This window comes from Oryzias latipes, chromosome 15, assembly GCF_053564925.1.
Source record: "Oryzias latipes strain Hd-rR chromosome 15, Olatipes_Hd-rR_3.1".
Classification (NCBI taxonomy): domain Eukaryota; kingdom Metazoa; phylum Chordata; class Actinopteri; order Beloniformes; family Adrianichthyidae; genus Oryzias; species Oryzias latipes.
Window position 1 is genome coordinate 9,443,648 of NC_136251.1, and position 140,416 is coordinate 9,584,063.

Here is a 140,416-nt window from a genome sequence, read left to right on the forward strand (position 1 = left end):
CTGACAGAGGGCTTGATAAAAGAAGCAAGTGAGCCGAGCTCATGGATTATCTTGGGGAGACAACTGTCAGGAGCACAAACTAGGACCTCAGTTTTGGCTTCATTGAGTTGGAGAAAGTTGTGATTCATCCAGCTCTTTCTGATTTTTCTGAACTGCTTTCTTCAGTATACATAGATTTTAGAAAAATAATGGTTCTAGGTGATTTTAATTTACACATTGATGACCCTTCAGGAGTTCATGTCCATGATTTTATGAACATTTTAACAGTTATGGATTTTGTTCAACATGTGAGTGTGCCCACCCACAACAGAGGACACACTCTGGACCTCATTATTACTCATGGCCTAAAAGCCTCAGTGACTTCTGTTGTGGATGTGGGCATTTCTGATCATTCTTGTGTGTTTTTTAAAGTACACGACTGCATGATTGAGAAAGCCCCTGAGAGAACCATTAGAAGGCGCCGTCTGCACCCTGAAGTGGTTGCAAACTTTATCTCACACTTGGAAAATCAGCAACCAACTCTTCCATATCCATCATTGGACGTATCAGTACAGCATTTCAGTAATAAACTCACCGGAATTCTGGACAAAATCGCCCCATTCAAACTACAAACTGTTAAAGAGAAAGTTCCACCTCCCTGGAGAACAGAAGATGTTAAGAGACTTAAAAGAATGACAAGAAGGGCAGAACGACATTGGCGAAAATCAAAACTCACAGTACATTACCAAATTTTTAAAAACACTCTAATACATTACAATAACTCTATTAAAAAGCCAAGGCAAGGACTTCCGGTGTTGTCGAATGGAGTAGACGTGTGTGTCCGAGCTCCCCACCTTTATTGACTTCTACTAAGCCACCTAACTAATTAGTTAAAAATTTGCCCTACAACAACTAATTCAACGGATCACCTAAGTAATCATGTCCAAAAAAACTAGAAGAGATGAACAGGAGAAGGAGGAAGCGGCCGGTATTAGCGCATTCACTGCTGTCCTGACTGCTAAGCTAGCGGAAACTAAGTCCGAGCTTCTTGCTGAAATAAAGGACACATACGCAAGGTACGAGGCCAGACTGAGCACTGTTCAGGCCGCAGTTGATGACCATACAGAACGCATTGCCCACTTGGAGCAGTCTGCAGACTCTACCAGCATCGACGTGACGGAGATGAAGACCACGCTTTCAGCCATTGCGGCTGAAAACGCTAAGCTAAAGGCTAAGCTGACTGATCTCGAAGGCCGGAGCCGCCGCAACAACATTCGGATCTTTGGATTACCCGAAAATATTGAAGGGCCTACACCAACAGTTTTTTTTTCGCAGCTGCTTTTTGAAGTGCTTGGTGCTGACGTTCTCTCATCTCCTCCGGAATTAGACCGTGCACACCGCTCACTAGCTGCTAAGCCAGGACCCGCCGGTAAGCCGCGGCACGTCGTGATATGCTTTCACCGCTTTCAGACTCGTGAGCTGGTGTTGCGGACGGCTCGCAGACTTCGGGGCAATCTCTCCTACAAAGGCTCTCCGATCCATATCGTGGAGGATTACTGCCCGGAGGTTTTGGAGCAGCGCGGCCAGTATCGTGATGTTATGAGGAAGCTTTACCAGCTGGGCCACAAGCCTGCTCTGAGGTACCCAGCTAAGCTGTTTGTCGTGATGGAGGATGGCTCCAGGAAACATCTTCCCTCGGTGAAAGATGCTGCCGATTTTGTCTCTCGTCGCTGCCGAGATGATGGTGACCGGTCCCTTCCTGAATCCAACTAGTAACAATACGTGACCTGTCAAGAAGGCTGTTGCTACTGTTTAAATGACTGCCACCTCAGGACCTAAGCTAGTTATTATTTTTATTGTATTTTTTATTTTATTTTATATATAAATATTTTTAATTGTTTATTTACTTTTTTCTTTTGAAGTAGCTATAATTATTTTACTCACACTTTTCTAAGGGTAATTTTGACTTCTGTTATTGGGGCAATTATAATGTGCCTTTAAACTTGGGGATTTGGAGGACTTTGGACGAAAGAGGGAAGTCCCGTGGTTAGGTGTTGACACCGTTGTGCAATGGACACTTGTTTCTTGTTTTCATGTATATATGGGGATGTTCAGGCCAAGCTTATTATTTCATTTTATTATTATTATTATTATTATTATTTTTTTTTTTCTTTTTTTTTCTTCGTTTCACTCAGATTTCCTTACAGAGACCAGCCGTGCTCTTCCAACCTACCATGTCCACGCCCATCACTTTAATTAAAGATCTTGTTTGAGGTATGTCTTCTATAAACATAAATAACAGATTCAGACTTATTTCGTGGAATGTGAAGGGGCTGGGGAATGCTACAAAACTGGGGCGAGTAATGACCCACTTAAATCGCCTTAAAGGAGATATTTATTTTCTCCAGGAAACTCACATGCCCAATAAGGAAGTTGTGCGACTTAAAAAACATTGGGTGGGGGAAGTCTTTCACTCCACATTTAATTGCAGGGCCCGTGGTGCAGCCATAATTTTCCGTAAGGATCTTCCTTTTATTGCAGAAAAGTCAGTGCTAGACCCGAATGGCAGATATGTAATCGTTTCTGGGAAGATTCAACTAACATCCTTTCTATTCATCTGTGTTTACGGCCCTAACTGGGACGACAGTGCTTTTGTTAAAAAACTTTTTTCATCTTTTCCAGATCTCCAAAATCACTATATAATTATGGGTGGTGACTTTAATTTTGTGCAGGATTCGCAGCTTGATAGATCTTCTAACACTTCTGCCCCCCCTACTAGAGCAGCCAAAATGCTATCGACTCTCTCTCAACAGTTCGGTATTACTGACCCATGGAGGCATAAATTTCCGGGGGGAAAATCGTTCTCATTCTTCTCTCATGTTCATCGCACCTTTTCTCGTATTGACTTTTTTCTTTTAGATGTACGACTTCTGTCTAATCTGGTTTCTGTCGACTATCACGGTATAGCCATATCAGACCATTCTCCGGTTTCTCTTGATCTGGCCATACTCTCCCGGCCTCGCCTGTTGAACCAGTGGAGGTTCAATGCCGTCCTCCTAGCTGAGGAATCCTATAAAGAGTTTATACAATCACAACTAACTCTATTTTTTGAATTTAATGACCTGCCAGAAACAAATAGAAGCAATCTCTGGGAGGCCTCAAAGGCGTACATTAGAGGTCAACTGATTTCTTTTATTTCTAATAAGAGGAAAGTGGAGTCTGCTCGTAGAAATTTACTTCTGAACGACATCAAGGACACAGACCAATTATTAGCTGCTAGTTTTGATCCAGACTTGTATAAGAAACGACTCGCACTACAGACAGAGCTTGATCTTATCTCTACCACGGAGGTCAGAACGCTGCTGCTTAAATCCAGACAACGTTTCTATGAATCGGGTGACAAGGCGGGGAAGCTTCTTTCATACCAGGCAAGGGCTGAGGCATCTTCTAGGCTTATTCCAGCAATATTATCTCCAGCGGGTGTGACGATCACAGACCCAGTTAGTGTAAACGAGACATTTGCGAAGTTCTACTCGACTCTTTATACATCTGAGTGTCCACACTCTCCAGATCTTGCGCTTGATAAAATTACTTTTCCACGTGTCACTGATGAGGATGCTGAAATTTTAGGTAAACCCATCACTACGGCAGAAGTCTCTGAGGCCATCAAATCACTCCAAAGTGGTAAGGCACCTGGCCCTGACGGTTTTACCACTGAATACTACAAAACCTTTTCCTCAGTGCTTAGCCCCTTCTTAAAAGATATGTATAATGAAGCCTTTCTCTCCGGCTGCCTTCCAAACACTCTCTCAGAAGCCACAATATCTCTTCTCCTTAAGAAAGACAAAGACCCTCTACTTTGCAGCAGTTACAGACCCATTTCCCTTCTCAATGTTGACTTTAAAATTCTGTCTAAAATTCTGGCTTCCCGTCTACAATGCGTTTTGTCTACCATCATAAATTTGGACCAGACAGGTTTCATGCCGGGCAGATTATCGTCGTGTAATACTAGACGCCTTTTTAACATAATTTCTTCGCCTTGCTCTGTAATGCCTGAGGTCATTCTCTCTCTTGACGCAGAAAAAGCCTTCGATCGGGTCGAGTGGAGCTTTCTATTTAACATTCTATCCCGATTTGGACTGGGGGGAGGGTTTGTCGACTGGGTTAAACTGCTTTACTCTTCCCCCAAAGCTTCAGTTCGCACTAACAATACGTTTTCTCCTTCCTTTTCTTTACATCGTGGCACAAGGCAGGGCTGTCCTCTTTCTCCTTTGTTGTTTCTTCTGGCTATTGAACCATTGGCCATCTGGTTACGCTCAGAAGCAGCCTTTATTGGCATCAAGCGTCTAGGCACAGTTCATAAGGTCTCGCTATATGCGGATGATCTTTTGCTTTACGTTTCAGACCCTATCACCTCCGTTCCCATCATCCTTAATATCCTACAAGAGTATAGCAATATATCTGGCTACAAACTTAATTATCAGAAGAGCGAACTTTTGCCTATCAATGACCTAGCCCGAATGATCCCTTCCTCTACTTTTCCGTTTCGGTGGTCACCTGGTGGGTTCAGATATCTAGGCATCCAGGTCACCCCATTATTGTCTGGGCTCTACCATACAAACTTTACCCCCCTGATTGACAGGACAGAGAGGGATTTTTTACGTTGGTCAGCTCTGCCGATCTCGCTTGCAGGTCGGGTTAGTCTGGTCAAAATGGCCGTCCTTCCCAGGTTTCTTTACCTATTCCAACATCTTCCAATCTTCCTAGGCAAATCATTTTTTGACAAGCTAGACAGGACCGTTTCATCATTTTTATGGTCGGGCAGGCCGGCTCGTATCCGAAAATCAGTCTTACAAGCCCCGAAGGATGAGGGAGGACTGGCCCTGCCAGTCCTAAGATTTTATTATTGGGCAGCAAACATCCAGAAACTTCTTTTCTGGATGAACGACGACAATGAGGCCATTTCAAGCTGGACTCAGCTAGAAGGGAAATCTTCAGAATTTTGTCTGCGCTCAATACTGTGTTCACAGCTTCCCCTTCCCAGTGTCCATACCTGCCCAGTGGTGTCCACTTCTTTGAAAATCTGGAGTCAATTCAGGAAACATTTCAGCCTTATAAATTCTACAGTCCTCACATCAGTCTACAAAAACTGCAGATTCGATCCGTCCAAAACAGATCTGTCATTCAAACTATGGCACAGGAATGGGATTAAATCAATCTCTGACTTATACACTAACAATGTATTTTCCTCATTTGAACAATTGTCAAAGAAATATGCCCTCCCGAATCAGCATCTCTTCCGTTTCTTCCAGATCAGGGACTATGTTAAAAAACTGTTTCCTCATTTTCCAAATCGCCCACCAGAAACTCTTCTGGATGTTCTTCTCTCCAAAGACCCTTTTGTTAATGGATGCATTTCAAGCGTTTACAAGTCAATTTGGACAGCATCCTCAAAGCCGTCCGATACTGTCAAAACTGCGTGGGAAGACGGTCTAAACCTTAACATTACGGAACAACAATGGAGGTCGGCATTGTCTCTTGTCCATTTGTCTTCTATTTGCGCCCGCCATAGATTGATTCAATGTAAGATTGTTTACAGGGTCCATTACACCAATGCCAGACTGGCCAAAATCTATCCTTCTATTAGTGATGCCTGCAGCAGATGCCATCTCTCTCCTGCCAATCATGCCCATATGTTTTGGTCATGTCCAGTGATCGCATCTCTTTGGACAGATGTATTTGATACACTAACGAGGGCTTACAGATACACCGTCACACCAAATCCCATGTCGGCAATATTTGGTCTCCCCCCAACTTCAGACACGCCGAGTGCACTAAAGCGGGCCGTTGCATTTACCACCCTATTAGCACGCAGGCTGGTCCTGCTGAACTGGAAGCTCCCCCGTCCCCCTTCGCATGTCCGCTGGGTCCGCGAGGTGCTTTACAATCTCAAACTTGAGAGGCTTAGGTACTCACTTCATGGCTCACTCAGGGTGTTTCATGAGACCTGGAGCCCTTTCCTGCAATATGTGGACTCCTTGACATTTCCTCACAATCTGGAGGCTGACTGAGCACCAGTGCAACAAAAAGCCACTGCTGTTACCCTGGTTTTCTCACTTATTACTACGTATTTAATTACCTTTTTTTTTTTTTATTTTATTTATTTATTTATTTTTTATTTCTGGACGTATTTCTTATTTAAAATAAAAAAAAAAAAAAGCCCAAGTGGTTTGTGTTTTTTATTTATTTACTTTTTTTTTTTTTTTTTTTTTTTTTTTTTTTTTTTTTTTTGTCTGACTTGGCCTCTGGGGGTTGTTGACGGGGGTGGGTGGGACGGGTTGACATGTGAGTGTTTATTTTTACACATTGCCTTTTTTACATTTCATTTTACACTCTGTATGTCTGTTTAATACAGAAAATGTTCAATAAACAAAGTTATAAAAAAAAAAAAAAAAAGCCAAGGCAAGACTACTTTTCAAAGTTTATAGCAGAAAACCAGTCAAAGCCAAAAATCCTCTTTGCCACAATTGATAAAATAATAAACCCAACCTCTGGCCCACCATCCAACTTTGACAGTAAAACCTGTGAGGAGTTTGCAGTCCACTTCACCACTAAGATAGATGACATTAGATCATCTATCCTACAGGGATGGAATCAACGACCCTGTGTTGACCTTTCTACTGCTTGTCCTCCTATCAGTGAGAAAACGCTCGACAGTTTTGTCTTGATTGACGCTGCAGCACTCAGAGAAGTGATGTCCCAAATGAAAACAAAAAAGTGTTCTCTTGATCCCATCCCCACCTCACTTTTTAAGTCAGTTTTCACATCGTGTGAGGAGGAATTACTAAATATCTTGAACTGCTCTCTTCAGACTGGAGTCTTCCCTGCAACCCTAAAGACAGCTATAGTGAGGCCCAGTCTGAAGAAGAGTGGTTTAGATATATCCGATCTAAACAACTACCAGCCGGTATCCAACCTGTCATTTTTAAGTAAAATTTTAGAAAAGCTTGTTTTTACTCAACTGAATGATATTATTAATGAAAATAACATTTTAGAAAAGTTTCAATCTGGTTTTAGATCTCATCACTCAACAGAGATGGCACTTGTCAGGGTCTTAAATGATCTCAGGTCCAATGCTGACATGAAGAAAGTATCTGTTTTAGTCTTACTGGACCTGAGTGCAGCCTTTGACACAGTTGACCACTCAATCCTTTTAAACAGACTTCATGACATGGTTGGAATTACCGGGACAGCTTTTAGTTGGTTTAAATCCTACCTTACAAACAGAGATTTTATTGTTAATTTAAATGATTTATCATCTGAAAGGCACACACTGACTTGTGGGGTGCCTCAAGGCTCCATCCTGGGTCCCATACTTTTTAATCTTTACATGCTTCCACTCGGGGATGTCATCAGGACACACGGCATTAAATTTCATAGCTATGCCGATGACACACAACTATTTGTAGCCGTTTCTCCTGATGACACTGGACCCCTGGATAGCCTTTTAAACTGTATTTTAGATATTAAAATGTGGATGGGAGAGAACTTTTTGCAGCTCAATCAGGACAAGACTGAAGTCTTGGTTATCGGTTCTGAAGCTGAGAGAGATAGGGTCCAATTTTATCTGTCAACCCACTTTATGAAAATATGTGATACAGTAAGGAACCTCGGTGTGATTTTAGATGCAGATCTTAGCTTTGAAAAACACGTCAATCAAGTAACCAAGACTGCATTTTACCATCTCAGAAATATCGCCCAAGTGAGAACCTTTCTCTCTAGAGCCAGTGCTGAAATCTTAATTCATGCTTTTATTTCATCAAGATTAGATTACTGTAATGCCCTCTTTTCTGGGGTAAAGAAAACCACTCTCAATCGCCTGCAGCTCGTCCAGAACTCTGCTGCACGCCTTCTAAAGAGAACCAGGAAGAGGGAGCACATTACACCGATCTTAAAATCTTTGCACTGGCTCCCTGTCAGCTTCAGGATTGATTTTATGATTCTTTTAATAGTTTTTAAGACTGTCCATGGCCTAGGTCCTTCTTTTATATCAGATTTGCTTTTAGATTATGAACCTCCCAGAGCCCTAAGATCCTCAGGCGCGGGCCTGCTGATGGTCCCTAGAGTCAAGACAAAAAACCACGGCGAGGCCTCGTTTAGACACTACGGACCTCGTCTGTGGAACAGCCTGCCTGAGGATGTGAGGACCTCATCCTCTGTTGAGGTTTTTAAAAAGAAACTAAAGACTCATCTCTTTAACTTAGCTTTTAATTAGATCTTATATGTGGTATTTTTACTCTTATATTTTATATGCTGTTTTATCAAATATTTATTTGTTTAATGTCTTTTAGTCTTTTTATATTCTAACTTATTCTAATTTATATTTTAGACTTTTTTAGGCACTAAATCACCTTATCTTATTTTAATTAATATTTGCATATTTTACCTGTTTTTATATTTTAACTTTCTTATTTTATTACGTTTACATTTTAGACTGTTTTGAGTGTTTTCTCACCTTTGGCCGGGGTGATAGTGTTCGGGCTCGAAGAGATTCTGTCCATGCTTGCCCTCTGGCACCTCTTGTTCCGACTCCCCGGGCTGCCGGGCCTGGTGCGCCCACGTTTGGTGCTCTGGGCCTGGGGGTTGGGGGTCTCTGGGGTGGGGGGTGCTGGGGATGAGTTGTGCTTGTGTTGCTTAAATGCTGACACCCCGGCCAACAGGAGGACAGGGCGGACGGCGCCTTCTGGGTTCTCTTTTCTTAAGCTCTGTTATTTCTCTTTTACTTGTGCTTGTTTTTGTGTGTTTTATTTTGAGGGGCTTATTTATTATTTTACTTCATGTGTGGGGATTGTTTTTATTGTATTCTTGTTTGTTTTTTTATGGAAAGCACCTTGAGCTGTCTGTTTGACATGAAAGGTGCTTTATAAATAAAATTAATTTGAATTTGAATTTGAATTTGGGGAGCACAGTTTTAAGACGTGCTTGGTCGAAATCCCCAGCAATGATCAAGAGTCCATCAGGGTAGGCGAGCTGTTGCTTGTTGATGATAGTTAGCAGTAGGTTGAGAGCCGTGCTAGTGTTAGCATCTGGTGGTATGTAAACAGCTAGCACTAGAACAGCTGTGAATTCCCTCGGGAGATAGAAGGGCCTGCATAAGATGGCTACAGCCTCCAATTTCGGAGAGCAGTGGCTCTCAGTGATCCTGCTGTTGCTACACCACTCATTGTGCACATAAACACAAATCCCCCCTCCTCTGCTCTTACCGGAGCTGTGATCTCTATCCTGACGATGTAGCGTGCGTCCCGCTAGCTCAATCGCGGTGTCGGGGATACGTGGTTGTAGCCATGATTTGGTGATGATAATCAGACTGCAGTTCCTTGTGAAGCTGTTTTTGGCTGTTAATAGTTCCAGTTCGTCCATCTTGTTGATGATGGAGCTCGCATTTGAGAGGAGGCGGCTTGGAATTGCGGGTCTGTGTGGTTGTTTACGTAGTTTAGCCTCTGGGCCAGCCCGGCAGCTTCGCTTCTGCTTCCTCTCTCTCCTCCGCCTTCGTCGCTTGCCGGGTGGGCTTACCATCCACGGAGACCCCGGTAGCCTCGCTTTTTTCTTTGGGATGTTGTGGCGCTGCTGAAAGTTCTTTGTTACCGACTGGGTTTGTCTCAGCCCAAGGTCTATCAGGTACTGGCGGTAGTATTTAAAATCGGCGTAGCAAAAATCCAAAAGTAAATAAAACACAAATAGAACAAAATGCCATGCTGGAGAGCTGAGAGCCGCTGCACTCGCGCGCCGCCATCGCCAAAAAAATGTCATGTTCTCCACTTGACATCTAAAATACGAGTAAGTGGAAGTTCAACTGCTGTAGGATTGCTTAGGTTTTGAGAAACCAAAACCCTTCAAAAATCCACTGATCTGCTTGACAGATCTGATTTGAAGAGGCCGTGTTTCTGTGGTCATGTGACTTAACATGCTTCAAACAGCACTAGGAAAACTTCGGGTTAATTTGCTCAAGAACGTTCAAGCAGCCATGTTATTTTTAGCTTAGTTGCTATGGACTGTTCTAAAAGTTTTTACATTAATTTTATCACTTGAACTAATGGAATGAAAATTTGAGGTCTTAGTTGAGCATTGCAGATGATTTTGCCTCTGCTTGATTCTCCTTACTGGCTTAATGTGAGCCCTTTAACCAGTTTCATAGAAATTGGACTAAAGGTTTAGGATAAAATATTAAGAGTTCAAACTAGAAAACGTGAGTTGATGCTCTGTCTGGCCAAAGCAATGGAAAAATAGAATCCTCCACTTGAAGAAAATCAAATGAACAGATGTTTAGGGCCAATGATGAGATTCAAAGTTGTACATTTGCAACTTTCTTGTAAATGGCCAAGATTAATGTTTAAGTGAGCATACAGTGCAGCAAGTGAATGCCATGCAGATGGAATGACTAAACACATTGTGATCTGGATGTTTCTTACAAGTGTTTCAAAGCCCCTTTTACAGGTTTTTTTATTCATTTTGCTAAACTTCTAGGACAAGTTTCAATTAAATTTGGCTCCAGGTTCTGGGTGGGACTACTGGTGCCGAGTAAGCTGGTCCCCATTTGTTGATTGTCAACTCCATTTTACAATCCCAACATTACCGGTGCAACAAATCTGAGCTACACCCACTCAGTGCTACTTACTGTCTGAAGCAACAAAACTTGTCACTACATTTTAGTCTGGAAAGTGATTCCATGTTTGAGGCAGGTTTATAAAAAAAAAAAAAAAAAAAAAGAAAAAAAAAAAAAAAAAAAAAAAAAAAAAACCCTCCACAGACAGGTAAATCCAAGTTTCCAGAGCTGTTTTTATTACAAACTTAAGCATCCAAGTTCCAAATGAGGCTGAATGTGCTCATGTCCACCATGTTGATGAGCCTCAAGATCTCTGGGGTTGACCATGGAAGACCTTCTGCTGAAGCTGCTGCTGCTGTTGAGGACCTTGGTCTTCAGAAACATGCTCCTTCAAGTAGTGGACGGATTGGTAGTAGTCTTTGCCCTTTTCATGGTTCTGGCTGAAGGTGGTGTAGGTGCCAGGAGGGTACAGACCATACAGGAGCCTGTAGTCAAAACCAGGATAAGGAGAAGCCAGGAAGCCACCAAGTCCTTGGCCTGGAACAAGCACGCTGGTGAAAGCAGCTCCAGGCTGCGCCGCCTCAGCCGGGTAACCAAACTCTTCCGTCTGCTGCTGGTAGTTGCCAAGTTCAGCTTCCTTCACAATATTGGAAGTCTCTCCAGACTGGAGGACAGGGCCAGCTGGAGGGGCAGGGACTGGTGGCAGGAAGTCACTGGAGCCCACAGCCTGGGCATCAGCTGCTGCTTGCTCAGAGAAAGATGGAGGAGCAACAGCCCACTGGGTTTCTGGACAAACAAGACACTTGTCAGAAAGGGGAGGATTCATGGAGAACAACATTCACAGCAGCTTTTTAGAGGAGTCACCTGGCAGAGCAGCTTGAGCAGGTCCTGGCTGTGTGGAACCAGCTCCTTCATGCAGCACAAACACAGGGGAAGCAGAGCCAACCATTGCTGGGCCCGTCTGAACAAACTGGGAGAAACCAGGAGCCTGCACAGGGACCTGAACTGCCTCAGAGACTCCTGCTGCAGGAACACCGGAAAACACAGGAACAGTAGATCCTGTCTGAACAGCCACAGGGTATCCTGCCACAGCAGAGCTCAAGCTGCTGCCTGATGGAACCATGGGAACAAACTGAGGGACACCAGGATTCTGCACAAACACTGGAACTGGCTGAGAGACGCCGCTTGAATGAGAGCTGTAATGCACAGGAGCAGAGCGGCTCATCTGAGCTCCTCTGTGGGAAGCAAAGTTAGTTGCTGCTTTTTGGTCACCACTGCCATGATCTGTGGATTTGGAGCCTGAAAGCAGAAAGAGCACAAGTTCTGAAGAAGATCAACAAAACATCCTTGTTGATGGGTCAGCAAAAGGGAATGAAATGATCACCTTTGGCAGGAAAACCACATGATGGAACAACCAGAAGAACAAAAAGGGAAAACCTGAAAAAAGAAAACAAATTAAAAATAGAAAACATTAGCGAGCTTACAACAAGCCTCAAACTACTTCAAAAGAGACTCATGTCATACCCCAGGAAAACCCTTGCTGTCGCCATCATTAAGGCCATAGAAAGGCTCATAGGTGAAGGTTTATCAATGTTAGCAGGGACCAGTCCAGACCAATCAGAGCTTAACGGGTTAACAACAGACAGCTGCTGGGCACAAACTCTCAGGAAGAGACTAACAGACCTTTGCACTGTCATTGTTTCTACACTGCCATTCAGCCATCCTTTGATGCAGGAACAGTCATACAACTTTTGTCACCATCCACTTACTCCTTGGTACCTTCTCCCTCCGTGTCATCCTAGCCAGCACTTATGTTCTCCTCTTTACTAAACTGTAACTGTAACAGTTAGGGTACTGTTAAGGAAAAAACCTTGCACCGCTGTATCTCTCTGAGCTGTTACATGTATATTGTCCACGTCGAGTCCTAAGATCTGAAGATCAAATGCTTTTAATAGTTCCCAGGACTCGGCTTGTGACTCGGGGAGACAGAACCTTTTCAGTTGCAGGTCCTAAACTAAGGAAATGCTCTCCCCTTCTCTGTGAGGTCTGCCAGAACCGTCAGTGATTTTAAGTCACTTTTAAAAACTCATCTTTTTAGCCAGGCTTTTAACTCCAGTGAGCGGATTTAGTGGGTCAGCTTGTCAATTTTATTCTTTTACTGTTTTATTGCTTTTATTGATTCTTTATTGTATCATATTGTCTCTGATTTTATGTTAAGCACTTTGGTTGCTTCTGCTTAAAAACTGCTATACAAATAATAAATTGATTGATTGATTGAAAACAAAATCAAATTTCACTATGTCTGTGAAGAAACTGGATTCTCTAGAAAGGACTGTATTAAATTTTAGGTTCGTACCCCGTCAGTTTCTTACACACAGAAATAATGAATAATGACTCAGAGACAAAACTTATCTTTTGTGGAGGTTTTACTTCGCACAAACACGAAGGGGACAGACAGATGAACATGGTGCATTCAAAGTCCGAACCAACGGATATTATACCAACGGATATTATACCAACCCCATCAGGGATGGGGTTGGTATAAAAACCCTGGATTTGCATATTCAGAAGATCGTCCGATGGACCCCGTGTGAACATCACGCCCACAGGTTACTGCTGGAGAGAAGCTCCAAGGCTAAAGTGAAGATAAGTCTGAGGCCTGCTCAGCAGATCACACAGTCACAGAAAAGAGGGAGTATGAGAAGAAACTGTTAGAACAATAGTTTGGCTGTGCTTTCTTCAAATGTAATATAATTTTGAGATGACAATACATGCTCAGTGAATTAAGTTTAAACCATTAGTGTGATAAAAGTTAAAGGCAGTGTGACTCTTCTCATGACAACACAGGTCGGTTTACAACGGGCGTTTATTTGTACTTCTGCAGGTCATCACACTTCTTGTGGGACATTGCGTGCCTTCGCTTTCATTGCGCCTTCATTACGCCTTCATTACGCCGTGAAAACTATAACAAAACATTATACACGTTTCAGGAGAAATGAACAATACAAAATAACACAAAAACAAGCATAACAAATACCTCGTTTCCGCTTGTCAAGAAAAAGAGTCTCTTTGAGTCCAAAGTAATCTTTTTTGCAGCTCTTTCTCCCAGCTTGAACTCTTAATTGCTGCAACCTCGTGAGCAAAAGACGTGCTCACCTGCGGCCAACATAAAAGGCTCAAATTCTCGCGAGAATAATACAATTCTTCTGAACAAAATCAAACAAAATTCACTGTACACTCCAAAGGAATAAAAATTAAATCACCAATTATTAAACGTAATATATAATAATTTATATAATATATAAATTTCAGCTGCATTTACACTCCCACCAAAATCACTCCTATGAAGAATAAATGGGATTTTCATGTCAAACCACTACTGCTTTGGTTACTCACTCTGCTTCTACAAGCGTTACAACCTTATGAACAGGTCTATCTAAATGCAGTAGTCTAGTGTGTGAATTTCCTTTATTCTGTGTAGTCTCACTGACAAGTAGAGTTAACTTTCGTACGATGCCATCTTGACTAGGATAGGTTTGTAAGACTCTAGCAAGCTTCCACTCATTTCTTGGTGTGCTTTCATCTTGTAGAATCACAATATCATTCACTTTCAGGTTTCGTGTTGAGTTTTGCCATTTCTGACGTTGTTGAAGGTTTAGCAAATACTCTCGCTTCCATCTTTGCCAAAATTCATTGGCCAGGAATTGCACTCTTCTCCATCTTTTATGCAGATATAAATCTTCTCTGCAAAACTGTCCAGGAGGAGGCAGTATGACTGAAGATTTCATAGTCAGTATATGGTTTGGTGTAAGAGGCTCTGGTCCGGTGGGATCATTCAGGTGCTCCACAGTTAATGGTCTGCTGTTGATTATAGCCATTGTTTCATAGAGAAAAGTTCTCAGAGATGTAGTGTCAAGTCTGGTTCCTGTCTTGTCAAGCATGACTGCAAGAATACTTCGGATCGTTCTTATTTGGCGCTCCCAAACTCCACCCATGTGACTTGAAGATGGGAAATTTGCCACAAACTCACAACCAAGAGCCCTTTGACGTTCTGGGTCCACTTTCTTGAGCAACTCAGAAAACTCCTTTCTGGCTCCCATGAAATTGGTGCCTTGATCACACCTTAGTTGGCGAACTGGTCCTCTGATTGCCACAAAGGTTCGAAATGCATTTATGAAAGCATCAGTCGTCATATCATCCAGTGTCTCAATATGAACAGCTCTCGAGCACAAGCAAGTAAACAAGAGGCCATATCTTTTTAATTCTTTCCTTCCATCCTTTACTATAAAGGGACCAAAACAGTCAAGGCCACAATATGTAAAAGGAGGGGTTGTTTCCGTCCGCTCTCTTGGCAGATCAGCCATCTTCTGAACTTCTGTATTTCTCCTGTATCTCCTACATTTCACACATTTGTAAATATGTGAGGAGACCATGTTTCCACATCCAATTATCCATATCCCATTTGCTCGCAGTTCATTCATGGTCATTCCTCTGCCCTGGTGACAAACACGCTCATGATAGTGCTTCACAAGCAAGGATGATACATGAGACTTTTTGGGAAGTATAGCTGGATGTTTTACACTATAGTCCAGGGTTGATCTGGAAAGCCTTCCTCCAACTCTGAGGACTCCGTCGTCATCAAGAAAAACATTTAAACGGTGTAATTGATTGTGTTTGTTAAGAGAGTTGACTTTTCCTTGTTTTAATTTCCTTATGTCTTCTGCGAAGGCTTCTCTTTGTTCCAACTTAATTATAAGCAGTTCGGCTTGTCGCCTTTCCTCAAGACTGCTTGTCTCATTTGATCTTGGTTGTACTCCCTTACGTTCTTGGACAAATCTTCTCAGCCTGGCAACAGCTTTCACAACTCTAGACCAGTCTGAAAACTTGGTGAAGCGGCTCAGAACTGAACCCGTTTCTGTTTTCACAGTGTTGACACAAGACTTGCGAAGCTCTGGGTCGGATATTTCCAAAACTCCCACCATCTCCTCTTCACCAACTTGCATTTCAAGTGTCTGTTGCCAGAGATAATCTGGACCCGTTAGCCAGTTAGATTCTCTTAACTGTGATGCAGTTAACCCCCTTGAGGCATGGTCAGCTGGATTGTTTTCTCAACTGACATAATGCCATTGCTTTGGTTCTGAGCTCGACCTAATGCGCTGAATGCGGTTGGCTACAAAGGTGTGGAACCTCTTTGCATCATTGTTCACATATGCAAGAACAACCTTTGAGTCTGTCCAGAAGTACACATCCAAATTTTCAATCTCAAGTTCCTCTTTGACAGTATCACTGTTCCGAACTGAGGTTACTGCCGCTGACAGCTCCAGTCTTGGTATGGTGATCTGCTTGGTGGGGGCCACCCTTGCCTTTCCCATTACAAGTGAACAACACACCTTTCCTGATTCACTTACTGCTCGGAGATATGAACAGGATCCGTATCCATTACAACTTGAATCTGAAAAGTTGTGGAGTTCATACTGTATGAACTTGCCAAAGCTTGAAGATATGTAGCACCTTGGTATCCTGATTGTTGGCAGTTGGGATAAGTCTCTCAGCCATGACTCCCATCGAGACTTGATTTGCTCTGGGAGGTCTTCGTCCCAGCTCACTTTCTCTTTACAGAGCTTTTGAAGAATTTGCTTCCCAAGCAATATGTAAGGAGCTACAAATCCCAAGGGATCAAAGACTGAAGCAACTGTTGAAAGAACTCCTCTTCTTGTCATGGGCTTGTCCTTGACAATAACTCTGAACTGGAATTCATCAACTTCAACACACCACTGGACACCTAAAGCACGCTCGATGTAAAGTTCACCAAGAGCCATGTTTATATCTTCACTCTGTGCACGTTCTGCAGGTGGTATTGCAGCACAGACTTCTGGATGGTTAGAGACAAACTTGTGGAGACGAAGATTCCCAGTTTTACATAGAGCTCTTGCCCCATTCACCAGATGTATAGCTTCAGCTGGAGTTTCACAGCTTATTAGGCCATCATCAACATAGAAGCTTCGTTGAATGAAAGTGATAGCCTCTTCGCTAAAGGTTCCGTGGCCCTGTGATGCCAAATATTTGAGTCCAAAATTAGAACAGCCTGGAGATGAGGCAGCTCCAAACAGGTGTACTCTCATTCTATACACTGCAGGTTCGGAGCTTAGATTTCCATTTTCCCACCACAAGAACCTGAGGTAGTCTTGATGGTCACTTAAAACATGAAATTGATGGAACATCCGTTCAACATCACACATGATAGCTATTGGACCTTTTCTGAACCGGCAAAGCACACCAACTAAGGTGTTTGTGAGATCTGGCCCAGTAAGAAGATGGTCATTTAGAGAGGCATCTTTGTATCTAGCTGAGCAGTCAAACACCACACGGATCTTACTTGGCTTGTGTGGATGGTAAACCCCATGGTGTGGAATGTACCATACAGGCTGGTTATCCAACTCAGAATGTGGAACCTTTTCAGCATCTCCTCTTGATATTATGTCATTCATAAAATGAACATAATCTTTGAAGTACTGTTCATTCTTTCGCAGCCGTCGCTCTAATGAGGCTAACCTGTGCAGTGCATAACTTTTGTTATCTGGAAGCTCAGGCTTGTCCTCCCTGAATGGCAGTGGGAGTTCATAGTGGCCATCTTCTTTCTGCCTGATGCCTGCCTTTACCTTTGACAAGAAGAGAAGGTCATCTTGAGAGACTTGATTAACATCTGATGCTTGATCTGAGAAATCTGACTCTAATGCTCTGATAATTTCTGTTGAAGTGATTTCTCTTATTTGAGTTTGACATACAAAGCTTACTTCTCTCCTGAGTTCAACTGATGACTGTGCAGACGGTGTTACTTGGCAGACTATTATTCTGTGGCTGACTCCTATAGAGTCAACGCAATCACTTGAGGATTGTGAGCAGCCAACAATGCTCCAGCCCAGATCAGTTCGTTGACCATATGGCTGAGTTTCTTTACCAGGCAGAATCTCCTTTGGTTGAAGGGCTTGGTGGCAGTTATACCCAATAAGAAGGCCGACTTCACAAGACAGCAAAGGTGGGATCTTGTCAGCCAACTTTTCCAGATGAGTCCACTTTAGAGCAGTAGCTGATGTTGGGATGTGTGATCTATTTGCTGGAATATATTCTCGTGTGAAGACTGGTGGCAGTGAGATTCTTCTTTCCAAGTTGTATCCTCTTACTTGTAGGTTTGTTAGCCTTTGACATGAAATACTTGCTAACTTGGATGACATTGTGGACAAACGCAGACTTACATTTTCCTTGTGGGTGTTGAGATCTTGTGCTACTTCATCTAAAATGAAAGTAGTATCACTTTGGGTGTCTAATAATGCGTAAACAAGAATCTCTCGATCTGGTTCCTTTGAGGATGATACCCAAACTGGTACTATGGAGGAGGTTTGTGAAATTTGACTTTCTTGTATCACTCTGTTTGATGTTGCTGCTTCAGTGGTTTTCTTCGTGTTTTCATTTTCTGTTATTTTATCCTTTGGATTTTGAAGTGTTGACCTTTGCTGCTCTTTAAAGTCATCATTGTGCAAACAGGTGGGATGCTTCTTCTGACATTTTCCACATGTACTTCTTTTGTAGCACCTTTTTGACTGGTGGCCAGCCTTCAAACAGCCAAAACAGAGCTTTTCTGCTTGCACAAACTTAACACGGTCTTGCAAATTCTTTTCACAGAACTTTTTACATTCTGCGATGAAATGTCCTGAATGCTTACAAAATGCACATGGTGGGTTACTTCTTTCTGTTGTGTTTGTGAACAGAGTCTTAGCTTGAACTGGTATATATTTTGGTTGTTTGGGTTTTTCTCCTTCCACACTCTTTAATGCTTGTACTGAAAATACAGGATCACAAGCAAGATCTGCTTCTCTTGAGAGGAAGTCCACTAGTTCTTTAAACCTTGGATACGTGTGAAAGGTTTCTCTGGTTTCCATAACCTTGCGGTTCCAACTGGAAACTAACCAATCTGGAAGTTTGAGCAAGATCTTTTGGCACTCATTGCAGTCATTGAGAACTTCCAAGGTCTTTACATGTGACATAGCCTTTTCACAGCTCTGGAGGAAGTCTGCAAATTCTCTAAGTTCATGTGCATCCTTTGAACTTATTTTTGGCCAACTGTAGAGTTTATCCCTGAAAGACTTCCCTATGATGAATGGATCACCAAATCGTTTTTCCAAAATCTGCCACGCTGAGTCATATGCAGCCTCTGTTCCGAGCATGAAAAATCCTTCTACAGCCTTTTTTGCAGAACCGCCTACGTACCTTTGAAGGTAGAACAGCTTTTCATTCTTTGGTATATTTTTTTTGTCTATTAGTGTCTGAAAAGACACTTGCCAATCTTTGAATTTCAAAGGATTTCCAGTAAAAACTGCGGGCTCAGGTGTTGGAAGACGATTAGCACTTATGGCTTCTGCTAAAATACTAACAAAGTTTGCACTGTCTTGCATATGAGTCGTGGTTGTTAGGGGTGTCGTCATTTGGTATGTGATTGCTTGTGGAATAAATGGAGGACTTGAGGCATCAAGTGTTTGAACAGGGGCTGGAAAAGACTTAGGAATCACAGGAGGTCTTGGTCTTTGAAGCATAGATGATGACTTTGTCAAAGGAAATTTTTGAGAAGTACTTACTCTTTCAGTGTTACCTTGTATGAGGGAAACTTCTGCTTGGTCGTAGACTTCTACTCTAGCTTTAGCAGCATTTAGCTTTTTGACTTCTTCGAGTCGTTCAAGTTTTCTACGTTTGTCTTGTATAGCCTGAAGTCTAGCTTGTTTCTCTGATTCAAACTGAACAAGACGCTCCTTATCTTCAGCCTCCAGCCTTTGAAGTTCAACTGCTTCCTTTTCTTGTTCCTCCAACACTGCCAAAACCTCTTGACATGCAGCAGCTTCTGCAGCAGCTTCTCTTCTTTTAGCTGATTGGACACTTGAGTGAAAAGAATCACACTTTGACCTATCAGACATTGACTGAGATGACGAAACTGTTGAATTTAAGATTGATCCAACATCTGGCCAAGGTTCCTCATCTTCATCTGCTGGTGACCCTTGAAGCTGTCTTTTAGCCCTTTGGATAATAAATCTTGACAGTGACATACAGGTATCAACCTTGCGCCGCAGGTCTGACTCAGGCGTACATACTTGGCGCAGCTCATCGTACATTCCCTGTACAGCAGAAGAGGTAACTTGAAGGTCCTCAATTATTTCATTTAGCTCCTCCTTGGAAACTTTATCTGATAACATTTCTTTACTGATTCTTGCATGATATCTCCACTTTTCATATGTCATTTTGTACTTGCGTTCCATTGTTTTCAGTTTTTCTTTTTGGAGTTCTTCTCCTTTTTCAGTCAAGCTTCGAATTCTTTCACTTCTTCGTAGTGTTTTTGCTTCTTCTTCAGGAGTAAGGTGAACATTTTCAACTTGGGCAGATGGTTCAGCTTGCTCCTCTTGCTTGTGTGTTTGTGCATGTGACATCTTATCAAGTGAGTAAGTGTGCAAATATTTAGGAATATATATTTTAGACAATATTTTTAACTTGTTTAAATTTTCAAATGTAATAAGCTTATCTAAACATGAAAGTCAAATGATCTGTCACTAAATTAAATAAATGAAATTTAAAAACACTTCAAGCCTAAATTGCAATGGAAAAACATTTAAAATAACAATAATAATACTGATGAACTGTAGTATTAACTTTGCTTTCAAATATTTTAACCCCTTAAATGAACTTTTTCTTTTTTTTCTTTTTAAATAAGTCACAAAAACATTTTCTTGATATGTAACAATATAGTAGAAACGCCTTAGAATTCCAAAGATAACAAATAACTTATTTCCTTAGCTGCAACCTTTAAATCCCCTTTTTACACTATTTCTTTACTTTTTGGAAAATAACTTTCTGGGCTTCATTGGACGAGCTGCGCTTCCGACAGTCTTTTCATCTGCTTGCCTGCACGCGGTAAGGAAATGGGCGTCGGCTTCCTCGTGCCTCTCGGCTCTGCTTAGCGGGCTTCACGCTGCAGTCTCCTGTCTCCTCCCCGTGTGGAGCAGTCGAGTTTTCACTGTGACTCTTCTCATGACAACACAGGTCGGTTTACAACGGGCGTTTATTTGTACTTCTGCAGGTCATCACACTTCTTGTGGGACATTGCGTGCCTTCGCTTTCATTGCGCCTTCATTACGCCGTGAAAACTATAACAAAACATTATACACGTTTCAGGAGAAATGAACAATACAAAATAACACAAAAACAACCATAACAAATACCTCGTTTCCGCTTGTCAAGAAAAAGAGTCTCTTTGAGTCCAAAGTAATCTTTTTTTGCAGCTCTTTCTCCCAGCTTGAACTCTTAATTGCTGCAACCTCGTGAGCAAAAGACGTGCTCACCTGCGGCCAACATAAAAGGCTCAAATTCTCGCGAGAATAATACAATTCTTCTGAACAAAATCAAACAAAATTCACTGTACACTCCAAAGGAATAAAAATTAAATCACCAATTATTAAACGTTTCACAACCCATGAACTTCAATAAAATATATAAATTTCAGCTGCATTTACAGGCAGTTTCTAACTATTCTTCACAATGTCTCACACAAAATCTAATATATGAAGACAGTTTGACCCGGCTGGTTCCTAAACCAGGGTCTGGATCTTCTAACACACTAGGTTTCAGAACTTCTTTTTTTGTAATTCAAGGTAAACATTATTTAAACTGGTTGCATTTGTATCCAATGTTCCCTCTAATTTTTCACGAGTCTGAGCAAGCATACAAACTCCGTGAGCTGTCCCATGGACCAATGTGAGCAACATCAGACCTTCACACTAATGTCATGCTGACATAGCATTCGTCCAAGTTAAAGTTTGTTAAAAGAATCAAAATGATCGCATTTACATTTCTTTGTCTTTTATAACTTTATTTATTTAACATTTTTTTGTATTAAACAGACATACAGAGTGTATAATGAAATGTCAGAAAAAAGCAATGTGTAAAAAATAAACACTCGAATGTCAACCCGTCCCACCCACCCCCTTCAACAACCCCCAAGAGGCCAAGTCAAATACAGAAAATAAAAATAAATAAATAAATAAAAACACAAACCACTTAGGCATTTAAAAATTAGAAATATGTTAAAGGAAGAGAAAAAGGGTATGCATTTACATTTCTGTAATAAAACCTTTATTTAAGTGCACAGATTGTCCCAGTTGGAAACCCCTGTCCCTTTTCAAAATGGGTATGAAGGTCCTCCTTCTGGAGTCAGGGCGGGGCTCCTGCTCTGGAAGAATAGAGACATATATCTTTTAGAGATAAAAATTTTGTTCACATTTAAACTTTCACATCTTGCGGAATGACATGTTCCATTGACTCTAATTTATAATTACTAGTAGTGATAATCCAAAGTGACACCCACAAATAATTTACAGAATTTATGCAGGTTTAATTAGCATATACTACTCATGGTTAAAGCATTTCACTATCAAAATTCATAATAAATTCATATTAAATGAGACTAGAATAAGCTAAAAAGAATAGAAAAAAAAATTCACCTTAATTTTCCCGTCTGTCCTTCTCACGTCTCCAATGGTTGTACACCTTGTCCAGGTCGATGGCCTCGTCTGCTTGCAGCTTTGACTTTATGCGCATCAGCTGGTCCAAATGATCCACTTCAAGACGATTTCTGGATGCTGTTTTGATCCGATTCATTAAACTAAATCCTCTTTCACAATCTGCGCTGGATGCTTGAAATGTAGCACAAATATCCACAAGCTGTGAGATGTGTTTTAGCTCCTCACATTTTAGTGTTGCAGCCACCATGTCTGAAAATGTGCTGATTGACCCTTGTTTCAGTTTTTGCCTCATTATGAACTTGAATTCAGCATATTCACTGTTAATGACCTCCACAGAATGTGGCTGGTGGAGAATGGCCTCATACTTCTTTGCCAGTGTGGCAATGTCTGCTGCTCCGTACTCAAAACTGATGTCTGAGCTCAATGCCTCAATGTCCAATGCAGACCACTCCTTTAACTCATCCTCTGGAAAACGAGCATCCAAGTGACCACAAAGCTTACAAATAAAACGAAGGATCTCACCAGTATTTCTGCCATCAGCTGATAAGGCATTCATCGCCTCTTTGACACGGTCACTCCACCTAACATCCTTTCCCTCTGTCAGGTATTGGGAACGCAGCTTCTCAATTTTTGCTCTTGCAAAGCAGTGTCCCTCCAGCACAGTTAGGTTGCGTTTTTGAAAAGAAAGACACAGATGTGCCAGCTCGCCCAAAACATCTCCCAGAGCAGTGAGAGTAAATTTGAATTTTGGATCTGTCAGCTTTTTATAACAGTAATTTGCCACAGGATCTCCGTTTTCACTGGATTCTCTCTCGAAATATTCTTCCAGCACTGTGTAGTTCCTCAGAACAGCTTTTACAGCTTGGTCCCGTGACAACCACCGCACTTCGTTCAGAGGCCTGAATGACAGAGTATCCTCATCTAGAATCTTTGCTAGCTCATCAAATTTTCCCCTCTTTACAGTGGATCTAGAGAAAGTGGAATAAACCGTTCTAAGAAAAGTTTCCACGTCGCGCATCAAAGGCAGGTCTTTCCACGCATCATCAATGCTCAAATCCTCTCTATGGGCCACGCAGTGTTGCTCAGTTAGGTGTGGTATTTGCTGCTTTAATAAAGCTGCAACTCCGTTGCGCTTTCCCAACATTACTGAGGCACCATCGGAGGTCAGCATCACCATTCTCTGCATATCCAGCCCATGCTTGGTGTAAAACTGACGTATTGCTTGTACAATATCCTGAGCGGTGCATGATCTCAGCTGGATTAAGCCAGCAAACACAGTTGCATGGTTGACGCTGTTTTCCTCTCTGTATTTAATATACAGGACTAGCATTTTGTGTACTGTTATGTCTGTGCTCTCATCTACAATCAGGGTGTGCCAAGGAGCATTTTTTATTTTACACATCGTCTCATTCTGCACTGTTTGATTGATGGAATTCACAAACTCAAAGGCATAATTTTTGCTTCGCCAGCTTTCTGGTAGACTCACATACTTTGCCATGTGATCATGAATTTGTTGAACTGACAGCATGGAGGCGTTCATGTTGATGGCTAGCAGAATATTGTCAATGAGAATTTTAACTTGCTCGGGGTTGGATTTATTTATGAGTGACAGCTCGATCCTCTGCTCTCTGTTTTTGGTGCTCTCCCCCAACAACATGCCGATCCCCATTCCCAGCTTACATCTTTTTACAATTTCCACTGCTTTCAAATGACTTTTGTGCTGAATGTGACGCTTGAGATAATCTAGCTTCCATGTCGTCCACACTTTTCCCTCCGAAAACTCGCTTGCTATTTTGGCTTCGCAGCACGTCTTGCAGAGCAAGCCTTTCTCGCTCGAAAACGAAAAAATGTCACCCAGTTTCACAGCTTTTCCTTCTATTTGTACATACTCCGACAGCCATTCTATCTTAAAAGAATCACATGTCTTTTTTACTTTGGCTCGGTGAGAGGACGTGCCGCTGATCGTTCGTTTTGCCATCGTTATAAAGGGTCGACGTAAACGGTACTCACTCACGAGTCTTCCCTCCAAAACACTGGTCGCGGCATGAAAGGAGGCTGTCAGTGACGTTGTTTACCTGCGTCATTACGTACGTGAACCGCATAATAGGCTGGAGCAGTTAGTCACCAGTCACATTCACTGACTCACATTGAAAAATAGCTCCAAATAAATTTTTATGTATTTATTTTATTTTGAATTCAAGTTTTTTTTTCTTTCCTGTGCGCCGCATAGATTTTCTGTGCGCGGAGACAGTGTCAGCAGTGCGCAAGGGAACAGTGTTTGTATCCTTTTTTGTTGTTGTTGGACTGGATGGGAAAGAAGCGATTGATATTGGAGACAAGGGGTAAGGGGACAGAAGATAGGGGGAAAAGGGGAGCTAAGGAAATCTGGTGGATGATTACAGAAGTGAGGGGGTGTGTGTATGATTATTAAGCAACAAGATGCTGGAGGATTATCATCATTACTGTCTGGTGTCAATGTTAGTCAAAAGGGGCGGGAGCTGTCCACAAACATCAGAGTTACAAACATACCGGTGAAAAATCTTCACATACAATCATGTCAACATGTACTCAACACAACAGTTCACACACACATATGCATACAAACCAACACATGTAAAGCATTTCATTCTCTCACACATACTATTTGGGTAAAGGTGAGCTGACACCTGTGCTCAGGTGGGTGTTTATGTTTGCTGAGGTGGATGATGGAATGTAAAAAGAGGGAGAGTGCCCGGCGGTCCCCACACCAACACCCCCGCCGAAGCAGTAGCGTTAGCCTGGGCCCCCCGACACTGGCATGATATAGCAGACCAGGGCTGGCAGGACGGCCCCGCAGCCCCCAACGCCAAAGAGCAGGGAGGCATAGGAGCAGGGAGGTGCAGGCCCCAGCCCAGCCAGGATGATAACTTACTGCCCCGCCAAGGGGCCCAGCACCCGTACAGCCCCCCTCCCTAACTCCAAGCACGAGCTAGGGCCCCCCAAGGGGGATTTCCCCAGGCAAGCACCCACCCAGTCGGGAGAGAGCAATGCAGGGGCCACCCACCTCTGTCCTTTAGGAAGTGGGGATCCGGGATGGGAGAACTTTAGAAAAAGAGGGGATTTTTCCTTTTTGGTCTTATATTTCTTCTATTTAAAATCAACCTAGGTAGTTCAGTTTAATGCCAAGACCATACCTAAGACTTAATATTTCTAGTTCTTGGCCTGCATTTCCTTTTGAACTTTTTTGAAGGTTGTCACAATTTTTTTTTCTTATTTCATAACTTATTAAATGATCCAATTTGAGACTAAACTCCAGAGAACTTTAAACCCAGCACACTTCCCCGACGACAATATGCTGTTTTTGGCTGTATAAACCCAGCTGGCCACCAAAATTTCAGCCTCACTCTTTCATGCGTTCCTGAAAAGACTTCATCCGTTCTCTTGCACCTTCAAGCCAAAGCTGCTGCTGCTTCTGTTCATCTCATCTGCCTCAGGAGAACCACCATTGTCTTTGAACAGTCTAACTGGATTTTCTTGTAACAACTTTTTCTTCTTTATTGCAGAGGAAGAATACAATGAAGCAATATTACCTACTTTAGAAAAAAGGTGTGCGCAACTTAAACATTAAACATAGAAAATCCAGCAGTCTCACTTTAAATTTGTTTTAAGTATTTTAGTAATTTTCAGCAGGCCCCAAACAATTCATAAAACAAAATACACACCCACCACCACATATATACACCCACAGATAATTCCAAGAGTCTCAGTTCAAGAACTAGAGTCTGACTTAAATCGGTTCGTATCTCAGTCCCAGCATGGCATTGCTTTTAACCAAAATAAAACAAACATGCTTGATCTCACCGGCTTTCTCTAGGTCCTTGGCGTGTAGATCCCATGGAAGAGAAAAAAAAGAAAAAGGGAGGAGGAAAGAACCCACACGATATCCCTTTACCAGGAAAAGGGAGAAAAGGTAATCCAGTGTGTAGAGCTTGAAATGGAGCAGCTCTGGAACATCCAGTGTAGTCCTCAGACACGGCTCGCCGATGTCCGTAAAAAACCCCGTAGTTTTAAACACTCGTAGACAGTGTCGCCTTCCTAGAGGCGCATGCAGCCTTCCTTATTACCAATGTCCGTTTAAAACAGTCCCAAATGTCCATCAAAACAGTCCCACACTATACAGCTATGGCCATAGCATTTCTATCAGCATACGAAGCATACTGTCTATTTTGCCCCTGCAGGGATTTATAGCAAAATATTTCATAGCTGCTCACATTCTTTAGATTGCAATATTTCTCTTGACCTGTTCTGAGGCATTCCTTTGCTCATCTACCAACTTTCACAAACTTTCATAAACAGACATACACACTACTGAACTCTACCTGTTTATTATTCTTTATATTTACATGCTAATCCATCAAAACGTATGTGATTGTCCATCTGGTTTTTTTAAGCAAAAGATCCCTTCAGAAGAGAAACTACGTCATGAAGCCTAAAGATTAATAATGAAAATACTAATTCAATCAATTTTTACGGTAAAATGAGTAATGGTTCTTATCATTAAAGGAGGTGGTGCCTTACAGGTCGAATACCTGATCGAATTTGACACTTTTAAATACCACAAATTTTTAAATTGGACAGATCTCTTGGAGAATTAACAAGTTGTAAATCCACCATTGTCTTCTTTTCTGTAAGTTGGGCTCCAGGGGGCAACAGTGGCTATATTTTTTTGAAAGACATTTTCCAGAGTGAACCCACTGTGGACATTCCCAATCCTACTAAACCTTTCATACAGTATGCTTATGAGAGCAAAGGCTGCATGAATTCTGATGCATTGAGCTACATGTGGAACGGGTGTTTGTGACACATTCAAGAACGGGCTGAACGTGGGTTTTGGAACACGCCTTTCAGCATATGGTGTTGACACAGTTCTGTTGCGATTCTGATACTAGTGCATGTACCCACAGTTGTAAGAGGCTTAGTCTGAGATGTCAAAGCAGCCCCTAAGGTGGCCGCACAGGCCAAAAGGGAAAGGCAAAACACACCTGTTCCCTCTACGAGTCAAATCCCCACCGGTAAATGTGACTTGGCATATTGCCAACACCATTGAGGCTATTTGCCTGGAAATCCTTTTTTGGGTGTCCATTGAATATTAATATTAAACTGTGCTCATCCTTTTTTGTTGTTGTTTTAGATCCATTTCTATGCCACGAGGTTTAAGGGATAAAGTTGGTGTCACTTCCTGTTTGTGCGCTCAGCCAATAATTTTGAAAGCAGGTTACTCTTCCATTCACATCAAAAGTGAACATAACTGTTAAAACCATCTACGGGACCATCTGTTAACTTTGTAAAAATGCAGACTTCTAATAGTCTCTTCCTGAGAGTTTGTGTCCAGCAGCTGTTTGTTGTTAACCCGTTAAGCTCTGATTGGTCAGGACTGGTCTCTGCTAACACTGATAAACCTTCACCTATGAATCTTTCTGCACTGTGGCCTTCATGATGGAGAAAGCAAGGGTTTTCCTGGGGTAGGACATAGCAGGAATTTGTGTACACAAAAAAGAAATCAGTACAAGATTTTAATTTATTAATTCTATTCTTTCAGGTTTTCCCTTTTTGTTCTGCTGGTTGTTCCATCATGTGGTTTTCCTGCCAAAGGTGATCATTTCATTCTCTTTTGATGACACATCAACATAAATGGGATGTTGATCTTCTTCAGAACTTGTGCTCTTTCTGCTTTCAGGCTCCAAATCCACAGATCATGGCAGTGGTGACCAAAAAGCAGCAACTAACTTTGCTTCCCACAGAGGAGCTCAGATGAGCCGCTCTGCTCCTGTGCATTACAGCTCTCATTCAAGCGGCGTCTCTCAGCCAGTTCCAGTGTTTGTGCAGAATCCTGGTGTCCCTCAGTTTGTTCCCATGGTTCCATCAGGCAGCAGCTTGAGCTCTGCTGTTGCAGGATACCCTGTGGCTGTTCAGACAGGATCTACTGTTCCTGTGTTTTCCGGTGTTCCTGCAGCAGGAGTCTCTGAGGCAGTTCAGGTCCCTGTGCAGGCTCCTGGTTTCTCCCAGTTTGTTCAGACGGGCCCAGCAATGGTTGGCTCTGCTTCCCCTGTGTTTGTGCTGCATGAAGGAGCTGGTTCCACACAGCCAGGACCTGCTCAAGCTGCTCTGCCAGGTGACTCCTCTAAAAAGCTGCTGTGAATGTTGTTCTCCATGAATCCTCCCCTTTCTGACAAGTGTCTTGTTTGTCCAGAAACCCAGTGGGCTGTTGCTCCTCCATCTTTCTCTGAGCAAGCAGCAGCTGATGCCCAGGCTGTGGGCTCCAGTGACTTCCTGCCACCAGTCCCTGCCCCTCCAGCTGGCCCTGTCCTCCAGTCCGGAGAGACTTCCAATATTGTGAAGGAAGCTGAACTTGGCAACTACCAGCAGCAGACGGAAGAGTTTGGTTACCCGGCTGAGGCGGCGCAGCCTGGAGCTGCTTTCACCAGCGTGCTTGTTCCAGGCCAAGGACTTGGTGGCTTCTGGGCTTCTCCTTATCCTGGCTTTGACTACAGGCTCCTGTATGGTCTGTACCCTCCTGGCACCTACACCACTTTCAGCCAGAACCATGAGAAGGGCAAAGACTACTACCAATCCATCCACTACTTGAAGGAGCATGTTTCTGAAGACCAAGGTCCTCAACAGCAGCAGCAGCTTCAGCAGAAGGTCTTCCATGGTCATCCTCAGAGATCTTGAGGCTCATTGGCCTGGTGGCATACTGGGTATATTCAAATATTAATAAGGCACATTGTTCCTTGTTGTCTAAAGTTTTTCATTACTTTTTCCAGGATTGATGCCTGAATTTGTACAAAATAAAGGATCAAAAGAATCTAACTGAAATTTTCTTAAATGAAAGGATTCAACAGTGGTTCAGGGAAGGGCCCAGCATCACTAACGCTGATATTGGAATAAAATATTGAAAGTAAAAAAATTATACTACTCATTAGCCATGTTTTAAAGAAATGTATAAAAGCCTTAACTTGTTAGAAACTTCATTATCGAAGAGGATTAATGTTTAAATACTGTGGAACTTTGGGGGGGGGGGGGGGGGGGGGGGGGACTTCTTACTAAAGCTGTAGGTCAGTAAACTAAAATTTGAGTCTTCAATCCTGCTCAGTTAGAAATGTTATTTCCCTGGGGGTCATTGAGCCCCCTTAAACTGATTTGACTTAAACTATCTTGATGGGCCTTTAGTGTAACTTAAGAAACTGTCATATTTTAAGAACTCTGACGACAACTCCTAGGGATAAGTCTAAATTGACTTATGGAGGAATTAAAATGAACGGGCCACCAATGCATTCCCTTGTATACATGACAATCCATGTACGTTGGCTGATCTGGCTAAGAACTAAAAAGCTGGGTAGCTAATTTGTTGCCCTGGTAATGTTGGGATGGTAAATTAGTCCACAAATAATGGGGACCAGCTTACTCAGCACCAGCAGTCCCGCCCACCACCTGGAGGCAAATTTTGGAACTCCTGCCGCTCTGCAGAGACCGAAGTCTTTTTGGCTAAATTAAAACATTATGCTGTAAATCAAGGGGCTTCCAAAAATTTGTAAGCAAAATCCAGATTACTTCAATTTAGTCTTTCCATCTGCTGTGGGGTGTTCAGTTGCTGCACTGTATGCACACTTCAACTTTAATCTTGGAAATTTCCAAGTGTCAAATGTACAACTTTGATTATCAAATTTTTGGCCCTAAACATCTGTTAATTTGCTTTTAAAGCTGATTTTTTTTTTTTCCCCCATTGCTTTGGCCAGACGGCGTAAAATTCTGTTAAAAACCACAAAAGTGAACACTTCACAGAGCAACAGCTCACATTTACTAAACAGTTGCTGAACTTGTGTGAACTTTAGTGTGATCTCTATAAAACCAGTAAAAAAAGGGCTCTCATTGAGCAAGTAACAGAAAAATAAGAGGCAAACTCATCTGCAATGCTCAACTTAGATCTTACATTTTCATTCCATTTGTTAGTGATAAACGGCAAAAAAACTTTTATAACAGTCCATAGCAATTAAGCTAAAAACATTTAATGTCATTACTAGCAAATAAACAGGATCTGTCCTAACTTTAAAAATCAAGTTTTCTGTACATGGACCAAATATTTCTTGAATCAGTGCTCTCCGTTGAAGGCCTTTATAAAAACTTGGACTTAAAAAAGCAACAAATTGGCTGCTTGGAAGTTCCTTGACTCTGCCTTGAGGAAATTAACCGGAAGATTTCCTAGTGCTGTTTGAAGCATGTCAAGTCACATGACCAAAAAAAAGTGGATTATTGAAGGGTTTGGGTTTCTCATAACCTAAGCAATCCTACAGCAGTTGAACTTACACTTACCGGTATTTCAGATGTCAAGGGGAGAACATTCACATCAAGGCAGCAGACGCCATGTTAGACCCTCAATTCTAAACAATCGCTTCTGGATACACGCAAGACCACAGAATGCAGAGAGCTTGAAAATGGAAAGAAAAGCACCATAGGTACCGTTTCTAGAAGTCTAATATTTGGTGGTTCTACACATTTCAGGCAGAAGTAGCTGCACTAGCCAGAATACCCAACCAGGACAACTTCTGAAAGCTTTAGGATGGCCACATGTTAGCCATTTGCCACAGTGGAGGTCCACTGTTATCTGAGCTCTACCATTTCAGGAGAGGACCCCCCCCCAAAGTAACGACCAACATAGACTGTAGTTTAACCAACATTTTTTATAAACTGGTAAGCCATGTCTGCCAGCAATCCTTTGTGCAGGATAGTTCCAAGATAGATTAGCAGACTTAAGGCCAACATTACAAGCACATTTAGACTTTTGCACAGGAATCCTCCATTTTTTAAGTGGGCATTTTTTTTAACTTGTCCTGTCCGACAGCTGAGCAAGCAGATCAGAGCTTAGTGCCTCTTGTATTGGACAGATTTTGTTACAATTGGTTAATGGATCTTTGGACAGTGTATATTTGTACAAACCCCGTATTTGATGCCGAGCCTTATTTATAATATTTGTATGCCTTCCCTTTTTGGACCGGAAAGGAACTAGATAAAGAGTGGGATGTCAGAGATGGGGATAACAGGTTTGTGTGTGTGTGGGGGGAGGGTAGAGATAGTCCATATTAAAGTTAAAGTGTGTCAAGTAAATTACATAAAATAGTCTACACACAACTTTACAGGTTGGAGGTATGATTATTTATCTCCCAAAGTTACTCCATAGGTACACACAATATTCGCATTACCGATAATCATGAAGGGTGTAGAAAAAAAAAAAAACCCATTTGTGATTAAGGAGGTGGGTTGAATGAGTGTGTGTCTCATGAGTACCTTGATCACACTGAATGCTCCAGCAAAGGCAGGAGGCCCAGCACCCAAACACCCCAGAGATTGGAGCAGACAGCGCAGCCGATCCAAGAACCTCAGACAAAGATCCAGGAGCAACCACCCTCCTTTGCACCTGACCTGCACCACAGAAACAGGTCAGGACCCAGCAGCCCCCCGGCCAAGGACTTGGTACTGAGCATGCGTAGAGCCAGAGCCCGGCCTCACACCCAATGCCCCGACCGCTCGAGACCCATGCTTTATAGTGCCACTTACTTTCAAAAGGACCAAAACATTTCAATACCCTTTAGTCTGGAAGCGATTCCATGCTTTAGGCCGGTTTCAGAAATCCTCTACAGAAACAGGACAATACAAGTTTCCAGATCTGTTTTTATTAGGTCAACTAAACTTAAGCATCCAAGTTCTGAATGAGGCTAAATGTGCTCATGTCCACCATGTTGATGAGCCTCAAGATCTCTGGGGATGACCATAGAAGACCTTCTGCTGAAGCTGCTGCTGCTGCTGCTGTTGAGGACCTTGGTCTTCAGAAACATGCTCCTTCAAGTAGTGGATGGATTGGTAGTAGTCTTTGCCCTTCTCATGGTTCTGGCTGAAGGTGGTGTAGGTGCCAGGAGGGTACAGACCATACAGGAGCCTGTAGTCAAAGCCAGGATAAGGAGAACCCCAAAAGCCACCAAGTCCTTGGCCTGGAACAAGCACGCTGGTGAAAGCAGCTCCAGGCTGCGCCGCCTCAGCCGGGTAACCAAACTCTTCCGTCTGCTGCTGGTAGTTGCCAAGTTCAGCTTCCTTCACAATATTGGAAGTCTCTCCGGACTGGAGGACAGGGCCAGCTGGAGGGGCAGGGACTGGTGGCAGGAAGTCACTGGAGCCCACAGCCTGGGCATCAGCTGCTGCTTGCTCAGAGAAAGATGGAGGAGCAACAGCCCACTGGGTTTCTGGACAAACAAGACACTCGTCAGAAAGGGGAGGATTCATGGAGAACAACATTCACAGCAGCTTTTTAGAGGAGTCACCTGGCAGAGCAGCTTGAGCAGGTCCTGGCTGTGTGGAACCAGCTCCTTCATGCAGCACAAACACAGGGGAAGCAGAGCCAACCATTGCTGGGCCCGTCTGAACAAACTGGGAGAAACCAGGAGCCTGCACAGGGACCTGAACTGCCTCAGAGACTCCTGCTGCAGGAACACCGGAAAACACAGGAACAGTAGATCCTGTCTGAACAGCCACAGGGTATCCTGCAACAGCGGAGCTCAAGCTGCTGCCTGATGGAACCATGGGAACAAACTGAGGGACACCAGGATTCTGCACAAACACTGGAACTGGCTGAGAGACGCCGCTTGAATGAGAGCTGTAATGCACAGGAGCAGAGCGGCTCATCTGAGCTCCTCTGTGGGAAGCAAAGTTAGTTGCTGCTTTTTGGTCCCCACTGCCATGATCTGTGGATTTGGAGCCTGAAAGCAGAAAGAGCACAAGTTCTGAAGAAGATCAACACAACCTCTATGTTGATGTGTCAGCAAAAGGAAATGAAAGATCACCTTTGGCTGGAAAACCACATGATGGAACAACCAGCAGAACAAAAAGGGAAAACCTGAAAAATATTAACACACGAAACATTAGAATATCCTTCTATCACATTAAAGCTGACCTGCTTTCAGAACATCCTTCCTACCCCAGGAAAACCCTTGCTGTCTCCATCATGAAGGCCACAGTACTGAAAGGTTCATAGGTGAAGGTTTATCAATGTTAGCAGAGACCAGTCCTGACCAATCAGAGCTTAATGGGTTAACAACAAACAGCTGCTGGACACAAACTCTTTTTATTTGTCGTATTTTAAACACATATTTCCTCTTCTTCTTCATTCCCCATTTTTTAACTAGTAAATGCTTAAAAAATACGCTTGTTGACATCTAAAAAAATTCCAAGGTTAGATGTCTACAAGTAAATGTGTAGTAGACTTTTCTTTGCAGATTTCTTTCAGAACATTATTGGTATATATATAATAAAGTAACAAAATAGAGTTTTCAGAGATGTCCTGCAGACAACTACAATATGTACATTAGGTATCTAATAGACATGTGACTACAGTGGGTCTTACTGCTTGTTTTCTGTTCATATGATGAAGCAAAAGTTTGTTTCAAAGAAGCAAAGTTCGCAAGCAGTTTCATGTCTGCTTTTAGTGCAAGAATTATCCACCATTAAACTCTGATCATCATACGTGGATCAATAAACAACCAATTTCTTTCATGAATCAATAAAAGTTATTTTATGAACAAATATTTGCATTAAGCAATAAGGTATAAAAGACAGACATAAACCTATGATCCAAGTATCTGTTATTCGGGTTACCAACTGCAGTTTATGCCGGTGCAATAACATTCAGGATATTTGACCAAAACTTCTTTTTTTAGGTGTTACTTTTAAATGTAAGCCCTGTAACCAATAAGAACTGAGTATTCACCCAAACCATGGGATGAGCAGATCTATATGGTTTGTTAGCGTCAAAGGCAGACTGGTAGACCTTTTGCCTCCTGCTACATGTGTACAAATAGACACTGATTATTCTCTTGATTATTATAAAATCAAATCAGCAGGTCTGGCTACCGCTACCACATCGACGGGGGTCTTGGTATGGGGACGGCACTCTCCCTCCTTTTACATTCCATCGTCCACCTCAGCAGAACATAAGGTTTCAGCTCACCTTTGCACAGTATGTGTGACAGAATAAAATGCTTTACATGTGTTGGTTTGTATGCATATGTGTGTGTGAACTGTATTTGTGTTGAGTTCATGATGACATGTTTGTATTTGAAGATTTTTGGAGGCAAGAGGTATGTTTGTAACATTTGAGTGTGTGTGTGGACAGGCCCCGCCCCTTTTGACTAACATTTACAGCAGACAGAAATGATGGTAATCCTCCAGCATGTTGTTACTTAATGATTGTACCACCCACCACCACCTCTGTAGTCATCCTCCAGATTTCCTTAATTCCCCCTTTCCCCTGTCCTTCAGTGCCCTTAGTCCCTGTCTCCAATATCCCTTCCTTCTTCCCGCTTCTTTTTTTTGGCGTCCGGTCCAACAAAAAAAAAGGTACGATTGTAATGGCTACAAATAAAGTTTCCCCCAAGTTACAAAAGGGGTTTATACAAATACACACCTTGTGTGTCCGAAGATCCACAACCCCTTGAACTATGTCCAACACAAGAGGCCTTCGACTCTTATCTGTAAGCTCAGCTGTTAGACAGGACAAGTAAAAAAATAAATAAAATCAGTTTGAGAAACTTTGATTTAATTTTGATTTGATTTGATTTGAAATGGTTTATTTCAAGCAATCAAATAGAAGTAATACACAAGAGCAATATAATCATCAGTCATACATTCATACAGTAACTAATCAAACTTAGTATAATTAGACATAATTAATAAAAATTGCTTGAAAGGGAGTGGAAAGAAGCGAACTTATATAATCCCACCCCGTTATACTATAACCATTTTATTACATGAATTATCAATATCCGGTTCCTAGGTTTTATCAGACAGAATTAAGAATCATAAGGTATCAATAAAGCACATGCCAAAGATGAATTACTTAAGTACTACGTCAAAATAACTATTTTAGAAATCAACATGGCAAATGCAGCATCTGAAATATATGCAAATTATGTTACTTTTAAAAGTCATTCATATGCTTTAAAACATAATACTATATCAGTAAAATAGACACGAAAAGGATTTCCTCTGCGGTAAAACCCGCTGAAGTCCTGATCCAGAATAGTTCAGATGTGCAGCTCAGCTTTCCTCTGACTCTGATATGAGCTACACTATACTAGGATCACTGAATACAATCAATACTTCTAGCTAAGGGGGTGGGGGCGGAAGGGGTTGAAATCGATCACTCTTTGGGCACAAAGCACAGAGAGTCATTTTGTCACATCTGCAGCGCTGATACCGTTGTCTGGATTGTTTTTTATTTCTCACAGACTTCACACGATTATTTGCAGCAGACGTTGTGAGTCACGCCGTAAATATGGTGACGTGCAACAAAACGGGCAATTCTCCTTCCAGGACAAGACCGAAGCTTGAGCCTCTGCAGACTAATGTGGTTTAGGCACAATTCTTTAATAAATCAAAATCAAAAGAGGCCCTAAATATCCCTCCTATCATCTTCCATAGCACACTCACACTTTGGGCTTTTTCCCTTCAGGGGTGGCCACAGCCAATCAGCTTCCTCCGTCTAACCCTGTCTTCTGCATCCTCTCCTCTAACACCAGCGACCTTCATGTCTTCATTCGCTGCATCCAGAAACCTCCTCCTCTTTGGTCTTCCTCTAGCAGCTCAAGAAAAGATCAGATTTGTTAGCAAGAGTCCCAATTTGCTTCTTGAAAGCTCCCCTGTGTTCAAATGGACACAAGAAATGATTCTTCCTTCAAATGAATATAATTAAAAAAAGGTTTCCTTCCTTTTCCAAAAAAAAAAAAAAAAAAAAAAAAAAAAAAAAAAAAAAAATAGACACAACACTGTTTCAGGAGTTATCATAGCAAAATTTCATCAAGTATCAAAAGTTAAAAACGTGCAAAGTTATGCTACATAAGGAAAGATTTTTGAATCATTTTATCAATTTTAGGAGCTAGTGAAGTAATATCATCAAAAGTCAATCAATTTAACAATTTTCAATAAGTGATTAATCATTTGTTTTACTTTTTTTAAATATTTTTTTGTATTTTTTTTATTTTTTTATAATAAGGTAATGCTGTAAGGGAAAAAAATAAAAAGGGTCCATAACTGTCGATTGTCCAAGGTTGGTATTTCTTCTTTAACTGATAACAGCCGATCTTCTGGGTTCAAAACAGTTAATAGTTCTCTTCCATGTTATGTCTGCAGACATTAGATTCAGGTCCATATCCTTCTTCAGCTGATATCAGCTGCGGTGAAAGTTGAGGTCAAGTTGTCTGCAGGTCAGAGCTCTGCTGTTATTCAGGTGACGTCAGACTTATGGAGAAAGTGATGATTCCAGGTGTCATATTTCTTGAAATTATTTGGCTCTTTGATTTATTACTCCACGTTTATTCAGACGACCGTGATCAAACACTTCTCAAAGTCCTTCATGGTGTTCACGACCATAACCTTGGTGCGGTCCTCTGGACCGAGTGGTTTGACAAAGATCCTGCAGCCTTTAACCCAAGTGTTCTCAATCTGCTTACGCTTCCTGAGAAGCCGTGCATGTTTTGAGATTTCAGCATTCCTCCTGGTCAGATGGTCGTTCAGATAAACAGCCGAACCTTTGAGATTTTTGCGTTGATTCATCAGAGCTAGCTTGTGTTTTTGATTCACAAACCTGATGAGGATCGCTGGTTTATCCGTCTCCTTTCTCCTGGGGAGCAGGTGGCAGGTCTCGATGGTATTGAGATCCAGGGAAATCCCTTTAGATGTGAGAAATGAATGTATTTGCTGTTCCAGCGACGCATCAATCTCCGTATTATTAGCACTGCTAGCTACGCTAGCGCTAGCATTAGCAGTGCTAGCTCCAGCTGAATTCAGCTTCGCTCGAGGCTTGATCGGTAATCCAGTGAGAATGACATTATTCATCCTTACTTGCTGTTCCACATCGTCCAGTCTTTTCTCCAGAATCTCGACCTGGTTTTCTCGCTGCTCGTTTTGAGCCCGAAATCTTCGGAACTCTTCCATCATCTCCCAGAGTGGCGTTAGTTTAGCCGACACTTGATCCATAAAACTTTTCAGCGTTTCTTGAATAATGTCAAGAGATTTTTTGAGCTCTTCATATTCCTGGGGTTTCTTCGGGGGCATGGTCAGCTCTCTTTTTGGAGAAAATCAACTTCTTAAGTAATTTGAAGATAGTATCCGCAGAGAGCCGCGACCACGCGTCTTGCCTTAACCCCGGAAGCGGATGTCCTTTAAACTACAATAATTACAGCACATATTTAGTTCTCTGGAAGGGAATTTTCCCTAGACAAAAAATAGCTTCTTGTCAGGGGAACTGAGGCTTGGGATGGGTGATAAATTGGTGCTTATATCGGTATCGGCCGATATTGCATAATCTGATTTGATCAGTATCGGTCAAATATTAAAATATCTACAGATTTTGTTCTGATTGCTTTCAGATACACTTTATTTTTTAAATGTAATCTTATTCCTAATAGATCCCTTGCACTGGGAAGCTTATGTTTACAGTCAAAGCCAGTAATTGTCTGTTTTCCAGGTATATTTTATTTTTGATGGGATATTCAGTTTTTTCAATCCTTTCATTTTCTAAACCCGTTTAGTCCCTTTCGGGGTCACAGGGCTGCCGGAGTCTATCCCGGACAGTTGAGGGCAGAGGCAGGGGACACCCTGGACAGGTTGCCAATCTGTTGCAGGGCCACAATCACACACCCATGCACACTCACACCTAGGAACAATTTTTTTAAATCAATCAATCAAAGTCCTCATCTTCTGTATCTAAAATGAACAGCTGGGCTAAATTTCTATCAAACACACCAGCTTCCCTTTCGTCATTGTCGGAGTCCGTCACATTGCCGTGCGGCTCCTCATGAATGATGCCAGCTTTTCGGCACTTAAAAAGACCTGAAAGCAGACATGTAAGCCCAAGTTTCTACAATCCATTCACAAACTGTGGCATAACTCGCCCAGCGCAGCGTCCAAGTTAACCCTTGTGCTATCTTAGATGACCCACCCTTACATTGACGTGTTCTCCCTACCATGACAAAGGTGGATAAAGGTGGAAAGACTTCATGTAATCCATGGACACCAATGAAGATCACAAATCATTGAAGAAAAAAGGTTCAGCGCACTGTCTAGTGGGTAGATGACCCAACTCCAAATGTTAAAGTGCCTAGGATAGCACAAGGGTTACCCTATGAAGCATGCTTTTGGACGGTGGGTGGAGGCCAGAGTCCCTGGAGAAAACCTATGCATGCATTGGGAGAACATGCAAACTTTTAGTTTTAAGAATAAGAGAGAACATGCAAACACAGAAAGGTGTACCAGCTGGTTCTTGAACCAGGGGCCTGCTTGCTGTGAGGCAAGAGTGCTAATCACTGCGCAACCGTGCAGCATTTTTTAATTCATTCAACTTTATTTGTATAGCCCAAAATCACAACAACAGTTGTCTCAATGAGCTTTCTACCGGCAATAGTAAAGTAAACATAAAATAAAAACGATCATGAATACAAAGAATTCAATTGGAAAATTCTAAACTGAAATAGCTAAACATGCTAAACTGACAAGAAAATGACAAATACTGACAAGAGTACACAAGATGACTGAAAAGAAATGAAATATACAACAGTAAAAGTATACAGAAACGAGTAAAATAGTTGAAAATACATTACTTAAATAGCACAACTGTTAAAAAACACATTATAAATTCATTAAAAGGTAAGGGTAAGAAGGCAGCTCCCCCAATGTTTTCAGGTAATACATTGAGAGCAAATGGTACTTAACTTGATACAATGTATGGACAAAATAATGGTTTTTTGTAGAATTCAGCCTACACGTGAACTTGAACATGTTGATGCGCAGTGTAGCATATAAAGTGCTCATTCCGCTACAAACAAACAGCTCACTTGAATTTGTCCATATGGATTTTTTAAGAGCATAGCATGATATCTCTTTTCATTGTTAGGCTGATGATCTGCAGATAAATCTGCCCCTCAGTTTGTGAAAAAAGAGCTCACAAAACATTTTTACGGAGTGCATTGATAACATAAAGCATTGTTTGATCCAGAATGTTATGTATTTGAATGAGTCAAAGTCTGAGAGAATTGTTTTTGGTGACACCTCTACAGCTGACTCTACTGTTGTTAGAAATCTGTGGGTTATCTTTGACAGCTGTTTTGAAATTGACAAACAGATTTTTGACTTTGGACAGAGGAGAGACACTAAATACAATAAGAATTGGGTCCGGGGAAATTTTGATTTTCAATACAGGAGACAGGTGTGTGAAAATGTTGGTCCAGAAGGTCTGAAGTTTGGGTCACAAAACGTGTAGTAGAGTGACTTGTTGTAACCCACATTTTTCACAGTTCGGTGAGCTCTTCGGATAGATTTGATTAATTTTCTCTCTAGAATAATGCAGTCTGTGCACCATTTTGTATTGTATTAGGCAGTGACGTGTGTTTATTGAGGTATTTCCTATCTTGAGTAAGGCCTGTTTCCAGATGGTCTCTGTAAGGGGACGCCAAATTCTTTTTCCCCACTCCTCTTTAATATGCGCGGTGGAGGGATTATTCATTTCCTGTAGTAAATTGTAAATGGTCCTAATTTTTTTGTTTTGGGCCGGGAGTTTCAATTAAGCAATAATTGAGAAAGTTAGGTTCGGCATTCTGAAACTGAGGCAGAATTGTTCTCACATAATTTCAGATTTGCAAATATCTAAAGAAACGACTGCTTGGTAATCCATTTCTATCCTGTACGTGTTGGAATGTCATTAATGTATTGTTTAAATACAAAAAAATAGGTAAACATAAAGAACAAGTGTTAAGTTTGAAATTCTTGAGCATCTGTTTCCAATTTTTTATCATACTACAAATTAAGGGGTTATTTTTGTAATGTGCACTAGTCAATGGAGAAAGTGATAGCAGTATTGCACTGATGGAATAAGGGTGGCATTCCTCCCGTTTCATCTGCAGCCCTTTAGGGAGTAAGTCTGTCTCATCGAGTAATAAGGAAATAGTTCTAATAGTTGAGGCTCAATAATAATGCCTGAAATTACGTAGTGATAGTCCTCCAATAGATTTATGTTTGATAAGGTGTTCCTTTTTAATTCTGTGAGACTTGTTATTCCAAATAAAAGGCATAGTGATTGAATCTAACATTTAAAAAAAGGTTTTATGCATTTTGTTGCGGACTGTTTTTTTGTCATTGCTGTTTTTACTTTTATTCTTAATTTGCCTAATTTTAAACTTTCCTCTGTCTTCCGTTTAATGTAAAGCACTTTGGTAACCCTGAAGGTGTTGTAAAGTGCTATATAAATAAAGCTTTATTCATTCAATCCTTCCTCCCACCGTTTTTCACATCATTGATTTACAGTTTTTTAGATAAGATCCTCAGCCTTATATTTACATCAATATTTTCCTGCATTGAAGCTTTTTTCTTTAGCATATTTGTATGCAGATTCGTTTCCTGTAGGTCCCATATGAGCTGGTACTGACACAAATGCTACATGCACCACAGAGTGGTCAAGTTGAAATATTTGCTTGATTTCTAATGAAACATCTGGTCTACAGTCCAAGTGTCTGTTCTTAATGCTGTGTAGAGAGCAACATGAATATGAGCTTATTAAAGATTTAAGTGGTGTAACGTTGTCAATCCATTTCAGTGCCAGAAATGTTGCTATCATTTCTAAAGTGTATATTGTTATCCCATTGTAAATTATTGTTTGTACAATGACATGAAATCTACAACAACAAAAGCAGCTCTGTCTCTTTGGAAGACTTTCCCCAGCAGCTGTCTGTTGTTAATCCGTTAAGCTCTGATTGGTCAGGACTGGTCTCTGCTAACACTGATAAACCTTCACCTATAACCCTTTCAGTACTGTGGCCTTCATGATGGAGACAGCGATGGTTTTCCTGGGGTAGGACACAGCAGGATTATTTTTTTTTGCACAATCAACAAAACTTTTCATTAATGTTTTTAATCTTTCAGGTTTTCCCTTTTTGTTCTGCTGGTTGTTCCATCATGTGCTTTTCCTGCCAAAGGTGATCATTTCATTCTCTTTTGATGACACATCATCATAAATGGATGTTGATCTTCTTCAGAACTTGTGCTCTTTCTGCTTTCAGGCTCCAAATCCACAGATCAGAGCAGTGGTGACCAAAAAGCAGCAACTAACTTTGCTTCCCACAGAGGAGCTCAGATGAGCCGCTCTGCTCCTGTGCATTACAGCTCTCATTCAAGCGGCGTCTCTCAGCCAGTTCCAGTGTTTGTGCAGAATCCTGGTGTCCCTCAGTTTGTTCCCATGGTTCCATCAGGCAGCAGCTTGAGCTCTGCTGTGGCAGGATACCCTGTGGCTGTTCAGACAGGATCTACTGTTCCTGTGTTTTCCGGTGTTCCTGCAGCAGGAGTCTCTGAGGCAGTTCAGGTCCCTGTGCAGGCTCCTGGTTTCTCCCAGTTTGTTCAGACGGGCCCAGCAATGGTTGGCTCTGCTTCCCCTGTGTTTGTGCTGCATGAAGGAGCTGGTTCCACACAGCCAGGACCTGCTCAAGCTGCTCTGCCAGGTGACTCCTCTAAAAAGCTGCTGTGAATGTTGATTTCCATGAATCCTCCCCTTTCTGACAAGTGTCTTGTTTGTCCAGAAACCCAGTGGGCTGTTGCTCCTCCATCTTTCTCTGAGCAAGCAGCAGCAGCTGATGCCCAGGCTGTGGGCTCCAGTGACTTCCTGCCACCAGTCCCTGCCCCTCCAGCTGGCCCTGTCCTCCAGTCCGGAGAGACTTCCAATATTGTGAAGGAAGCTGAACTTGGCAACTACCAGCAGCAGACGGAAGAGTTTGGTTACCCGGCTGAGGCGGCGCAGCCTGGAGCTGCTTTCACCAGCGTGCTTGTTCCAGGCCAAGGACTTGGTGGCTTCTGGGCTTCTCCTTATCCTGGCTTTGATTACAGGCTCCTGTATGGTCTGTACCCTCCTGGCACCTACACCACCTTCAGCCAGAACCATGAGAAGGGCAAAGACTACTACCAATCCATCCACTACTTGAAGGAGCATGTTTCTGAAGACCAAGGTCCTCAACAGCAGCAGCTTCAGCAGAAGGTCTTCCATGGTCATCCCCAGAGATCTTAACGCTAATAAACATGATTGAGTCATGGGTATGCTTCAAACCTCTTCTCCGTGATTTTCTTTATTTCCATATGTTGACAAATGTTTTCCTCCCAGGCTTGGCGACTGAAATGTGCCAAAATTAAAAATTTCAGTTACTGCTTATGCTGCTTCTGCACAGGAACACATTCTGGGCGCCCTGAAAAATTTAAAGCTTCAGTTAAATGACATCAAACACAATTTAAAATACAAAGGCCAAGACTTGAAAGATTTGAAAACTAAAACAAATCTGGAAAATTACTTGCTTATTTTAAAATAAAAATTCAATCACTTCCTTCATTGACAAAAGGACATGTCACTCATGATCTGGTCAAAATCAATACTGCGTTTAAAGACTTTTCCAAAAAATAATCCACATCACAGATAAACCCATCAGAGCAAAGCATTTACTCATTTCTAGATAAAATAAACTACCCAGATTAAGTGAAGATCAGATGAGAAACCTAGACTAACCGCTTTAATTGTCTGAACTTAATGAAGCTCTTGCTTATGCCTAATGGTAAAGCACCAGGGTCTGACGGCTTTCCTGCCAAGTTTTATAAATTCTGGGAAAAGCTGGCACATTTAATAAAACGGTCACATGAGAGCCAATCAATGCCACCTAGCATGAACTCCGCCAGCATAATTGTCCTAAAACCAAAGATCCCACTAGTCCATCAAGCTATCGCCCCATTTCTTTAATCAATGCGGATGTAAAAATTATCTGCAAAGCCCTAGCACAGAATAGAAAAAATCACTCCGCACATAATTCACCTCGATCAAACGGGATTCATCAAAGGCAGTAATTCTGATTACAATGTCTGCAGACTCGTTAACATAGACTTTGCCACCATTAAAAACCAGGAAATGACCATACTATCGCTGGATGCTAAAAAAGCTTTTGACAGTAAATTGGGAGTTCCTGATTGCTGCCCTCCATAAGTTTGGTTTTGGAGAATCATTCATCAATTGGATTAAAATATATCACAACCCCAATGCATCAGTTAGAACTAATAAACAGACTTCCAATAGGTTTTTTCTCAGAAGAGGAACAAGACAGGGTTGCCCACTCTCTCCTTCTCTTTTTGCTATATTTATTAGGCCTCTAGCTGCAGCAATAAGACAGAATGAGAGCATTAAAGGAATTAAAACTAAACACAGCCATCATAAAATTAGTCTCTATGCGGATGACATATTACTATTTTTGAATATCTCATGTTCTGTAAATGAAACGGTAACAATTATTAATGAATTCTCCTGCCTATCAGACTACTCAATTAATTGGAACAAATCTGTTTCATTATCACTGAACAGGAATGCGGAGAAAAGACTCACAATACCAGTCAAATCAGGCAATATCAAATATCTAGGTATTTATTTTTCCTCCAAATTATCAGAACTGGTGCAGCTAAACCACACCCCATTACTGAAAAGCATACATGACGATCTAACCCGCTGGACCAACCTGCCTCTGTCCCTTATGGGCAAGGTAGCCACGGTTAAAATGAAAATCTTACCTAAAGTTAATTATCTATTCTCAATGATTCCCACACAACCGCCACTAAAATGGTTCAAAACATTAGACTCATCCATATCAAGCTTTTTATGGAACAATAAACCTGCAAGAATTAGTCTAAAACTTTAAAATCTGCAAAAAGCTGTGGAGGCTTAGAATTACCTAACTTCCACAGGTATTTTCTGGCAAATAGATTACAATACATCTTAAAATGGTTAAAAAATAATCCAGAAACCAACTCATGGTTAGACTTGGAACAGGCGTTATGTGGAAAGATCAACCGGTCAGATCTACCATTTATCAGCAAAAGAGTTAAAACACAAGACTGTTTCCAAAGTACAAATATAAACGCTACTTTAACAGCATGGTGGGAATTTCTAAAAATATCTAACTCGCCAATTCTGGAACAACCCAGACATCCTTATAAACAAAAAAATGATACACTTCCCATCTTGGCAAGAAGGGGGCGTAATACTACTAGAAAACCTAATTATTGATAAAAGATTCTTAACTCCCCAGGAACTTCAAGACAAACATGGAATAAATAATTTCTTGGAATATCAGCAACTTAAATCTATTATTACTAAACAGTTTAAATATAAAGACACCGATTTAAAGCTAACATAAGTAGTTACCTCTCTGATTAATTTCTCACTGAATAAAATTCTCTCTAAAATATACAAACTCTTATGCAATTTAGATAATAATATTTCACCTCCAACAACAAAAGGGGATGCAAATTTGAGCATTAGCACAGATGAAAGCTTCTGGTCAGAACTTTGTCTAAACACCTTTAAACTGACAAAAAGTCCAAATCTGCAGCTAATCCATTTCAAAACTCTTCACAGAATTTACTACAGTGGACAGAGGATGTTCAAAATGGGTCTCAGTAACTCAGACATTTCTCAGCACTGTGACAGTAATCTACCCGACAGTTACATGCACTGTGGTTCTGCACACCTGTCCAGGCTCTCTGGCAGCAGGTGTGTGCCGATCTATCAGTCTGGCTTAAGGTTCCAATCACGGCTTCAACGTCACTTTGTGTGCTTGGTGACATGAGTGCCATCGATATAGAAAGAGGATTAGTATCTATCATTTTCATAACTCTTTGTATTGCTAAAAAAACTATTTTAATAAATTGGATAAACAAGAAAAATATAAATATAAGTCAACACAGAAATCTGCTGTTTGATTATATCAGCTTGGAAAAAATGTCAGCCCAAGGTTCAAGCAACTTTGAAAGAATTCAGTCTCTCTGGTCTCCCATAGCTAACTCCATGACTTAGGGGGTGGGGGGCCTGGTCGTCGCTGCTCCTTGCCTTTCTGCCGTGGGTCGTGGTGGGGTCGGGGCGTCCGGTGCCTGGCGGGGGGTGGTGGGGACACCGTTGGTCGGGGGGCCGGGTCCGGGGCCTGGTTGGGGCGGGCTGGGGTGCTGCGTGGTCTTCTGGGCTTGGGTGTGGGGAGTGTGTGTGTGTGTGTGTGGGGAGGGGGGGGGGGGGGGGGGGCTGAGTGGTGGCTCGGCTTGGCTTGGGGGAGGGTCTCTTTGCCTGTGCCGAGGGGGTTGGCGTGGGGTCCTGCTTGGGAGGGGAGGTCCAGCGGCGCCGGGCGGGCTGGCCGTCTACACCTGGGGCTGGGATCAGCCCTTCCCTGGCTCTGGGACGGGGCGGGGCAACCCTCTTGGGGCCCCCGGTCGCTCTGGGTGTCATCCGCTGGGGCTGCGGGGTGTGGGGGGCTTGTCGGCCCCGTCCTGTGGGGGGGGGCTTTCTAGGGGGCGGGGGGAGGGTCCCACTATCGGTACGGGACCCTGGGGACTTGGCGGGTCGGGGTCTCCGCTGAGGCAATTGGCGGTTGCCCCGGGACCGAGGCCTGACCGGAGCTTTCCCAAGGCTGGCGCTTGGGGGTGGGGGCCTGGGCTTGCTCCGGGGGGGGGGGGGGGGGGTTAGCGTCTACCAGCTGTCCCCAACTTACCCCCTTCCTCATATAATGTCATATTAGGGTGAGGGGGTGGGGGGTTTAGCCAGCGTTGAGCCTTGGGGGGGGGGGGGGGGGCTACTTGGCAGTGGTCCCCCTCCCATGCTTGCTGTATGGAGTGGGCCCCCCCTCTCTCGATTTTATTTGCACCTTAGACATGTAGGGCCCTTGGTAAGGGGGGTGCTTGGACATCACTGCCAGCAAGCAGCAGATGCCCGCCAATTTTAACTGCACCTTAGACATTGTAGGGCCCCTTGGTGGGGAGGGTGATGGGACATCACTGTGAGGAATCAAGAGATGTCCCCTCAGTGCCCTACCCACCAATTTTAACTTCACCCACTTAGTGCACACACCCTTTAATCTTCAAAATATACATTCAAACCTAAAAACACACACATGCACACACACCCTCACTAACACACACACACACAGTCATGTCGCAAGGAAGGTGGGACCTTGGACCATCTGTCCCCTGCCCCATCCCTGGTAGGGCGTGCGGGGCCCTTGGCAATGGCGGCTGTGTCCCCTGGGTGCCGGTTTCCTGGGCCCGGCGGTGCTCTCCCCACGCAGGGAGGGGGATCCCTGAGCTTTCTGTCAAGCCCAGAAACTGGGGATCATATCACACCTGGGCCGGGGGTGTCTGTGTCCCTGCGGGGTGGGTTCTGGTCCTTGCCACCGGGTGCTGGGCCTTGCCAATTTCCATCTGTGGCCGAGCTTGGTCGGGCCATGTCTACAACAACCCTTGTGGGCCCCCCCTTCTCTCTGGGGTGCCGCCCTCCTGGGCGTGGGCGGCTGGCCCCTGTCTTGCACCTTTCTGGACCATCTGTGGCCCTGGTGGGTGGCTGCCTGGAGCGCGGAGCGGCTCTCCCTTGGGGGGTCCTGGCTCGTACCTGGGGTTGGGGCGGGGGGATGCCCGGACCACCTGGGTGGTGATGGGGTGCTCGTCTGGGGCCGTTGGGCCCTCCTGGCGCTGCGGGGGGGCTGCTCTCCTGGTTGGGCTGGGGCGGCGCTCTCTTTCCCCCCATGTATCCCTGCTCTCTGGTTCTTGGTGGCCCTGCTGGCCCTGGCCTGGGTGGCGGGCGTGGGCGCCCGGGGGGCGATTGTTTCTCTGCCTGCTGCCGCGTGGCGTTGGGGGCTTCTGGCTGCCGGGGCTGCTGCGGCGGGGGTCTGGGTGTGGGGGTGGCTGGTTGCTCCCCCTCCTTCTTCCCACATTCCATCATCCATTTTAGAAGAGACACTCAACTGAGCACAGGTGTTAGCTCACCTTTGCACTAACAAATTGTGTGAATGAATGAAATATCTCGCACTAGTTGGCTAGTAGGCATAAGTATGCGTGTGTGAACATTATCTGTTTTGTGTACATGTTGACATGTGGTCATTTTTGCAGCTAACAGGTGTGTTTATAACATTTGAGTGTGGGTGTGGACAGGCCCCGCCCCTTTGAGATTTGTATTCTATCTGTACCTTATGGTAATGATAAACATCCAGTAGCTTGTTGCTTTATGCTGCTTCATGGTTTTACCCCCCTCCTATGATCACCCTCCTACCCCCCTCCTCTTTCTAACGTCCCTCTCTCTTCTTCCCTTCTTTCCTCTTCCGTTCGGTCCAACACAAAAGAATTTCAAAAATAATTAAAATGAATAAAGCCTGGCCTCGATTACAAAAGGGGTTTATTCAGACATACCTCTGGTTTGTCAGAAGATTCATAACCCCTGTTGTAAAAGTAAAATATGTCCAACACAAGAGGCTTTCAGCTCTCATCTGTCTGCCCAGCTGTTGGACAGGACAAGTTAAAAAAAAAAATTCAGTTAATCAAAAGTGCTAAATGGCTCTCCTGTAATGTTTGCTAATTCAGTCTAAAGCTCGTGAAGAAATGGGAATTATCACTTTAGTGCTGATGAACAGTGGAAAGGCCCAGTAAACGGTAATTATAAAGTTGTGGGTTTTGTGCTAACTTTAAAAGGGAATTTTTTATTTAAACCAAAACTGACATTACTATTAAAAAGATAATTATTTCTGAAACACTGTTTTGGTATGTGGGACCAATTACAGACCTAAAAGTGAGTTCACTAGTTCTGGGGTTACTTAGGTTTTCTGCCTCTTCAGATCCCACACAACTGCAATATTACTGAAAACTTGCCCTCTTTCCTGTAGCAACATTTACCAGTGTGGCTCAACCTTGTGACATGGCCTTAAGATCTGAGGCTTTGGGAGATAAAATTCATAGAATGCAGTCAGATTCTAAATTTAAGCACCAATTGCAGAAGATGCACAGCCCAATGGCAGCAAGAATTGGCTCACAAGAGCAATTTGGCTGTCAAGAACTGTCTTCATGCCAAAGAAATGGAGGCAGGAGATGACAGGATCCCCAACCAGGAGCATTTTTTTTTTTTGAAATGGTTTATTTCAAGCAATTAAGTAGAAATAATACACAACAGCAATATAATCATCAGTTATACATTCATACAGTAACTAATCAAACTTAGGATAATGAGACATATTAATAAATATTGCTTGAAAGGAAGTGGAAGGAAGCGAACTTATATAATCCCACCCCGTTATACTGTAACCATTTTATTACATGATTTATCAATATCCGGTTCCTAGGTTTTATCAGACAGAATTAAAAATCCTAAGATATCGATAAAACACATGACAAAGATGAATTACTTAAGTATTACGTCAAAAATAACTATTCTAGAAATCAACATGGCAAATGCAGATCAGTCATCTAAAATATATGCAGATTATGTTACTTATAAAAGCCATTCATATGAATAAAACATAATACTATATCAGTAAAGTAGACACAACACTGTTTCAGGAATTTTAATACCAAAATTTCATCAAGTATCAAAAGTTAAAAACATGTGCAAAATTATGCTACATTAGAAAAGATTTTTGAATCAATTTATCAATTTTTGGAGCAAGTGAAGTAATATCATTAAACATTGATCAATTTAACAATTTTCAATAAGTGATTAATCATTTGTTTTACTTTTTTAAATATTCTTTTGTATTTTTTTTTATATAATAAAGTAATGCTGTAGGGGAAAAATAAAAAGGGTCCATAACTGTTGATTGTCCAAGGTTGGTATTTCTTCTTTTACTGATAACAGCTGTTCTTCTGGGTTTAAACAGTTAATAGTTCTCTTCAATGTTATGTCTGCAGACATTAGATTCAGGTCCATATCCTTCTTCAGCTGATGTCAGCTGCGCTGAAAGTTGAGGTCAGGTTGTCTGCAGGTCAGAGCTCTGCTGTTATTCAGGTGACGTCAGATGTATGGAGAAAGTGAGGAATCCAGGTGTCATATATCTTGAAATTTTTTGGCTCTTTGGTTTATTACTCCATGTTGTTTCAGACGACCGTGATTAAACACTTCTCAAAGTCCTTCATGGTGTTCACAATCAGAACCTTGGACCGGTCCTCTGGACCGAGCAGTTTGACGTAAATCCTGCAGCCTTTAACCCAAGGGTTCTCAATCTGCTTACGCTTCCTGAGAAGCCGTGCATGTTTTGAGATTTCAGCATTCCTTCTGGTCAGATGGTCGTTCAGATAAGCAGCCAAACCTTTCAGGTGTTTCCTTTGGGTCATCAAAGATAGCTTGTGTTTGTGATTCACAAACCTGATGAGGATCACTGGTTTATCCGTCTCCTTTCTCCTGGGGAGCAGGTGGCAGGTATCGATGGTATTGAGATCCAGGGAAATCCCTTTAGATGTGAGAAATGAATGTATTTGCTGCTCCAGAGACTCTGCACCGATCTCCATATTAGCACTGCTAGCTACGCTAGCGCTAGCATTAGCAGTGCTAGCTCCTGCTGTTAGCTTCGCTCCAGTTTTGATTGGTACTCCAGTGAGAATGACATTATTCATCTTTACTTGCTGTTCCACATCGTCCAGTCTTTTCTCCAGAATCTCGACCCGGTTTTCTCACTGCTCGTTTTGAGCCCGAAATCTTCGGAACTCTTCCATCATTTCCCAAAGTGGCGTTAGCTTAGCTGACACTTGTTCCATAAAACTTTTCAGCGTTTCTTGAAAAATGTCAAGAGTCTTTTTGAGGTCTTCGTATTCCTGGGTTTTCTTCGGGGTATGGTCAGCTCTCTTTTTTGGAGAAAATCAACTTTTTAAGTAATTTGAAGATGGTTGTATTCGCAGAGAGGCACGCCACGCGTCCTGCTGTGTAACCCGGAACCGAGCATTAAAAACTTAAGATATGGAATAAAGCTGGGGATAGTATACAGCTGCAAAATGATTTGGCGTTGGATACCAGTGATTTTCTTTGACATGATAGACATTTCAGTGTCTGTGCCTTTGAGGAACAGTGGGAATCAGATGCCTTTCTTGCAGTGCTGGGAGTGGCACTCAGATGTGTTTGAAGAATGGTGGTGCCCCAACCACAAAACAGAACATTCTGCTGAGCCTGAATCAAGTGTGATGCTGTCATGTCACGCAAGAGAGTTTTCAGTAACACAGCGGAGGAGGGGGTATCTGACTTCTAGGGTTAACTCTGTTACTCTAGCTAAGCTGTATTTGATGTGTGTATTGAGGGTGGACACTTTCCTTGAAATTAACACAAGTGCAGTACTTGCTGTTGTACTGTAAGGAGAGGATTGTGTTATGGGAAATATTATGGCTTTAATTCGTGTTTGTGTGTATGTCTTGGCGGCAGTGCGGCTCAGGCGGTAGAGCGGGTCGTCCAATGATCAAAGGGTCCGTCCCCGCTCCCTTCAGTCAGCTGTCGTGTCCTTGGGCAAGGCACTTCACCCTCCCCGCCTCCAGTGTGGCTCCACTGGTGCGTAAATGTGTATTAATGTCCAGGTGATGGGGCCGTAGAAGCAAACTGGCAACCCCACCTCTGTCAGCCTGTCCCACGGCAGCTGAAGCTGCATCAGTAGCTACCATCACCAAGTGTGAATGAATAATGGACACTTTGAGCACTGAAGACTAGAGTAGATAAATCTAAGCAGTTATTATTATTATTATTGGCAGGTCAGTGCGTGCTGTGGCTCTTTGACTCTCACAGTTAAAAATTTTGGCTCTTTGTGTCATACTTGTTCAACCACCCCTGCCCTAGCGGGTCCACCTGACCCATGAACTCCGGTTGAGTAACAAAAGTGCTAACACCATGCAAAGGTTACTGGAATTTTGACTATTAACTGTTTTGGCATTTTTCTAAATTAATAAGTTTCTATAAAAATATATTTAAGTATTTTAAGTTATTGAGTCATTTTGATTCAACACCTGTAAGAGTACTCTGAAGAGTAGGGCTGTAACGCCTTATTGATCCACAATTCGATTCCCATCATAGGTTGTGGTTGACGATATGATTCAAACTCGATATTGGTTCATTTTCAACAATCCAATTTGATCAGATTCACTAACTCGAAATCGAGATATTTAGACAAGAATTCAACCACTGTGTCTCAGAGATAAATACATTGGTACTATATGGGCACAGGTTTTCGCTAAATTCAAAGTGTTTCCACACATTGGACTGTAATGATTTTTTGATTATTTTTGTTGCCACATGTGTGGTTGGCTGCTGTGATCTCACTTTGTCGTTTTTATGTTAGTAAAATAAATCTTCAGTGCATAAATCCAAATGGTATTTTCCTAAATTAATTTCCTAAATTTTCCTAAATTCCTAAATTTTAAATGATTTTATTATTGTTTAGATTGATTCAATTTGATTTGATTAACAACTTTGTTCAGAAACATTGATTTGGTTAAATCATAGGAATAAAAATTGATCGATCTATTAAGTAGATTAATCTTTACTACCCAAATCATAGTGAAGATTGAAAATAAAAAATGTCCTGAAAGAAGGACTTTATATCTAATAAAAAATAGAGAGAAGAAAAATATATAATCAAATTATCACGTAGATTTTATTGTTTATTTTTAATGTACATCAATTACGTACATTAAGAGTAATCTTGTTTAGTTCTAAATTCATAGAATAATATTTATAAACAATATTTTTTCTATGATTTAAAACTTCAGTCTGCTCCTCCTATGGCACACAACTTCCCCAGTTTTGGGGACCTGCTCACACAGGATCAATGTTGTTGGCTTAAATACCATTTTATCAGCTTGGTTAATGCTGTAGTCACATGCACCCATGCAAGGTTGACCTGTAGGGGTGCTGCAGGTTTTATGGGGTGTTCGGGACCATGGAGGGTCGTAGAGAGGACTGGCCACATCTTAAAGGGAGAGCAGGTGTGTCTTACAGTTTCCTTGTTGTTGTGCAGCCACCTTGAGAAATGTCATAAGGATGGAATGTACCATTGTCATGCATTTGGCAAGTGTATTGTAAACTTTTTGAAGAATAATTGTAAGTTACACACACTTATGACCTATGGGTGATAATGTTATACAATTTAGTCGTTAGTGAGGTGCGAGCACTGGCTCCTTAATGACCACACACAAACGCTGCACTCACAGGGTAAACAGCTGATGGATTAGTGACCGTGGGATGTTCACACGAACTACACTGATTGTCCAATTTCCTCTTTTGTAAAAGTCAGGCTGCATGTAAGGATCAGCACTGGATCTATTTGCGTAGTGGATTCACCAACTGGTCTAAAATTAAAGAATTTCCTGAGGGCCACCTGCATGCCCCATACAGGTCTGTCCATTTTTCATCGGCAGACAGCACGTATCCACCTGTAAGGGTAGTTGTGACTAAGGCATAAACTGCAGCCTGGTTTGCTGAGTATTGAAGAAATGTGTGTTTGCTGTTTTATCTTTTATTACATTGAAGTTTTAACCTCCAGCGTTCAGTGTGTGCTAAAACCATCTTTTCATTAACTTGTAAGAGTTAACTCCTTCTGACATTCCTTGAGATAAATCCGTGGCTGCACAGCCAGACCTCCTTTCCCACGGGTGAGGAGACATCAGTTCTTTGTCTGCAGTATCGGGTAGGGAGGTTGTGCTGAAAACATCAAATATTGTCATGAACAAGATTAAGAACCATCTGCCTGAGCAAAGGAAGTGACCCCAAGGCCAGTCCAAATATGGACCGAAAGAAGTGGGCAGTCCAGCTGTCGACGGCTCTATGCTCACGGGGGAGGGATCCAGCGCACCACGATAAAAACTTTCTGTTCAGAAAGCGCCTTTGTTTTCTCTCTTCGTTTTTCTCTGTCTACAAGTCAGACATGCGTAATTCGTGTGCATTGCAGACTTTGAAGTTTGAGGACCCGGATATATCAGTTTAACTTTGTTTTAGAAACTCTGTCAGGGAAATAAAATGTATTAATCTTTACTCTTCTGAATCCTTGTCATCCATCCTCGATGCATGAACACATTTAGGAAAAAGCTGCCAGACGAATAGGTATTTTCCTACAGTATTTAGCTGGATCTGCTTCTCTGGAAAGGGGCTGTTCAGCACGTCAATGCTGGATTTCCACCGTGGAATCTGCTGCATCGCTGTGTGATTTTGGGCTGCAACTGCAACAAATAAAATGTGGCAAATATTGAGTGTGGTAATAACTGAAAACAGTCTAATTTGGCTGTCCAAAAGGCTCATACGTTGTCCTGGTCAGCTTTCCTCTCCATATTTAGGCTCCCAGTTCATTCACTGGTTACCCTGGCAATGGCATCTAGCATGTTTGGAATCGAGGGTCTGACATAGTGGCCGTTTATGGAGGTAATAATGTGTCTAAATGGGCGAGCTTGTAGATTTGATGTGAGAAGTTGTAAAATAGAGTGTGAAAACTTGTGCGCAAAAAATCTGCATCTGTGTGTAAAAATCTTCTGCTGTAAAGTTTGACAAACAAAATCAGAACTGACAAATTCCCATTTGTGTTCATTTAGTTACAACTTCAAATCTGTGATTACAACCGTTCAAATGTGTTTCTGCATGTGAGTGAATCTGCTGGCGCAAATCACAAGGGCGCGACAACTGTGCTCTGACTTGTGACACATTTCTTGCGAGAAACTTGTGTCAAATCTGATCTCTGTCCGATAATGGAACTAGGGGGGGAGGGAGGGGGCAGTCAACCAATCAGAGTGCAGCACTCGGAGAACTTGGTAAAGTTAGACAAAGCTTCACAGATTTGGATTTCCTGCTTCAATAACTCTTCTGATAAACTTTCAAATGTGACAGCAAGTATCTCAATCATTTTGTATTAACACAGAGAGTGAACTACAATTGCATTTCTAATTAAAAAAGATTGTTTTTTTCAGCACTTTAATGAGCAGTGGCGGTTTTTGATATGGGCGAGGTGGGCGGTGGCCCAGGGCGGCACATATTAGGGGCCGGCATTAACCTTCCCCGCAGCATTACACAAAAGGAAATGGCTAAATCAAAGAAGAGACTTTCAGCTTTTATTCTGACATGCCTGCTACAACCAGCACCTTGCGCTTTTATTATGACACAACTGACACTGAACATCGCACCCATGTCTTCATCCTCTCCCCTCTCCACACTTATGGTGCACAAAAAAAAAGTATGAAATAACTAAGAGTGAAACAACGTAAAACAGCCACATGAAAAGGCACTTAGGCAGAAGAAAAACCCGTGCTCAACCCAATTTCGACCAGAGCAGGCAATGGGGCTTATTTCCCACAATTCCCCGCTCCAACACAGCAGACCCTACGTGCACGTGACCACCACCCTCTGCTGCAAGACACTTGCAGCCATTGTTACTGAAGTCTTTGCAACATAACAAGTCAAAAAAATCGAAAGGGGGGGCAACTCACCGGTGGCTGGGTGAATCACACTAACAGGTATGTAATTGGGAGTCTTTTTCACTCTAACAATCAACTCTAGGCTGCAGCTGCACCTCCCGTCATATAGACGGACCCGTGTCATAAGGAAGGGGCAGCTCATGTTAATAATGTAATTATTTAGCAAAATTGTAGATATTTTTATGACGTGTCTTTTCTCTGGTTTAGTTGGTGTCAGTATTTGACATAAAGAGAGCAGCAGAGATCAGAAATAAACAATTGATCATTTTTTATGAAGTTTTTGGAGGATTTCTACTGTTGGTGTTGCACAAAATTAGAAAAATGCCAAAAAATTTTGGAGTAATCCCACTGATGAGTTCTATGATTTAGTTTGTAATGTTTTATAAGACCTAACTGAATAAATGTCTACATTTATATGAGATGGTAATGACGACTTGTCTGCATAGTCATGCTACTATCAATATTTTCTGAGAAATTCTATCTTTAATATATTTAATATAGTTTTTAACGTTTTAAGAGATATGATTCAAAATAAAGGTGCTCAGTAGCTCTAAAGATACTGAAGCTTTTGTCACCAAACTTTCTGTACTGACTAATCATGACCCTATTGTCTTACTACAGCAAAGATTGTCAGAAAATTACTCTCTAAGCTGCAATTTTGAGCAAAAATTATCCATATTTAAATTTTAAAAACTTCTTAAAAATAAACAATGGGAATTTATGAGATAATCTTTGTTGTACCAATCCTTCCACTACTTGAAGGAGCATGTTTTTGAAGACCAAGGTCAGCAGCAGCTTCAGCAAAAGGTGTTCCATGATCATCCCCAGAGATCTTGAGGTTCATTGACCTGGTGGCATAATGGGTATGTTGGTCAAATATTAAGAAGGCACATTGTTCCTTGTCTAAATTTTCTTTTAGTACAATATTTCCAGGACTGATGGCTGAACTTTTACAGAATAAAGGATCAAAAGAATCTATATGTAATGTTCTCCCTAAATGAAGAATTTACAATAAAAGGATATTCAACAGTGGTTAAGGGAAGGGCCCAGCATCACTACCACAAACTGATATTGGAATAAACTATTGAAAGTAAAAATTTAAAACTCATTAGCCATGTTCGAAGTGTTTTAAAAGAAACGTTAAGGCCTAAAATTGTTAGAAATTAGAAATCTTGTCCAAGAGAAGCAGTGCTCATTAAATACTGGGGGGGGGGGGGGGGGGCTATGACTTCTTAATGAAATTGAAGATCAGTGAAGTCAAATTTGAGTCTTTAATCTTGCTCAATTAAGCATGGTATTTCTCTGGGGGCATTGAGCAACTAATTATTTGGACTTAAACTTTCATAATAGGTCTTTACTGTTATGGCTTCAAGAGAAACATTTGAAGGACTCTGAGGAGAACCACTCCTATGAAAATTAACTTGTCTTATAGAAAAGTCTAAATTATGCACCAGCAGCCACGCCCACAACTTGGAGGCACTTCTGGAAGTTCTGCCGCTCTGCAGAAACTGTCAAATTATTTTTTTTGGCCCAAAATGGCATAAAATACCACTGTGAACATTTTAGATCAAAAGACCTGAATGTGAATTGATGGAAACATAGTATATACAGCTGAACATTTGAAAGAAGCTAATTTTGACAAATATGCAATGTAATCATGGTCTGCTTCAAGGCCAGTTCCTGCAATGTTTATCATTGACATTGAAAATCAAAAATGTAAACCCTGCTGCTTACAGTAACTGCATTGAATGGATTTTTTTCAGAGAAAATGCAGAACCATGTAGCAGACTTAAAGATCAACTGAACACAAAATGTGAGTATAAAATTAAAACTGCTGGTTTGATTTTTTTTTCCTTTCAGTTTTATCAATACTTTATCCCACAATGGGGAAATTCTCTGCATTTGACCCATCCCCTGGGGAAGCGGTGAGCTCCAGTCAAACCGCGCTCAGGAGGCAGTAGCGTTAAGGAACGAACCCTGCATTCCTGCATGTAGCCTCTCACCTTACCAATGAGTGTTATAGCCCTTGTTAAAATCTAAAGAGTTAACTGCCAATGATAAAATAAAATCTGTAGAATAGAGCCATTTAGAAATTGGCCTGCACTGTGGTGTAGTGGTTAGAAAACTCCCCCCCCAAATCCCTGCTTTGTTCCCCTCGATCTCTTGGTGTGTGCTTTGGCTTTTTCAAATGTTAACGGGGGGGGGCCGAGAGCTTTTTGTATTGAAGCGAGCAAGCAGCCGTTTCTTGATCTAGAGAGAAAACATGACAACCCATGTGCTCCAACATGCACTGGTTTATGGGGTGGAGTACTCTGGTAAATTCCAGAGGTTTTGCTCCCTCCCCTACCAAGAACAGTCAACATCCATATCCAGTCCTGCAGCCAGGATAACTAAAGGGGATTCGGGATTTGGCTGCTGCAGAACCAGGGAAGTGTCACCATCGGGTCACAGAACTGCAGTGCCAGAGGACAAGGTGGTGGATGCAATGTGGTTTTCATCTTAAGATATTCTCCTTACGGAGGCACCACAGACATTCCTTCAGTTGAACTGCTTTGCCACCACATCAGCACTTGTGCATGGACCTCATGTACAAGATTCAAAACTTCAGCGAGGATAGTCCTTTTTCCATTACATAGCCCAAGGGTCCCCCCCCCCAAGTCTATCGTGGCCAACTGCTTGCATAAGGACAATATTCAGTATAGGACCCAGTTTGACTCAAGTTTATGCCTTAGGTTACACTTCGAGGCTGTCTATAGCTCCTCCTGGATTCCAGTTTCCACAGACAAACTCAAACGATCTTTGGCTCCTTAAGGCCCGTACACACCGGGACGAATATTTGCCAGCTTTTTTCGCCACGTTTGTGTTCACACCCAGGCGATTTTCGCTGACGAGCCGAGCGAACATGCAATTTCATTCCCTGACATTAGATGGCACTTAATGTAAACAGAAATACTCCTGTACACAAGGTGGCGGTGCACAACTTTGCGCTTCTTAAAGTTGCTTTTCACTCAGAAGTTAACACGGTTGTCAGAGTCATAAGAAAACATGATTTCAAGCACCAGTTGCTCCAACTGGTTATTGGTTTGGGGATATTTTAGAATGTCCGTCATTATTTTTTTGCGGCAGTGTAGATGCTACTCTGCGTCTATCTTCTTCGCTGGTGTGCTCAGCAAGGCTGTTTTGTGTTTGAGCGCCCCAAAGTTGTGCTTTACTGTAACTTCAGAGGCTCCAGACACGTGTGCAAAAGCGCCATTTCCTCATTGGTCGAATAGATTGACGTGTCAAAAAAAAAAGGCGTTTTTTTTGTGACGCGTGGCGTTTTTTCGCGTTTGTGTGCACACTCATTGGTGCCCTTTGTTTAGTCACGAGGCGTTAAACGTCGACGAAAATCGCGCGCAAAATTAATCCCGGTGTGTACGGGCCTTTAGAGTAATGTGTGGGAGGGATTCTTTTCAGAGATAGCCCCTTTGACATTTAAAATGAGTTGACTTTAACCATGACAGGTGTGAAACTGAAAACCCAGATGCACATGTGAATATCAGCGCTCTAGATTTGGATTGAAGAGTTTTAACAGCTGAAACTGACTTACAAATCAGTTTTTATTTTGTCAAACATTTCAGCTGCTGAGCCTGTGGAGAGAGTAAATATGTTCAAGAAAGTAAAACATTAAAGACTTTCAAGTATCAGAGTGCAGCATACCTATGAACCAATCACAGCTACAAGCCTCAAGATCTCTGGGGATGACCATGGAAGACCTTCTGCTGAAGCTGCTGCTGCTGCTGTTGTGGACCTTGGTCTTCAGAAACATGCTCCTTCAAGTAGTGGATGGATTGGTAGTAGTCTTTGCCCTTCTCATGGTTCTGGCTGAAGGTGGTGTAGGTGCCAGGAGGGTACAGACCATACAGGAGCCTGTAGTCAAAGCCAGGATAAGGAGAACCCCAGAAGCCACCAAGTCCTTGGCCTGGAACAAGCACGCTGGTGAAAGCAGCTCCAGGCTGCGCCGCCTCAGCCGGGTAACCAAACTCTTCCGTCTGCTGCTGGTAGTTGCCAAGTTCAGCTTCCTTCACAATATTGGAAGTCTCTCCAGACTGGAGGACAGGGCCAGCTGGAGGGGCAGGGACTGGTGGCAGGAAGTCACTGGAGCCCACAGCCTGGGCATCAGCTGCTGCTTGCTCAGAGAAAGATGGAGGAGCAACAGCCCACTGGGTTTCTGGACAAACAAGACACTTGTCAGAAAGGGGAGGATTCATGGAGAACAACATTCACAGCAGCTTTTCAGAGGAGTCACCTGGCAGAGCAGCTTGAGCAGGTCCTGGCTGTGTGGAACCAGCTCCTTCATGCAGCACAAACACAGGGGAAGCAGAGCCAACCATTGCTGGGCCCGTCTGAACAAACTGGGAGAAACCAGGAGCCTGCACAGGGACCTGAACTGCCTCAGAGACTCCTGCTGCAGGAACACCGGAAAACACAGGAACAGTAGATCCTGTCTGAACAGCCACAGGGTATCCTGCAACAGCAGAGCTCAAGCTGCTGCCTGATGGAACCATGGGAACAAACTGAGGGACACCAGGATTCTGCACAAACACTGGAACTGGCTGAGAGACGCCGCTTGAATGAGAGCTGTAATGCACAGGAGCAGAGCGGCTCATCTGAGCTCCTCTGTGGGAAGCAAAGTTAGTTGCTGCTTTTTGGTCCCCACTGCTCTGATCTGTGGATTTGGAGCCTGAAAGCAGAAAGAGCACAAGTTCTGAAGATGATAAACATCCCATCTATGCTGATGTGTCATCTAAAGGGAATAAAAAAAGCACCTTTGGCAGGAAACCCACATGATGGAACAACCAGAAGAACAAAAAGGGAAAAGCTGAAAATATTTACATAGAAAACATTAGAAATTTCTTCTATCACATTAAAGCTGACCTGCTTTCAAAACTTCTTTCCTACCCCAGGAAAACCCTTGCTGTCTCCATCATGAAGGCCACAGTTCTGAAAGGTTCATTGGTGAAGGTTTATCAATGTTAGCAGAGATCAGTCCTGACCAATCAGAGCTTAACGGGTTAACAACAAACAGCTGCTTGAGACAAGCTCTCAGGAAGAGACTATTTTGACTTGTACTGTCATAATAGTCATATTTTTGTAATACACAAAATAAGCTCCACCTCCGAATTTTCAAAGTATTTAGCAATTTTAATACAATGTCCAGATACACATATTTATTTTAAATCTGTAAACAAAAAACAAACAATTTTTCTTTGTATGAGAAATGTTTTTGAAGAATGTGTCAAAAAGGTTTGCACATTTGAAAATTGTTTTCTCCCTTTAGAAATTGTATACATGTCCGCAAACAGCGCACACTGTTTATCTACAGGACACACATCCCCATTCACGTTGCAACCTTTGTATTATTATTATTATTATTTGATAGGAACATTTTCCTTTATCTCATCAATTAATCACCAATTTATTTTTAGTGAAACCAATCAGTGTTTCTTTTATTAGAATTTTTAGATAATAAGAGTATATTTTTTCCTCTCATTGAAATGGGTTTTTAAAGACCTATTTTACGTAATTTTCATTTACGTAATATGCTAATATGATTGTCTCAGTTTTATCTTTCAGTAAGAAAACACTTGTGTGAAAAGTGCTGATTGCACAAGATATGATGTTCCTGTTCTGCCTGATTGAATGACCTATGTTCATGTCTACAACCTTCAGCTTTCAATAAAAAGAGGCTCCATGCACTGGTAAGACAGAACTCCTCTATGACAGTGACAGACGGGCTTCTCCTTCTGCAGAAGTCTAACAATAATTCTTGTTTTCTACGTGGTCTTTGCTGGCATCTAGCTCAAAACTGAATGGCTGGATAGCTCTATATCGCTCGCCATTTTTGTTGCACCAGTAATAATGTGTTGGTATGTTTGGATTCCTGGCCCATCATTGCTAGTTTTTCAGTAACCTCCTTTATCTGCTGATTATCTGGATCAGCCACGAAACACTTTTTAAATCCGTCTCAGTTAAAAACAGAGCTGACAGGAATGTACTCCATGGAGGATTTTGCAGGGAAAATCTCCCACTGATCTCCTTGAATTCCTTCATCAGAAAAACCTTAGTGACATTGTGAGCAGGTGTACAGATTTGAGTGTTTGGCATTGACCATCCCCGTGTCCACTGCATCTGTCGAGCGGACATTTTTGCCTCTAAAGCGAATTAAACCTATGCAGAAACACAACTGGACAGACTCGGCTCTCAGCAATAGAAAAGGACTTCTTGACAGAACTGAAGCACGATAATCTACAGGACAGGGTGATCGAACTGTTTTTGAGGAAAGAATGTTGTTTCACAGAGTTTGCACTACGGTCCCTTGGCAGCCGGCTCGCTGCATGTCTGCATTCACAACTTGAAGTGAACAATTCTGATTAAAAGGCGAAAAAAAAGAAACAATCTTCTTTCTTTAGAAATGCATTTAGACAGAGACATTCTTTATTGATCCCACATTGGGGAAATTCAATTGTTACAGCAGTTCAAAAAGCAGAGAAGAATAATGACAGAGGCTACCACAGAGTCATAAAAAGTCCTTAAGAGGCCTGCACACTCCAAAGGACCTCAGTCTCCTCAGGAGGTGGAGGCGACTTTTGGCCCTTCTTATACAGGGCATCTGTGTTGTGAGTCCAGTCCAGTTTCTCGTTGAGGTGAACACCCAGGTACTTAAAACTGTCCACTACCTCAATGTCCAAGCCCTGGATGCTCACCGGTGTGAATTGCGGTGTTCTTCTCCGGAAGTCAATCACCATCTCCTTTGTCTTACTGGTGTTCAAGCACAAGCGATTACACTCACACCAGTCCACAAAGTCCTTGATGACTGACCTGTACTCTAGCGCGTTCCCCCCCCGACACACAGCCAACAATGGCCGAGTCATCACAGAACTTCTGGAGGTGGCAACTGCCGGTGTTGTAGGTAAAGTCTGATGTGTAAAGGGTGAAAAGGAACGGTGAGAGCACCGTCCCCTGAGGAGCACCAGTGCTGGAAACCACCACCACTGACACACAGTTGTGTAACCTCACATACTGTGGTCTGTTGGTGAGGTAGTCGGTCGTCCATGCAGTCAGTCGTCCATCCACTCCAGCCCCTTCCAGCTTCTCTCTCAGCAGAGCTGGCCGTATGGTGTTGAAGGCGCTGGAGAAGTCAAAGAACATGACCGTTACAGCGGTTCCGACGTCCTCCAGGTGATTCAGGGCCCGGCGCAGCAGGTAGATGAGTGACAGCGTCATCCACCCCGATGTTCGGCCTGTAGGCAAACTGCAGCGGGTCCGTTTCGGTGCTGACCACTGAGTGGAGGTGGCTGAGGATGAGTCTCTCCATGGTTTTCATCAAGTGGGAGGTCAGGGCTACTGGTCTGTAGTGTTTTGCTTCCTTAGCGTGCACCATCTTAGGAACTGGAACCACACAGGAGGTCTTCCACAGGACCGGGACCGTCTCCAGGCTCAGGTTGAAGATGCAAGTGACCACCTCACAGAGCTGGTCAGCACAGTCCCTGAGCAGTCCGGGTCCGATGCCGTCTGGACCTGCAGCTTTCCTGGTCTTAAGTCGCCTCAGTTCTCTCCTCACCTGATCAGAAGTGAGGCAAAGGGGGGTGGAGGTGGGGGGCAGAGATGGTATGGCTGTGGATGGGGGTGGTGTGTAGTGATGAGAGTGCTTGGGGTGGGGGTTGGTTTAGCTGCTGGGCTGGAGGTGTGTGAAGTGGAGGGGGGAGGGCTGGAGTCAAACCTGTTGAAGAACAGATTTAACTCGTTGGCCAAGCCCTGGTCTTCATCAGATGCCACTGTGTCTGCTCTCTGTCCATGACCAGTCTTTAGACCTCTATACACACCTCGAACGTTGTTGTTCTCCAGCCGCTTCTCCAGTTTCCTCTTGTAGCTGTTCTTGGCCTGTCTGATTTTGTATTTGAGTTCATGCTGAACTCTCCTCTGCTCCTCTCTGTCCCCTGAAATAAAAGCCCTCCTCTTCTCCTTCAGTAGGGCTCTCAGCTCAGGGGTCACCCAGGGCTTGCTGTTGGAGAAACACTGCACCCTCCGAGTTGGTACAGTGTTCTCTACACAGAAGCTGATGTAGTCAGTGATGCAGTGGGTCAGGCTGTCGATGTCATCCCCATGAGAGCTGCAGAGTGTCTTCCAGTCCGTGGTCTGAAAACAGTCTATCAGTCTCTCCCTGGCCTCGTCATTCCACGCTCTCACTCTCATTTGTGGTTCACTTTCTGGGTTAATACAAAACGGTTGAGATACTAGCTGACACATTTGAACGTTTATCAGAAGAGTTATTGAGGCAGATAGTCTGAATCTGTGAAGATCTTTCTAACTTAACCGAACTGCAGCTCCCAGAGAATTCAAGAAAATGAATCCATTGAGGGATTGAGGGATCGGACGTGATGCTGTAGTATCGCGAGAGCCGACGAGAGGAGTGTGGTGAGTTTACTTAGCAGCGCGTAAGTTGTGAACAAACATTTTTGATTTATTTCATTACACCGCCATACTTAAATAATCCAGAAAGTTAAAAAATAAAATAAAAAGTTTGTCAAGCATTTGTCAGCCTGGATGACCTGGAGGATCTGGAGAATTACATCGACGAGTGTTTCAATACCTGCGTCATGAGGAAATCCAACACAGTCACTCCGTCCACCAAACGAGGCCGCCCCGAAAACTCCCCGGGGGCTGCCTCCTCCCCAGGCAGCAACATGAGTGATATCCTGGATTCAATTGATAAAAAGCTCTCCAGCTTTGATTGCCGTTTAAATCTGCTGGAGATCCTCCATAAGGAATTCCAAGGTCTGCAAGAGTCTCTGGAGTTCAGCCAACAGCAGGTGCAGGAGCTCGCAGCGGAGAACCAGGCCCTCGGAGAGACCGTCAAGACCTTGGGCCACGACACCGCCCGTCTCTCTGAGGAAAACCGATCCATCAAGGAAACCCTCCTGGATCTTCAGGCGAGGAGCATGAGGGACAACCTAGTGATCGCAGGGATTCCAGAAGAGGCAGGAGAAGACCCGGAGAACATTGTTAAGTCCTTCATAGAGGTCCACCTGAAGCTCCCCAAGGAAGAAGTCCAGATCTCCTTCCACAGGGTTCACCGGCTCGGAGGAAAAAGGCCGGACAATCAGCGTCCCCGTCCTATTGTTGCCAAATTTGAACATTATAAACAAAAGGAACTGGTAAAAAGCAGAGGCCAAGATCTGAAAGGCACGCATTACAGCGTGAATGATCAGTTTCCAGGCGAGATCCTCCGCCGGCGGAAAATCCTCTTCCCGCTGAGGAGGAAGCACCTGTCTGCTGGAGCCTGTGCGGTGGTTGCCGTTGATAAACTTTTTGTGAACGTCAAGCTGTTCCGGGACCCAGAGGTAACACCCTGGCTGTGCTGAAGGCTTTCAGAGGCGCACTGACACCTGCGCTGCCCAGAAGAAACCCGCAAACTTATTTAATTGAATAGGAAATAATCGGATCATCAATGATCCACACCTCTCAGGAAAACTGTCTTTTCTTTCTCTCACATTCATGTTTCTGTTGTTGTTTCGTTGTTTTTGTTTTTTCTTCTTTCTCTTTTCCTCTCTCTTTTCTCTTGTCCCCCCCCTTCCCATTTCCTCATATGTGAATCAGGTAAAGTCAACGCAACCACGGTGAGTATTTATTTATGTACGGAACGGGCGCGCGCGCATACTAGCTCGCATAAGAGCATGCACACGCGATCCCGCACACACACGTTGATAAACTGCAAAAACCTCACTTAGGCTCACACGCAACATGCAGCTCACAGCCAAGACACGTTTACCCACAACGCACAGCGCTTTTCAGTACGCACAGCGGGCAAGCGCACACGGACGGGCACACGCACTATTTAGCCTTGCACTCTCCCGGTTTGAACAGCTATGAACAGTCTTAACATTGTTAGCTGGAATGTGCGTGGACTTGGCTCTGGGCCAAAGAGATTGAAAGTGTTAAATCACCTGGATGATCTTAAAGCAGATATAGCTTTACTGCAGGAAACCCATTTATTTTTATCAGCTGGTCATCTCCTGTGCTGTTCCCAGTATCCAGTTATGTATTCTGCCAGTTTCAACTCCAAACAAAGAGGGGTTGCAGTTTTGATTAATAAAAATGTTACATTTACTCATACGGATACAGCTACTGACCCAGAAGGCAGATTTGTAATCATTAATATATCCATTCAGAATAAGGACTTTTGCATCGCCAGTATCTATGGCCCGAATGTTGACGACTCTTCCTTCTTTCACAGATTCTTCACCTCACTCTCAGCTCACTCTGACTCCACAATAATTATAGGAGGAGACTTCAACCTTGTTTTGGACCCTGAACTTGACAGACTCAGCATAGTAGCAAACCAGCGTACATGGCGCTCTGCATGTATCCTACAGCAGTACATGAATGATCTGGGTCTCTGCAACGCTTGGCGCTCATGTCATCCAAACGCTAAGGGGTTCACCTTTTTTTCTCCAGTTCACCATTCACACTCTCGTTTAGATTATTTATTAGTCAGTAACTCCCTTTTGAAAGAAATCAAAAGTTCCAACATTCATCCAATTATTATCAGTGACCATGCACCAGTTTCTGTTACTATTTCAAGGGAAGTACCCACACCCTCAGGTTCAATCTGGAGGTTTAATACGTCTCTGTTAAAAGACCAGGAATTTATTGAATTCTTTAAAAAAGAGTGGGCAACCTTCTTAGAATTCAACAATACTTCTGAAATATCACCAAGTATTCTTTGGGAAACAGCAAAAGCAGTCATGAGAGGGAAAATCATCTCTTATTCAACGCATAAAAAACGCAAAGAGAAAGCAGATTTATTAGAACTAGAAAATAAAATCAAAACCCTGGAGGCTGCTTTTGCACAGGAACACATACTGGGTGACCTGAAAAATTTAAAGCTGCAGTTAAATGACATCATCAATAAACAAACACAATTCCAGATACAAGGGCTTCGACTGGAAAGATATGAAAACTCAAATAAATCTGGCAAATTTCTAGCTAATCAGCTCAAAATTAATAAAGAAAAATCAACAATCACTTCTATTATGGACCAAACAGGGAATGTCACCCATGACCCGGTAAAAATTAATAATGCGTTTAAAGACTTTTATCAAAACTTATACACTCCACAGATCAATCCATCAGAACAAAGCATCAACTCATTTCTCAACAATGTAAACCTGCCCAGGTTAAACGAAGATCAAATCACAAATTTAGACTCTCCGCTCTCGTTGTCTGAGCTTCATGAAGCTCTGTTACTTATGCCTAACAGCAAAGCACCAGGACCCGACGGCTTTCCTGCAGAGTTTTATAAGGAATTCTGGGAACAACTGGCACCAACGTTTTATAAAACGGTAAAATTTATCAATGAAAGCCAATCTCTACCACCTAACATGAACTCCGCCAAAATTATCCTTCTTCTAAAACCAGACAAAGACCCCACGAGTCCTTCAAGCTATCGCCCCATTTCTTTAATTAATGCAGATATAAAAATTATCTGCCAAGCACTAGCACAGAGAATAGAAAAAGTCACTCCTCACATAATTGACTTTGATCAAACTGGATTCATCAAAGGCAGACACTCGGAGGACAATGTCCGCAGACTCGTTAACATAATAGACTTTGCCACCATCAAAAACCAGGAAATGACTATACTATCACTGGATGCTGAAAAAGCCTTTGACAAAGTAAATTGGAAGTTCCTTATTGCTGCCCTCCATAAGTTTTGTTTTGGAGAAGCATTCATCAAATGGATCAAAATATTATATCACAACCCCAATGCATCATTTAGAACTAATAAACAGACTTCCAACAGGTTTTTTCTTGGAAGAGGAACCAGACAGGGTTGCCCACTCTCTCCTTCTCTTTTTGCTATATTTATTGAGCCTCTAGCTGCAGCAATAAGACAGAATGAGAGCATTAAAGGAATTAAAACCAAACACAGCCATCATAAAATTAGTCTCTATGCAGATGACATATTACTGTTTTTAAGTAATTTACATTCTGTAAATGAAACGGCAACAATCATTAATGAATTCTCCTCTATATCAGACTATTCCATTAATTGAAATAAGTCTGTTTTATTACCACTGAACAATAATGCGGAGCAAAGACTCACAATACTCACAGTAAAATCAGGAAATATCAAATATCTAGGTATCAATTTTTCCCCCAAACTATCAGAACTGGTGCCGCTAAACTACACCCCATTACTGAAAAACATACAGGATGACCTAACACGCTGGACCAACATGCCTCTGTCCCTTATGGGCAAGGTAGCCACGGTAAAAATGAAAATCTTACCCAAAGTTAATTATCTCTTCTCAATGATTCCCACACAACCGCCATTAAAATGGTTCAAAACATTAGACTCATCCATATCAAGCTTTTTATGGAACAATAAACCTGCAAGAATTAGTCTAAAAACTTTAAAATCTGCAAAAAGCTGTGGAGGATTAGAATTACCTAACTTCCACAATTACTTTCTTGCAAATAGATTACAATACATCTTAAAATGGTTAAAAAATAATCTAGAAACCAACTCATGGTTAGACTTGGAACAGGCGTTATGTGGAAAGATCAACCTGTCAGATCTTCCATTTATTAGCCAAACAGTTAAAAAACAGGATTGTTTCAAAAGTATTAATATAAATGCCACTTTAACAGCCTGGTGGGAATTTCTCAAAATATCAAAATCATCAATTCAACCGTGCAAAATGACACCCATCTGGAACAACCCAGACATCCTCATAAACAAAAAAATTATCCACTTCCCAGCTTGGCAAGCAGGGGGCATAAAACAACTAGAGCACATAATTATTGATAGAAGATTCATAACTCCCCAGGAACTTCAAGACAAACATGGAATAAATAACTTCTTGGAATATCAGCAACTTAAATCAATTATTACTAAAAAGTTTAAATACAGAGACAACGATTTAAAGCTACCAGATGTAGTTACCACTCTGATCAATTTCTCAATGAATAAAACTCTCTCCAAAATATACAAACTTTTATGTAATTTAGATAATAATATTTCACTTCCGACAACAAAATGGCATGCGGATTTGAGCATCAGCACAGATGAAAGCTTTTGGTCAGAACTTTGTCTAAACACCTTTAAACTGACAAAAAGTCCAAATCTGCAGGTAATCCATTTCAAAACTCTACACAGAATTTACTACACTGGACAGAGGATGTTCAAGATGGGTCTCAGCAACTCAGACATTTGTCAGCACTGTGACGGTAATCTACCCGACAATTACACGCATGCACTATGGTTCTGCACGCCTGTCCAGGCTCTCTGGCAGCAGGTGTGTGCCGATCTATCAGTCTGGCTTAAGGTTTCAATCACAGCTTCACCGTCACTTTGTGTGCTTGGTGACATGAGTGCCATCGATGTAGAAGGAGGATTACGCTCTATCATTTTCATAACTCTTTGCATTGCTAAAAAAACTATTTTAAAAAATTGGAAAAGCAAGAGAAATATAAATATAAGTCAACACAGAAATCTGCTGCTTGATCATATCAGCTTGGAAAAAATGTCAGCCCAAAGTTCAAGTAACTTTGAAAGAATTCGGTCTCTCTGGTCTCCCATAGCTAACTCCATGACTTAGGGGGTGGGGGAGCCTGGTCGTCGCTGCTCCTTGCCCTTCTGCCGTGGGCCGGGGTGGGGGTTGGGGCCTCCGGTGCCTGGCGGGGGGTGGTGTGGGCTCAGTTGGTCGGGGGGTCGGGTCCGGTGCCTGGGTGGGGCGGGCTGGGGCGCTGCGCAGTCCTCTGGGCTTGGGTGTGGGGGTGCGTGGTGGGGGGGTGGGGTGGTGGTCTGGCTTGGCTTGGGGGGGTGGTCCCTTTGCCTGTGCTGGGGGGGGTTGGCGGGGGGCCCAGCTCGGGGGGGGGGCCCAGCGGCGCTGAATGGGCTGCCCATCTACACCTGGGGCTGGGATCGGCCCTTCCCTGGCTCTGGGACGGGACAGGACAACCCTCTTCGGGCCCCCGGTCGCACTGGGTGTCATCCGCTTCGGCTGCGGGGTCTGGGGTGGGGTGGGGGGTCTTGTCGGCCCTGTCCTGTGGGGGGGCATTCTGGGGAGGGGGGGGCCGCTATTGGTACGGGGCAGGGGGGGTTGACGGGTCGGGGTCTCCGCTGAGGCCATCGGCGGTGTCCCCGGCCGGTTGGCTGCCTCGGCCCCGTCGAGGCCTGACCAGAGCTCTTCTAGGGCCAGCGTTTGGGGGTGGGGGCGTGGGCTTGCTCCGGGGGGGGGGGGGGGGGGGGGGGGGGGGGGGCGACGCTTTCTGGCTCCTCTCTCTCTGTGTGTGGTGGGTGGTGCTGGGACTGGGGTGTCGGGGCCTCCGGGGGTGGGGCCCCTGGGCTGGGTGGGCCTGGCCCCCTTGCTGGGGGGGGGGGGGGGGGACAGCTGTTTGACCACCGGGGGACAGTCTAACAGCTGTCCCCAATTTACCCCTTTCCTCATATAACCTCATATCCGGGTGAGGGGGTGGGGGGCTTAGCCTGCGATGAGCCTTGGGGGGGGGGTTACTAGGCGGTGGCCCCCCTCCTATGGTTGCCGTTTGGAGTGGGCCCCCCCTCTTCCGGTTTTATTTGCACCTTAGACATGTAGGGCCCTTGGTAGGGGGGGTGCTTGGACATCACTGCCAGCAAGAGGCAGATGTCCTCCTAGCACCCTACCCGCCAATTTTAATCGCACCTTAGACATTTAGGTCCCCTTGGTGGGGAGGGTGAGGGGACGTCACTGTGAGTAATCAGGAGATGTCCCCTTAGTGCCCTACCTGCCAATTTTAACTGCACCCCCCTTAGTAAACACCCCTCCCCCCTCAATATATACATCCTACCATAAACACACACACATGCACGCACACACCCTCTCAAACACACATACACGCACACACATTTTGCAAGGAAGGTGGGACCTAGGACCATCTGTCCCCTAGCTCTTCCCTGGTGGGGGGTACGGGCCCCTTTGCAACGACGGCCGTGTCCCCGGGGTGCCGGCTTCCTGGGCCCGGCGGGGCTCTCTCCGCGCGGTGGGGGGGTTCACATTACATCTGAGCCGGGGGTGTTCGTGTCCTTGGGGGGTGGGTTCTGGTCCTTGCTCCTGAGCGCTGGGCCCCGCCAAATTTCCAACTGTGGCCGAGCCTGGTCGGGCCATATTTACAACACCCTAGACATCAACACCCCTTGTGGACCCTCTTTTTTCCCCGGGGTTCCCCCCTCCTGGGCGGGGGCGGCAGGCCCCTGCCTTGTTCCTCCCTGGACCAACCGTGGGCCGGGCGGATGGCTGCCTGGAGTGCGGAGCGGGTCTCCCTTGGGGGGTCCTGGCTCGTACCTGGGGTTGGGGTGGGGGGGATGCCCGGAACTCCTGGGTGGTGGTGGTGGGGTGCTCGTCTGGGGCTGTGGGCGTCCTTCTCCGGTGGGGCCCTGCGTTGGGCTCTCCCGGCGCGGCGGGGGGGCTGCTCTTCTGGTTGGGCTGGGGTGGCGCTCTCTTTCCCTCCGTGCCTCCCTGCTCTCTGGCTCTGGGGGCCTTGCGGCGGCCCCGCTGGCCCTGGCCTGGGTGGCGGGCTTGGTCGCCCGGGCGGCGGTTGTTCCCTGCCGGTTCCCGTGTGGCGTTGGGGGGATGCCGCTGCTGCTGCGGTGGGGGTCTTGGGGTGGGGATGGCTGGGCACTCTCCCTCCTTTTCACGTTCCACCATCCATTTTAGAAGAACATAAACACTCACCTGAGCACAGGTGTTAGCTCACCTTTGCACTAACAGTTTGCATGATTGAATGACTGAAATATTTCACACTAGTTGGTTTTAAAGCATAAGTATGCGTGTGAACACTATCTGTTTTGTGTGCAGGTCGACAGGTGGACATTTTTGCAGCTAGCAGGTGTGTTTATAACATTTGAGTGTGTGTGTGGACATGCCCCGCCCTTTTTGTACTACATTTGAACCTTACCATAATGATAAAGAACCAGTAAACTTGTTGCTTGTCCTATTATCACCCTCCTACCCCCCCCCCCTCTCTCTAACGTCCCTCTCTCTTCTTCCCCTCTTTCCTTTTCCGTCCGGTCCAACACCAAAGATTTTCAAACATGATTGAAATTAATAAAGTTTGGCCTCAATTACAAAAGGGGTTTTTTCAGACATACCTTTGGTTTGTCTGAAGATTAATAACCCCTCTTGTTAAAGTAAAATATGTCCAACACAAGAGGCCCTCAGCTCTCATCTGTCTGCCCAGCTGTTGGACAGGACAAGTTAGAAAAAAACAAAAAAAAAAAAACAAAAAAAAAAAATGAATCCATGGTTCGCAAGTAAGGACACTGGAAAATAAACCCCGACAAGACAAGAAGACGCAGCAGCAGCTGAGTTTCCGCAGAAACAAGGCGAGGTTGCGTGTGTTGGAAGATCGACTTGAGCGCAGCAACTTCCAGCAGATTACAATGGAAAGCTGTCCATCCTCCGCTCCTTTTACTAGGAGGGCAGCGCCGGGCGAGTTACGCCACACTTTTGGATTGTAGGACTTAAGCTTGGGCTGAGACGTCTGCTTGCACTGTTCTTTGAGCTTTGGAGCCGCAAGGCAATGAGACAGACTGACAATGACGAAAGGGAACCTGGCGTGTTTGATAGAAATTTAGCCCGGCTGTTCATTTCATGTACAGAAGATAAGGACTTCAATTAATTTTTGGATGCTGATTGATGACTGAAAAAATAAATCACAACTAACTCATTTTTGATCAGTGTGGCTCTTTGACTATCACAGTTAGAAATTGCGGCTCTTTGTGTCAAACTTGTTCGCCACCACTGTCTGCGTTAGAGGCTTTAATAGAATGAAGAAAACAGTGGATGTAACGTGGATTAAAACCTTAACGACCCAAAACCAAGGTAAGAAAGTCCATCTGGTTTTTTTGTGCTATAAATTTTTCTCAAGTGAAAATCACTGCATTTGTTACCGTTTTAATCCATGGTACAGCCGCCGTTTCTTTTCTATTCAAGCCTCTAAAAGAAAGTCTGCCTCGCCAGATTTGACATGCAAATTTCAGCCAATCAGATCAAACTGAAAGAGAACCACCCCCAAGTGACAAAAACACCCCCTTAACACTGTGTGCAAACCCAGGCGAGCGGCCAAAGGGTAAGTGACCGCACAGGATAACAGCTCAGGATTGCAGGCGTTTAGTTGTAAAATGTGGGGTCGCTCAGAATTGCGCCCGAGCGGTTGTAAGGTTCACTCAGTTCCTGATTACGCCTGCTCAGTTGTCTTTGAACAGATTTTAGCAAAGTATTCAAATCAGATGAAAAAAATAAGACGGAAGTGCTACAACGGGCAGGCCACAAACTCCCCGCTGTACTTTGCAAACTGATCCATGCATCTCTCAGTCTTAGCATGTTAAGACTGTTACAATACTGTAATTCCATAACCAATCCCAACAACCCCAGAGATAGAGCAGTGTGTGGCATTTAGACTCCGCTTTAGTCTCAACGATTCATAATCCTGGCTTAATATTGGAACATTTCACGACCCATCAATTCATCCAAATACAGAAGTTTAATTTGCCATAGGCATCCACTGCTTTCATGGTCAAGATTTGGATTTACGAACAACAAAGCGGCTTTTGCATTCCAACCTCCACGGAGGCTGGTCTCTCTGCAGTGTCATTTCTGTGCAGTTTAACACTTGGAACTGTCATTCCATGAAAATTTCTGATGGTATATTTTTTCATTTTAATTATTTGATGTCTTAAATTTATTGCATTGGCACCCATTTGGACCAATTTTAACTGCACCATTAACAAGATTCCCAGCAGCACATCGATGTATGCATTTAGAGAAAGAATGCCAGTTATGGAATTGTTTCAATAATTTTTATTTGTGCAATTTCAGCAGTCATTCCTGGAAAATGAATACAAAACCTTAGATTAAAATAAGAATCAGTTTACTGTAATGCTGTGAGCAACATACCAATTGGCCCATTTAAGATCTCTGGGGATGAGCATGGAAGACCTTCTGCTGAAGCTGCTGCTGCTGTTGAGGACCTTGGTCTTCAGAAACATGCTCCTTCAAGTAGTGGATGGATTGGTAGTAGTCTTTGCCCTTCTCATGGTTCTGGCTGAAGGTGGTGTAGGTGCCAGGAGGGTACAGACCATACAGGAGCCTGTAGTCAAAGCCAGGATAAGGAGAACCCCAGAAGCCACCAAGTCCTTGGCCTGGAACAAGCACGCTGGTGAAAGCAGCTCCAGGCTGCGCCGCCTCAGCCGGGTAACCAAACTCTTCCGTCTGCTGCTGGTAGTTGCCAAGTTCAGCTTCCTTCACAATATTGGAAGTCTCTCCGGACTGGAGGACAGGGCCAGCTGGAGGGGCAGGGACTGGTGGCAGGAAGTCACTGGAGCCCACAGCCTGGGCATCAGCTGCTGCTTGCTCAGAGAAAGATGGAGGAGCAACAGCCCACTGGGTTTCTGGACAAACAAGACACTCGTCAGAAAGGGGAGGATTCATGGAGAACAACATTCACAGCAGCTTTTTAGAGGAGTCACCTGGCAGAGCAGCTTGAGCAGGTCCTGGCTGTGTGGAACCAGCTCCTTCATGCAGCACAAACACAGGGGAAGCAGAGCCAACCATTGCTGGGCCCGTCTGAACAAACTGGGAGAAACCAGGAGCCTGCACAGGGACCTGAACTGCCTCAGAGACTCCTGCTGCAGGAACACCGGAAAACACAGGAACAGTAGATCCTGTCTGAACAGCCACAGGGTATCCTGCAACAGCAGAGCTCAAGCTGCTGCCTGATGGAACCATGGGAACAAACTGAGGGACACCAGGATTCTGCACAAACACTGGAACTGGCTGAGAGACGCCGCTTGAATGAGAGCTGTAATGCACAGGAGCAGAGCGGCTCATCTGAGCTCCTCTGTGGGAAGCAAAGTTAGTTGCTGCTTTTTGGTCACCACTGCTCTGATCTGTGGATTTGGAGCCTGAAAGCAGAAAGAGCACAAGTTCTGAAGAAGAACACACATTCATCTACATTGATGTCAGCAAATGGGAATGGAAGTCTACCTTTGGCAGGAAACCCAAATGATGGAACAGCCAGCAGAACAAGAAGGGAAAACCTGAAAATATGTACAAAATGGAAAACATTAGAAAATTCTTCTATTACATTATTAAAGCTGACAATAGTCCTCCAAAATTCTGTCCTACCCCAGGAAAACCCTTGCTTTCTCCATCATGAAGGCCACAGTGCAGAAAGGTTCATAGGTGAAGGTTTATCAATGTTAGCAGAGACCAGTCCTGACCAATCAGAGCTTAACGGGTTAACAACAAACAGCTGCTGGACAAACTCTCAGGAAGAGACTATCAAATCTCTTCACTGTTATAATGTTGACAAACAAATAGGGATTTTTTTTATGAAGTGAATACTTTTTCATTTTCTAAAATTCCTTTTTGGTGTAAAAATAACTACACATAAAAAAACTCTCATTCTATAAATAGGAATATGTAAGAAAACATAAAGTAAACCTTTAACTTTCTAGTAGACAACAGATTTTTACAGTTTTTCTCAGTTGTCTTGGTGCATTTCTCACAACAGAGTTACATTTAGTTGTTTAGGGGCAACCAAGTGGCAGTTTCATCTTCATTTCATCCAAATAACGTGCTTTTTGACAAAAGCAATTGATTAAGTGCAAATCTCTACAAAACGACCATATTTGACTTGATTTTTATCACTATTTACTCTCTTTCTCTCTGTCAAAATTAACTATACTTGCACAATCATAGCTGAATCCCATAAATGTTAATTTTTACAAGTTTGTGTAACCCAGGTGACAGGATTTTCATGAGGTGCATCCATTTATGCACAGAACTGACACTTTTGTTGACCTTAAAGGGCCTATATCATATCAATATCAACTTTTTTGCACGTTTGAGTGTTTTATAGTTATTTCACAAAAATCAACGCAAACGAACGAGTGGGTTCTCTCGAGGTGAAGTAGATAAGTGCCATATTACTCACCGTGAAGGAGGGTCTAAGGGCAGGAATGCCCAGTTTAGTTTAGTCTGTTTAGTTTGTTCAGTTTAGAATTTTCCTATTGAATTCTATGTATTCATCATCCTTATGATTTATGTTTATTTTACAAATACCGGTACAAAGCCCATTTAGACGACTGTTGTTGTGATTTTGGGCTATATAAATAAAATTGAATTGAAAGTAAAAAGCAGCCCGTTCCAGGAAGAGTCTGCGCTGCCAGCACAATCCTCAGGCTAACACACACACACAAACACACTTAGTGGAGCTATAGCAGTGATCTGCAAAAACGCTTTCCTTCTATACGTTCAATATGCACATCCATCTTTGCAAAAATTTGGATGCTGTTTGTTTTTGTGGGCGAGACGCAGACACGCTGCTGAGGCCGGCTCTAGGATGGTGTCATAAGACACGGACCAAACGCAAGTGCCTCAGAGATCGAGTCGGTTTACTTCTGAGTAGGAAAATGTTTGAGGGGAACTCAATTTGTTGAACAAGGTCATGAAATCTTCAGCTTTCTCCAGGCCTTCACTCTCGATTCTGCTTTTTTTCTGCTGCAGCCAATCATAGATTTATGCTATTGTACACCTCCATTATCTTTCTGCCTCTTCTCCATCCTCCTTCCATACACCTCCTCCATTCCATACACCTCCTCCATTAGCCTCCTCCATACAAGTGCTGAATTCAATTTGCACCCTCTTCCTCCCCTCCTTGTATTTTTACCTTAGCCTCTCTTTTTGCCGTTCAGAGCTACAGATGATACAAATGTGGATTGATTCCAGCATCGCCCCGACTGATGAAGCCGTTTGGATGAAAGATCTGAAAGATCTGGCAAGGACAGCCCTGTCCATCCAAAAGTGTAATAGTCTGTTAAACAAACTACTGCCCCCTTAATATCTTGCACATGTGACCCAAGCAGTACATCCCATTCTTTAAAACCTCAACAGAGACCTGTTCAGACCTAAACAGTCTCTGAAAGCCTTCAGTGCTCCAGAAAAGCTAATCACTTAGCAAAATGAAAAACCATCCAATAATGTATGTAATTAAAGATAGGCTATAAAACAAATGTTAGGTGTTTTGTCTAAATCTTTTTATTTTTTAAAAAAAGCCTTCCTTGATAATTACATCAGTGTTTTATCGGCCTCTTGTGGTTATTCATAGAAACACATTTCAAATGTACATTGAGGTGGCTGAAAAATTGTTTGCACAAAGTAAATAACATTATAATATAGCATCTTCATTTTTGTAAAACTGCAATCAGTATGATTATGAACAAGATCACTTTACATTGATGGCTACTTCTTACCTCTTAGAAAAAAGGGGAAACACATTTGATTCTGAGACACATTTCAGTGAATCTGAATGAATTCTAAAAAGTTTCTTTATTTGCTTTCCAAATTATACATCAACGAATGATGAAAATAACCGTTTTAAGTTGGTGGTAGTCCAATTGATAAAAAGTAAAAAGATGCATTTGATCACCTTAAAAACCAATTTAACAGTCTATGAATGCGGTTTAGTATTCATTTATTGAAAAAGATTTTCACAATAATTATGTCCAAGGTAAGAAAACCTTGCATGAATTTCTAACAAATCATTTTAAGCTTTGTGTGGTTCGGCGCTTTGTTGCCCCCCCCCCCCCCCCCCCCTGGTTACTTGTAAAAAAACACCCATATCTACTTTAAGATGTAAAACTTTTGAGTCAAATAATGATTTATTTATTTTTAACAAGCACTTTATTTTTTCAACACTGCAATCGGCATGATTTAGACAGAATAATTTTCTATTTCTTCGATATCACCTTCGTTGGACTTTCTATAAAGAAGAATTCAGACAGTGACCTTCAGTGGTCAGAGTGAGACCCTTTCTGGCATGTCTGGCACAGTTTTGCAGGGGGGCGTCTCAAATCCAGACAGTGACTCAGATTGCTGGGTGGTGGCATCTGCATCAGGGGTGGCCCCGTTAGGATGTCTAATGCGGCCTCAACACAGGATGATGGCATCGCTCATTTCTGACCCACACTCTTCAAGGTCACCACAGAGTTCAAACTGAGTTAATATATGCTCTCTTTTCCATCCATGGAAAAGCGCAGATTACTTCACCATGGGGTTACTATGGGAACCATTCAAGCAAAGAAGGTTATCACAATGAGCATTTCATTGATAGGGTGGGGAGGCACACATTAAGGCATGACAACAAATGGCTCACGGGTCTCAAACACATAAGCTGCCTGCAGCTCCAGGTTGTGTTTCTGACCTTGACCCACTTTCTGCCCCAGAGTGGTACGCGTTCTGGTCAAACACGTGCAATTCACATGTTCTCTTTGTGCATGCCTTTTTGGCAGTGCCTTCCACTGTCAAAAAAAAACATCCTGTGGTTCATCCATCCTTTTCAGATCAGTAAAAACTCCTTTTCAGGTTCAAAATAAGAGCCTCATACATCTGTTTTTTACAACAAAACTTTTCGCTTTCAGTGTTTTTTATTAGAAATATTTGACCAAAAAAATTGGTTGCTAGTGGATAATAGAGCTGCCTCGGTGAAGCTGCTGATCATTGACTGAGATTTCAGGGACTGACAGAAAACAGATGCCTCAAAAACATTTGGTCCATGAAAACAAGTATCTGATGAAAGATTTCATTTATAAAGTGACAGCAGTCAGGAATCGAATATGTATTACATAGACTTTATTTAAAGAAAAAAACACAATAACAAAATAAAGTAAAAATATAATGTCATATTTAACTGCATGAATGGCTAAGCATGTGGATTGCAACCAGATGAGATGATCCTTGTTACATTATTAGAGCTGTTTTAAAGATCTAAAATTGTTTGTTGACGAGGTAAAAAATAGAAGTTCAATATAAAATCCTTAAAAGGAGGGGTTATTTGTTATTTTGTCATGTTCTCTGCTTATGCGTAATCTTAGACTGGCAACTGTATAAAACAGATGTCCTTTTTTTTACTGGGGCAACTTGTTTTACTTGCAAAGTTACAATAAATGCACAAATACACATAAACTTTCTGACTATTCTTGAAAGATTGTGTCCAGCAGCTGTCTGTTGTTAACCCGTTAAGCTCTGATTGGTCAGGACTGGTCTTTGCTAACATTGATAAACCTTCACCAATGAACCTTTCTGTACTGTGGCCTTCATGATGGAGACAGCAAGGTGTTTCCTGGGGTAGGAGATGAGGCTCTTTTGAAGGCAGTTCATCCTAGAAGACTTTTCTAATGTTTTTCGTTTTGTAAATATTTTCAGGTTTTCCCTTTTTGTTCTGCTGGTTGTTCCATCATGTGGTTTTCCTGCCAAAGGTGATCTTTCATTCCCTTTTGCTGACACATCAACATAGAGGTTGTGTTGATCTTCTTTATAACTTGTGCTCTTTCTGCTTTCAGGCTCCAAATCCACAGATCATGGCAGTGGTGACCAAAAAGCAGCAACTAACTTTGCTTCCCACAGAGGAGCTCAGATGAGCCGCTCTGCTCCTGTGCATTACAGCTCTCATTCAAGCGGCGTCTCTCAGCCAGTTCCAGTGTTTGTGCAGAATCCTGGTGTCCCTCAGTTTGTTCCCATGGTTCCATCAGGCAGCAGCTTGAGCTCTGCTGTTGCAGGATACCCTGTGGCTGTTCAGACAGGATCTACTGTTCCTGTGTTTTCCGGTGTTCCTGCAGCAGGAGTCTCTGAGGCAGTTCAGGTCCCTGTGCAGGCTCCTGGTTTCTCCCAGTTTGTTCAGACGGGCCCAGCAATGGTTGGCTCTGCTTCCCCTGTGTTTGTGCTGCATGAAGGAGCTGGTTCCACACAGCCTGGACCTGCTCAAGCTGCTCTGCCAGGTGACTCCTCTAAAAAGCTGCTGTGAATGTTGTTCTCCATGAATCCTCCCCTTTCTGACGAGTGTCTTGTTTGTCCAGAAACCCAGTGGGCTGTTGCTCCTCCATCTTTCTCTGAGCAAGCAGCAGCAGCAGCTGATGCCCAGGCTGTGGGCTCCAGTGACTTCCTGCCACCAGTCCCTGCCCCTCCAGCTGGCCCTGTCCTCCAGTCCGGAGAGACTTCCAATATTGTGAAGGAAGCTGAACTTGGCAACTACCAGCAGCAGACGGAAGAGTTTGGTTACCCGGCTGAGGCGGCGCAGCCTGGAGCTGCTTTCACCAGCGTGCTTGTTCCAGGCCAAGGACTTGGTGGCTTCTGGGGTTCTCCTTATCCTGGCTTTGACTACAGGCTCCTGTATGGTCTGTACCCTCCTGGCACCTACACCACCTTCAGCCAGAACCATGAGAAGGGCAAAGACTACTACCAATCCATCCACTACTTGAAGGAGCATGTTTCTGAAGACCAAGGTCCTCAACAGCAGCAGCTTCAGCAGAAGGTCTTCCATGGTCATCCCCAGAGATCTTGAGGCTCATCAACATGGTGGACATCATGAGCACATTCAGACTTATTTAGAACTTGGATGCTTAATTTTGGTTGACCTAATAAAAACAGATCTGGAAACTTGGCTTTACCTGTGTCTGTGGGTTTTTTTTATTTTTTTTTTTTATTATATAAACTGGCTTCAAACATGGAATGACTTCCAGACTAAAATGTATTGCCGTGTTTTGTTGCTCCTAAAAGTGGCGCTACAAAGAGGAGACAAGGGAAGTTGCCTTCAGTCATGCTGTTGGCAAAATGAAATTCTGTTTTTGTAAAAGACAAATGCCATTTTGAAAATGGAAGATTCCTGTGCAACAGTCTAAATGTGCCTGTAATGTTGGCCTTAAGTCTGCTAATAAAGCTTGGAACTATACTGCATAAAGGAGTGCTGGCAGACATGGCTTACCAGTTTATAAAAAAAATTGGTTAAATTAGAACCTGTGTTCCTTAGGAGGGGTCCTCTCCTGAAAAGGTAGAGCTCAGATAACAGTGGACCTCCACTGTGGCAAATATCTACCATTTAGCCATCCAAGAACTTTCAGAAGTTGTCCTGGTTGGGTATTGTGACTAGTGATGCTACTTCTGCCTGAAATGTGTAGAACCACCAAATGGACTGTTCTAGAAACAGAACCTAAGGTGATTTTCTTTCCATTTCCAAGCTCTGTGCTCTTGGGTGTCTCGAAGCGATTTTGGGCCTAACATGGTGTCTGCTGCCTTGATGTGAATGTTCTCCACTTGACATCTGAAATACCAGTAAGTGGAAGTTCAACTACTGTAGGATTGCTTGGGTTGAGAAACCTTACCCTTTCAAAAATCCACTCTGCTAGACGGATCTGACCTGAAGGTCTTGTTTTTGTGGTCATGTGACTTGACGTGCTTCAAACAGCACTAGGAAAACTTCTGGTTAATTTGCTCAAGAACGTCCAAGCAGTATGTTTTTGGCTTAGTTGCTATGGACTGCTCTAAAAGTATTTTGCATTTTATCACTTGAATAAATGGAATGAAAATTTAGTTGGAGCAACTGGTGCTTGAAATCATGTTTTCTTTGATTCTGACAAGCGCGTAAATACTTGCTCTTCTTCTGGGTGAAAAGCGACTAAGAAGCGTAAAGTTGCGCAGCGCCACCTTGTGTACAGGAGTATTTCTGTTTACATTAAGCGCCATCTAATGTCAGGGAATGAAATTGCATATTCGCTCGGCTTGTCAGCGAAAATCGCCTGGGTGTGAACACAAAAAATGTGGCTAATAACGCCCGGCGAATATTCGTCCCGGTGTGTACGGGCCTTAAGCAGACAAATCGGATATTAACCCAGTAAATGCGAGTCGTACGTCAGTGACGTCAACTCAGGTGACCACCAACTGAGATCACATGACTTAGTAAAGAGCTTTTGTGCGCTGATTTTACTGTCAGCTGTTACTCGTCAGCCACAACGCTGAAGTTGGCTTCCGATTCACAGCTTCCGATTCGCAAAGGCACTAAAGGAACATTCCGCTGCATTTTTCGCATTAAGATAACCTAAAACCGGGTCCTGTTCAAAAACCGCTGGACCTGGACTGCTCAAACCAGGATTAAATTATGCATTAGATATTAAAGAACACAAACACAGTTTCTGATTTTTGAAAACTTCCTCTGATTTGTGAAAAGATGAAATAGATTGATTTTTATCGCATTTTACGCCCAGAGTCCACCTTAGACTAGGTCCTGTTCAAAAACCACTGGACCTGGACTTCTTAAACGTGGGTTAAATTATGCATTAGATAGTAAAGAACACCTGTTCAACAGGACCCGGTCTGAAGTGGACTCAGCTGCATGACACAATCGCTAGAAGCGTTCCCCTGTGCTAGCTAGCTCAGCTATGCTAATAGCGGATTTTTCTGGCTCATTTCATGACTTGTTCTTGTTGTATGGATTAACAAAGTCGATTTTTACGACAATGTCAGGGTCGGTCTCTTGTCAAACCTGGGAGGGAGTAATATACCCCGTGAAATTAGCATAAAAAGGGCCCCAGAAACCCACAGTAATCATCACTGGCCTGAGTCAGTCTGACCGTTCATTCAAAAAATAAAAAATTCAAATAAATAAAACAAACAAAAAAAAAAACACGTTTTCCGTCTTGATTTATTCTTTAGACAGCATTAATGCCACAGTGAGAAATTATCAATAAGTGCGATTGATAATGCATGGATGTATTATCATGTATTGTTGAAAAAGGAGGCACTATATTCCTGGGACTGGGACATCTACATCCGCTTCAGGACTCTGATCAGATGTTACCTTCAGCGTGAGGCTTCGGACCGTAGTCGGAAACCGCTGTTATGATCTCCAGTCCGGTCGGGACTTTAATGGTAACAGATTTAGCGGGACACCGTTGCTTTAGAACAGGCCGTTTAGCCGTTTATTTCTTTGGTCAGATCAACTCTTACAGCACAACGTCTCCGAACTCCTTCTCATTCAAACTGAAAACATGCAGCCAAAAAGCCCCTCCCCTTTTGCTCTCCCGCGCGTCTTCCCCTCTCGTGCGCCTGCGCCCCAAGGCGACGCCCCCTTCCGTCGCTGCGTCATCTCCCTGACAACCGCAGTCACACCAAAGAAACATAGCAACGGGTGGGGACAAGCTAAGCTGCTAACACTACCCCCACTCTGGATGACAGTTACTCTAACTGCACTCCAGCACTCACAGAAAGAATAAACAGGTTTCTCTAAACTTAAACCCATCATAAGAGGTCAGATAACATAACAACAAACACCATAAACAGCCTGACATGACTTTTTTTTTTTTTTTTTTTAGCTTTTTTTTTTTTTTCTATATAGCTCGTAATAGCTCTTTCTTCAGGAAAGAATCCATTCTCCAAACATGTTTGGCGCTCTCCGCGCCCGCTGTGGTCTTCCAGCTGAGGCCAGCATAGTTTCACAGGGGGTCTGAGCGTCTTCTGAATCTGTTAAAGTTCCCTCCACGCACTCTTCTGTGTCAGACGATTCATTCCACAGGGTCAGCGGCCCGTAGTCCTCGCCCAAAGATTGGTGCTTTTGTTTCCTCTGTGTGCAGTTCTCCTGTGTCCGTGAGACCCAGCTGCCGTCAAGTGGAACTCTGGAGTGATATAGCTTGAGCTTGTCGTGGTGCACTATTTTTGCCTTCGACCTTGGTCCCTTTTTAATGCGGTACACCAGATCGTCCAAATGATCAACAACAAAGTAGGGACCTTCGTAAGATGGCAGGAACTTGCGCACCTTGTTCTTGACACGTTTAGTTCCCTTTAGAAGGTACCAAACTGCGTCACCGATCTTGTACTGCACTTGACAGATGTTCTTGTCATACTGCCGTTTGGCGCGCTCCACAGCCCTTCCCAAGACGCTTCGTGCTAGCTGGTGGGACAGCTCCAGTCGTTGTCTGAGCCGCTGTACGTACTCTGGGGCAGTGTCCACTGTCAGATTCTCGGGAGGAAGTCCAACGACCAGGTCCATGGGTTCTGTAATCTCGCGGCCAAAGAGCATCATGTTTGGTGTCAGGCCCGTAGAGCTGTGCTTTGTGGCTCTGTAAGGCATGAGGGCATAGGGAATCATTATGTCCCAGTCCCAGTGACATCTTTCGGCTGTGGCAGCAAGGGTTTTCTGTAGTGTGGCATTAAATCGTTCCACTTGACCGTCAGATTGGGGCCTAAAGGGTGTGGTCCTGGTTTTGTTAATGCCCAACAGCTCACACATCCCCTGGAAAACCGCAGACTCAAAATTGGCGCCCTGGTCGCTGTGTAATTCGTAAGGTGCTCCATATCTGCAGACCCACTCAGAAACAATCTTTTCTGCTACAGTTGTGGCTTGTTCATTCGGCACCGGGTATGCTTCCACCCACTTGCTGAAGTAGTCTTGCACAACCAGGATGTATCTGTTATGCCGATCGGTCTCATTTAGAGGCCCCATCACGTCAACAGCGATCCGTTCCATTGGGGCACCAACTCGCACGGAACCCATTGGAGCCTGAGGTGTCTTTTTAGGTCGAGCTCTACAAGCACAAGAAGCACATGTTTGGCAAAACAATGTGACATCATCACGCATGTTGTACCAGTAGTACCTGGTCTTGAGGCGGCTCAAAGTTCGCTCAGCTCCAAAATGACCACCGATGGGTCCTTCATGCAGGTGCTGCATCACAGTGTGGCGATACATCTTGGGGAGTAATGTCTGTGCAAATAACATCTTTCCATCCTTACAGTAAAACTTTCTCATCAACACTCCGTTCTTGAAAAACAATCTCTTCCATTGTGCCCAATATGCCTTTGTAGCTGGGCTTAAACTGGCTATTTCCACCCAAGGGGGACGGTCATCTCCTTGCTGTCTAAAAGCAAATACTGGTGCCATGTCTGAGTCTGCTTTCTGGGCTGCTTGAAGCTCCTCGTTTGTCCAACCACTGAACACAGGCACAGGGGCTGAGGTGGTGTCATCTACCCCCACTAGGGTGTGCTGTGGGTCTACTGCAGCATCGCTCCCGTCATGCTGATCGATCATCGCCACCCCCACTGGACGAACAACACTAATTGTGGTCTCAGCAACAATATCGTCAAATTCACACTGTACCTGCTTGTCTTGTGATGTGTTGCTGTCGGTGCTGGGGTCAGGGAGTTTGCAAGCACACACCTCACGACATGGCCTTCTGGAGAGTGCATCTGCATTCTGATGAACCTTCCCTGGCCGGTGAAGTACTTGAAAGTCGTACTCTGCCAGCTTCTCCAACCACCTGGCCAGCTGCCCCTCCGGTTCTTTTAAACGGGTCAGCCACCGTAGGCTACTGTGATCTGTTCGCAGAACAAACGACCGTCCAAGAAGGTACTGTCTGAAATGGGAGGTAAACTCGACCACCGCCAGAAGTTCTCTCCTGGTTGTGCAGTAATTTTGCTCTGTTGTTGTTAACCGCCGGCTTCCATAAGCCAGCACTCTCTCTTCACCTCCCTGCACTTGGGACAACACTGCACCAACTCCCCAGTCGCTGGCGTCAGTGTCAAGAAGCAGTTCCCCGCTGTCAAGAGGGTAGCCCAAAATCGGTGCAGAAGTAAGTCGCTCCTTCAGTTCTTCAAAAGCCTCTTGGCATTCAGTCGTCCAGTCGAAACGTGCATACTTTTTAGTTAGCTCATGAAGCGGCCTTGCAATGGTAGCAAAGTCGGCAACAAAACGTCTATAATAGGACGCCAACCCCACAAACTGTCGCACTTCAGAAATATTCTTGGGGATGGGCCAGTCTTTGACCTTTTGGATCTTTTGTGGATCGGTGGAGATACCTTGAGCTGACACGACGTGCCCCAGGTAAGCCACTTGCTCCTGAAAGAGACGGCACTTAGACGGTTTCAGTTTAAGATTGGCCTGTCTAAGTCTGGTAAACACCTGCTCCAACCGCTCCATCATCTGATTGCTGTTGCATCCAAGGACTATGATGTCGTCAAGATACACCAGACAAGCCTCCCACTGCAACCCAGCTAGTACACGGTCCATGAGCCGTTGGAAGGTGGCAGGGGCATTGCATAGTCCAAACGGCATCACATTCCATTCGAACAGTCCCTTCCTGGTGCAAAATGCTGCAGCTTTACGAGCTCTAGGTGTCATTTCCACCTGCCAGTAGCCTGAAGTCAGGTCCAGTGTGCTGAAGTACTTGGCGTTGGATAAGGTGTCAAGGGTGTCTTGTATGCGTGGCAGGGGATAGGCATCCTTGATGGTTCTGTCATTTAATGGCCTGTAATCCACACAGAGTCGTGGGCTCTGATCCTTTTTCTTCACCATGACTATAGGTGCTGCCCAGCTGCTGTTACTGTGCCGAGCTAACCCTGCTTCGAGGCTCTGCTGCACCTGCTGGTCGGCAGCCTCCTGCTTCTCTCTGCTCATGCGGCGGGGTTGTTGTTTTATTGCTGACCCGGGCGTCGTCAAGATGTCATGCTGAACGACATTAGTCCGGCCGAGGTCAGTGGGGCCTGCAGAGAAAACGTCACTGTAAGAGCGTAACAGCCCTGCTAGTCTGTAGCAACTTCCTTCCGGCAGATTAGCACAACTTTCTTCATACAGGTCTGTGAGATGTTGAGGCACGGAGAAAGAGAACGAGTTACCAGGGTCATGGGAAGGTTGATCTTTGGGTCGTGAGAGCTCCACTTTCCCCACCACTTGGGCTGGCTGAAGAACACCAGCCACGACTCCTTTCTTCAAGGTGACAGGAGATGTGCTCGGGTTGAAGACTCTAATGGGGATGCACAAAGACTGCGAAGGCTGAACAACTGAGCGTGCCACCATCACATGATGTTTTGAGACAAACGCTTTTGCAGGACTCAGCATCAAGTCTTCAGAAGTAGCAAAGCCGGCCTGAGAGGTACCTGGCACGATGTATTCACACCCTGCCTCCAACACAGTGGTGCGTGCTACTCTCACTAGATGAGTTGCAGGTAGTGGGTCTGGCTTAAACGGGGGCACCTTTTCACCAAACAGAGTGATCTCTTTACTGCCATAGTCTAAGCATGCTTGTGTCTGTAGTAAAAAAGGATGCCCCAAAATAACTTCAGTACTCTCAGTTGTGTCAGCGATGATAAAGTTAACTGAAATGACTCTGCGACCGACATTGACAGGAAGGTCAACCTCACCCAGAACCGCTAGGCCCTCTGGTCCGATGCCCTGGAGTGTATGCACCGTAGATGGTGAGATTGGGGGCTGGATGCCGTTAGGAATTAAATGAAAGAGGTGAAGGGGTAACACATTTCTTCTGGCACCAGAGTCCAACAGAGCACACATCCGTACACCATGTATCATTATCTGAACACACATTTCCTCCTCTGGGCTTTTGGCGTAGATTACCACAGTGTTGTTTCCATTTGTGGAGGGAAGCGGATTAGCTTTGCGGAGGCCTGGCGTGGGCCAGCGAGGGGAGGGGCAGTGTTTCTGGAAATGCCCTACCCCCGAGCAGTTGTGACAGATCAGTTCATCCTCCCTGGTTTTCTTACGTCTACTTTCGGCTGGCTGCCTTCTCACAGACCGCCCTGCTTGCCCCGAAGGAGTGGGAACGACCTTTTGTGCCTTTCCGTCTTCCTGGTTGCTGGTATATTCACGGAGCGGGGCTGCTCTGGCCCCATGAATGGTTGCACCCCTTGCACCAACGCCTGATCTCATCAGTTGGGTGACAGCTCGAGCCGCACTTCTCGTGGTTTCAAAACGGTGAGCCTTCTGATATGCCTCAGCCAGCGTTTTGGGTTGATCTTCTAGCAACTTTTGAATAATGTCTGTATCGGTTAAGGCGTTAGTGAATATCTCGACGCCTATGCGCTCCTGTTCACTCTCAGTGCAATCACCATAGACTATTGCTACCTTTTCATAAATGTCATCCCTGAGAGTGTGCAAAGCTTCACCTGGTCTTCTGACTCGCTGTCGTAGCTCAATGCCGATGGCTGCAGCATGTTCAGAACTTGGACCATAGGCAGCCTCAATTTCCTCCACAATTCGTTGGAAACTCCACGAAGCTGACCTTGGGTTCTTGTGAATAATAGCTCCAGCAGCCCCGAGCAGGCAGAATCTAAGCTGAACAACTTTGGTTTTCTCAGTCCAATGGTTCGCTTCTGCACAACTTTCAAAGTGATACAGAAAATCTCTCCACGATCGTGATCCATCAAAGCGATCTGGCTGCAGTATTGGAATTCTCTCGTTCTGCAGAAACTGCCCCACCCCCTCGCCCTGCAGAGCAGCATCATGTCCAACAGCAGGTGATTGAAAGCTTTGGGGGGGTGACTGGAATTTCACATGGGCGTTCTGATGCAGTTCTGCCCCATCATCTGATGGCCCAGTTAGATATTTGGGTGACCAGTAAATGTTGTATGGGCCCAATTTATTTTCCTGGGTGGTGAAAGGTGGCAAACCAGGTGGTGGGGGTCTGGTGGAAACCGGGGAATTGTTTCCAGCATGACAGTCATTAGGTGGAGAGATGTGGAGATTTGCAAGCCAACAGGCGGCGGTGGGGGTGGATGGATCAGCAAATGGTGACTTTACAGGGGTGGACATCCTGGGCTCGTAATTGCACTTTTGAGGACGAAAACCCGCCATGCACTCACCAGCTGCGTGGTGTTGTTCATTGGTGGGTGTTATAAAGGGGTTGGTGGAAATTGGGGGCGTTGGGTAGAGCTCCTCCGCCACCACGTGCTGTTTAATCGGGGAGAAGGCCCGCTCACCCTCGGCTGACGTTAGTTCCATACACGTGACACAGCGATTAGTCTCTCCCTCGTACACGTCTTTTAAATCATTTACATTCCTCTGAGGGCGGTACTCTTCCGCTATCTCCGATAGAAAAGGGTTCGTGCTCACGTTTGTGGCTGCATTTCTTGTGCGTGGCCTAGCTCCGACCGTGGCAGCATTTGCTCCGCGCGCCGTCATTTTGAGCTCTCAGGCGCCTTGCACGTCACGTCGTTCAAGCCTTCTTCTTTGGGTCAGCCCTGGTCAACAACGGTGTATCCCGGAACGAGCCCCCAGTGTTACCTTCAGCGTGAGGCTTCGGACCGTAGTCGGAAACCGCTGTTATGATCTCCAGTCCGGTCGGGACTTTAATGGTAACAGATTTAGCGGGACACCGTTGCTTTAGAACAGGCCGTTTAGCCGTTTATTTCTTTGGTCAGATCAACTCTTACAGCACAACGTCTCCGAACTCCTTCTCATTCAAACTGAAAACATGCAGCCAAAAAGCCCCTCCCCTTTTGCTCTCCCGCGCGTCTTCCCCTCTCGTGCGCCTGCGCCCCAAGGCGACGCCCCCTTCCGTCGCTGCGTCATCTCCCTGACAACCGCAGTCACACCAAAGAAACATAGCAACGGGTGGGGACAAGCTAAGCTGCTAACACAGAGAGCACAGGACAAGATGAGCGGTTTAAACTTTTATCGTGTTTTCTTCAGTTTTACAGAGCTCACAGCCTTGCCACATGTTGCAGGCCTGTTTCCCACCCTACTTCTGTTTTTCGCAGGACCCCGCTCGTCCACATACATGCCTGAATAGAATATACTAAACGGAGAGTAATTTATAACAGTGCCTGAACAGAATATAGTTAACAGTGCGGACTTTAAGCATGTTAAGTATTTATTTTGTAAATATTAAATATGCGATTTTATTTTCAAATGTAAAGAACATTCTTTTTAAATAAAATGTATTGTTATTATATACTTGATAATACATGTATATTGAGCTCTCAAGCAGAAGTACAATCAGGTCATTGGTCAGCCAGACATTCCCAAGATATCAGTCTTTCTTTCTGTCTCTGTCTGTCTTTTTTTCTGTATTTCTTTATGTTTTTAATCACGAATGAATGAATTATTGCAAATTCTAAATCTACTTATTTTGCAATCGCCAGAATGGATACTCTGAGGTACTGTCAGCTGTACAGACCCTGGTGTCTGCACTTCAGCAAAACTTACAGCAGAGCCAAGCTGCAGAGAGAGTGAACCAGAGACCTGGTCCAGTAGTACAGAGACAGATGGCTACTCCTCAGCATAGCCAGACACCACACCAAAGTGATCAGGGACAGAGTCAGAGTCTGTTAGCACAGCAACGGACCTCATCTGTACAGCAGGAAATGAGCAGGTTCTTTTATAATTGAAAGTTCTCTGTCCCAAGTGTTTTAGTGTATTTTAAGTTAGAGTCCCAAATTGAAGTTTCTGTATTTGCAGTTACATTCACAATTATTAAAAATGTTGACATATGTGAAAACAGAAATATAATCATGAAGTGCTCATTATTATGTGGTTTCTTCTGTCTCAGGTCTTTTCCAGCTCTCTTCCAGAGGCAACATGTGACTGGAAAAAGGCGATTTCCAAGTGCATCCAAAATATGCAAAATGTCCATGTTAACAAAAGAGTTTTCATGCAACTTCTGCTTGCTCAACACAAATCTAGAGTACACCCCCTCTCCTTCAGAGGAATTAAAACTTTTTCAGGCTGGATTAGGTAAACGAAGCATCAGTCTATCGGAGAACCTAAGTCATTCTGAGGTACGTCTATGGTACAACCATGTTACAAACCTCAGATTTAGGTGGTTAATAGTAACATATACTAGCTGTCATAGTTGTGCTTGAATTAGACTTTTGCATAAAGTAAATTTGAATCACTGAATTTCTGATTAATCTAATGCTGAAGGGGGTTGTTTCTATTGAACTTGTAATAAGTGTATCTTGTCCTGTCAAACTTCTAAAAAAAAACTTTAATGTAACACAACAACTTTGAAGATGGACAAAGATGTCTTTGTCAAATGATTGATTGCTGCAACTGCTTTTGAGAAATGTGTCACAGGATGAAGACACTGGATGATCATTTAAATAGTTATTATTCAGAGATAAGGCTATTGTGTAATGCAGTAATAATATGGAGTTTATAACACGACTACATCATTTAAATGAGGCCAAAAAAACAACTAGAAATTTGATTTAGATGATTGGCTATGTCACAGCCAACTTTGTCACAGAAATGGAAATTCTCAAAAAGCATCTCCATTACACTTCATTTTGTTGCTGCTTATAGGTTTATAGTCAAGTTGTCTTCACTGAGTGCTAATCCTTTTTAAGACGAAAGTTCCAATGCTTTTGTTAAATCCAGCAAATAACCAAATTATTGGATAGCCTGAAAAATTGAGATGGAAAAGGGTTTATTTGTTACTTGGAAGTTTTTCAATATTTTGTTTTTGTATTTTGTATGGGTATTAAAAGTGCATGTAAAGTTCATGAACATTAAGAAGATGTCTTTCATGCTTTGCTTGTTTACGCCAGCTGCAGAACCTGTTACATGAAGCATTTCCTAAACTGGAGGCATTAACAGGAGGATGGCTGCTTCATAAATCCCCAGGTTGTGTGTTTTTTTTCCTTATAATGTATTTTACAGTAACAATCCAATTGCTTAATACTTTTGTATTTTTCTCTTTGACATTGTAAAATTGAATATCAGACACCCATAAAACTTTGTTCACTTTTACACTCACACTCTTTAAAACATATTCTTTTAAGTTATCTGGGTACATTTTATTGAGTTATCTGGGTAAATATGCTTCTTTTTAGCCTGAATTTTTAAAGCAATTCTTTGTTTACTGTATAACGTAATTTGTCCTATGCTATATAGGTAACTGCAATTCCTTCAGAATCTTAATGTGTCAATATTTCTTTCCTAGGTGGCAATGGAAAGAGACCATTGATTCTCATCGCTCCAGATAGCGAAGGCTATACAGGGGCACAAATAAAGAGGGTGTCCCTCAGTGGGAAAGTGATGCTGTATATAGTTCCTCTTCAAGACGAACTAAGTATTACTCCTTTACCTCCCGTGGCAAAAGAATTTGAGAGCATGCATAAAGCAGCTTGCAAAAGTTGCCATAAGGAATTTCCTCTACAAGTTCTGGCTCTCCATGTACGTTCATGTTCAATAACGTTAAGCTCATCTGACCAGGAAGAGGTAAAGAATAGCTATCAGTCATTGCGCATTTGACACATCTTAAAGGCCATATGCATGTCATCAATACAACTCATTTTGTATGCTACTTTCAGCCTGGTGATGGTGAATGCCCCATATGCCATGAAAGGTTTCCATTTATGGACTTAACCATGCATGCCAGTTCCTGTGGAGAAAGGTGAACCCTTTCCCATTGCTTAAACATTGTTTGTGTAACATTAATTGCATAGCAGTTTGGCATAACCTCAAATACACTGCTTTTTCATCATTTCCACAGGTCTGACAGCACTCTTGAAACTAGCACTGCATCTGATACAGTTTCTGAAAAGATTTCTTGGTACGTAAATACATGCTTTGAAATAGTATAAAATGCTTTAATTTCTTGTCCCAAATCATGTAATTTTCTGAACAGTGAAGAAGATGTTTTACGTTGGCTTGCTGCCCAAATTGACCACACAAAAGAGTTCACCCTTTGTGTGGCACGTGAACAGTTGGTGGAACGGGGTATGATGCTCTGGAAAAGACAAAAGCGAAGTTCTCCCATCAATCCCCTTAAAGTTACCTTTCTGGGAGAGTCTGGAATTGACACTGGGGCGCTGCGTGTTGAGTTTTTGACAGGTACTCGTGCTTTAGTAATGATGCAACATTTTGTTGATATAATTGTTTTTCATTTCTACACATTTCTGTATAACCCACTTGAATGTCTTTTTACTTGTTTCAGAGTTTATTTCTGGGATTGCTGACAGGCTCTTTGAAGGTCAAGAAGGTAAAGGAAAAGTCCCTGACCTTGACAGTGGTCTCTTCAGGTGTGTAGTGTTAGGTCAAGTTCTTCCCAGGAATTTAAAATGAAATAGTGCAGTGAAGAGGCCTTGGTTCATGTACAACTCAAACATTTACTTCAAGTTGCCAGAATTCTGTTTTTAGCACATTTTTTGTAACCATTTGTTGTAATTTTCGCCATCTTTTGCGATACGTGTATATCGCAGCTTGATGTCGCGATAACAATACATTTACAGTGCTGTGTTTTTTTTTCAGAGTTGCAGGGGAAGTCTTTGCAGTGAGCTTAGCCCAGGGTGGTCCAGCTCCATGTTTTCTGCAAGAATGGTGCTACCAGTTCTTGGCAACTGGTGAGCTGATGCCCATTACCAAACATGACATCTTTGACTTGGAGTTGTCACCGCTGATTGAAGCTGTAAGCTCCATTTATTGTTTTATTTTAATATTTAATTTAGGTTTTAAACATGTTTGTTACTAAAAACACTTTTTTTATTTTACAGATTGAGGAAGTGAACGATATGACCAGCTTCACAGAACAAATTGTTAATTGTGGCTACACTGGTCCAATAAATGATGAGTGTAAAGATAGCATAATCAGGTTTGTTTGTCTGCAAAAACAAAAAGGAATATTCTGGTTTATATTTATGTCATGGCAGTCATTGAAAAGGGTTAAGAAAAATATAGATGCCAAATTTTTTGGACATGTTCCCTGGTGGTGGGAGTGTCTCAGTGCGTAGGTCTGACTGGCATAATCCTGGTATGGGTGAAACAGAGCAGAGACAATTCACACAGGCAAAAACATACTTTGTATGGTTTTATTCCCCTTAAAATTATTCCATAAATAAAGATCCATAGAAATATTAGTTATTTTAAATTAGGTTGTGGTTTTAAAATTGAACTAATCCTGTATTTCTGTTTTCTGTAAGGGCCATTGTCTTGCCCGCTACAACAAAAAGGACACCAATGCTGAGCCAGCTACGGCAAGGCTTGGATGTCTACAATTTTGTAAAGGTCATCAAAGAAAATCCAGAACATTGCCGTGATCTGTTTTTTCCAGGCAATATTGTGAAAGTATGTTGGACCATTTAGTTTACTAACACGCTATGTACTCATTTTAAATTGATACACACCCTCTGCACTCTCATAGGTGGATTCACACTATATTGTGTCCAGACTTGCACCAGAATTTAGTAGCTCCACTGGCAAGCAACTAACTGAAAAAAAAATCTTGAACTTCTTTCAAGATTTTCTTCTCGAACTTGAAGGTATGTTAGATCTAAATTTTTCTCTCCCTTTTTTTTGGTTAAATATTGACTTTGCTGTTTTTGTTTCTTTTAAGATGCAGACTCCGAAGACCATGATGAGCGTTCTGTCCCCGGTGTGATGCAGTGGCTTTCTGGCCAGGCTCACAGACATCTTCTGTTGTCAGAAAGAGAAGCATTTAAAATTGTGGTCCGTTTTGATCACAACTGCTTTGACAACATGCCTGGGCACACCATCTGCTTCCCAACTGTCAGTGCCTGCATAAAGACAGTGACATTTCCAACGGCTCACCTAAACTCTTTTGAGGAGTTCAAAGAGAATATGTTAATTTCTCTGAAGTGTGGCGCAGGATTCCACAGAATTTAATGCACTTCAGTGTTTCAGTGTTTTCATTTTTTTTTTCTTGGCAAAATCAGCAAACCAGTCTTTCTTTTTGTTTTTTTACAGAACAAATTTAATGGAACAAGAATAAAAATGTGAAGTTACACAAAATACCAGTGTGATTATTGAAAATGTAGTTTCTTGGGGGGGCAGTTCTTTGAAAATCTGTTCGTATTGTTTAAATCCTGCTGCGATGACAAACATAGTTCAGAACAGAGATGTAAATGTCTTGGCCGTGGTTTTCCGATATCCCACAAGGGTTGAACAGTTGGGACAGTAGGGACATGTCAGAGTCAGAGAGGGGACAAGCCACAGAGGGAACAATAACTCCAACAGCTTCATGCTCTGCCTGGTTTGGTTTAGACTGCTGTTCAATGTCCACAGCATCCTGCACACAAAGAAAAATTCATGTTAAAATGGGAATATATACATGTACAACACAGACCAAAACTTTGAACACACCTCATTCATTTGAATGAGAAGGTCTTTACTGTATATATTATATAAATTAACAGTGCATCGACTGTTAACCAATTCCATTTTTTTGCCATAAGTATAAAAACAAACAGCATTATTGTATTTAAACCATTCTTAACACTGCTTCTTATTGTTTTACCTGTGAATAGACAGGAGGACTGATCGGACTTTGAGTTCGGCCCATTGCCCACAGTTGGTTGGGGGTTAAATTTTGTTCAATGCGAAGGGAGTGGTTGTCCCACGTGTAAATGAAACTTTCCAAGTCAGCTTGCAGTCGTGGCAAAAACACATAATGTGCTGCAAAGAGATGACGACTGTCGGATGGGTCCAGCAGTCCATCATCTTCCAAACAGTGAAACATGTTGTAGTAGATGACGGTGACAGACATCCATACATCCCTCCACAGACGTTCAATTCTGTAAATAAATTGAAATTACCCCTTGAAATAATTTTCCATTTCAATACGTTATGGATTACTTCACAAAACGTACAGCCCAAAGTAAAGAGAGTGTACTGAGAATCACTGCCCATCGTAAATATGTCGTGAAGTTTATGTGCAGCATTATATATAATATTGTACACAGTACAAAATTACATCTACATTTATTTGGATATCATCCAAAACATGACCCAGATCTAAACAGTTAAAAAAAACATAGCTGTGGCCCATATTTTATCACAAAACTGTATTTGGAATATGGGAGCTGTCTCTTTTCTTTCCTAACTTGTCCTGTCCAACAGCTGAGCTGACAGATGAGAACTGAAAGCCTCTTGTGTTGGACATATTTTACTGTTACAACAGGGGTTAAGAATCTTCTAACACGCTTGGTGTATATTTGAATAAACCCCTTATGTAATTTAGGCTAAAGTTTATTCATCTTGTTCATATTTGTAACAGTTTGACCGGACGGAAAAGAAAAGAAGGGAAGAAGAGAGAGGTATGCCGGCGTGGGGGGGTGTTATAGAGGGTGTGTGTGTGTGTGGGGGGGGGGGGGGGGGTTAAAATCAAAGCATCATAAAGCAACAAATTGCTGGATGTTTATAATGATTATATGGGAGCTATGCCTTACCTTTGATTGTGAACACTTTTGGCAGCCATGAAACTGCCTCTGTCACACCCACGGATTGTAAACATCCATCTTGCTATGTCCACATTTTCACATCCTTGGTCCGCTCTTACCCTTTAGATGCACGTAAAAATATTAACCAATGCCACTGATTCCTGCTCTAAACTAAAATCATATGACCTCTGCTCTCAAGCATTTAAGGTAAAACGACTTTTCGAGTCTGCAAGAGAGAATTGAGATACTGACAGTCACAGACCTGTTAGGAACACCGTGGTCCTCCACTGAGCGCAAAAAAAACCCTGATGCTGTTGAAGCCTTGTTGTTTGTTGCTGCTCCCAGGTACATGATCTGTGGGTGAGATAAAAGGGGAAAACCAGTGGAAAATATCAATATATGCCAGTTAGGTAATATCTAAAATCAATAAGTAAAATACTAATGTGAAATTCAAACAAAACATAAACCTTCACCTTTCGTGAGAAGCCATCTATGGCCCCAAATATAACAAAACCATACCTGCAACACAAATTGAAAATGACAACACATTTCAAGTGCCACCGATGAAGTATAACATATTGCGATTTCTTAGATGAATAGATAATATCTGACTTGCCTTATCAGCTTATTGTTTGTATCTAGGTGAACTAAAGATAGTGGAGCAGGTACACTGTACACCCGCCTCTTCACACATCCATAAGCAGATCTTGTCAGTCTGCTCGAGACACCTGCCCCGTCTATATGTCTCATTGATTTCCATATTCTGGTCCATGTAATGCGATTTCCAAGAGCCCGAAGTTTGCCTTTCATAATTCTAAAGCCAATAGTGGGGTTGCTTTTTTTGATGCTGAAAATAAGTTGATCCAGCTGGTCATCTGATATAGCACTATATGTGCTCTTCACTGACAATCCCTGCCTTTTCAAGGCCCGATTGATCGTTCTCTTGGATACACCCATAAGGTTTGAAATGGATGGGATTGACAAGTCAGTTTCAAGCAATTCTCTCAACTTTTCTTCATTCAACATGATTTCAGGACGTCCCACGTTGTTGTTCAAAAACTCAACTTCCACAGCTGGGCCATGCTGTTGCTTATATTGTGTCAGAATTGTGTGCAGATTTATTAGAGCACTAAAAACATCTTCGGGTATCCTGACTTGGCTTGCAACAGAGCGAATGAATGCCAGTTCATGGTTACATGTAAAAAGTAGATGATCCAAATCCAGCGGGTGTGAAAATGCTCTCTCAATGTTGTTCAATAGTCGTTGCAGCACATCCCTTTGTAATCCCTAAGAAAATATTGAGAAACCTTAGGTTATGCATTCTTCTTAAAAGATATTTGATTCATCGTAGTAACAATTCACGGGGCTTTTACTCCCTCCCAGGTTTGACAAGAGACCGACCCTGACATTGTCGTAAAAATCGACTTTGTTAATCCATACAACAAGAACAAGTCATGAAATGAGCCAGAAAAATCCGCTAGAATTAGCATAGCTGAGCTAACTAGCACAGGAGAACGCTTCTAGCGATTGTGTCATGCAGCAGCTTACTTTCTTAAATCTTTTTTTCACTAACAGTTACGGGGGGAGTTCAACTGACTATGCTGGCGTTCTCTGATTACATTGAGTACCGTTTGATCGCTTTTTTTTAATATAGTTAAAGATATGAAAAACTTACCTCCGTTTGCTGGTTCGCCATGACTGCTTCTCAGTTGGCGCTCTTGCACGGTGGAGGCTGACGTAAGACTCGGTGTCATTCGGTAGCCAATGCGCTTCTGGTTGTCAGGGATGTCCCGCCTCCCCTCCACTTGACTGACGTGTCGCTGATTTTACGTGTCGACAGGTTTTAGAATCAAAACCGCAAAAAATAAAAGCGCAACTCAAAAAATAAAAGCGCGACTCAAAAAGACAATTCCAAAATAAAACTGCAACTCAAAAGGACGATTTCAGAATGGCAAGAAAACAAATCGGCAGCTGAGAAATAGGATTGTGCTTTGGGTTATAGCTTTTGGTTGCAAATTGTGGGTTAATCTGAGCCTTTTTAAACAATCTCAAAAGAATTTTCATAAAAATATCCAATGTACATATTTACATTTTCGTTTTATGTTAACATTTATTTTTATACATCTTAACAATAATCCTGGTCTTCTAGAGTCATATGTGTCACAGTTGGAGCTGAAAGGAAAGCAGAGATTTGTCCTCGCAGACGGACGCCACTTTACCTGTCCTACTGGTTCCTGCTGTGGCTCAACATCTGTGGCTCCCAGCAGTCCCCTTTGCTGATGCACAGATTGTGCAGAACTGAACTGCAGGCAATGATTTTCATTGCAAAGGTTGGTTTTACTTCCAGTGCTCCCAGAAATATTGCTCTCCTCCTCATCTTCATAATGCCAAATGCTCTCTCCACCACAGAGCATGCCATGGCGTGGTGCTGGTTGTAACGGGCCTCAACCACATTCCTCATGGGTTCAATGTAGGGTGTCAGCAGCGTGATGGGATGAAGAATGCAGGGATACCCACCATCACCCAAAAGGATCCTTCAGGTGGGTAATGTTTTATTTACATAAATCGGGCTTTTACGTAGAACCTGTGAACTGTGGACTGATCCTTGATTCCCAACAAAAATATCTCTAAATTTGGCATTAGTCACGTACAGCCTGCAGTTGAATGGAATAAAAAAGCTTCCTGTTAAAATAACAAGCTGCATTTTCTTTTAGGGCCTTTATTCTTAACTGCCAGCCATCAATGCTCCGTACGACCTTTTGGAAGGTGGAAGACCAAGCGAGCTGCTAAAAAACCAGAGGTGACTAATGGCAGTTCATTCCCACTGGAAGCTGGGTGACCCTGCTCATCAGCTGGAGGATGCGGTCTGCCGTCCTGTGGACAACGTCGCTCGCAGTGGACCGTGGCATGTCAAAGGCCCTGGTTAACACACCGTAAGATGTGCCACACGCCAGCCAGAAAAGAAACACCAGGACCTCAGTCTCCTGTACACCCCCCCAGAGTGTGAGGAACCCGAAGCTGCTCCACCAGATGCTCAATGGTCCTGCGGGTCAACCGATCTGCGGGTCTGCCGGTCTGGTCTTGTGTCGGACTGACCATCAGCGTGAAGGGCCACGACAGACACCTTTATGTTGGCAAAGCAGTAGAGACGTGGAAGACCCTGTAAAATAGAAAAATAATTATTTCATTAAGAAAATTAAATCTGATTTTTTTGAATGTTTCATTTTATTCTGATGTCTTACATTTTAGTTTATGACGTATTAATAAATGCTGGAAAATCTCGTGTTTTTTTTTTGCCTGGGTTTTTGGATTTTTATATAAATATTTAAAAATTAAAGTATTTTTGTTTAAAACAAGTGATATGGTTTGACTCTGAATAAAAAATACTAAACTTTGATCTCACAAGTGTTTCATGTAGTTAGACTATAAAGTTCATAGTCCAGTGTTGAAAAATAATGTTAAAAAGTCTTACCCAGCAGACTGTGTAACCTTGAGCACAATTAGTAACAAATGCTTAAATTGAACTAATAAAAAAACTTTAAGTTTAACTCACAAGTTGTTCATGTCTGGTCAGGGGCATCCAGAGGAAATCTTCTGAGACGTCTGCTTCTCCTCCTTGCTGTCCTGTGATGCTGCATATCTGCTCGTTTTTGGTTTGATCTCACGAAAAACGTTTGAATTATTGCCAGGAAAACGGACAGATTCATATATAAAGCTATTTTCAGTAAGGTAGAAGATAAAACTACAGAAAAAAAATGCCTCCTCGCAAGAGCCCGTAAATCGTTCAGCGGCACAAAAAAAAATATTGCCATGGACTAATGACTTGAGGGTTTATTTATCAACAAATACATAAAATCTACACCAATGTCTTTGTTATCTTATTATTTATAAATCAGCCACGTTTTCCATGATCAGAACACAGCAGATTCATAAATATTCTTCATAAAATGTTTATATTTATTATATTTTTACTCTGACGGGAAACGGGTTACGTGTTACGTGCCACAGTCTTTTAAATATGCAGTTGTTAAACCTCTTCTGAAAAAGCCCAGTTTGGATCCTAGCATCTTGGCCAACTATTGACCGATATCAAACCTGCCCTTTATTTCTAAAATCCTAGAAAGAGTTGTAGTTAAGCAGCTTTACTGCCACCTACAGGACAACAGCCACTTTGAAGACTTTCAGTCGGGGTTTAGACCTCACCACAGTACGGAAACTGCACTAGTTAGAGTCTCTAATGACTTGTTATTGGCCTCAGAAAAGGGACTACTTTCTATTCTGGTCCTGTTGGACCTCAGTGCAGCCTTTGACACTATCGACCACGGTATTTTACTCCATAGATTAGAGCAGGACATAGGGATCAGAGGATCTGCTCTCCAGTGGTTTAAATCCTATCTGTCCGATAGGTATCAGTTCGTTAATGTAAATGGCCATTCCTCTCAGTGCACTCGAGTCAACTATGGAGTCCCACAGGGCTCAGTCTTGGGACCCATCCTGTTTACGCTTTATATGCTACCCCTAGGAAACATAATCAGGAAACACAGCATTAATTTTCATTGTTATGCAGATGATACGCAGTTGTATTTATCCATGAAGCCTGACCAGAATGACCAGATTGAGAAACTGAACGCCTGCATCAGAGACATCAAGACCTGGATGATAATTAATTACCTCCTCTTGAACCCAGAAAAAACTGAGGTCATTATACTAGGTCCTAAAAACCTCAGAGATACTCTGTCTGCTCAGATAGTCTCCCTGGATGGCATAAGTATAGCCCCCAATTCCACAGTTAGAAACCTTGGGGTTTTACTTGACCAGGATTTATCATTTAAGGCTCACATATCTCAGGCGTGCAGAACTGCCTTTTTTCACCTGCGGAATATTGCTAAGACCAGAAATATACTTTCTAAGAGTGATGCTGAAAAACTCATCCATGCATTTGTTACGTTGAGGCTGGATTACTGTAACTCCTTGTTAGCAGCGTGTCCTAAGAGTTCCTTAAGAAGTCTCCAGCTTGTTCAGAACGCAGCAGCAAGATTGTTAGCAGGAATTAGCAGAAGAGATCACATCACTCCTGTGTTAGTTTCGCTCCATTGGCTCCCAGTTGATTCCAGAATCAAGTTCAAGATCCTCCTGTTAACCTATAAGGCCTTACATGGAATGGCCCCGTCCTATATTAAGGACCTCATAGTCCCTTACCATCCAATGAGAACATTTCGCTCGCAAAATGCAGGACTGCTTGTGGTTCCTAGAATTAGTAAAAGTACGGTTGGAGGTAGAGCGTTTAGCCACCAAGCCCCTGTTTTATGGAATAAGCTCCCAGCTCATGTAAGAGAGGCCGACTCAGTTTCTACATTCAAAGCTAGACTGAAAACATTCCTCTTTGGACAGGCTTATTGTCAGACTAGTTAGTATTCAGAGATTATTTAACTTAATGTTAATTTGTTTAAATTAAAATTAATAATAACTATTTCTTTTAAAAGGCTGGTAGAAGTTGAAGCTGGGGTAACTATGGTGCACTGGGGTTCTGTCCTCTTTTCTTTTCTACTTCTACGCTTCCTCTCCTCTATTCTTGATCATAATTCATCATTTAGTTCTCCATGCCTCTGTTTGGTACAGTGCGATTCATGTATCGTCCCTCTTTTCCTCTCCCCTCCTGGGGAGTGGGAGTGCTTCCAGACTCCAGTTGGCTCATCCGTGCTCCTGTTCATGACCGTTTACCTTGCCTTTGCTCCTGCTCCTACACCTGGCTGTGGATCCTGTCTCCGGCTCATCTCTGGCTCGTCTCTGCTCTGTACCTGACCGAGTACCTCGCCTCTGCTCCTGCTCCTACACCTGGCTGTGGTTCCTGTCTCCGGCTCGACTCGCGCCTTTGACTGTCCCCCCAACCACGGCTGGATGAAGCTCGTCTGCTGGACTTTTATATATGTAGTTGTAGATTTAGATAAGTTAATTCTTCTCTAAGATTTTTGGTAAATCGCCTGTCCGTCCTGGGGGAGGATCCCTCCTTCATGTGGGCACCCCTGAGGTTTCTTCGTTTTTTCCGGAATCCGTTTTTTTTGGGAGTTTGTCCTTACCGCGAAGGGGGGTCTAAGGGCAGGGATGCCAGTATAGCTTAGTCAGTTTGTTAGTTCATTTTAGTATTTTTCTATTGAACTCTTTGTATTCGTGATCCTTTTGATTTCATGTTTGACTTCGAAGCCCATCGAGACGACTGTTGTTGTGATTTTGGGCTATACAAATAAAATTGAATTGAATTGAATTGACAAATGGGTGTCATTCTCGGCGTTAAATAGAAGTAGTTCCCCTCCAGACCAGGTGGTGGCGGTAATGTGCCACCTTGTTTTTGTGCCAAGCGCCATTTGAAAACAACCGAAAGAGAAAACTAGTGAGCACGGGTGTCCGAATTGCTTTGTAAATTCAGAGAACTATATAGAGCCGCACTATATAGGGTTTTAGTAGTTAGGGGTTAGGGCGGTAATTCGGACACAGCCATGGACTTTGGACTTTGTGTCGGTTCTGTTCGTAGGGGTTTCTGCTGTTTTCTACCATTCTGGCCAGTTTCTCTCAGAGTAAAACCCAGAAGGAGCAGCAAAGCAGCTAAAATAAAACTGAGTTTAGTATTTATTCATGTCAGTCACTTTTTAAGATTTATATCTGAACTATTGTTTTATTTTAGTCAAAAATGTTTGAAATATTAACAGAAAATAGCATTTTTTAAGACTAATATTTTAACTTTGGACAAACGCTTACAAGTTCTAAAACAAATGATAAAGGTCAAAAAATGCTTGTTATATATATTGATTTTACTATGGTGAGCCATCATTCTTTTGCTTATTGCTGTTCATCTGATCCCAAACGTGTGCAGCATAAAACATGTGCTGTAAATCTTGTTTTAACAGAAAATCACACTTCAATAATTTGCTTTGCATGATTCACAGATCACACACAGGCCTGTTGATTTAATATCAGCAGATAAACTTTAGTTTCAGGAGATCCTCAGACATAAATTCAAAAATCTGACTTAAAACTGAACAAATGCTAAAAAAATATGAATTGTTAAAATTATATTTAAAAAAATTAAAACTTTATCCAAAACAAGAATGAGGGTAAAAAGAGCTGGTTCAGCCTCCGAGCCTCGGCAGCAGAACCCATGTTAGATTCATCTGGCAATTGGTTAGAATCTGGACCAATCAGCAGCTGTTTGATGGCAGCTTGGTCACGTCAAACCGAAACTCAAAGACGTGAAAAAAGAGAGACGACAACGCATGCCAATTTCTTTTTGGCGATACCAGTGGCAGTCATGACGCTGAGTCGCGCTCAAAGTAGTCAGCAAAAATCAAAGACCAAAGCGAGATTTTACAATGCACGCAAAAATGTTTTTGAAAAAGAAAAAAGAATTTGAGCAAAAATCACTCCATACAAAAGAGTTTAGGGCCCAAAATTTGAGGTTCAAAGTTGTACATTTCCAAGATTAAAGTTGAAGTGAGCATACAGTGCAGCTAGTGAGTACCGTGCAGAAGATGGTATAGACACAATTGAAGTAACCTGGATGTTTTACAAATTTTTAGAAGCCCCTTTGATCAATTAATTTTTTAGCCAAAAAGACTTAAACGACAGTCTCTTCAGAAATTCGCCTCCAGGTTTTGGGCTGGACTACGGGTGCCGAGAAAGCCGGTCCCCATTTTTTTGGCGACTGTTCCTCTACAGAAAAAAAGGTAAATCCAAGTTTCCAGATCTGTTTTTATTAGGTCAACCAAACTTAAGCATCCAAGTTCTGAATGTGCTCATGATGTCCATGTTGATGAGCCTCAAGATCTCTGGGGATGACCATGGAAGACCTTCTGCTGAAGCTGCTGCTGTTGAGGACCTTGGTCTTCAGAAACATGCTCCTTCAAGTAGTGGATGGATTGGTAGTAGTCTTTGCCCTTCTCATGGTTCTGGCTGAAGGTGGTGTAGGTGCCAGGAGGGTACAGACCATACAGGAGCCTGTAGTCAAAGCCAGGATAAGGAGAACCCCAGAAGCCATCAAGTCCTTGGCCTGGAACAAGCACGCTGGTGAAAGCAGCTCCAGGCTGCGCCGCCTCAGCCGGGTAACCAAACTCTTCCGTCTGCTGCTGGTAGTTGCCAAGTTCAGCTTCCTTCACAATATTGGAAGTCTCTCCGGACTGGAGGACAGGGCCAGCTGGAGGGGCAGGGACTGGTGGCAGGAAGTCACTGGAGCCCACAGCCTGGGCATCAGCTGCTGCTTGCTCAGAGAAAGATGGAGGAGCAACAGCCCACTGGGTTTCTGGACAAACAAGACACTTGTCAGAAAGGGGAGGATTCATGGAGAACAACATTCACAGCAGCTTTTCAGAGGAGTCACCTGGCAGAGCAGCTTGAGCAGGTCCTGGCTGTGTGGAACCAGCTCCTTCATGCAGCACAAACACAGGGGAAGCAGAGCCAACCATTGCTGGGCCCGTCTGAACAAACTGGGAGAAACCAGGAGCCTGCACAGGGACCTGAACTGCCTCAGAGACTCCTGCTGCAGGAACACCGGAAAACACAGGAACAGTAGATCCTGTCTGAACAGCCACAGGGTATCCTGCCACAGCAGAGCTCAAGCTGCTGCCTGATGGAACCATGGGAACAAACTGAGGGACACCAGGATTCTGCACAAACACTGGAACTGGCTGAGAGACGCCGCTTGAATGAGAGCTGTAATGCACAGGAGCAGAGCGGCTCATCTGAGCTCCTCTGTGGGAAGCAAAGTTAGTTGCTGCTTTTTGGTCACCACTGCTCTGATCTGTGGATTTGGAGCCTGAAAGCAGATAGAGAACAAGTTCTGAAGAAAAGAAAGCACACCATCTGTTGATGTGTCAGCAAAATGGAATGAAAGATCACCTTTGGCAGGAAAACCACATGATGGAACAACCAGAAGAACAAAAAGGGAAAACCTAAAAATATTTACAAAACGAAAAACATTAGAAAATTCTTCTAGGATGAACTGCCTTCAAAAGAGCCTCATCTCCTACCCCAGGAAAACCCTTGCTGTCTCCATCATGAAGGCCACAGTGCAGAAAGGTTCATAGGTGAAGGTTTATCAATGTTAGCAAAGACCAGTCCTGACCAATCAGAGTTTAACGGGTTAACAATAGACAGCTGCTGGACACAATCTTTCAAGAATAGTCAGAAAGTTTATGTGTATTTGTGCATTTATTGTAACTTTGCAAGTAAAACAAGTTGCCCCAGTAAAATAAAAGGACATCTGTTTTATACAGTTGCCAGTCTAAGATTACGCATAAGCAGAAAACATGACAAAATAACAAATAACCCCTCCTTTTAAGGATTTTATATTGAACTTCTATTTTTTACCTCGTCAACAAACAAGTTTAGATCTTTAAAACAGCTCTAATAATGTAACAAGGATCATCTCATCTGGTTGCAATCCACATGCTTAGCCATTCATGCAGTTAAATGACATTATATTTTTACTTTATTTTGTTATTGTGTTTTTTTTCTTTAAATAAAGTCTATGTAATACATATTCGATTCCTGACTGCTGTCACTTTATAAATGAAATCTTTCATCAGATACTTGTTTTCATGGACCAAATGTTTTTGAGGCATCTGTTTTCTGTCAGTCCCTGAAATCTCAGTCAATGATCAGCAGCTTCACCGAGGCAGCTCTATTATCCACTAGAAACCATTTTTTTTGGTCAAATATTTCTAATAAAAAACACTGAAGCGAAAAGTTTTGTTGTAAAAAACAGATGTATGAGGCTCTTATTTTGAACCTGAAAAGGAGATTTTACTGATCTGAAAAGGATGGATGAACCACAGGATGTTTTTTTTTGACAGTGGAAGGCACTGCCAAAAAGGCATGCACAAAGAGAACATGTGAATTGCACGTGTTTGACCAGAACGCGTACCACTCTGGGGCAGAAAGTGGGTCAAGGTCAGAAACACAACCTGGAGCTGCAGGCAGCTTATGTGTTTGAGACCCGTGAGCCATTTGTTGTCATGCCTTAATGTGTGCCTCCCCACCCTATCAATGAAATGCTCATTGTGATAACCTTCTTTGCTTGAATGGTTCCCATAGTAACCCTATGGTGAAGTAATCTGCGCTCTTCCATGGATGGAAAAGAGAGCATATATTAACTCAGTTTGAACTCTGTGGTGACCTTGAAGAGTGAGGGTCAGAAATGAGCGATGCCATCATCCTGTGTTGAGGCCGCATTAGACATCCTAACGGGGCCACCCCTGATGCAGATGCCACCACCCAGCAATCTGAGTCACTGTCTGGATTTGAGACGCCCCCCTGCAAAACTGTGCCAGACATGCCAGAAAGGGTCTCACTCTGATCACTGAAGGTCACTGTCTGAATTCTTCTTTATAGAAAGTCCAATGAAGGTGATATCGAAGAAATAGAAAATTATTCTGTCTAAATCATGCCGATTGCAGTGTTGAAAAAATAAAGTGCTTTTTAAAAATAAATAAATCATTATTTGACTCAAAAGTTTTACATCTTAAAGTAGATATGGGTGTGTTTTTACAAGGGGGGGGGGGGGGGGGGGGGGGGCAAAGCACCGAACCACACAAAGCTTAAAATGATTTGTTAGAAATTCATGCAAGGTTTTCTCACCTTGGACATAATTATTGTGAAAATCTTTTTCAATAAATGAATACTAAACCGCATTCATAGACTGTTAAATTGGTTTTTAAGGTGATCAAATGCATCTTTTTACTTTTTAATCAATTGGACTACCACCAACTTAAAACGGTTATTTTCATCATTCGTTGATGTATAATTTGGAAAGCAAATCAAGAAACTTTTTAGAATTTATTCAGATTTACTGAAATGTGTCTCAGAATCAAATGTGTTTCCCCTTTTTTCTGCGAGGTAAGAAGTAGCCATCAATGTAAAGTGATCTTGTTCATAATCATACTGATTGCAGTTTTACAAAAATGAAGATGCTATATTATAATGTTATTTACTTTGTGCAAACAATTTTTCAGCCACCTCAATGTACATTTGAAATGTGTTTCTATAAATAACCACAAGAGGCCGATAAAACACTGATGTAATTATCAAGGAAGGCTTTTTTTTTAAAATAAAAAGATTTAGACAAAACACCTAACATTTGTTTTATAGCCTATCTTTAATTAAATAAATTATTGGATGGTTTTTCATTTTGCTAAGTGATTAGTTTTTCTGGAGCACTGAAGGCTTTCAGAGACTGTTTAGGTCTGAACAGGTCTCTGTTTAGGTTTTACAGAATGGGATGTACTGCTTGGGTCACATGTGCAAGATATTAAGGGGGCAGTAGTTTGTTTAACAGACTATTACACTTTTGGATGGACAGGGTTGTCCTTGCCAGATCTTTCAGATCTTTCATCCAAACGGCTTTATCAGTCGGGGCGATGCTGGAATCAATCCACATTTGTATCATCTGTAGCTCTGAACGGCAAAAAGAGAGGCTAAGGTAAAAATACAAGGAGGGGAGGAAGAGGGTGCAAATTGAATTCAGCACTTGTATGGAGGAGGCTAAAGAGGTGTATGGAAGGAGGATGGAGAAGAAGCAGAAAGATAATGGAGGTGTACAATAGCATAAATCTATGATTGGCTGCAGCAGAAAAAAAGCAGAATCGAGAGTGAAGGCCTGGAGAAAGCTGAAGATTTCAAGACCTTGTTCAACAAATTGAGTTCCCCTCAAACATTTTCCTACTCAGAAGTAAACCGACTCGATCTCTGAGGCACTTGCGTTTGGTCCGTGTCTTATGACACCATCCTAGAGCCGGCCTCAGCAGCGTGTCTGCGTCTCGCCCACAAAAACAAACAGCATCCGAATTTTTGCAAAGATGGATGTGCATATTGAACGTATAGAAGGAAAGCGTTTTTGCAGATCACTGCTATAGCTCCACTAAGTGTGTTTGTGTGTGTGTGTGTGTTAGCCTGAGGATTGTGCTGGCAGCGCAGACTCTTCCTGGAAGGGGCTGCTTTTTACTTTCAATTCAATTTTATTTATATAGCCCAAAATCACAACAACAGTCGTCTAAATGGGCTTTGTACCGGTATTTGTAAAATAAACCTAAATCATAAGGATGATGAATACATAGAATTCAATAGGAAAATTCTAAACTGAACAAACTAAACAGACTAAACTAAACTGGGCATTCCTGCCCTTAGACCCTCCTTCACGGTGAGTAATATGGCACTTATCTACTTCACCTCGAGAGAACCCACTCGTTCGTTTGCGTTGATTTTTGTGAAGTAACTATAAAACACTCAAACGTGCAAAAAAGTTGATATTGATATGATATAGGCCCTTTAAGGTCAACAAAAGTGTCAGTTCTGTGCATAAATGGATGCATCTCATGAAAATCCTGTCACCTGGGTTACACAAACTTGTAAAAATGAACATTTATGGGATTTAGCTGTGATTGTGCAAGTATAGTTAATTTTGGCAGAGAGAAAGAGAGTAAATAGTGATAAAAATCAAGTCAAATATGGTCATTTTGTAGAGATTTGCACTTAATCAATAACTTTTGTCAAAAAGCACGTTATTTGGATGAAATGAAGATGAAACTGCCACTTGGTTGCCCCTAAACAACTAAATGTAACTCTGTTGTGAGAAATGCACCAAGACAACTGAGAAAAACTGTAAAAATCTGTTGTCTACTAGAAAGTTAAAGGTTTACTTTATGTTTTCTTACATATTCCTATTTATAAAATGAGAGTTTTTTTATGTGTAGTTATTTTTACACCAAAAAGGAATTTTAGAAAATGAAAAAGTATTCACTTTATAAAAAAAATCCCTATTTGTTTGTCAACATTATAACAGTGAAAAGATTTGATAGTCTCTTCCTGAGAGTTTGTGTCCAGCAGCTGTCTGTTGTTAACCCGTTAAGCTCTGATTGGTCAGGAGTGGTCTCTGCTAACATTGATAAACCTTCACCTATGAGCCTTTCTGCACTGTGGCCTTCATGATGGAGACAGCAAGGGTTTTCCTGGGGTAGGACAGAATTTTGGAGGACTATTGTCAGCTTTAATAATGTAATAGAAGAATTTTCTAATGTTTTCCATTTTGTAATTATTTTCAGGTTTTCCCTTCTTGTTCTGCTGGCTGTTCCATCATTTGGGTTTCCTGCCAAAGGTGATCTTTCATTCCCATTTGCTGACATCAATGTAGATGAATGTGTGTTCCTCTTCTTCAGAACTTGTGCTCTTTTTGCTTTCAGGCTCCAAATCCACAGATCATGGCAGTGGTGACCAAAAAGCAGCAACTAACTTTGCTTCCCACAGAGGAGCTCAGATGAGCCGCTCTGCTCCTGTGCATTACAGCTCTCATTCAAGCGGCGTCTCTCAGCCAGTTCCAGTGTTTGTGCAGAATCCTGGTGTCCCTCAGTTTGTTCCCATGGTTCCATCAGGCAGCAGCTTGAGCTCTGCTGTGGCAGGATACCCTGTGGCTGTTCAGACAGGATCTACTGTTCCTGTGTTTTCCGGTGTTCCTGCAGCAGGAGTCTCTGAGGCAGTTCAGGTCCCTGTGCAGGCTCCTGGTTTCTCCCAGTTTGTTCAGACGGGCCCAGCAATGGTCGGCTCTGCTTCCCCTGTGTTTGTGCTGCATGAAGGAGCTGGTTCCACACAGCCAGGACCTGCTCAAGCTGCTCTGCCAGGTGACTCCTCTGAAAAGCTGCTGTGAATGTTGTTCTCCATGAATCCTCACCTTTCTGACGAGTGTCTTGTTTGTCCAGAAACCCAGTGGGCTGTTGCTCCTCCATCTTTCTCTGAGCAAGCAGCAGCAGCTGATGCCCAGGCTGTGGGCTCCAGTGACTTCCTGCCACCAGTCCCTGCCCCTCCAGCTGGCCCTGTCCTCCAGTCTGGAGAGACTTCCAATATTGTGAAGGAAGCTGAACTTGGCAACTACCAGCAGCAGACGGAAGAGTTTGGTTACCCGGCTGAGGCGGCGCAGCCTGGAGCTGCTTTCACCAGCGTGCTTGTTCCAGGCCAAGGACTTGGTGGCTTCTGGGGTTCTCCTTATCCTGGCTTTGACTACAGGCTCCTGTATGGTCTGTACCCTCCTGGCACCTACACCACCTTCAGCCAGAACCATGAGAAGGGCAAAGACTACTACCAATCCATCCACTACTTGAAGGAGCATGTTTCTGAAGACCAAGGTCCTCAACAGCAGCAGCTTCAGCAGAAGGTCTTCCATGGTCATCCCCAGAGATCTTGAGTGGGCCAATTGGTATGTTGCTCACAGCATTACAGTAAACTGATTCTTATTTTAATCTAAGGTTTTGTATTCATTTTCCAGGAATGATTGCTGAAATTGCACAAATAAAAATTATTGAAACAATTCCATAACTGACATTCTTTCTCTAAATGCATATATTGATGTGCTGCTGGGAGTTTTGTTAATGGTGCTGTTAAAATTGGTCCAAATGGGTGCCAATGCAATGAATTTAAGGCATCAAATGATGACAAAAATATACCCTCACACATTTTCATGGAATGATTGTTCAAAGTGTTAAACTGCACAGAAATGACACTGCAGAGAGACCAGCATCCCTGGAGGTTAGAATGCACAAGCCACTTCTCTGTGAACCAGAATCTTGCCAATGAGAGCGGTGGATGCCTATTGCAAATTAAACTTTTGTATTTGGATGAAATGTTCCAATGTTCAGCTTGGATTATGAATCGTTGGGACTGAGTCTAAATGCCAGACACTGCTCTATCTCTGGGGTTGTTTGGATTGGTTATGGAATTACAGTATTGTAACAGTCTTAACATGCCAGCTCAGACAGAGATGCATGGATCTGTTTGCAATGGAGTACAGTAGGGAGTTTGTGGCCTGCCCATTGTAGCACCTCCATTTTACTTTTTTCGTCTGATTTGAATACTCAGCTAATATCTTGTCCAAAGAAAACTGAGCGGGCGTGTTCAGGAACTGAGTGAACCTTACAACCGCTCAGGCGCAATTCTGAGCGACCCCACATTTTACAACTAAACGCCTGTGATCCTGTGCCGTCACTTCCCCTTTGGGCGCTTGCCTGGGTTTGCACGCAGTGTTAAGGGGGTGTTGTCAATAATTGGTAATTTTGAATTAATTGAATTTCTCCTTTGGGAGACTAAAGTTTATATCTTTATCTATCCTTTCCATTTGATCTGATTGGCTGAAATTTGCATGTCAAATCTGGCGAGGCAGCGGGGCGGACTTTCTTTTAGAGGCTTTAATAGAAAAGAAACGGCGGCTGTACCATGGATTAAAACGGTAACAAATGCAGTGACTCGAAGTGCATCTCTTAACAAGTGCGAATCAATTTGGTTTTAAAAAAAGTCTCGGCACTGATGTGTGTATCTACGCGTTACAGGAAATAGTTGGGAAATACCTGCATTTGAATACATCTGAATTTTTGTGTTTTATTGATGCCACTAAGGCCTTTGACAGGGTCAACCACTTCAAGCTTTTTCAGAAGCTAATTAATCGAGGAGTGCCCAAATACCTTGTACGATTCCTGGCTTTCTGGTATGCTAATCAAACAATGGTAGTCAAATGGGGCAATGTCTTATCAGAGCCTTTTTATGTAAGCAATGGTGTTCAACAGGGGGGATCCTCTCTCCATTTCTATTCAATGTGTATATTCATGACCTATCCACTAATCTGAATCTGTGCAAAACTGGGTGTGTTGTTCGATGTCAAACCTTTAATCATCTTATGTATGCTGATGACCTTGTCATTTTTAGCCCCTACAGTGCTGGGTTACAAACACTTTTAAAAGTTTGTTCTGACTATGGCAGAGACTTTGATATAAACTACAATCCCTCCAAAAGCAAGGTAATGATTGTAAGGACCAAAGACGACAGAAATGTAAACTTTCCTGTTTTTAAGCTTTGTGGAACGCCTCTGGAACAAACCTCATCTATCAAATACCTTGGACATTTCATTACTGATGATTGGAGGGATGATAGAGACATTCAGAGACAGTACTGTAAACTCTATGCTCAGGCAAACATGCTGATGAGAAAATTCAGTGCGTGTTCTCTTCAAGTGAAGTGTTCGCTGTTCAGAGCTTACTGCACTCCTCTGTATACGGCCCCCCTTTGGTGGAACTATGGACGTGGGACATTCCGCAAATTCTTAGTGGCCTATAATGATGCTTTTAGGCTTCTGCTACAGGTGCCCAGGTGGTACAGAGCCAGTCAGCTATTTGTGGATGCTCACATCCCCACCTGTGAAGCACTACTGCGTAAGCTTACATACGGCCTTATGGAACGCCTGGACAAATCTAAGAACTCAATTTTCATGTCTCTGACTGATCCCAAAAGAAGCTCATGCCGCTACACTTCTGCCCTGAGGAAACACTGGATACAGCAATTATACTCTTTTTAATCTATATCTTTTTACTTTTTATTATGTATACTGTATTTGTATCTTTTTTCTATGGACCACATCTGAGTCTGAAATAAAAGTGTTACCTTGGTTTTGGGTCGTTGGTTAAGGTTTTAATCCACGTTACATCCGCCGTTTTCTTTTTTCTATCAAAGCCTCTAACACAGACAGTGGTGGCGAACAAGTTTGACACAAAGAGCCGCAATTTCTAACTGTGATAGTCAAAGAGCCACACCAAACACTGACCTGCCAGACACACAAACACGCAGTTAAAGCCATATTATAACGCACTCCTCTCCTTACAATACAATAGCACTGAATTATAGAGCTCAGTTTCAGTTATGGGTGTTTTTTTCAGCATTTAACGTTATAAATACTGGTAAAACATTTATGCTAGTGTGTGTTTTTAAAAAGGCAGCGCGCGCAAAAATGAGTTGTGATTTATTTTTTCAGTCATCAATCAGCATCCAAAAATTAATTGAAGTCCTCATCTTTTGTATATGAAATGAACAGCCGGGCTAAATTTCTATCAAACACGCCAGGTTCCCTTTCGTCATTGTCAGTCTGTCTCATTGCCTTGCGGCTCCAAAGCTCAAAGAACAGTGCAAGCAGACGTCTCAGCCCAAGCTCAAGTCCTACAGTCCAAAAGTGTGGCGTAACTCGCCCGGCGCTGCCCTCCCAGTAAAAGGAGCAGAGGATGGACAGCTTTTCATTGTAATCTGCTGGAAGTTGCTGCGCTCAAGTCGATCTTCCAACACACGCAACCTCGCCTTGATTCTGCGGAAACTCAGCTGCTGCTGCGTCTTCTTGTCTTGTCGGAGTTTATTTTCCAGCGTCCTCACTTGCAAACCATGGATTCATTTACTTGAATTCTCTGGGAGCTGCAGTTCGGTTAAGTTAGAAAGATCTTCACAGATTCAGACTTCCTGCTTCAATAACTCTTCTGATAAACGTTCAAATGTGTCAGCTAGTATCTCAATCATTTTGTATCAACACAGAGACTGAACCACAAATGAGAGTGAGAGCGTGGAATGACGAGGCCAGGGAGAGACTGAGAAACTGTTTTGTTGAGGTGAACAGGGGTTCCATAACATTTTCTATGATCTTTTCATTATGCATTACAGGGGTTCTATTATATTTTCTATGTTCTTGTTATTATGCATTTAAGGGATTCTATATATGAACGTGTGTGTATTGTACTGCAGACATATGCTTGATTCCTGCCTTCAGTAGCAGATAATGTGCCAAGGTCACCAGTAGGCCATTTTGTGACTTTTGGTCTCTGTTTTTTTCTGTACTGGAGTGTTGATGGAGCCACAACACCTGCAATGCAGACTAGACAAAAACACACCATTCTAATGACGTATTTTGTATGTTTTCAACTTCCCGTTACTGAATAATAAAAAAAAGCCTTTTTGCCTTGAGGCCAGAGAGAGCGGACAGCCACAGAGCCTAACAGGTCGTGTTTTTCCACCTCTCCCCTTTTGCAAAAGGTTTGAAAATTCATGCAAGCTCTTGTGTGTCTTTGCGTTTCCCAACTGCACATTCCATTTTTGGACGTCCTGAACCACCCGAATCTGCAAAGGCCGGACGGGAGGCCAACAGTTTCCAGACCACGGACTGGAAGACACTCTGCAGCTCTCATGGGGATGACATCGACAGCCTGACCCACTGCATCACTGACTACATCAGCTTCTGTGTAGAGAACACTGTACCAACTCGGAGGGTGCAGTGTTTCTCCAACAGCAAGCCCTGGGTGACCCCTGAGCTGAGAGCCCTACTGAAGGAGAAGAGGAGGGCTTTTATTTCAGGGGACAGAGAGGAGCAGAGGAGAGTTCAGCATGAACTCAAATACAAAATCAGACAGGCCAAGAACAGCTACAAGAGGAAGCTGGAGGAGCGGCTGTAGAACAACAACGTTCGAGGTGTGTGGAGAGGTCTAAAGACCATCAGTGGTCATGGACAGAGAGCAGACACAGTGGCATCTAATGAAGACCAGGGCTTGGCCAACGGGATAAATCTGTTCTTCAACAGGTTTGACTCCAGCCCTCCCCCCTCCAATTCACACATCTCCAGCCCAGCAGCTAAACCAACCCCCACCCCAAGCACCCTCATCACTGCACACCACCCAATCCACAGCCATACCATCTCTGCCCCCCACCTTCACCCCCCTTTGCCTCACTTCTGATCAGGTGAGGAGAGAACTGAGGCGACTTAAGACCAGGAAAGCTGCAGGTCCAGACGGCATCGGACCCGGACTGCTCAGGGACTGTGCTGACCAGCTCTGTGAGGTGGTCACTTACATCTTTAACCTGAGCCTGGAGACGGTCCCGGTCCTGTGGAAGACCTCCTGTGTGGTTCCAGTTCCTAAGATGGCGCACGCTAAGGAACCAAACCACTACAGACCAGTAGCCCTGACCTCCCACTTGATGAAAACCATGGAGAGACTCATCCTCAACCACCTCCGCTCAGTGGTCAGCACCGAAACGGACCCACTGCAGTTTGCCTACAGGCCGAACATCGGGGTGGATGACGCTGTCACTCATCTACCTGCTGCGCCGGGCCCTGAATCACCTGGAGGACGTCGGAACCGCTGTAACGGTCATGTTCTTTGACTTCTCCAGCGCCTTCAACACCATACGGCCAGCTCTGCTGAGAGAGAAGCTGGAAGGGGCTGGAGTGGATGGACGACTGACTGCATGGACGACCGACTACCTCACCAACAGACCACAGTATGTGAGGTTACACAACTGTGTGTCAGTGGTGGTGGTTTCCAGCACTGGTGCTCCTCAGGGGACGGTGCTCTCACCGTTCCTTTTCACCCTTTACACATCAGACTTTACCTACAACACCGGCAGTTGCCACCTCCAGAAGTTCTGTGATGACTCGGCCATTGTTGGCTGTGTGTCGGGGGGGGAACGAGCTAGAGTACAGGTCAGTCATCAAGGACTTTGTGGACTGGTGTGAGTGTAATCGCTTGTGCTTGAACACCAGTAAGACAAAGGAGATGGTGATTGACTCCCGGAGAAGAACACCGCAATTCACACCAGTGAGCATCCAGGGCTTGGACATTGAGGTAGTGGACAGTTTTAAGTACCTGGTTGTTCACCTCAACGAGAAACTTGACTGGACTCACAACACCGATGCCCTGTATAAGAAGGGCCAAAGTTGCCTCCACCTCCTGAGGAGGCTGAGGTCCTTTGGAGTGTGCAGGCCTCTCTTAAGGACTTTTTATGACTCTGTGGTAGCCTCTGTCATCCACTACGCCGTGGTCTGTTGGGGAGCAGGCAGCACAGACCAGGACAGGAAAAGACTTAACAAGCTGGTCAGGAGGGCCAGTTCTGTCCTGGGCTGTCCAATGGACTTTGTGGAGGAAGTGGGTGAAAGGAGGATGTTGGCCAAGCTAACATCCATCACTACATCAGACAGTGGAGGCACTGAACAGCTCCTTCAGCTGCAGACTTCTACACCCCCCATGCAGGAAGGAACGGTTCCGCAGGTCATTCATTCCAACAGCTGTAAGATTGTACAATGCCACAGTTTAAATATGCATGTGCAAACCGGTAATCATACATCCATAGCCCATCTGTATATTCTGTGTTTTTACTTTATTTATTTAATTTTATTATTACCCATAACATACGTTATGTCGTAATAGTGCACATAAGTTATTACTTTATTACTTTTTTACTTTTTCTACTTTTACACATTTTGAACAACCCTCATTCTTTTGCAGATTGCTGTCATTCTTCTTCTCTGCTTTTTGAACTGCTGTAACAATTGAATTTCCCCAATGTGGGATCAATAAAGAATATCTCTATCTAAATGCATTTCTAAAGAAAGAAGATCCTCAAAAACAGTTTGATCACCCTGTCCTGTAGATTATCGTCCTTCAGTTCCGTCAAGAAGTCCTTTTCTGTGTTTCTGCATAGGTTTAATTCGCTTTAGAGCCAAAAATGTCCGCTCGACAGATGCAGTGGACACGGGGATGGTCACTGCCAAACAGTCAAATCTGTACACCTGCTCACAATGTCACTAAGGTTTTTCTGATGAAGGAATTCAAGGAGATCAGTGGGAGATTTTCCCTGCAAAATCCTCCATGGAGTACATTCCTGTCAGCTCTGTTTTTAACTGAGACAGATTTAAAAAGTGTTTCGTGGCTGATCCAGATAATCAGCAGATAAAGGAGGTTACTGAAAAACTAGCAATGATGGGCCAGGAATCCAAACATACCAACACAATATTACTGGTGCAACAAAAATGGCGAGCAAAACGGAGCTATCCAGCCATTCAGTTTTGAGCTAGATGCCGGCAAAGCTAAGGAAGACACACACATATGTAGTCATCTACAAGTGGATGCATTGGAATATAGTATAGAAATCTTAGAATCTGGCAGTCCACAAACACTGTTAAACAGTACATGGAGGATTTTGGTCTTTGTGATGTTTGGCGTTTATTCCACCCCACGAAAAGAACTTATACCTTTTTCTCCACAGTTCATCAATCATACTCCAGGCTAGATTATTTCTTGGTTAACAGCTCCTTGTTGAGCATAGCTACGGAAGCACAGATCCACCCCATTACTATCAGCGACCACGCACCAGTTTCCCTGACTCTTAAAAACAAAACATCACCACCTTCATTAAGGAGCTGGAGGTTCAATACATCGTTGCTCAGAGACCCTAACTTTATAGATTTCTTTGCTAAAGAATGGTCCTCATATCTTCAAAATAATGACCACCCAGGTATTTCCTCGTGCCTTTTATGGGAGGCCGGGAAAGCAGTCATGAGAGGAAAAATAATCGCCTTCTCATCCCACAAAAAAAGAAAAGAAAACTCTAAACTAGTGGATTTAGAGCAAAAAATCAGACTGTTAGAGGAAACCTACAGCAACTCTCCGGATGAACAAACTCTACAACAGATAAGGAAAGTAAGAATCGAATTAAATGAAATAACTAATCAAAGAACACAGTTTTTATTACAGAGACTACGCTTGGAGAGGTTTGATCACAGTAATAAATCTGGGAAATATTTGGCAAATCAACTCAAAATAAACAAAGAGAAGACAACTATTTCATCAGTCATAGACCTAACAGGAAATGCAACACATGATCCAGCTGCAATAAATTCAGTTTTTAAAAACTTTTACCAATCTCTCTACTCATCCCAAATTAATCCTTCTGACAATGACATCAACAGTTTTCTCAATAGCATAGATTTGCCTAGACCAACAGAGGAACAAATCACAGCCCTGGAGTCCCCTTTTACTAAAGAAGAGCTGCATAAAGCATTAACCAACATGCCTAGTAAAAAAGCCCCAGGACCAGACGGCTTCCCAGCAGAATTTTATAAAGAGTTTTGGCAAATCTTAGCTCCCATTTTTCTCAGAATGACAATAGAAATTAAGGACAAAAATTATCTACCTCCAAATATGAATTCTGCTAATATAATCTTACTTCTGAAACCTGGGAAAGATCCCACATCACCATCCAGCTATCGACCCATATCGCTGATTAATGCAGATCTTAAAATAATCTGCAAAGCTTTGGCGGGAAGGCTGGAGAAGGTAGTTCCCTCTCTAATACATCCTGACCAAACAGGTTTTATAAAGGGTAGACATTCATCTACCAACATGCGCAGATTAATCAACCTCATAGATTATACAACCATCAACAACCGAGAAGCAACCATTTTGTCACTGGACGCAGAAAAGGCATTTGATCGGGTCAACTGGAAATTTTTAATAGCCACCCTGAACAAATTTGGCTTTGGAAAATCATTTATTAACTGGATTAAAATACTATATGCCTCTCCTAATGCCCGCATCAGAACAAATGATCAAACATCTCCAAGCTTTAATTTACAAAGAGGAACCAGACAAGGCTGTCCACTATCTCCGTCTTTATTTGCACTATTTATTGAACCTCTAGCTGCTGCTATTAGGCAAAGTCGAGACATTGAAGGCATTCAAACCAAAAATTTAGAACACAAAATAAGTCTTTATGCAGATGATGTTTTACTATTTACTCCTAATTCACAATCTTCCATCTGCCAAATCATCTCCCTAATTAATAGATTTTCCTCAGTTTCAGAATACTCCATAAACTGGTCTAAAAGCACAATTTTACCAATTAATTGCAATTATCTAAATCCGTCATCTATTAAAATACAAACAGGCAACATAAAGTACTTAGGTATAAATATCTCCTCTAGGCTTTCTGATCTACTCAAGCTAAACCACACCCAACTACTTAAAACAACCGAGGCTGATCTTACTAGATGGATAACTCTACCCATTTCTCTAATCGGGAGAGTTGCAGCCATAAAAATGATGATTCTCCCAAAAATTAACTACCTCTTTTCAATGATTCCTTCCAAACCTCCAACTACTTGGTTCAAATCATTAGACTCATTCATTTCCCAATACCTCTGGGAAGGTAAACCCCCACGGATTAGTTTAAAAACTATTAAAAAACCTAAAGATAGAGGAGGACTAGGCCTTCCAGACTTCCAGGACTACTACTCCGCGAACAGATTGTGTTATGTACAAAAATGGCTGAATCCTGGTGTGCTGGATGAATCCTGGCTAGACATTGAACAAAATCTCTGTGATAACCTAGATATTTCTAATTTACCTTTCTTCAGTTCTAAAATTAAACAACACAAATGCTTCAGAAGTTTAAACATCAGCTCATCCTTAACAGCCTGGTGGGATTTTCTTAAAAAAAACAACCTCACATTATTTCCATGTAAACTTACCCCCATTTGGAATAACCCTGACATTTTGATTAACAAAAACATGATTCATTTTGCTTCATGGAAGAACAAAGGAATCCAGCAGTTCCAGCACATAATTCAGAATAGAAAATTTATGTCCCTCTCAACGTTATCCTCAACCTATGGAATTAATATAAACAAATTTCTAGAATATCAGCAGCTTAAATCAGCTATAAGCACTAAATACTGCCTGACCCAAATAGACCTAGACCTTCCCCTTACAGTAACACATTTCATGGACCTTAAAAATCCCAAACTCACCTCCAAAATTTATAAGATGTTATCAGACATAGATGAAACCATTTACTTACCCATGACAAAATGGGAGTCTGAGCTATCATTGAATTCTAGTGATCAATTTTGGCTACAGATCTGTTTGAATGCCTTTAATATGACCAAAAGCCCTAATCTGCAACTTATTCAATACAAGATTCTCCACAGAACTCACTACACCGGACAGAGGTTATTTAAAATGGGTCTCAATCAGTCTGCTATATGCACACAGTGCATAGGTAACAACATAGACGACTATTTGCATGCCCTGTGGGTCTGTCCACCTGTCCAATCATTCTGGCGTAAGGTTTGTGAGGATTTATCAATCTGGTTTAATCATAAGATTCCTGCTTGCCCCAAATTCTGCTTATTAGGTGACCTGAATAACATCAACATGGAATCTAACAAGGCTTATATGGTTCTCACCGCTGTATGTATCGCAAAGAAAACTATCCTCCTAAACTGGAAATCTAAAAATATTCTTAGCATCAACCACTACAGAAACCTCATGTCAGAGCATATTAGTTCAGAGATAATGTCCTCCACAAAAAACCTGTCGGCTTCAGACTCTCCCTGGCTCCAGCTGGTTAGTCACATCACCTAGTGGGGGTGGGATGGTGATAGGTTGAGCCGGGTCCTGGCTGGTTGGGTGGGCCGGGGTGGGTTTGGGGGGGTGGGCTCTGCCGGGCCTGTCGTTCTCCCGGCTCGGGGCTCTGGTTGCCTGGGTGGGGTGGTGGTGGGGGCGCACACTCTGCCGGCAACTTGGCAGGGGTTCCTGGGCGGGTGCCTGCTGGGCGCAGGGTAGGCAGTGCGGCTGACCGGGAACGGCGGCCGGGTGCCGTGCTGGGTGGCTGGTCGCCGTGGCGGGGGCTGGGGGGGGGGCTTGGGGCTCTGGGGCCTGGGGTCGTCTGCCTGGGGTCGTCTGCCCGTGGCCGGTGTTTCGCCCGTGGCCGGTAGTTGGCGCGTGGCCTGGCCCCCCGGGGGTCGGCGCCGCAGTCACAGCAGGGGTTAATCGGTTCACTTGGGTGGGTTTATTTCATTATTATTATTATTATTATTATTATTATTATTATTATTATTATTATCATTATTATTATTATTATTATATTAATTATTTTATTATTATTATTATTATATTAATTATTTTATTATTATTATTATTATTATATTAATTAATATTATTATTATTATTATTTTATTATTATTTATTTATTTTTTGGGGGGGGGGCCTGGGGGGGCAGTGTGCTAGTCCTTAGGGGGGCCAGGGTATGAATGGTGGGGCTGGACCCCCTGCCCCCCCGTTCTGGCACCGGGACCCTTCCTTGCTGGCTGTCCTTCGGCGCCGCGAGGCTCTGGCCTCCAACTGCGACTGGCTTGGCATTTCTGGCTGCCCGGCCGCTCTGGGAGGGGGGGCGCCTACCGCGGCCGGCTGGGGGGCCGGTCGCTTGGGGGAGCCTTCTCCCCCGGTTGTGCCCATCCGCCCGCTCCTCCCCGCTCTCACCCAAACAAATATTGCACACAGGCACATAGGGCCCCGGGATCTGGATGGGAGGGGTATGCTGGCGGGGCTCACTGGGGATGCCCCTCTCTGGGTTCTCGTTGGCACCCGCCCTCCTCCCCGCTTTTTACTTGCATATTAGACACTCTGATTCATCTAGGGCCTTGTGGAGAGGGTCTGGTGTAGGGGGGCACGGTGAAACATCCGTGCTCACCTTTCGCTGGCCCCCCCACAATTTTAACTTCCTCTGTAGACACACACACTGCATGCTAGCAGCACACACACAGCAAATACACACCACTCACAGAGGGACTCCGGAGTGGGGGGCTTTGCGGCTAGGCAGCGGTGGAGCCCCCCCACACTGGTGACCTCCTATTTTACCTGCAGCACACACACAGCACTCCCACACCTCCATACATGGGTGGGGTCGGGGGGGGGCGGCCGGTCTTCACCCGCCTGGTCCTCTCAGGGCGGCCGGGCTTATGGGTGTCCTGTCGGCTGCGGGGGGGGTCGGGCATGCGGCGCTGGGGGTCGGCCGGCTGGGGGGGGGGTTACTGCTTGGCGGCGGGGGTAGGGAAGGTAACCAGATGATTGTGAGTATGTGTGTGTGAGTGCATGGGTAGGACCGACCTGGGGGCTGGCTCGCTGGGACCCTCTGGGGCTTTCCCTCCCCATCACAGAGAGGGGAGGGCACTGAGAGGGTTGGGGAGGGGGGGTCAGATATTATGGCGGGGGGGGGGGGGGGTTGTAGTGCGTAGGGTTTTAGGGGGGTGGCTGTGGCTGTGGGTGCGTGGCGATCCCTGGGTTGCTAGGGTCGCGTGCCTGGGCTGGCTTGCGGGGACGGGGCGCCGGTCGGGTGGTGGCCGGCTCATGGGTTCCGGGGGCCCTGGCTTCGTCCCTGGCCTTTGTCTCGGTGTCCGGCGCCCGGTGGCCCCCATGGCTGCCGCCTGGTACGGCTAAGCACTCCTGTCTTGTGGCCTGGGGGCCGGACACTGGGTTCGCTTGTGCCTCTGGGCATTGGGGGGGCCCCTGTAGGGGGGCCCTCTCTGTGCCTGGCTGGTGGGGTGGGCGGTCCCCTCCTCCTCCCCTCCCGGGCTGCCTGGGTCCGGATGCTGTGGGGGCTTCTGGCCTGGGGGGCTCTCCTCCCCTCTCCTGGTCTGGCTGGTCTGGCTGGGTAGGATCTGGCTCCCTTTATGAACACACGGTTCACGTCGGCAGCATGCATGTATCTCCACCCCCACGTGCACGTGCACACTGCCACACTGCTCCCTGTCTGCTTCATCCCTCCTCCTTACCTACAGTGTATTGATGGACAGTTTTTTTTTTTTTTTTTTTCGCTCATTTTAGTGTCAGATTTTCACCTTTGATGTAACATTCGTCTTTCCAGCAGATCTGGTATAATTGTTACAGCTTAAATTAATAACTTAGTCAAATCAGTGCTTGTATCCCCCACCTTTTCACCTTTCTTCCTTTTACTCTCTTCCACCCTCCCCTCACATTCTTCCCCTCTCCCTCCCCACACACACTAAATGTAACAAATAAATAAAAAATAATACGACAAAAAGGGGTTTATACAAATCTACACTCTAGTTTCTCGAAGCTATATAACCTCTTTTTGTGATAGTAAAACCTGTCCAACACAAAAAGCCTTCAGCTCTAATCTGTTTGCTCAGCTGTTGGACAGAACAAGTTAAGAAGAAAAAAAAAAAAAAAAAAAAAAAAAAAAAGGAATATAGTATAGGCAGGGAGCTTGAGGCCCGCCAGCAGTAGCACCTACGTCACAGCTACAAGCTTTTTTAAACTGCATTTTTCGTCTACTCCTGATTCACAACAATTTTGATAAAGAAATACTCAGAAATGTAATTTGCTTTAAACATGTCCTCCGTTATCAGAAAAATGTTGCAAGGACATGTTAAAAAATTAAAAAAAAGATTTACATTGGAATAGGTCTCAGGGTTTTGGCTATTTCCTAACAGAAGAACCACGTAGAAAACAAGAATTATTGTTAGACTTCTGCAGAAGGAGAAGCCTGTCTGTCACTGTCATAGAGGAGTTCTGTCTTATCAGTGCATGGAGCCTCTTTTTATTGAAAGCTGAAGGTTGCAGAACATAGGTCATTCAATCAGGCAGAACAGGAACATCATATCTTGTGCAATCAGCACTTTTCACACAAGTGTTTTCTTACTGAAAGATAAAACTGAGACAATCATATTAGCATAGTACGTAAATGATGATAACGTAAAACCCAACAATAGGTCTTTAAAAACCCATTCCAATGACAGGAAAAAATATACTCTTATCTAAAAATTCTAATAAAAGAAACACTGATTGGTTTCACTAAAAGAAATTGGTGATTAATTGATGAGATAAAAGAAAATGTTCCTATCAAATAATAATAATAATAACAATAATAATAATAATACAAAGGTTGCAACGTGAATGGGGATGTGTGTCCTGTAGATAAACAGTGTGCGCTGTTTGCGGACATGTATACAATTTCTAAAGGGAGAAAACAATTTTCAAATGTGCAAACCTTTTTGACACATTCTTCAAAAACATTTCTCATACAAAAAATTTTTTTTTTTTTGTTTACAGATACAAAATAAATATATATATCTGGACATCGTGTTAAAATTGCTAAATAATTTTAAACTTCGGAGGTGGAGCTTATTTTGTGTATTACAAAAATATGACTATTATGACAGTACAAGTCAAAATAGTCTCTTCCGGAGAGTTTGTGTCCAGCAGCTGTCTGTTATTAACCCGTTAAGCTCTGATTGGTCAGGACTGATCTCTGCTAACATTGATAAACCTTCACCTCTGAATCTTTCAGTACTGTGGCCTTCATGATGGAGACAGCAAGAGGTTTCCTGGGGTAGGAAAGAAGTTTTAAAGGCAGGTCGGCTTTAATGTGATAGAAGAAATTTCTAATGTTTTCTATGTACATATTTTCAGGTTTTCCCTTTTTGTTCTTCTGGCTGTTCCATCATGTGGGTTTCCTGCCAAAGGTGATTCTCATTCCCTTTTGCTGACATCAATGTAGATGAATGTGTTCTTCAGAACTTTTGCTCTTTCTACCCTCAGGCTCCAAATCCACAGATCAGAGCAGTGGTGACCAAAAAGCAGCAACTAACTTTGCTTCCCACAGAGGAGCTCAGATGAGCCGCTCTGCTCCTGTGCATTACAGCTCTCATTCAAGCGGCGTCTCTCAGCCAGTTCCAGTGTTTGTGCAGAATCCTGGTGTCCCTCAGTTTGTTCCCATGGTTCCATCAGGCAGCAGCTTGAGCTCTGCTGTGGCAGGATACCCTGTGGCTGTTCAGACAGGATCTACTGTTCCTGTGTTTTCCGGTGTTCCTGCAGCAGGAGTCTCTGAGGCAGTTCAGGTCCCTGTGCAGGCTCCTGGTTTCTCCCAGTTTGTTCAGACGGGCCCAGCAATGGTTGGCTCTGCTTCCCCTGTGTTTGTGCTGCATGAAGGAGCTGGTTCCACACAGCCAGGACCTGCTCGAGCTGCTCTGCCAGGTGACTCCTCTGAAAAGCTGCTGTGAATGTTGTTCTCCATGAATCCTCCCCTTTCTGACAAGTGTCTTGTTTGTCCAGAAACCCAGTGGGCTGTTGCTCCTCCATCTTTCTCTGAGCAAGCAGCAGCTGATGCCCAGGCTGTGGGCTCCAGTGACTTCCTGCCACCAGTCCCTGCCCCTCCAGCTGGCCCTGTCCTCCAGTCTGGAGAGACTTCCAATATTGTGAAGGAAGCTGAACTTGGCAACTACCAGCAGCAGACGGAAGAGTTTGGTTACCCGGCTGAGGCGGCGCAGCCTGGAGCTGCTTTCACCAGCGTGCTTGTTCCAGGCCAAGGACTTGGTGGCTTCTGGGGTTCTCCTTATCCTGGCTTTGACTACAGGCTCCTGTATGGTCTGTACCCTCCTGGCACCTACACCACCTTCAGCCAGAACCATGAGAAGGGCAAAGACTACTACCAATCCATCCACTACTTGAAGGAGCATGTTTCTGAAGACCAAGGTCCTCAACAACAGCAGCAGCTTCAGCAGAAGGTCTTCCATGGTCATCCCCAGAGATCTTGAGTGGGCCAATTGGTATGTTGCTCACAGCATTACAGTAAACTGATTCTTATTTTAATCTGAGGTTTTGTATTCATTTTCAGGAATGATTGCTGAAATTGCATAAATAAAAAATATTGAAACCATTCCATAACTGACATTCTTTCTCTAAATGCATATATCGATGTGCTGCTGGGAGAGGCTTGTTAATGGTGCAGTTAAAATTGGTCAAAATGGGTGCCAATGCAATGAATTTAAGGCATCAAATGATGACAAATATACCCTCACACATTTTCATGGAATGATCCAAGTGTTAAACTGCACAGAAATGACATGCAGGGAGACCTACCAGCATCCCTGGAGTTTAGAATGCACAAGCCACTTCTTTGTGAACCCAAATCTTGACAATGAGAGCAGTGGAAGACTATGGCAAATTAAACTTCTGCATTAGGATGAATTAATGGGTCATGAAATGTTCCAATATTCAGCCTGGATTATGACTCGTTGGGACTAATGCAGAGTCTAAATGCCACAGACTCTGCTCTCTCTGGGGTTGTTGGGATTGGTTGTGGAATTGCAGTATTGTAACAGTCCTAACATGCTGGCTAAGACAGAGATGCATGGATCTCTGTGCGGTCACTTTCCTTTTGGGCGCTCACCTGGGTTTGCACGCAGTGTTAAGGGGGTGTTTTTGTCACTTGGGGGCGGTAACCTGTTTTAATTGGCGGAGATTTGCATGTCAAATCTGGCGAGGCAGCGGGGCAGGACTTTCTCTTAGAGGCTTTAAAAGAAAAGGAACGGCGGCTGTAACGTCGATTAAACCGTAACACATGCAGTGATTTTCAATTGAGATTATGTAATTGCATATCTGCCATAAATTGAAAGGGCGTAAAGACAACTAAGCGGGCGTATTTAGGAACTGAGTGAACCTTACAACAATGCTGGCACAATCCTAACTGAACAGTGATCTTGCGCGGTCAATATCTTTTTGCGCGCTTATCTGGATTTACGCTTAGTGTTAAGGGGGCGTTTTTGTCACTTGTGGGGCGGTGTTCAGGAGTGTGTTTGTCACTTGGGGGCAGGAACCTTTCTGGTTGATCTGATTGGCTGAAATTTGCATGTCTTATCGGCGCGGCAGAGGGGCGGGACTTTCATTTTTCAGAGCAGGGGGTTTAACAGGCGTCTATTGAGCTGCATGCGGCTCTCTGCCTTTTATCATATTTTCTATGTACAGTACTTTCACAACCATAAGATGAAAGTCTTACATTTTCTCCAAAATGTACAGAGCGGCCCTAATGTGCTGTTTATGACTTTGGTAAAGAGCATCTAGGAAAGAACAGCATGAGAGCGATATGGAGAGGTGAGGACGTGAAAGAAGACACCCCCCCCCCCCCCATAGTACAAAGGTGCAGATTTGAGCATAATGCAGAACAAACTCGTTTTGGAAACCCTGGAAATGCAAACAGACACGATTATGAGGCACAGTTTAAACTGCAAGCTATCAGCTACGCGGAGGAACACGGGAATAGAGCAGCTGCAGTTCGGTTAAATTAGATCTTCACAGATTCGGACTTCCTCTTCAATAACTCTTCTGATAAACGTTCAAATGTGTCAGCAAGTATCTCCATCATTTTGTATTAACACAGAGTGAACTACAAAAGCATTTTTAAAGAAAAAAGATTGTTTTTGTTGCCATTTAATCAGAATTGTTCGTTTTAAGCTGTGAATGCAAACAGAGCAGCGAGCCGGCTGCCAAGAGACTGTCAACAAAGTGCGTACCCTGTGAAACACCATTCTGTAAAAATCAGTAAACTTTTAAAAAGCGATTACATGTCTATATTTATATGAACTGGTAATGAAGACTTGTCAGCATAGTCATGCTACATTATTATTTATTATACTAAATTTTGTTTGAAAGTCAACCTCTATTTTATTGCTTATAGTTTTTAAAATTTAATAGAGATATGAATCATAACATAAATGCACAATAGCTATGAAGATACTAAAGCGTCTGTCACCAAACCTCCTGTACTGACTAATCATGACCTTATTTTCCTACTAAAATAAAGATTATGCAAAAAAACATAGCATCTTCAGAGCTATTGAGGATTTTTGACCAAATCTGATCCATTTGCAAATATAAAAAATCCCTAAAAATGAACAAAGTGAACTATTGACATATTCTTTATTTTAGTATGACAATAAGGTCATGTCAAGTTACTTTAGTCATGATTCATATCTATTAAAATTTGAAAAAGTTTATGCAACAAGATAAAATAAAGATGGACTTTCCTACAAAATATGTAGTGTAACAAGAATATGCTTCATGATAATTTTATCAATTTTTTGTGAGATTATTGATTTTTACACAGTGGTGTTTCACAGTTCACAGAGGTTTCACTTTGTTGACGGTCCCTTGGCAGCCAGCTGCTACATGTCTGCATTCACAGCTTGAAGCGAAAAATTCTGATTAAAAGGGAAAAAAAAACCCGATCTTTTTTCTTCAGAAATGCATTTGTAGTTCACTCTCCGTGTTAATACAAAATGATTGAGATACTTGCTGACACATTTGAACGTTTATCAGAAGAGTTATTGAAGCAGGAAGTCCGAATCTGTGAAGATCTTTCTAACTTATCGAACCTCAGCTGCCAGAGAATTTAAAATGATGAATCCATGGTTTGCAAGTGAGGAAAACCAAACTCCGACCAGACAAGAAGACGCAGCAGCAGCGGCTGAGTTTCCAAATTGGATTCAAATATCATAGACAATTGCAGACCTGTATCCAACTTACCTTTTTTTTTTAGGAAAAATGTCAGTCTGGTTTTAGGACAAATCACAGTACTGAGACGGCCCTTTTAAAATTTTTAAATGATCTCAGAAATACTTCTGACTCACAGAAACGTTCTGTTTTGGTGCTGCTGGATCTTGGTGCCGCCTTTGATACGGTAGATCACCAGATTTTACTTGACAGACTTCGTAGTCGGGTCGGCCTCTCAGGAACTGCTCTTAACTGGTTTCACTCCAATCACACAGATCGACACTTTTTGTAAGTATGGATACTCGGTCCTCAGGAGTCCATGAAATAAGTTGTGGGGTTCTCCAGGGTTCAATTTTGGGTCTGATACTTTTTAACTTGTATGTTGCCTCTTGGGGAGGTCATCAGGAGAGATGGCGTGGACTTTCACAGCTATGCTGATGATACACAGCTTTACATCGCCGTGTCTCCTGATGACCTTGAACCTGTTAACACTCTTTTAAACTGTATTTTAGATATAAAGTTGTGGATGGCAGAAAATTTCTTGCAGGTCAACCAGGACGAAACTGAAGTTTTGATCATCGGTCCTGAAGACAAGAGAGAGATGATTTTACCCACACTTAGGAATTTTAAATCTTCTCAATGTGTGAGAAACCTGGGCGTTCTTTTTGACTCTGAGCTGTGTTTTATTCCTCACATCAGAAACGTTGTGAAAACAGGATTTTACCATCTCAAAAACATTGGCAGAGTCTGCCCGTTCCTCTTTCTTGCCAGCACAGAGGTGCTGCTGCATGCTTTTATTTTTAGTCGTTTAGATTATTGTAATGCCCTGCTCTCTGGTTCACCAAAAAAGTCAATCTCAAATCTACAACTATTGCAGAACTCTGTGGCACGAGTTTTGACGAGGACCAGAGGGCGGGAACACATTACAGCGGTTTTAAAATTACTGCATTGGCTCCCTGTGCGTTACGGGATTGATTTTAAAATTCTTTTAATGGTTTATAAATGTTTATATGGTCTTGGGCCTTCTTATTTAAATTATATTAATTTAAAATACAAGCCCTCGGACCTTGGTTTCCGTGGATAAGCTTTTTGTGAACGGCAAGCTGTTCCGGGACCCAGAGGTAACACCCTGGCTGTGCTGAAGGCTTTCAGAGGCGCACTGACATCTGCGCTGCCCAGAAGAAACCCGCAAACTTATTTAATTGAATAGGAAATAATTGGATCATCAATAATCCACACCTCTCAGGAAAACTGTTTTTTTTCTTCCCCTCTAACATTCATGTTTCTGTTGTTGTTTCGTTGTTTTTGTTGTTTGTTCTTTCTCTTTTCCTCTCTCTTTTCTTTTGCCCCCCCCCCCCCCTCTTTCCTCGTATGTGAATCAGGTAAAGGCAACGCAACAAAGGTGAGCTTTTATTTTATGCACGGAACGGGCGCGCGCGCATACTAGCGCGCACAAGGGCATGCACACGCGATCCCGCACACACACGTTGATAAACTGCAAACATCTCATTTAGGTTCACACAGGACGCACGCAACATGCAGCTCGCAGCCAGGAAACGTTCAGCCACAACGCACAGCGCTTCTCGGTGCAGCAGACACGCACAGCGAGCACTCGCACACGGACTGTCACACGCACTATTTAGCCTTGCACTCTCCCAGTTAGAGCAGTTATGAACAGTCTTAACATCGTTAGCTGGAATGTGCGTGGACTTGGCTCTGGGCCAAAGAGATTGAAAGTGTTATCTCACCTGGATGATCTTAAAGCAGATATAGCCTGAAGGAAAGAGAATCGTCCGTTTTTGAGTTCTTTCCATCCATGCGTGTTCGATAGTTGAGAGTGGTAAAACAAACAAGGATTCAACCGGTTTAAAAATACACGGAGTTTATTTCCCTGACAATAGTTCTAAAGCACAGATTAAAACATTAATGCAGATATATCTGGATTCTCAAGTAAAGATCTACTGACGCACAAGTTACATGCGAATTACTCGTAGATTTTCCTAAGAACAATGGAAAACTTTGAAAACAGTCTTTTTAAGATGTGTTTGAATCTCCGCCTTCCGGAAAGATCATGGTCGCTGGTCCTCCGCCCCTGGTCGCTCTGATTCGTCAGCCGGTATCCCTCGTGCTTCCACCGGCCAATAGCTGAAGGTTGCAAAGTCCAGATCCGCTCCGCCTTTCCAGGGGTAGGGGCCATTCACCGACGCACACAATCCATGATCAAAAGGAGTCCTCCTCTGGTCCAAAGTAAATCATACCAGCCAAACGAATACTCCATCGCCGGCACGAGATCAGAGGTCAGCTTCATCCTCCACATGAGAACACGAACCTGAACACTTTCCCAAGGATAAGGTGTTCAACCCAGATAGTAGAAATGTAGTCCATGACATATTTATTGCGTCTCTGGAAACTCCTAGATTTGCACAAAGAAGTCCTAGTTGCTGCTGCAACTACAAAGCACAAGTGAAGGTCACTGGAGAATAAGTCCTGTTGAGTTCAAAATGAGTTCACTTCACACTAAAGATAAAGCTATAACATAATGAAGAATAAGATATTAAAACATACATTTTCTACATTTCCCTCTCTTGATCACACAAAGTGTGATCACCTAAAAGACTTAACACGACAACAGTCAAAAACAACAAAACATTACAAACCTAACCTAACCTGACAGCTGTGGTCTAAAGCCCGCACAATCTGGAACACAAAATATTTCAAAGGAGTTAGGCGTCCATGCATGAACGTGCAAGCGAAAACTGTCGGAGCATCAGTTAAACATTCAGTGTTCAGTCTGACAGGAAAAGTCTTGCGACGGCTCCGTGCTCCTGCGGCAACCACCCCTAAGGATGCTCATGCTCACAAGATCGACCTAACCCCTTGGCACAATGTCATTACTAAAAGTTACATAGTACAAAAACTAAAGTAGTAAATAAGGTAAATAAAACAAATTCAAAGTCTAATTCAGTCTAATTCAAATTCAAATAGTAAAAAAACATAACTGTAAAAAAGACAACAGTTCCTGTAAAGCAAAAGAACACCTGGAATTAAGGGGGAGGAAAGCGAGACATGTTAAGGCAGAACAAAATCACACAGATGACTAAAAGAAAAACAGAATTGTTAAACATAACAGCAAGCGTAATTCAGGAAATTACTTTCATCTCCTCCATGGGGTCCCATTGGAGGGGCTGTGATATATGCGTTCTACCTAAATAAGAATAGCAATACGTAAAATGCAACAAAATCCAAAAGGTCCTTCAGGGCCTCGAACACTCGCGTCCGTCTGTATGTCCCACAAGCGCTGACCAGCTTGGACCAGGCAACCTATGAACTTCTCAATAAACCTGGTAATTAGAGATCTGATACAGAAGATACAACAGAACAGCGTGAAAGAGCTTGGAGTGTCCACACATACGTACCTTCTCCCCAAGATGAATCTGCTGTGGATCTAAATATTGATTAGCGTTAGGGTCAGGAACTCTAAAATAAAAAACAATAACCAAAAACCATATCAGAAACACAAGACACAATGAGCTACGAATCATGTTACGCCTGCGCAGGGGAGAGCAGCAAATGTGATTGAAAAAGTCCATCAGTGTTTCTCTTCTGAAAGGTCTGCTCCTCCTCGCGCTGTCATTATGAACACAAGTGGGGAAGAAACAAATTCAAGACAAAAAGAAAAGTTCATTAGAGACAGTCGTATGACTGCCTTATCAACCCAGGACAGTGTCGTAAAACTTCCTCATCCGTGCCCAGGATGAGTGAACGAGAGGAACACACACACAAAGCTGTAGAAAAAGTGAAAAAGGTCAATCTGAGTTACCATTTAAACATCCCTTCTAAACAAATACATTTAAATGATAATAATAAAACAATTTGACGATGATAATAAAACAATGTCCTTAAGACTCCCTAATGTCCATCTCCCTCTCTTGGAGTGGAAACATTGCAGAGTCAAACAGAGATAAGGCACAAACACAAAACCAGATAATATTGAAAGGAAAAATATAAATTGAATAAAAATTGAACATAAAATAGGAGAACAACAAACAGATCAGTGCACCGTTCAGATTAACAGGTGTCCTGTCCACGGTCCTGTGAAAAGCAAGATCACAAGGTGAAGAAATGAAACCACTTATTGTCGTTGCCTTGCAGCCGTGAGGTCTGTCACCCTTGTCGTTTAGCATTGACCTCAAGGAGCAGTAGGTTCCACAAAACAAAGAAGAAAATGTCTTCCATAACCACAAAGACTCAAGAAAACCATAATTTCTCTTGCTGTCTCTGGACATTTATGCTGCAAAACAGACTTTCTATGCTCCATAGACATCGAAGATCCTGCGCTGGAAACAGTTGTACCTAAAAATGTGACTTCCCTTCTGCAACGTTGCAAATTCCTGTTAGACACTTCAAAAAGTGATTGAAAATGCCAGGAGAATTTTTAAATCCTTGTGGCAAGCGTGTGTACTGCAAGCGGACACCTTTATACTGTAATGCGAAGAGGTGTCTGCTGTTCTCATGTAATGGAATGCAAAAGAAGGCGTTTGCTAAATCAATAGCAGTGAACCACGCACAAACCACACACATTGTGGGGTTAAAGTTGACAGCATGCTATGTGGATCAGGCACAGGGAGGACTGGAGTAATGATGACTTCACTAACAGCCCTTAAATCATGTGCCATGCGATAAGTTTTATTATCTGCTTGTAAAACCGGTCTCAAAGGAGTAAACCGTGAAAAATATGAATGCTCAATTACACCAGAGTTACACAAACTAAACTGATTTTCCTTCATCCCTTCATCTGCATCCTTCACTCAGTTGCACTGAGATCTAAAAACATTTGCTCTCCTGCAGTTACCCGAATCACCACCGGGGAAACGGTGAAGCATGAACAAACATCAAATGAACCTGTTGACCATGAAGCATCAGAGAGCGTTTTTAACATCACCCCTGCATCTTCATGATCTGTCTTCTATCTGCTGCGATGACTGACGATGCAGAAATGCTCCAGAGCTGAGGAGTTAGTCCTTGAAGGCAAAGTTATCCTGTACATTTTTATTGAGGGAGAGAAGTGAACACCTGAAAATCACAGTTTAGACAGTTGTTTTGTTTACATCCCTCTCAGTCATGGGTCTGAGTTGCCGAGCTTCATGACCAGGGGAGTGCTATTTCTATGTGCGATACAGGTGTGACTAACTTCCGGTATCATTGCAAATGTGAGTGTGTGAATGCAAAATAAACTATACACCCTCTTGACCAATATATATGTCAGTGTAGTTTAAATACCACGTATGGCTGTCTACCTGATGAAATGCTTCTTGGTACAGTTGATCATCCTCTCTGTCATAATAGAATGTGCAGTTCAGGTCATCGGAGGCGGAAAAATATTGCTTCTAGGACAGGACTCATGGCATCCAAACCCGAAATACATGGACACACCTGGCGTTTCAGGGCCCTCTGGATCCAACAGGTGTCAGCAGTAGGGGTTGGCTGTGGGGTGTGGCATGGCATCCAGTCTGAAAGAATGCTGGCTCCTGTTTTGACAAAAACGTTCCGTCCCAACAGATTCACAGGCGTGTGTGGTGAATGCACAAATGAATGTTCCACCATCTGGTTAAAAGTCAGTTGGATGGTCTTTTGCCGGGTTTGAGGAGTCATATGTTCATTAGTCAGAGCTGATGGAGGCAACCGGCAGTTTATAGAGGAACACATTGGGCCAGTGTCCATTCATGGAGTTACCTCTGAGCTTGAAAGGGACCATGGCTCCTGCATCACCAAGTGGTATTGTCCGACTTGCCACCTGTGGTCCTCGCCACAGTGGAGGAGCTTGGAGCGGTCGTGGGTGCTGTTCGTGTCCTCTGCTCCTGGTCTGTGCATTCTGCTGTTCGGTACCTTGTTGTGGGCAGTCGTTGCCATATGTCCTGAGCGCCACAGATGCCTTTTCCAGCTGCTGCTGGAGGGGTCCCTGGGTGGCCCACGCCTTCCAGGAGGGGATACCCGTCCTCCCGTCCCGGCCTCCGATACCTGAACATTGCTACAGGTCCTGAGGGTATTTAAACTCATCATGTTATGTGCTTTCTTTTTTTTTTTTAAACACCTTCATTATCCAGAGTGGATTGTTCCTGCAGTGTAAATGACTGTTTTTCAGTTGTTCAACTCCTCCCTTTGCCCTTTTTCTTCAAATGTGCTCTGCAGTGATGAATCAGATGTATTTTAAATAGACTCTTATCACCTCGCAGACGCTCCGATGCATTCTCCATGCATGCAGTCATGGCTTCATTTGATCAGCGGAGCTGACCTGAGGGTCAGACACTCCTAACACGGCTCCTTCCTGTGAAGCCAAAGAACTGAGAAATGCTCTTTTTGTCACTCACCCAATGAAGCAGAGGGGGTTTGCTGTGTAAAGATTTATGAGGTCTCAGGACGGCTCTGCTCTGCGCCTTTCCTGCAACATTAAAGCTATGTGCTGCTTGGAAAAAACACGTTGTTAAAGCAGATTTGTTACTGTCATGCTTTCTTTTCACCATCACCAACTCTATGGATGCTAAAGTTGGTTAATCAATGATGAAAATCAGCAAAGGAAAAAAAATCCCTAAACTTTTCTCTGAACTATATGACGGGCGTGGAGCAAAATCTTTGAAAAATACATTGTTTTAGATGCATTCTGGTGCATACTGGCAGCTAATCATTCACTTTTAATCCAGAAAAAAAAAAGACAAATTGTTTTGGCTTACCATTAAGGACTTGCTGTCCTACAAAAAGAATTTGGAGAAGTGCTAAAAGCAACAAAATTCCACAATTTAAGCTTTTCCTTATTTAATTAAAAACACAATTCACACTCTAAACCACAACAGGTTCGTTAAAACACAGACAATCAATACGCAGACAATAACTTTTAACCGTTTTCTCAAAACCACACCAAAAGACATAACACAACAAATTAGGTACCTTACAGATAAACAAAATAAACCATTTCACTGAAATGAATTGTTTATCACTAGCATTAACATTCATGTTTTCCCTTCTTCTGTTCTACTAGAACCAGCACCTTACCTAACCATACCTTTCTGTGTCCACAGACCCTCTATCACTGCACATACCTTTTATCTCTTCTCTAGTTCAATGCTTTGTCCTTTTCCCATTCTGTACATCATCCACTTACACTGTCTTCAAACTATAATTACATCAAAACATGGGATCTGCTCCAACTTTCATCTTTAAACACCAATAAATCCTTTAACACCAACCCTAAGTAATCTCAGAAATATCAAAACATATAAACATATAAAATAAATTAAACATTGCAAACATTCTTTTAAAGGGAGTCCGGATCTAAACCAACAAATACTTACAATTAGTGTCAATAACATTACTTTTTAGCAAAACTTAACTAAATCATGGTAATTAGGAATTACAAAATAAAGTAGAGACATTTATTCAAAATAAGAAAACCGAAATAATTGCAAAATCATTTTACACAAAATATATTGGACCGATATTATCTTACTGTGTTTTAGAAAGATTTGCCCAACTTCCTGCAAATGCCCGAGAAAGTTATTTTCGTTCGGACAGAGGCAGAACAGAGACTGTTGCTGCAGGCTGCAGTCAAGCTGCTGTTGTGGCTGAAACTTCCGTCGGAAGCGCTGCTCATAGACGCCTTTCTACTTAAAAATCTTTTTCGTCGAACCAAGACCACTGAAATTTTTTTTTTTTTATCGACGTCTTACAACCGAGGTCATGACCACGCTCAATAACTACAATGTCAGTTGTTATTTTACCACAAATTAGTTCGCAAACTCTTAAGCTTTGTTACGTGAAAGTTTAGCGCAGGTTGAACATTTCGGTCTCCATGGACGCCGTCACGCCGACCACATGGTACAAACAAAGCCAATCAGAGCTGTCGACGCATTCGAAAGAAACTAAAACGTCCCGTTATTGGCTAATTCGAAACAAGATGGCCACGTCCATAGAGAAAACATTTCACACAGAAACATGGAAAATAAAGCCAAAATTCGCTGCTTTCAAACAGTTTTTCATCCCATACTTTCCAAAATCTCATGCATACATTTCATTCATAAGCAGTCACGTCTCCAAAATCTCATACATTCCGTCCGTTCATCAGCGATCACGTCTGTATTGTCATCAGTCAGTCGTCAAGTCATGTTGTTGTTTTTGTCCTGACAAAATGCACAATTTTCCTCATCTTCTGTCAAATTCAGCGCTCATGTTTATTTTGAATCCTTCTTTGGTTTCTCTCCGCGTATAAAAAAATAATTTGTAGAGGCCGAAGCCTCCTTGGTGTTTCCGAAAATCCTAGACGCGCAAAATTAGTTCCTATAATAACTCTGTTTTTCGTAAGGGATTTCTTAACAGGTTGAACAGACACAAACCTAGTCAATTTGCTGCTTTCCAAATATCACAAGCTCCCAATTTGCCAACGTTCAATTTTTACAGGCCGAACAGACGAAAAACCTGCATAATTATAATTGTCCAATTTTTCAAAATCTTTTTACTGCCGCCCAAAGTGTACATTTTGCCACCGTTCAATTCGCTGTTCTAGGGAGGGTGAACCCAACACTTATTTATTCGGGTGCGCTCGCCCGTTCGTTTGTATAGGGTACACTGTGCCACCCATACAATCGACTTCTCCTTTAATTTGAGATCATCAATACGCAGACTTTACAAAAGGCTCTGCTCACCATGATTATGAATGAGGCCTCTGAAGAAGTCGACCGCATGGCAGGAAGCATCCCCAGACTTTACGTCGAAAGTCTCAGAAATCTCGTAATAAGCCACTATGATGTGCTCCAACCGGTCTGGTCCGCGTTTCCTATTCACCCCCGACTTCACGTCTCGAGTCACCAAAATTGAAGGAAAGAGAATCGTCCGTTTTTGAGTTCTTTCCATCCATGCGTGTTCGATAGTTGAGAGTGGTAAAACAAACAAGGATTCAACCGGTTTAAAAATACACGGAGTTTATTTCCCTGACAATAGTTCTAAAGCACAGATTAAAACATTAATGCAGATATATCTGGATTCTCAAGTAAAGATCTACTGACGCACAAGTTACATGCGAATTACTCGTAGATTTTCCTAAGAACAATGGAAAACTTTGAAAACAGTCTTTTTAAGATGTGTTTGAATCTCCGCCTTCCGGAAAGATCATGGTCGCTGGTCCTCCGCCCCTGGTCGCTCTGATTCGTCAGCCGGTATCCCTCGTGCTTCCACCGGCCAATAGCTGAAGGTTGCAAAGTCCAGATCCGCTCCGCCTTTCCAGGGGTAGGGGCCATTCACCGACGCACACAATCCATGATCAAAAGGAGTCCTCCTCTGGTCCAAAGTAAATCATACCAGCCAAACGAATACTCCATCGCCGGCACGAGATCAGAGGTCAGCTTCATCCTCCACATGAGAACACGAACCTGAACACTTTCCCAAGGATAAGGTGTTCAACCCAGATAGTAGAAATGTAGTCCATGACATATTTATTGCGTCTCTGGAAACTCCTAGATTTGCACAAAGAAGTCCTAGTTGCTGCTGCAACTACAAAGCACAAGTGAAGGTCACTGGAGAATAAGTCCTGTTGAGTTCAAAATGAGTTCACTTCACACTGAAGATAAAGCTATAACATAATGAAGAATAAGATATTAAAACATACATTTTCTACAAGCCTTACTGCAGGAGACCCATTTATGTAAATCATCTCACCAACTCCTGTGCTGCTCACGATTTCCAGTCATGTATTCTTCTAGTTATAACTCCAAGCAAAGAGGAGTTGGTGTTTTAATTAATAAAAACTTTACATTTACTCATGAAGATAAAGTTACTGACCCAGAAGGTAGATTTGTAATTATTAATATATCCATATAGAATAAGGACTATTGCATAGCTAGTATCTATGGCCTGAATGTTGATGACTCTTCCTTCTTTCGCAGATTCTTCACATCACTTTCGGTTCACTCTGACTCCACAATCATTATAGGAGGAGACGTCAATCTGATCTGGACCCTGAACTTGACAGACTCAGCACAGCAGGAAACCAGCGCACATGGCGGTCTGCAAGTATTCTAAAGCAGTACATTAACGATTTGGGTCTGCGACGCTTGGCGCTCATGTCACCCAAGCACTAAGGGGTTCACCTTTTTCTCTCCAGTTCACCACTCACACTCCCGTTTAGACTATTTATTAATCAGTAAATCTCTTTTAAAAGACATTAAAAGTTCAAACATTCATCCAATTATTATCAGTGATCACGCACCAGTTTCTGTAAATATTTCTAGGGAAATATCCACACCCTCAGGTACAACGTGGAGGTTTAATACGTCTCTGTTAAAAGACCAAGAATTTATTGAATTCCTTAAAAAAGAGTGGGCAACCTTCTTAGAATTCAACAATACTCCAGACATCTCACCGTGCCTTCTTTGGGAAACATCAAAGGCAGTGATGAGAGGGAAAATCATTTCTTATTCAACGCATAAAAAACACAAAGAAGAAGCAGATTTATTAGAACTAGAAAATAAAATCAAAACCCTGGAGACTGCTGCTTCTGCACAGGAACACATTCTGGGAGATCTGAAAAATTTAAAGCTGCAGTTCAATGACATCATCAATAAATGAACACGATTTCAAATACAAAGGCTACGACTTGAAAGATTTGAAAACTCTAATAAATCTGGCAAATTTCTGGCTAATCAGCTTAAAATTAATAGAGAAAAATCAAAAATCACTTCTATTATGGACCAAACAGGAAATGTCACTCACGAACCGGTCATAATTAATAAAGCATTTGAAAACTTTTATAAAAACTTGTACACACCACAGATCAATCCGTCAGAGCGAAGTATTGACTCATTTCTTAATAATGTAAACCTACCCAGGTTAAATGAGGATCAAATCACAAACTTAGACTCTCCGCTCTCATTGTCTGAACTTCATGAAGCTCTGTTACTAATGCCTAATGGTAAAGCACCAGGGCCTGACGGCTTTCCTGCTGAGTTTTATAAAGAATTCTGGGAACAGCTGGCATCAACGTTTTATAAAACGGTCACATCTATCAATGAAAGCCAATCACTACCACCTAACATGAACTCAGCCAACATAATCCTCCTTCTAAAACCAGACAAAGATCCCAATAGTCCTTCAAGCTATCGCCCCATTTCTCTAATTAATGCAGATGTAAAAATTATCTGCAAAGCACTAGCACAGAGAATAGAAAAAAATCACTCTTTACATAATTCACTTTGACCAAACTGGATTCATCAAAGGCAGACACTCTGATGACAATCTCCGAAGACTTGTTAATATAATAGACTTTGCCACCATTAAAAACCAGGAAATGACTATACTATCGCTGGATGCTGAAAAAGCCTTTGACTGAGTAAATTTGAAGTTCCTTATTGCTGCCCTCCATAAGTTTTGTTTTGGAGAAGCATTCATCAAATGGATCAACATATTATATCACAACCCCAATGCATCAGTTAGAACTAATAACACAGACTTGCAACAGGTTTTTTCTTGGAAGAGGAACCAGACAGGGCTGCCCACTCTCTCCTTCTCTTTTTGCTATATTTATTGAGCCTCTAGCTGCAGCAATAAGACAGAATGAGAGCATTATTGGAATTAAAACCAAACACAGCCATCATAAAATTAGTCTCTATGCGGATGACATATTACTGTTTTTAAGTAATTTATATTCTGTAAATGAAACAGCAACAATCATTAATGAATTCTCCTCCATATCAGACTATTCCATTAATTGGAATGAGTCTGTTTTATTACCACTAAACAGTAATGCGGAGCAAAGACTCACAATACCAGTTAAATCAGGAAAAATCAAATATCTAGGTATCAGTTTTCCCCCCAAACTATCAGAACTGGTGCAGCTAAACCACACCCCATTACTGAAAAGCAGACAGGACAATCTAACACCCTGGACCAACCTGCCTCTGTCCCTTATGGGCAAGGTAGCCACGGTAAAAATGAAAATCTTACCCAAAGTTAGTTGTCTATTCTCAATGATTCCCACACAACCGCCACTAAAATGGTTCAAACATTAGACTCATCCATATCAAGCTTTTTATGGAACAATAAACCTGCAAGAATCAGTCTAAAAACTTTAAAATCTGCAAAAAGCTGTGGAGGATTAGAATTACCTAACTTCCACAAGTACTTTCTTGCAAATAGATTGCAATGCATCTTAAAATGGTTAAAAAATAATCCAGAAACCAACTCATGGTTAGACTTGGAACAGGCGTTATGTGGAAAGATCAACCTGTCAGATCTACCATTTATTAGCCAAACAGTTAAAAAACAGGACTGTTTTCAAAGTATTAATATAAACACGACTTTAACAGCCTGGTGGGAATTTCTCAAAATATCAAAATCATCAAGTCAACCGTGCAAAATGACACCCATCTGGAACAACCCGGACATCCTTATTAACAAAAAAATGATACACTTCCCAGCTTGGCAAGCAGGGGGAGTAAAACAACTAAAGCACTTAATTATTGATAGAAGATTCATAACTCCCCAGGAACTTCAAGACAAACATGGAATAAATAATTTCTTGGAATATCAGCAATTTAAATCAATTATTACCAAAAAGCTTAAAAACAGAGACGATTTGAAGCTACCAGATGTAGTTACCTCTCTGATTAATTTCTCAATGAATAAAACTCTCTCCAAAATATACAAACTCTTATGTAATTTAGACAATAATATTTCCCTTCCAACAACAAAATGGGATGCAGATTTGAGCATCAGCACAGATGAAAGCTTCTGGTCAGAACTTTGTCTAAACACCTATAAACTGACAAAAAGTCCAAATCTGTAGCTAATCCATTTTAAAACTCTACACAGAAGTTACTACACTGGACAGAGGATGTTCAAGATGGGTTTCAGTAACTCAGACATTTGCCAGCACTGTGACAGTAATCTACCCGACAGGTACATGCATGCACTGTGGTTCTGCACGCCAGTCCAGGCTCTCTGGCAGCAGGTATGTGCCGATCTATCAGTCTGGCTTAAGGTTTCAATTACGGCCTCACCGTCACTTTGTGTGCTTGGTGACATGAGTGCCATCGATGTAGAAGAAGGATTAGTATCTATCATTTTCGTAACTCTTTGTATTGCTAAAAAAACTATTTTAATAAATTGGAAAAACAAGAAAAATATAAATATAAGTCAACACAGAAATCTGCTGCTTGATCATATCAACTTGGAAAAAATGTCAGCCCAAAGTTCAAGTAACTTTGGAAGAATTCAGTCTCTCTGGTTTCCCATGGCTAACTCCGTGACTTAAGGGGTGGGGGGGCCTGGTCGTCGCCGCTCCTTGTCCTTCTGCCGTGGTTCGGGGTGGGGGCCTCCGGCAGCCGGCAGGGGGTGTTGGGGGCTCCGTTGGTCGGAGGGGCCGGGTCCGGTGCCTGGGTGGGGCAGGCGGGGGCGCTGCGTCGTCCTCTGGGCTTGGGTGTGGGGATGCGTGGTGGGGGGGTGGGGTGGCGGCCTGGCTTGGCTTAGGGGGTTGGTCCCTTTGCCTGTGCTGGGGGGGGGGGTTGGCGGGGGCCCTGCTTGGGGGGGGGGCAGCTGCGCTGGGTGGGCTGCCCATCTACACCTGGGGCTGGGATCAGCCCTTCCCTGGCCCTGGGACGGGACGGGACAACCCTCTTGGGACCCCCGGTCGCTCTGGGGGTCATCCGCTTCAGCTGCGGGGTCTGGGGTGGGGGGCTTGTCGGCCCTGTCCTGTGGGGGGGGGTTCTGGGGGGGAGGGGGAGCCCGCTATTGGTACAGGACCTTGTGGGGTTGACAGGTCGGCCCCGGCCGGTTGGCTGCCTCGGTTCCGTCGAGGCCTGACCAGAGCTCTTCTAGGGGCCGGCGCTTGGGGGTGGGGGCCTGGGCTTGCTCCGGGGGGCCGGTGCTTTCTGGCTCCTCTCTCTCTGTGTGGGGTGGGTGGTGCTGGGCCGGGGGTGTCGGCGCCTCCGGGGATGGACGGGCCCCTATGCTGGGGTGGGCGGGGGGGGGGGGGGGGGGGGGGGCTGGGGGGGGCTGGGGTTTGACCACCGGGGGACAGTCTACCAGCTGTCCCCAACTTACCCCCTTCCTCATATTACCTCATATTAGGGTGAGGGGGTGAGGGGGTGGGGGGCTTAGCCTGCGATACGCCTTGGGGGGGGGGGCTACTTGGTAGTGGCCCCCCCCTCCCATGGTTGCTGTATGGAGTGGGCCCCCCTTCTTTCGGTTTTATTTGCACCTTAGACATGTAGGGCCCTTGGTAAGGGGGGTGCTTGGACATCACTGCCAGCAAGCAGCAGATGTCCTCTTAGCACCCTACCCGCCAATTTTAACCGCACCTTAGACATTTAGGGCCCCTTGGTGGGGAGGGTGAGGGGACATCACTGTGAGTAATCAGGA

General features: G+C 43.2%; 10 protein-coding genes and 2 long non-coding RNA genes across 17 annotated transcripts; 5 read left to right on the forward strand and 7 right to left on the reverse strand.

Moving 5' to 3' along the window:
* Positions 1-10,795: 10,795 nt before the first annotated feature.
* LOC105358552 (uncharacterized) lies at positions 10,796-12,205 on the reverse strand. The gene is made up of 4 exons (XM_023963521.2): positions 12,107-12,205; positions 11,967-12,019; positions 11,447-11,881; positions 10,796-11,368 (listed from the first exon to the last, which is right to left on the reverse strand). The coding sequence occupies exons 1-4, from the start codon at positions 12,154-12,156 to the stop codon at positions 10,887-10,889; spliced, it is 1,020 nt and encodes a 339-aa protein (XP_023819289.2). The 5' UTR covers positions 12,157-12,205; the 3' UTR covers positions 10,796-10,886.
* A 1,225-nt stretch (positions 12,206-13,430) lies between these two features.
* LOC111948797 (uncharacterized) lies at positions 13,431-13,742 on the reverse strand. Its single transcript, XR_013647763.1, has 2 exons — positions 13,620-13,742; positions 13,431-13,544 (listed from the first exon to the last, which is right to left on the reverse strand). It is a non-coding gene; the product is annotated as an uncharacterized LOC111948797 (long non-coding RNA).
* Positions 13,743-20,663: 6,921 nt separating this feature from the next.
* Positions 20,664-20,979, reverse strand: LOC111948801 (uncharacterized). The gene is made up of 2 exons (XR_002874794.2): positions 20,842-20,979; positions 20,664-20,766 (listed from the first exon to the last, which is right to left on the reverse strand). It is a non-coding gene; the product is annotated as an uncharacterized LOC111948801 (long non-coding RNA).
* Positions 20,980-21,714: 735 nt separating this feature from the next.
* On the reverse strand, positions 21,715-24,258 carry LOC144984105 (zinc finger protein 862-like). The gene is made up of 2 exons (XM_078931686.1): positions 22,120-24,258; positions 21,715-21,848 (listed from the first exon to the last, which is right to left on the reverse strand). Exon 1 carries the CDS (start codon positions 24,116-24,118, stop codon positions 22,121-22,123), a length of 1,998 nt encoding a protein of 665 aa, XP_078787812.1. The 5' UTR covers positions 24,119-24,258; the 3' UTR covers positions 21,715-21,848; position 22,120.
* Positions 24,259-27,524: 3,266 nt separating this feature from the next.
* LOC144981277 (uncharacterized) lies at positions 27,525-28,984 on the forward strand. The gene is made up of 4 exons (XM_004076939.5): positions 27,525-27,641; positions 27,719-27,771; positions 27,857-28,291; positions 28,370-28,984. Exons 1-4 carry the CDS (start codon positions 27,613-27,615, stop codon positions 28,849-28,851), a joined length of 999 nt encoding a protein of 332 aa, XP_004076987.2. The 5' UTR covers positions 27,525-27,612; the 3' UTR covers positions 28,852-28,984.
* Positions 28,985-31,827: 2,843 nt separating this feature from the next.
* Positions 31,828-73,789, reverse strand: LOC105355301 (uncharacterized). 4 transcript variants are annotated; one of them, XM_023963532.2, is made up of 5 exons: positions 73,674-73,789; positions 73,533-73,585; positions 73,016-73,450; positions 72,444-72,937; positions 72,333-72,374 (listed from the first exon to the last, which is right to left on the reverse strand). In XM_023963532.2, exons 1-4 carry the CDS (start codon positions 73,700-73,702, stop codon positions 72,456-72,458), a joined length of 999 nt encoding a protein of 332 aa, XP_023819300.1. In that variant the 5' UTR covers positions 73,703-73,789; the 3' UTR covers positions 72,333-72,374; positions 72,444-72,455. The 4 variants fall into 4 exon arrangements, with proteins under 4 accessions (XP_078787813.1, XP_023819290.1, XP_023819300.1 ...); XM_023963533.2 differs by having other exon boundaries at positions 72,333-72,394; XM_078931687.1 differs by lacking the exons at positions 72,333-72,374; positions 72,444-72,937; positions 73,016-73,450; positions 73,533-73,585 and adding exons at positions 31,828-32,411; positions 32,490-32,924; positions 33,009-33,061 and having other exon boundaries at positions 73,674-73,714.
* LOC101171769 (uncharacterized) lies at positions 40,955-42,303 on the forward strand. The gene is made up of 4 exons (XM_011484103.4): positions 40,955-41,062; positions 41,134-41,186; positions 41,271-41,705; positions 41,784-42,303. The coding sequence occupies exons 1-4, from the start codon at positions 41,034-41,036 to the stop codon at positions 42,263-42,265; spliced, it is 999 nt and encodes a 332-aa protein (XP_011482405.1). The 5' UTR covers positions 40,955-41,033; the 3' UTR covers positions 42,266-42,303.
* On the reverse strand, positions 58,041-59,512 carry LOC101165690 (uncharacterized). 2 transcript variants are annotated; one of them, XM_023963523.2, is made up of 5 exons: positions 59,401-59,512; positions 59,268-59,320; positions 58,748-59,182; positions 58,159-58,669; positions 58,041-58,088 (listed from the first exon to the last, which is right to left on the reverse strand). In XM_023963523.2, the coding sequence occupies exons 1-4, from the start codon at positions 59,427-59,429 to the stop codon at positions 58,185-58,187; spliced, it is 1,002 nt and encodes a 333-aa protein (XP_023819291.1). In that variant the 5' UTR covers positions 59,430-59,512; the 3' UTR covers positions 58,041-58,088; positions 58,159-58,184. The 2 variants fall into 2 exon arrangements, with proteins under 2 accessions (XP_023819291.1, XP_078787815.1); XM_078931689.1 differs by lacking the exon at positions 59,268-59,320 and having other exon boundaries at positions 59,377-59,438.
* Positions 73,790-77,595: 3,806 nt separating the features above from the next.
* On the forward strand, positions 77,596-78,987 carry LOC111948798 (uncharacterized). The gene is made up of 4 exons (XM_023963526.2): positions 77,596-77,675; positions 77,754-77,806; positions 77,891-78,325; positions 78,404-78,987. The coding sequence occupies exons 1-4, from the start codon at positions 77,647-77,649 to the stop codon at positions 78,886-78,888; spliced, it is 1,002 nt and encodes a 333-aa protein (XP_023819294.1). The 5' UTR covers positions 77,596-77,646; the 3' UTR covers positions 78,889-78,987.
* Positions 78,988-102,009: 23,022 nt separating this feature from the next.
* Positions 102,010-103,436, reverse strand: LOC101159838 (uncharacterized). Its single transcript, XM_004075075.5, has 4 exons — positions 103,298-103,436; positions 103,167-103,219; positions 102,649-103,083; positions 102,010-102,570 (listed from the first exon to the last, which is right to left on the reverse strand). Exons 1-4 carry the CDS (start codon positions 103,324-103,326, stop codon positions 102,092-102,094), a joined length of 996 nt encoding a protein of 331 aa, XP_004075123.1. The 5' UTR covers positions 103,327-103,436; the 3' UTR covers positions 102,010-102,091.
* A 3,731-nt stretch (positions 103,437-107,167) lies between these two features.
* On the forward strand, positions 107,168-108,621 carry LOC101164910 (uncharacterized). 2 transcript variants are annotated; one of them, XM_023963535.2, is made up of 5 exons: positions 107,168-107,277; positions 107,366-107,418; positions 107,504-107,938; positions 108,017-108,510; positions 108,560-108,621. In XM_023963535.2, exons 1-4 carry the CDS (start codon positions 107,249-107,251, stop codon positions 108,496-108,498), a joined length of 999 nt encoding a protein of 332 aa, XP_023819303.1. In that variant the 5' UTR covers positions 107,168-107,248; the 3' UTR covers positions 108,499-108,510; positions 108,560-108,621. The 2 variants fall into 2 exon arrangements, with proteins under 2 accessions (XP_023819303.1, XP_023819302.1); XM_023963534.2 differs by having other exon boundaries at positions 108,580-108,621.
* A 13,345-nt stretch (positions 108,622-121,966) lies between these two features.
* On the forward strand, positions 121,967-123,404 carry LOC101155164 (uncharacterized). The gene is made up of 5 exons (XM_023963536.2): positions 121,967-122,078; positions 122,159-122,211; positions 122,288-122,722; positions 122,801-123,294; positions 123,363-123,404. The coding sequence occupies exons 1-4, from the start codon at positions 122,050-122,052 to the stop codon at positions 123,280-123,282; spliced, it is 999 nt and encodes a 332-aa protein (XP_023819304.1). The 5' UTR covers positions 121,967-122,049; the 3' UTR covers positions 123,283-123,294; positions 123,363-123,404.
* Positions 123,405-140,416: the final 17,012 nt, after the last annotated feature.

Excerpts from the sequence above, each read along its gene's own strand:
- LOC105355301 (XM_078931687.1), bottom strand. The coding sequence starts at position 73,702 with ATGATGGAGAAAGCAAGGGTTTTCCTGGG. Across the intron at positions 33,062-73,673 it reads AAAGCAAGGGTTTTCCTGGG|GTTTTCCCTTTTTGTTCTGC; the intron begins GTAGGACAGAAT and ends AATATTTTTCAG. Across the intron at positions 32,925-33,008 it reads ATGTGGTTTTCCAGCCAAAG|GCTCCAAATCCACAGATCAT; the intron begins GTGATCTTTCAT and ends TTCTGCTTTCAG.
- LOC111948798 (XM_023963526.2), top strand. The coding sequence starts at position 77,647 with ATGATGGAGACAGCAAGGTGTTTCCTGGG. Across the intron at positions 77,807-77,890 it reads ATGTGGTTTTCCTGCCAAAG|GCTCCAAATCCACAGATCAT; the intron begins GTGATCTTTCAT and ends TTCTGCTTTCAG. Across the intron at positions 78,326-78,403 it reads TGCTCAAGCTGCTCTGCCAG|AAACCCAGTGGGCTGTTGCT; the intron begins GTGACTCCTCTA and ends TTGTTTGTCCAG.
- LOC105358552 (XM_023963521.2), bottom strand. The coding sequence starts at position 12,156 with ATGAGCCTTTCTATGGCCTTAATGATGGCGACAGCAAGGGTTTTCCTG. Across the intron at positions 12,020-12,106 it reads ACAGCAAGGGTTTTCCTGGG|GTTTTCCCTTTTTGTTCTTC; the intron begins GTATGACATGAG and ends TTCTTTTTTCAG. Across the intron at positions 11,369-11,446 it reads TGCTCAAGCTGCTCTGCCAG|AAACCCAGTGGGCTGTTGCT; the intron begins GTGACTCCTCTA and ends TTGTTTGTCCAG.
- LOC101155164 (XM_023963536.2), top strand. The coding sequence starts at position 122,050 with ATGATGGAGACAGCAAGAGGTTTCCTGGG. Across the intron at positions 122,079-122,158 it reads ACAGCAAGAGGTTTCCTGGG|GTTTTCCCTTTTTGTTCTTC; the intron begins GTAGGAAAGAAG and ends ACATATTTTCAG. Across the intron at positions 122,723-122,800 it reads TGCTCGAGCTGCTCTGCCAG|AAACCCAGTGGGCTGTTGCT; the intron begins GTGACTCCTCTG and ends TTGTTTGTCCAG.
- LOC101164910 (XM_023963535.2), top strand. The coding sequence starts at position 107,249 with ATGATGGAGACAGCAAGGGTTTTCCTGGG. Across the intron at positions 107,419-107,503 it reads ATTTGGGTTTCCTGCCAAAG|GCTCCAAATCCACAGATCAT; the intron begins GTGATCTTTCAT and ends TTTTGCTTTCAG. Across the intron at positions 107,939-108,016 it reads TGCTCAAGCTGCTCTGCCAG|AAACCCAGTGGGCTGTTGCT; the intron begins GTGACTCCTCTG and ends TTGTTTGTCCAG.
- LOC144981277 (XM_004076939.5), top strand. The coding sequence starts at position 27,613 with ATGATGGAGAAAGCAAGGGTTTTCCTGGG. Across the intron at positions 27,642-27,718 it reads AAAGCAAGGGTTTTCCTGGG|GTTTTCCCTTTTTGTTCTGC; the intron begins GTAGGACATAGC and ends CTATTCTTTCAG. Across the intron at positions 28,292-28,369 it reads TGCTCAAGCTGCTCTGCCAG|AAACCCAGTGGGCTGTTGCT; the intron begins GTGACTCCTCTA and ends TTGTTTGTCCAG.
- LOC144984105 (XM_078931686.1), bottom strand. The coding sequence starts at position 24,118 with ATGGCAAAACGAACGATCAGCGGCACGTCCTCTCACCGAGCCAAAGTA.
- LOC101165690 (XM_023963523.2), bottom strand. The coding sequence starts at position 59,429 with ATGATGGAGACAGCAAGGGTTTTCCTGGG. Across the intron at positions 59,321-59,400 it reads ACAGCAAGGGTTTTCCTGGG|CTTTTCCCTTTTTGTTCTTC; the intron begins GTAGGAAAGAAG and ends AAATATTTTCAG. Across the intron at positions 59,183-59,267 it reads ATGTGGGTTTCCTGCCAAAG|GCTCCAAATCCACAGATCAG; the intron begins GTGCTTTTTTTA and ends TTCTGCTTTCAG.
- LOC101159838 (XM_004075075.5), bottom strand. The coding sequence starts at position 103,326 with ATGATGGAGACAGCAAGGGTTTTCCTGGG. Across the intron at positions 103,084-103,166 it reads ATGTGGTTTTCCTGCCAAAG|GCTCCAAATCCACAGATCAG; the intron begins GTGATCTTTCAT and ends ATCTGCTTTCAG. Across the intron at positions 102,571-102,648 it reads TGCTCAAGCTGCTCTGCCAG|AAACCCAGTGGGCTGTTGCT; the intron begins GTGACTCCTCTG and ends TTGTTTGTCCAG.
- LOC101171769 (XM_011484103.4), top strand. The coding sequence starts at position 41,034 with ATGATGGAGACAGCGATGGTTTTCCTGGG. Across the intron at positions 41,063-41,133 it reads ACAGCGATGGTTTTCCTGGG|GTTTTCCCTTTTTGTTCTGC; the intron begins GTAGGACACAGC and ends TTAATCTTTCAG. Across the intron at positions 41,187-41,270 it reads ATGTGCTTTTCCTGCCAAAG|GCTCCAAATCCACAGATCAG; the intron begins GTGATCATTTCA and ends TTCTGCTTTCAG.